This window comes from Idiotropiscis lumnitzeri, chromosome 3, assembly GCF_059441095.1.
Source record: "Idiotropiscis lumnitzeri isolate Australia: NSW breed Sydney's pygmy pipehorse chromosome 3, RoL_Ilum_1.0, whole genome shotgun sequence".
NCBI classification, from domain to species: Eukaryota; Metazoa; Chordata; class Actinopteri; order Syngnathiformes; family Syngnathidae; genus Idiotropiscis; species Idiotropiscis lumnitzeri.
Window position 1 is genome coordinate 11054369 of NC_142393.1, and position 144179 is coordinate 11198547.

The window sequence follows — 144179 nt, forward strand, 5'->3', positions numbered from 1 at the left end:
TGGTCGGAGCTTTCCCGGAAACACGCACATGGAGGTTGGATCGAGTTTTCCCAATAGCCCCCTTTTCTCCTGAGTTTGGCCTTCATGCGGCCAATAAATAAGCGCCTTCAATTCATCTAAACCTCCATGACCACAAAGAATTTGACTTTGACCTCGAGAAATGTCCTCCAGTTTGATGGTGAAGTCTTCCAGTTAATAAGTGGTACACTTCAATGTAACATTGTCACTTCTGAAGTCACAGCACCTGAATTATAAATTTATACAAGCATGAGTCTTTTTGATTTTAACATTTTTGGTGTTCTAATCCCCTATACAAAAGGTTAACATTGGAAATTAAAACACAAGTGCAACTCGCGGGACATGCTGGGCCAATCTGTTGTTAAGTCGAAACAAAGCTAGCTAACATTGTCGCCAAGGAAAGCGTTCCCTTTTGAAATATTGACCGATGAGTGATTTATTCACCAGTATTTTGTTATCAACGGACACATTTTTAAATGTTTTATAATTGGGATCCTGTGGGTAAAGCCAGACTAAAAGTTGACCCATCGTGTTAGCTTAACACATCGCATCATCATTTTAGGTGGATCCAAACCAGACGCGCGTCCATCCGCAAATTAAAGTATTAGCCAGTGATACACGCACTGTAATAAACAGCGCTGCTAGCATCAGAAAGAGCAGATATAAGCGGGCTGACTCCATCTTCACTGCTGCCATCTCGGTCAGCGCTGCTAACGCCACCGCTACCACGCCAGACCAGGACTTTAGAGCCAACCCCACCTTGTCCAAAGGCCTCGTCTCTGCTTCTTGCAGTATTCACGTACTGGTCCAATTCATGCCTATCCACCTCTGACCAGAATTCAGCAGAAGAAGATGGCCCCATATGAGCAGCTGAGTCCGAATTGGATGGGTCTGCTATATGCACAGGGGGGAGGAAGGACGAGCAGGAAGTGGGGCAAGGTTCAGGAGGGGGCGAAAGCTGGCCCAGGTGAGTCGGGGGGAAATTGGAAGCTGCGCTGCCATACATTTGGCCGTAGTAGCTGACAGGAAGAGAGCCTTGGTGGGGTTTAACCGACTCGTGGAGGCTAATTGAGGACTGGGGATAGGACACAGAGTCATGAGGAGGTGGTGGGCATTTCATGGGACTCCTCAAGGCAATATGGCGGCCTGATGTTTGCGCCGGGTTCATCCGAGAACCGCTTGAAGAAACCGGGCTCATGCTCGAAGCCATGTTTGAGTCGACCGAGGACATTCTGGGATTCCGAGCTGCACTCAGAGCGTTCACTCCTACGTTCATTCCGGGACTCAGGCTCTGTGTTGGCGCACCGTGCATGGGGTTGTGGTGATTGCCATAGTGATGGCTGTAATGCGGATTGTGGTGGTGAGGATGGTGGTAGCTGTTCCAGCCTCCCATCCCTGCATCGTCCTGTGCATGCTGAGGGAAGAAGACTGATTCACTTGCTCCGTTTTCCAGAACATCCAGAGGGGACATCTCCGGGGTGGGCAGGCCGTAGCTCTCCAGCTCCTGGTGCCCCGGTGCCTGGAGGTCCCTGAAGTGGCCTAGCGAGGGCAGCAGGTGGTGGGAGTGGTGGTGATGAGACACATGTCCGTATGGAGAGTTTCCAGGGCCACTTTCTCCACCCAGGGGGACGATTCCGGGACCAATGCCATGGCTCTGAGCCAAGCTGTGAAGTAAGAGCCCCGGTTCGACGCGCTTCAGTTTCTTCGTGGTCTTCTTGCGGCGAGGCCGGTACTTGTAGTTTGGGTGATCTTGGAGGTGCTGAAGGCGCAGACGCTCTGCTTCCTCTACAAAAGGACGCTTCTCCGTCGAATTCAGCGACTTCCATGACTGGCCTGATTGACACGGAGAGTAGAGTGTTAAAATTGATTGCATGATTGATATGCAGAATGACAAACTTTTGGTTAGCTTGAAAGACCAGAACACTAGTTAAGGTTTTGGGGAAGATGGTGGTTTGGCTTTATTTCATTGGCAAATACAAACGTGAAGCAAGGGGAAGAAAAAAAGCACAGAGGATCTCAGTAGGAAGTGTGGATTGAACTGTGATCTCCTTGGCAAAAATCAGCTGTTTTGTTGACCCACTCATCCGCTCGCTTGCCATCAAGCAATCTGTCATCCGATTTCCTTCTTGGCATGCTGACAAAAAACCTCAAGACCTGCTTCAACCCTCAACAAGTACCCACATTGCAACCACCAGTGTCATCTTGAGCGCTACATGTAGCATCAACGTCAACATAATGTCAACCTGCATCGAACTTATCACATGATGAGGAAATTAGATCATAGTAGCAAAACTCATTTAGTTGATGGTTAGCAACACTCTATGATTGTGTGACCATTTTACTGAATCACTGTAATTCTTTTCAGCTTTATATATATATATATATATACTATGAGGAAGGATATTTGAATATTAAAATTAAAACAGTAAATAAAATAAAATTCTGCACTGACATGTTTTACCATTATCTTGGACTTCTTTTAAAAGTTAGAGCTTTGTTTCTCACATGAAGACAAGTGATACACTATGTATCATTTAAAGTCCCGTATGATGTTTTCAATGAGTTCATTTAAAGCTTTGCCTCGCACATGACAAAATCTCATCAAGGTGACACCCAACAGTGCACCGTATATTATATAACGTCCCGACGCCAGAGGAGTTCCAGTTTGCAGCGGTTTTGCGGTCACTTTGGATCAAGCCCTCGACTAAACTCTGACATTTATGACATAATGAGCACATGGACGCTGCACAAAGTTAATTGATGCTCTGTTGCAACAATTTAGGATCGTTGCAAGATTGAGAACCTACACAAAATCTTTATAATGATAGCTGATTATACAGACACAAATTGTCGTGTCATTCAATCCAATTACTATTTATACTATACTGATATATATATATATATATATATATATATATAATTCCACACAGTCTGTATGTTGTTTTACATTCTTTTTCTTTTCCTTTTTTTTTAAATAAATGACACAAAAACGTGTCCAGCCCTTTGAGACCTTTCTGTGATTAAGGGCTGTATAAATAAATTAGACTGGATTTCAACATACCGAAGCAATCCGAGTCCTCCATTTGTTAAATGCGAAATCCCTTGGTACACTATTGTGCAAAATTCTACGGTGAGCCTAAGATTTGTTGATTTCGTGCAACAATGCTGTAATTACCACATATATTATTTTAATTTTTTTAATTAGAATAAAATTACAAATCACAAACTGGAATAGAATGGTTGTCGTGTTTCCAATGGAGTATTACACAAATGCAGTATCCCGTAGATACTGCATTGCATACCAATATTTCAAGAATAAAAGTGTTTATTATTATTTTACACCTCAGGTTCTGCTGGCCCGAGTCCCTTAATAATGTGCTCAGAAAGGCACTTTTCACTTCATAAAAGTAAATGGGACCAGATGGACAAAGACCAGTAAACCCCTGCCTTAAGTGTTTCTGAGAATGTACTAAAAAATTAAGTTAAAAATAATTTAAATGAGTTCTGAAACGACTGAAAGAGATGTAACGGACCCTTGTGTGATAAATTGACGTGATTAGTTAAATTCAAAAGGATTCTTTGAAACAAACTTTTCCGAGGTATAGTCGTCTTACCGAGCATCTTGCTGAGCACAGCGTTGTGCAGGTCCGGGTTCTGCAAGGCGAGCCGCTTTCTCTCATCTTTTGCCCACACCATGAAGGCGTTCATGGGCCTACGGATCCTCTGCTCACCCCCCACACCCTTCCCGTTGCCCGAGACTCCCGCCAGATCTGGACTCTGGCCCCCTCCCGTGGGAAGGCCCCTGGGCTCTGCCCTCCTGGTGCCTCCGTGGTCACTGGGAGAGCTGCAGTCTCCAGAGATGCTCTGCTCAAAACCCATTTCAAGATCAGAAGCAGGACTTGGGGTCCTTGAAGTCCAAGTTGGGCTCACAAGAGACACCTGGCCGGGATGCCGCAGAGCCCCCCGAGATAAGATGGGCTCAGTTAAATTCATTCCAGAACTGGGCTTGCTGTCTACTTTGATTTTAGTCCAAGTGGAATTCTGCAAACGTCTCTCTCAGTTTGTTGGGTTGCAAAGTTTCAGGGATAAGCACACGCGCTTTCAGATGAAGGGGAGACGGATCGGGAGAGTGTGATGGATTTGGACCACAAATCCCGAGTACAAACATGGAGATCCGAGAGGGGCGGGACAATGGGACAGAAACCAAAATATTCCTCAGATGATATTCCACCAAGTCTCTGCTTTTCCCAACTGCCTTCCTTTTGGAGTGACTGGTTTGCTGGTTCTCAGCCGTCTGACTCACTGGCTCGCGTCTGTCCTTCCCGCTAGGAAGTTTGAGAACTTGTGGCCGGAGTTCGCCGACCCACGCTGCACATATTTTTATATATATATATATATATATATATATATATATATATATATATATACACACACACACACACACACACAAATGCATGCACACGCGCGCACGCATACGCAAACACGCATGCACACACAACCAAGGCCAATGACACGCACTCAGAGATGTGAATTTAACCAATGAGATGCCAGGCAACTTTGAGGGGAGGGGCCCAGTGTGTGTATAAGTGTGTGTGCTTGTGTGAGGGATGGAGAAAAGCAAAGCGTGGGTGGCGGGGTCGGTGAAGGGGGGGGGGGCGATGCTTGGAAGAGAGAGGGTACTGGTGGTCCTAAAAACTTTGTCCCCCCCCCTTTCCTCCTCTGTGACCGCCACCGTTTCCTCACACACACACACTCAGACACACGCACGCACACACACCCTGCCAGCTGTACAGGGGAGATGTAATCAGAGAGGTTCCATTGTTTCTGCCCAACCGAGAATCGCACACACTTCAGTACACATATTCAAGACACACACATTAAGTGCACACACACTCACACAGAAACACAGACCCGCACGCACACACACACGCACTCACTGATGTGCCTGCAGTGCAATCTGTCAAATGCCTTTGAAATAATATGATTTAAAAATCAAACAACACTTTCGCCATTGAAATGAGTCCGTAAAAAGAAGAAACCATATAAAATGTATAAGCACCCCATTATATGATGACAAATAAACAAAAAAATGATGTGTGACAAGTTTCGAAATAAGAAGTCGAGAATAAGAGTTTGTTTGGCTATTGTTCAAGGTACTAAGAAGATGGGGTTGGTCATAAAAATAAAAATACTTGCAATATCTCAGAGTTGTTACACTATCCATTACGTATGACAATTTGAAATGTGGTACAGATTTTAGCAAGAACCATGGTCAAATTGACGCGCGTGAATTGCATTCGTAGGTCCAAAGAATTTATGGCTCGATCTGGCCCCCGGGCCATCGGTTTGACGCATACACGAGTGTTTTTTATTTTGGTGTGTTTTATGGATAAAACCACAGAAGGGTACAAGTGACCACAGAGACACCAAATGACACTTATTTCGGCAGTTAGGAATGTTGTGCCGTTACTTAAAATACATTATCTGTACAGATGTTTTATAATGGTGACAGTTTGATCCCAGATCATCAATATCAATTTTAGACAATCTTGTATTAATTAACTGAAAGTGATTTTGTACTTGAGTACAGAAAAAAAAGAATTGGCAAAAGTTAGTCACCTCTTTGCAAAATACTTGAGTAAAAGTAGTTGACATTTGTTGTTTTTTTTTTTGTTTTAAGTCTCTGATTCGTCTTCAGTGGTGTAAGAAACACGTTCTGGTTGATGAGTGAAGTCAGCGCACATCCGCCTGACATCATGACATCACTGGATTCATAAAAATGAGACCTCGTAGGTTAGAGGGAGTTTTTAAATCGCAATATTCCTGTCACATTAGGCAGGCCTGAGGTGCACTTAATCCTGTACGATGAACCCATTGTATGAGAAAAAAAATAAAAATATTTTCATGCAGTTTGTATACAGGCATGAATCGTCAGTGTGTGTGCGCGTCTTAACGACTGAGACGTGAGCACAACAACAACGGGCGTTATTATGGTTGCAATTTGTAGATGGCATTATCACTTCCACCTGTGTCTGTCACTGCCTCACAACCTAGCAAAACAAAATATATAAGGATGATGACAGCCTCTGCTAAAGTCAAAGTTGTTTTTAGGCACAATGTCGCTACGGCAGCGTCGCTGGCGGCGCTCCCGCAGCTTCCTCAGAAGTCGTTGGGGGGGAAAGTGCACGACAGAACAGCGGTGGAGGCCAAGAAAGGCTTCGCTACTATAAATCCACTGAGATGAAGATATCAAAGCACCTGTTCTGCAAGTGTAAACAAGTCGATCGTTTCGACGTGAGTCTTCCACAGCCGGTCAGATTAAACAAAAGCCACCCGGATACAGCTCGGCCTCACGCTGACCCGAATTGTCCGACGTGTCAAATTTTTGGACACACAGATACTGAGACGGCAGGACGTCAGCTCTAACCCGGCTCAGGACAGAGGAGAGGTGTTTATACCTTAGATATGAGAGACAGTTCAAGAACATGACTACGAATACCGCTTTGAACATTTTGGGAGATCTTTTTCAGTTTTTTTAAAAAAAAATTGTTATTTTGCCTTACAGCAGGAAATCATTTATATCACTTGTCATCCCTGACGTGCAACGGACGATGTAGATTCAGGGCGAAATTCACTCCACAGCGAAACTTTCTAAGACGGAACCCAATCCAATCCAGGATATTGATTAACCTCTGTTCATATTTCATGTGGCATTTTATAAAATTAACTTTCCACAGATTACTTAAAATCAATGAGGTGTGTCATTATTGAGCAAAAATACTTCTATGAATGGTGTGTACTCATATAGCGAGGGCTTTATCTCCACCGTATATCTGTGTTTTCTATGATTGTAGTTGTATAATATGATAAGAACTGGCGGTTCCGTGGGCCGCTAGCAACACTTTTTCTGAACTACGCACGATGATTTTGAACTCTCCATTTTATTCATGCACTCAAGCTTAAACACATGAGCAAAGTGTTCTCTGACGACACTGACACGGCTTTGCATCGCATTGCATTACTACGGACGAGACGAGATTTTATGTCTTGCAACTTGCCTGGCAAAAAACACAATGAAAGACTCAACTTGGACTGACAGACCTTCCGTCCATACTGACGGACTGCCCACCACCGCAACTATGTACTTTGTTCGCGGCCTAAAAATGCTCAGTGTAATCAAAAATCATTGTTTAGTGCTTTTTTTCCATCCCCAAAACTTTCGGTACAATGCAAAATTGTTTTAAATTAATCTTAAAAAAACAACCCAAAAAAAAAACCACGAAACCTTTTGAAAAGTTTTAAATTTCAACTCAACTTGCCTTGTTGGTGCTTGGGTAGCGGATTTGGCATGGAGCTGGTTACGTTCATGAACCACGATGTGAAGGCACTCTTTTTTTCACTTCCCTTACGATTAGACGCCAAACACGCCATTTTCGAAAGAGAGTTAAAGGGTTAAAAAGCCAGCCATATTTATGTTTATGTCGATTCAACACGCCCAGTTTAACTCCAAGCATATGGCAATTCTAAACTAATGTCCATGCTTTCAAATTCCTTTTGATGGGACAGTCTCCCATGCATTGCCTTTGATGGGAACATCGACACTGCCAACATGGCCGCCACATTGACACATGATTTAGCCTTCGCTAGTCTCCTGGGTGTCGGTTTAAGTTTAGAAGTCTGTTTATCTGTGACAAAAATCTGCGCAAACTAGAAGCATGTGACCATTGTGGCTTGTGGCACCACAGCGCCGTTTAGTGACACTTTGTTGAATTGCAATTAATTGCGGCTAATTCTGGAATTAACAAATTTGAAGAAGCGACTTTAGAAAAGGAGTTTTGAGTTGATAGGAGGCCATTGAATGCAGCATCCACGGTATACACACGCGCACATTGATGGATAAGTATTACATGACATTGAAAATGTCAAAATAGTTTTTTCAAGTCATCAGGAGTTGAACATGGCAGGATATGTTTTGTATGCCTGCCTTGGACACTCCCCCACCCTTCGCCACAATGAAATGGCAAGTACACTCGCACGCACACGCACACATGGCTCCAGGGGGTGCTGCAGTGGCGTCTCAGAGCCTCCTGCTTGACCATCAGGAAGTACCCCTCCTAACTGCCGCTGTCCTAAGTGTGTGCGTGTGCGTGTGTGTGTGTGTGTGTCAGAGTGAGGAGAGTGAATTATCGTGAAGGCCTCTTTTTGACGCATCACTGTGCTGTTAAATGCCTTTTCGCAAAGTCTCAGGATTTCACATTTAAACATGGTGATTTTTTTTTTTCTTTAAATGAAATCGGCACAGTCATCCCTAAAAACACACAATAATTTTTTGGGTTTATTTTTAAACAGAGATAGCGCACATTAATCCACATTCTTGTAAATGTGCCAGTTTTAGTGAAAACAATTTTTTTCCAACCTGTGCAAGGTGTCAAATGCGGCAGCTGATAACCAAAACTTTTTGTGGGGGAACACAAAAGCAAATCATTTGTGTCCATTTCATGTTTCTTGCAAAAAAAATCACTTTCGATAACTTTGCGATGTTGCAAGTATTGTTCCAGAACCTTTTTAATAGTCGAATCAACTACATTCAAAACTGGTTAGCCCTCAAATATGTATGTGTTATAATGATGAAGTCAGACATTTTTGCTGTTTTGGTCATAACTGCGTTCTGATGCGAGTAACCCCAAAGTTCCCCACCACAAATACGAGTTACACACCTCTGCTGTTTTACTGGGTGTCCCGGTGCAAACAAAAATCATCTCTGTGTCTTATATCAGGGCAAGACAGAATTCATAACTTCTTTTGTCGAAACGGACGTGTGTGTGTGTGTTCGCGTGAGAGATTTAACCACACCTTTGCGTCAAGGAAATTTGGCATAGACTGTAGACTTGGTGGCTAGAGCGGAGACAGAATCAAGGAGGGAGGACGAAGCAAAAAGCCTACAAATGCCGATACAACATGCACACACCCCTACCTCCCCACGCACGCACGCGCACGCACACACACGGACGTGGGGACACAATGGCATCGCCAAGCGGGCGTGTTTACTTGTGTGAGTGTGAACGTGTTTATGCGTGGGAGAGGTCATGTTCACACACACACGTCTATTTTTGAATGCACTGAGAGAGGGAAGTGTGTGTGATGATGGATGGGGACGCACACACACACACACACACGCATACACACTTCCAACACAGGTCGCCACGGGAATCCCCAACACTATCACCCACGGACACATGCACATTGTTCTCCAGTGGAACCTCCTACAATCACATGCAATTATGTATGACAAAACTAAATGAAACGGTGTAAAAAGTACCCATGTTTATAGGTACACATGATGCGTGTTCCATGTGACTCTGGAGGCACATCTGGTTTGCACCGTTTAACTGCTGGATTCTCAACATTGTTAGTTGTGCAATCAGAAAAAAAAAATGTACAAGCTTCACTTTAATGCTCTTTACAATAGCATATATTAGCACATGTAAATGAATTGTATTCGTATTTCTCGTATTGTCCAAAGAAGCTAGATATTTGCATGAGTTGCAACTTGTAACACATTTCATGTTCTGTGGTTATCATTGCTTATCTGAGCCATCATTGGTACCCTCTAAAGAAAAAGATCAAGTGAGGTCTCATGAATTTTTTTAGGGGCTTTCAGGGACTTTGCGACCAGAAAATTTGATTTCAAAATATGACGTTTGACTTTGGAGGTTATAAGCAACAGGAGTGTTCGGGGGGGAGGCGGTTATAAATGGTCAACTTTAAAGGGGCCCCATGCATGTTGGGGCCCCCTGTGAATCACGCCATCAAACAAATTTGTCATTCCTGTTAAAAATAGTAAACCATTGGGCATTTAACAAAATTACAAGAGTCCACATAATAAAATATAAAATATGCTGGATGCTCTTCTTATTACAGTCATTTATTTGTTAAGCGCGGCATCAAGTCTTTAGTTAGCACTAAACCTTACTTGTTCAGGTTAGCAAGACATTTTTTGGACGGTTTTGTGCATGTGTAACATTGTAGGAACCGCTTTGATGAAGGCTCCCCCCCCCTTTTTTTTTTATTCCAGCATAACTGTGGCTCAGTATAGCGCACAAAGCAAAGCCCATAAGGGCACACTGTCAAACCCAAGTCAGACTCTCTCTGTGACCTCAGTGAACTCCAACCTCATAAAAAAATTGGCCCTTTGTTAAACACAAAGCTATTAATGCACTGCGTGAATGTCAGCAGGTGGATACATAGGTTTGTTGTGCCTTCTGTCATTTACTATGGTGGAAATTTGTTTAATTGTTCTGCCTGTCACTTTCCATTGCTGACATAGGGAGATACAAAGATTTCAAAGGCAACGATGCTTTACTTGGAAGAATCGTTGCTTTGGACAATATTCTACTTGCATCATAAGCATTGTGGCGTACTGTTGTCACGTTGTATAAATGTCTTATCTTTGTTAAACTTCTGTTCGGAAATACGTTGTGACTCTTTTGTATTGAACACTGATGTACGTCATGAGGATCGAGTAGCTCACGTACGCATGGAAATGGCGGCGGCGGGCGTGTAAAATTTCACGTATTCGCTCTTTGTTTCTCGGATAAACTGCAAGCCTGTTTAGTCTGCACATGTCCACTTATCGTTTTATTTCACCAACTTTCTGCTCTCGACGCGACTTTCTGTAAACTCCCTATATTTCTCGCTCCTGTTTGGTTTCCGCCGCCACGCGAATATCTGTGGCCCATCGAGCGAGCGTTTCCGAACAAGAAGAGAAAAGTGGGATTGGAGTAGGGAGGAGGAGGAGGAGGTGGGAGACGCTGGATTGTTCGCTACTACGACAGCAGCAGGCTGGGAGGTGAAGTTTTGTTTAGTTTTTTTCTTTGTGGTGTGCCAGTCAAGTGTATTTTTTTTCTTTTGTGGCCTGCCTGTGGGAACTGCTGAATGAGATGGAGTGATTCCTCACGTCAATGCTATCAGGCTGCGACACACTCAAACAGTGGCGTGGGGTGCAGAGGACACAGGCGAGCGGTACGGGGCTACTTTGCGATCGGGAAGCCGCAAGGAACTTCATCTTGATAGAAACTTCAGAAGAGAGACTCAATCTGGCCTTTATTAATCTGACCCTTTACTAATTGACCATAATTTTTAGTCTTTACACGAGACCTCGTTAGGTCAAACATCATTTCAATTTCTGTGCACTGGACGATCTCAGACATTTGTATCCCATCAGAATTTTTTTGCCCCATAGGAAATAATGTAAATAGAATTAATCTTTTCCAGAAGCAAACTATTGTCATCTGCAAATGTTATTTACTTTACAGGCAGTTGTAAGCTACTTTTTGGCATTCAAATTTCATAAGAATGCAAAAACACGCATGAGTACGAGGCAGTACCTCTCCATGCCATTGGTGGCGATAATGCGTAGCCTTTAACGGTGATGTCGAATAACGGCGGTCTTTCGTGAATGAGAGCGATTACTCCGACTTCGCGCTCTTCTGTCAAGATAGCCAGTACGTCCATCGAGAAGATGTGAAAAATGAGCAAAGTTTATTTATTTCTTGAGAAATAGCTTCAATTTCCATAGCGACAACGGCTCGGGTATTTACGACGCGGCACGCTACACAAAACAGATAGCACGTACCGACTTCGCCAACAACGGATTAGTGTGTTGAGACCTTAACACATCACAGCAACTCAACACACAAATCTTTGCTGTCACATAAGAACTTGAACACACTTAAGGGCATTCTGATTCTGGTCTCCTGAACTGGTTGCCAGCCAATCGCAGGGCACACAAAGATGAACAACTCGTCAAACGGACAATCACACCGAAGGAGAATTTAGAGTGTTCAATCAACCTACCATGCATGTTTTTGGAATGTGGGAGGAAACTGCAATACCCCGAGAAAACCCACTCAGGCATGGGGAGAAAATGCAAACTCCACACAGGAAGGCCGGAGAAACTCTTCACCTCTGAACTGTGAGGCCACCGTGCTAACCAGTCGTCCACTGTTCCGGCCCCATAGAAATGTTGTAACATTTAAATAAACAATTTCAATAGAATGCTCAAATCTTGAACTAAATTCACTATAGTATTAAACATTTTAAAATGAGTACTAGCTTAGCAATGTTACATATCTAATAATACCATATATAATAGTTGTTTTTTACAATTAAGCCAATTATGTAAATCGATGAGTGTAATAATCGTGAATTTTGATTAATTTCACAGTCCTACTAATAACTAAACAAAAATTCCCTTAAAAAAATGTTTTCCTTCTTCCTACAAGGATTAGACTGATTTCTTTGTGGTCAGTAGAAATTGCTTTACTATCGTAGGGACTGAAAAAAAGAAAAAAGGGAAATTCCCTTGTGGATGACCAAAGTATCTAAATTATGTGGTTAAGTAAATGGACTTTTATAAATGTGACACTTCACCTCTAAAATAACTCCCCATTCATTGGGTTGTTGTCCAGCTAAGACCTAAATTTGAGTACCAGATGACCGAGCATGAAACGTCAAGATTTAGCGTTCAGTGGCTTTGATAGAGTCTTTCATTGGATGAAGGCGAGACGGGAAGAATGCGGGGAATCTTCCTTTAATTGTTCCGTCGTGTCGCAGCTAGCTAGGAGGTCTCACAAGATATTCCGGAGGGCGCTTTACATGCTGTGGCTAATTGGACGCAAATGAAATACATCATGACTTATGGCCCACCACTTCCCGAAGCATACACTTAGCATACACTTAACATTCACTTCCAGCCAATTGAAAACAAAAATATTTTTGACGTCTTTAGCAGTCAATGAGTTAATTTCTGTTTTCCTCCTTTAAAAGCATCTCGTGGTTACATTGACTTAGAATAATCTGTCATGTATTGGTCACACTTACAGTATAATTTATGTTAGAGCAGTAAATAATAACCCCATCTTACAAACCAGATGACGGAATCTTCATTAGAACACATGAAAGGATTGTCTCCACCCTCAAATTGCTTGTGACATTTGGACAAAAAGACAAAATGTTCCCGCTCCACAAACGCTGTCAGTAGTGTCAATGTATCGACAAGATAACCACAGCATCATGAAGACTTCCCAAAACATGAAATCAGCTAAACAAGTGAAAGTTTGGTTAGGTTTACATTCAAACAATTCACAGTGATCTCTGTTGTCTTTTCACCTTAACGTGTATACAGTACTTCTTAAAACAGTGTCATTTTCAAATGACTATGTTTGCATAAACATAAAAAAAATATATATATACACACACATGTTGGAGCTCTACATTGAATACCCTTAATAAAAATAATACACTTCAAAATTGCTCATCTTTTGGGAAAAATACACTTCTAAAGTTACTCAAAAGTTCCAACTGTTACGTATGTTTAAGATCACAAAACAAGGCCAAGGAAAACATATATATACATATACATATACATACATACATACATACATGTATATATATATATATATATATATATATATATATATATATATATATATATATATATATACACACACACACACACACACATAGATATATATACAGTGAACCCCCGCTACTTCGCGGTTCACCTTTCGCGGGTTCAGTGCTTCGCGGGTCTAAAAAATATTCGGGAGCATTGTAGTTTCGCCGAGCGGCACAAGGGGGCGCTGAAGCGGTTAGACGGCCGGCGTGCGCCGAAGAGGAGAGTGGACGAAGAAGAGAGTGGCCGAAGAAGAGCAGGTTCCCCCGGACACGATTGGTGGCGACGGACACGATCGGACACCGTGCGTGAGCTCCGAAGGAGACCGGCCGGCGTGTGTGGCTGTCAAGCCGAAGAGAAACAACTTCCGCCCGGGCACTCGCGCGGCGACATTTTGCTTCGTTCGGGACCGTGCGTGAGCTCCGAAGGAGACCGGCCGGCGTGTGTGGCTGTCAAGCCGAAGAGAAACAACTTCCGCCCGGGCACCGGCAGAGCGCGAGGCTGTCAGTTATGAATGAATAAATAAATAAATGAAGAATGCCACCTTTCATTTCACTGTCATGATCCGTGCCTGTGATGCCGCGTGTTTTTGTTTTTTCAGCTGTGTGGGCGTTCCTCCAGCGATTGTCTCGCGCCATGCCGTCAGCTGCTGCGAGACGCACTGATTACACTGACTATATTGTGATAATAAATATCTTTGTATCACCACCTTTTTTCCCGGGTCTGCGTTTGGAGAGTCCTGTTCAATTCTCCAGTTCTGCTGGAGGATCATAACATTCACAGGGCACACTGGACGGCGTACCAGCAGGTAAAAGTCGAAGTAATTAAATAAATACAAAAAGAAGTAATTGAATAAATACAAAAATAATGGCTGGGGAATAAAAAAATAATAAGTTTTAATAATAATTTGTTTTTTTGTTATAACATGAATTTCACTCTCTCTACCAGTATATATATATATATATATATATATATAGGTGCGAAGTATATATATATACACAGTGTTTTGTTTTTTTTTGAAGGTGCGACGCTACTTCGCGGATTTTCAGTTTTCGCGGGTGGTCTCGGTCCCCATTAACCGGGGGTTCACTATATATATATATATATATATATATATATATATATATATATATATATATATATATATATATATATATATATATATATATATATATATATATATATATATATATATATATATATATATATATATATATATATACATATACACATATATACACATATATACACACAAGGGGAAGAAAAATACTCAAAGCACTGACAAAGTCACAAAAAGACCATCGGAAACAAAGCACACCAGGAAGACAACCCCAAAAAATGCCAAAGCAACAACGATCCCACTAAAGACTGAAAAAATCTGAGAACTAAATACAAGGAAACTGATGAGACAACAAGGAACAAGGCATCAATAAGTCCAAAAACGGTTACAAAGCCATTCTAAATTTTTTAAGACTGCTGCAAACTATGGCGAAAGATATGATCAGAAAACAAAGAGAAAACAAACATTAGGGCTTGTCCTACGCATTACAATCACATGTGTCAAACTCAAGGCCCGGGGGCCAGATCTGGCCCGCGACCTCATTTTATGTGGTCCACAAAGGACAAATCATGTGTGTCAACTAATTCAGTTCCTTGCATCAAGATGAAGCCCACTTGGATTCTGCAACAGAACACCCATCCAAAACACACCAAGCAAGTCAACTAAAAACACACACACGCACACGCACAAACAAAAACAGGTATTGGAGTGAACTGACATGTTAAAGTATGGATTTGAATCCGATCGAAATGCTGTGTCATGACCTAAAAAATGACGGCTCATGCTCGAAAACCTTTCAGTATAACTCAGCGAAGGCAATTTTGCGAGAAAGAGTGGGACAAGCTGTCTCCACAAAGATGTAAAAGTCTCACTGCCAGGAACAAAAAACACTTGATTTGAGTTATTATTGCTGAGGGTGACCCAACCAGTTATTAGGTTTGCGGGAAGTCATTTTTCCACACTGAAGCAGGTTGCTTTCAATATTTTTCAAATAAATAAATTCACCATTTAAAAACTTAATTTATGATCTTCGTAAGATATTTACAATTGTTTGATGGCGTTTCACATAAAAATGTGGAAATAATTTTTCACAGTGATAAATGTGTGTGTGTGTGTATTGGAATCAGCTGGCAAGTAACATACTACAAGTTATCTATCGATCCATTTTCTATAGCGCTTGTTCCTCATTAGGGTTACTGGTGAGCTGAAGTCAATTCTAATTGGTAAGTGGTGGGGAACACTATGGAATAGGCGCCAGTCAGTCGCAGTTAGTCAATTCATATTAGTAGTAAATGAGAAGCAACATATCTTCCCACCAATAAAGGATGACTTTGCAATCAGCATTGAGCTTTGTTGAAAGCAGAGTTGACTGAGGACAACAAACAAGTGACAGCGAACTCAGAGGCTCCAGTTCAGTCACCACACACTTGGCACACAAGTTTTCTTGCGGTTGCTGCAACTATGCAGACAATGTCAAAAATTGTGCGTGTGTGTGTGTGTGCGTGCGCGCACATGTGTGTGTGAGGTCTACAAGGCTTGCATGCAAGCGCTCATGTATGTGACCCCACATGAAGTGTATAATGTTCATGTTGATGTTGGTGGTTTTGTATCACTCTTACCACGTGTGTAAAACATACAGAAAAAGTCTGGACGAGTTGTCACCCATTGAAGTGCGCGTAAAAACAATCATTTGCACTAAATCACATTCACACGTATGGCCAATTTAGAGCAAGGATGCGCAGCTGGTGGCGGGCGCCTACACTCTGAGTGGCTGCTTTATTAATTAAAAAAATAAATAAATATAATAAGGTTTTTTGTAGGGGTGGGGAGGGGGATTATAAAACCGTTTCCTCTACTATAGTGGACCACGCATACTGATTCGGCACATGCGGATTCACTTATTTGTAGATTTTTTTTTTCCAATATTTAAAAAAAAAATGTGGGGAAATTGGAAAATGCAGATGGGAGGTATATCAGCATTTAGTGAAATGTTTTCTGGGACGGGTAGCTAAAGAGAATATAAATTCCCACACCATTTTAATGCTATTAATTCTACACAGATTTTCACTATTTACGCGCAAGCCCGTTCACTTTGCCATATAGTTTGAAGTTGCAATATCACCATTCACCTCAAATATAACATGAGTTGGCCTAATAATTTGTTTTCGTCATATTTAGAATGGTATCCAGGATTAAAAATGTTTTATTTTCGAAAAAAAGTCATTAAATTAATGCTTGCTGTTCAACAGTTTTGTGGCATCTTAGAATGGAAACGTTTATGCAAGAAAACCATTTGCACTGGGGAGAAAAAAAAAAATCACAGCGTGTGGTATTTTTTAGGGGGGGATTGTTCAAGCAGTTTGTTGTCGGCTGGATCTTTTATACATGCATTGCGAAATGTATTGTGAAAAATTAAAACATGCTGCACTTAGATTCAATTAAAAAAAAAGACAAACGCATGTAGGTTACCCACATTTAAAACGGCATTTTTTTTCATACATCTGGTTAGGAGGTGCACCCACCCCCCATCCCCCCACCCCAGTAGCACTCATTAAAAAATTGTGTGGCCCACTCTTGCATTTAAATTGCCTGCCCCTGCTTTACAGTTTTCAATAAACCTAAAATGGATATTTTTGGAATATGAGCGTAATCCTGAGTACTTTTGCAAAGTGTTACACCCAAAACGATAGATATCTGCACAAAAATCAACGCAAAACACACGTACCCTCACTCATTGGGTAGGCCAACATTCAAGAAACAACCCCTTAAGTGTGTGTGAGTGACAGAGGGTGTGCGCAATATGGACAATCACACCCATTTTCTGCATCCCACCATTGTCCTGCCACGCTTAGTTTGCGCAGTGTAAATACACTTACAAGTCGACACATGTAAAACATGCAGCACTCGCGCTGACAGAGTTAATAAAACCTATAGAGAGTGTGTGTGTGTGTGTGTGTGGATGAAAGGCAGTTTCTGGAAGGCGGTTTCTGGGAATTGTGCTGCTGCCACAGTAAGGAGCTTCAGAGAGCAGGAGGGTGGATGGGGTGTGTGTGTGTGTGTGTGTGTGTGCCTATATTGTTTTTTTACATGGATAGAGATTATACCCGCTTTTCAACACTGCGGGTCCCAAGTACACACCCTCATTTGACCTATATGCAACTTTGCTTGCTAACACACACTCCCACACAATAATGAGGGCAGGCATGCTGAAAAGGGACAAAGCGTTTTACTTCAAGACAAAGCTGATTGAAAGTGACAAAGACTCGCCAGAGCTGCTGCATGTCTAGTGTACAGTGGAACTACCAACGTAATTTATTCTGGGATATTGGTTACCTTTTGATTTGTTCATATCTCAAAAATAATTTTCCCAGAAGAAAAAAAAATATGAATTGAAATGATCTGTTCCAATCATAAAACCTTGAGACAGTGTGCAAGAAACGTGAGTATTTTAGTTTTACGCTGACAAAAACTCAAAATAGTGACTATTTCCATTTTGAAAACATGAACCACTCTTCTTCCTCCATTTCTGTAGTATGGTGTGGACATATGAGTTGTCAACACTCTGCATGCACCCTTAAGATCAAAACTGGTCATTTGCGTTTGGGTTCTCCCAGTTGAACAACATCCTATAGCCAATTCAGGTGTTGATCTTAAGGCGACCATGTTTTGTTTCGGTCGCAGTGATTTGAGGAGAAGTCTTGCCAGCAAACTGGTCATGTGACATCCAGACTGTAATTGCTGGACTCATTTACCATCAGAGAGGAAGAATGCAGCCCACAATGGCTCGAATGGCTCCATCCATCCTCCAGAGAGGACACTTCCTGTCTGACATCATCAGCACGGCCCGTTGAATAGACTGGAGGGGCAGGCGGTGGCGGGTGGAGGACAATTCCTGGTGCCCAGGTTTTGGTCCGGCGGCGGCACATGAAGGACAGCAGACACTTCCTGCATGGGAGAGTCAATGGCAGAGACTCCATAGATCTCGTTGATGTTGAGAAGCACTTCCTGGCGTCAGAGGTGACTTTGAATGACTCCATAGATCACAGGGAAAGTCCACTTCCTGAATTGTGCCACTGATAACTGGAACAAACACTTCCTGCTCCAGGTGGGTCCAATGTGCTATCACATTGTTCTCTGGTGGTCCATTACAAATTAAGATGATGCAAGCATGTGTACTTAAAAAAAAAAAAAGAAATAAAAAGCTTGCTTATTAGCGCAGAAATGTATATAAAAAAATATGCCCCCCCCCCTTCAAAAAAATTAAAATAAATGAATAGACTTTTTCAATGGTGGGTTGGGCATGGTTGAATGGTAAGTAATGTGGCCTGCAACCAAAAGACCCAAACTAGTCAGTTCCCCTATAACAGCTCATCTTTGGGGACCTTTTTATAATTTCAAATGAATCCCCCAACACGAGGAAGGAAGTTAACAATGTATACATGCAAGCAGACAATCCACGTTATTTTTGAGTTTTTAAAAAGGGGGAAAAATGCATCTCATAAAAAAAGGGTTGAGGCTTTTTGTAGTGGTTTGTGATGTGGATGACAATAGGCTGCTTTAGTGCAAAAGCAAAACAAAAACAATATTCACTGTCTCAAAGCATGTGTCACGTATAGATCTGGTCTGGCACCGGCAGATCAACCAGTGATTGTAGAGGTGAGGATGGACTATGATGGCTATACAGAACTGCACCAATATCTTGGTTGGCAGCTTGAGTTTGCTCGACGTTCTCTGGTGGGCCTTTTTGATGAGTAAGCTGATGGTCGGGTCCCATTTGAGGAGCCCGTTGATTGTGTTTCCCAGAAAGTAGAAGGAGTCCATGATGGAGATGCAGGAGTCTGTAAGAGTAAGGGGGCACTGAGGGGCTGTCACCTTCCTGATGTCCAAAATCAATGCATTACTTTGTGGTGTTAAAATTCCAGGTTGTTGCAGTTGCACCAGGACACCAGCAGGTGTCAAGATATATTGAGCGAGAGCAAGAACGCAAACAGTTGAAAAAAGAATCAAGAGTAACAAATTGTAACGCACACACAAAAAATAAATGAATACATCAACAATACAGTAAAATTATATAGTGAAGTGAGATATGTTGAGGAAATACTGTATCAGCAATGAAAAAAAGAAGAAGGAAAAAAAAAGTTAAATCATTTCACCTTAACTAAAAAGAAACTAAAATGACCCTTTCTGCATTTTGGTTAAAAACAGAAAAGAGAAGACAAAAGAAATTCATCAACACTTTTTTTTGTAATTTCGCATTTCATTCGAAACAATCAAAATAGATGAAGAATATATATATAAAAAAGTGTTTGTTTTGTATTGCCATCGAATAAAGGCATGTAGGGTACCATACATTTGTTAAATCAACTGGACCTCAAACAACCGCCAGTTTTTCCTTATGTCGTGAAATTCATTGTAAGCAAAATTTGTGTTTTACTTCTATGTACACATTTAAAGTTTATGTTATACTGTCACGAAAGTCAATAAGTGAAACATAAGCAGAAAGCAGTTAACACTGACATCCAGCGGACATACTGAGTATGGCCACATCACAAACGCCCTCTTTGCTTCATGAATAACATCACACATAACGTAACTAGTAATGATGATAAAATTAAATAAACAACAACAACCATACGGATACCACTTGTGGTAATTATATTAATTTATCGATTTACCTTCAAACAAAGCAGGCGTCAAGAAGAAAACACCACGAGGCGCTACCGGAAACCGAAAATAAACTACAACTCCCAGCATGCACCTACCGCTTAGATGACAAGGCCGCAGCTGGGCGCGAGGGACCGGGCCAGCCAAAAGTGAAGATACCCTGTACACTTGTCTTCCTCCTCCTCAACGTCCATGAAACTTCTGGATCCGCACATTTGACATTCCACTCGACATGGCCACCAAGCAAGATGTGGCGCTTATCGGCAAAAAACTTGACAAGATGGTCCACAAGAACAACACGGTAAGTATCCAACATCTCTCGCAAATACAAGCTGTCATCGCCAAGTGCTAAGGGACGCGAAAACACTCGTCACAATGAGAACGAAATCATAGCTGTGATTGGTCAAAAACGCCCAGCCCTAATCATTTTCACCTGGAGACAATTTAAATACCCTAAAACACAAACACATTTAATTTTTTAAATTATATTAAAATATATTATGGGGGGTACCGAGAAACGTTTTTAAAAATATGTGGGAAGCATTTTAGCCTTAATTTAGGTTCTGAATATAAATGCTTTAAATCAGTTTCACAACCAGGGAGATGTAAGCACATTACAGGGATTAAACGATGATAATGTATTTCCAAGATGATAAATCATTTCGTGTGTAAGAAGTGTCTCATTAAAGCACAGTTGACCTAACTGCAAGTAAGGGTCTGAATATTAATCTTAAAGGAGGATACTGGTTCAAATTCATTTTCCATCATTCGATTAGTCAGTGTGATGCAAACATCAATGGCATCTGATTTTCTGAAAAAAGGTTTAAGCCGATTCAAGGGATCATTGAGCCGGGATGGTCCATTTTTGAATAACCAATTCAATTTATTATTATTAATATTATTTTTATCACGGAAATGGTATCAGCTTGTATTATCAAATCAAGACAAAACAAACATCAACCTCCGAAATTATCACAAAATAATTAGCTTTTCAATAGCTGACTTTAAAGAGAATGAGCATGTCTTGTCTGTTTTCTTTAATAATGCATTCAGAGAAGCTTATCATAAGGTTTGTTGTCTGTATGTCGTTACATCTTGCAATTCCAGTGTAAAAACATGTTGTTGTCTTCCAGGATGGAGCTTTGGAACTGCTGGGGGAGTTGAAGAACATGACAATGTCACTGGAAACTCTGCAGGTTGATTTTAAATTAATCTCCAATGATTTACTTGAGCTTGGCATCTCAGCCTTGACCTTTCTGTGTTGAGTTTGTGTGCACTCCCACTCAAGTGTTTACTAAAGCAGCAGGACGCACTACAACCTTACCTATGAGACACATTGAACCAATTGGTTGCACAAAGAAATCGATTCCTGGAAAAGATTTGTACTCCATGAAGACAAAAAATTATAACCATGTCGATTGCATCCATGGCACTATTATAGCGCTGTGCAATTAATCGAAATGCAATTACGATTATTACACTCAAAGATTATAAAATTGGCATAATCGTCAAAAATGATTACTATACACGGTCTTTATTGTTTTGGTAAATATTGTAATTGTCAACATTGAAAATTGAGTTTTAGAAAATCGTCACCATGAGCCTAATTCATTTGTCCAGTCCACCAGAGTTGGAATGTCGGTGAATGCTGTGAGGAAACTAAGTTCAGATCACGAAGTACAGAATCTGGCCAAAGTGCTCATCAAGTCCTGGAAGAAATTAATAGGTGTGTGTTTTTGTGTATACAGCGGAACCTCTAGAGTCATACTTGGTTGGCGGCCTTTCAATAAATGTGGACTCTTTCTCTCTCTTCTGGACTTTTTATATCCTTTAAGTGTTATACCATTAAGAATTAATCTAAAACATAAACCTTATGTAAAATGTTCTATAACACAAAGAGCTTTAATGACCAAATGTGCAATGCAAATGTGATTGACATGAGTCACAGACACTGCTAAAATGTTCCAAACATCAATTTTCTTCCACTTATCTGCGATCGGGTCATGGCGTCAGCTGCTTCAGCACGAAATCCCAGACTTCCCTATCTCCAGCTTTTCCGGGAGGATCCTGAGGTGTTCCCAGGCCAACTAGGAGATGCCCCATCTCCATCTTGTCCTGGGTCATCCCACGGGCAATTAAAAAAAATATAATTGACATTATAATATCTTACACTTTATTATTTATTCCTCAGATACATATTATTTAACCAGTGTTTACATTAAAAAAAAATCAACTGCCCCCTTTGAGCCCACCCCCAGGAAAAAAAAATATATGTAGGCCATCCCTGCTTAAGAGGCATATTCTTCCTCAACATTTTGGTGAAATTCATTCAACTTTGGAGGTTCCTCTGTATTTACGGTTTATAATTTGTACATCTTGCCATACTTACAAGATAGAAAATCATAATTTGTTGAAATGTTATTTCTGGTTGTGTCAGATGGCTCTAAGGATAAGTTGGAAAAAAAGGAGAAGAATGACGCCTCTCCCGTGCGGACAACTTCAACAACCAAGGACTCGTGCAGCAGTGAGAAAAGGTGAGTCATATAATCAGTGTCATGTCTGGTTGTCGTTATGCCTCATAATCCAATATATTCAGAAATTCATTAGCATTAGCCAAGGGTGACTGACGCTCACCGTGGGTTTTTGTGAACACCAAGGCGCTTGGGCTAGTTTTTCACTGCAGGTCCAAGTGTCGAATTCTGGTGTAAGGCCTCTATCTGTTTTTTTGTCATTTCATAAAAACAAGGTTCGTCCTTTCATGCTGCAAATATTTTGGACCAGTCAAGCCATGCAATTTGACTGCCCTTTTTATGATGTTTAATTGTTGTATATTATTATTATTTATGGATTGTGTTTTGACGTAAGTAATGTTTCTTTAACACTATTACTTATATTTAAAATATATTTCTACAGGTGTTTATGCAGATCAATGCTTGGTGTGGAATAAAAAAATTAAACTTGTTTTGTTTTTTTCGAAACAAAGCGATTTCCAGATTTAATTTTAAGGCCATCTCAACTGATTTTTTTTTTTTTTAAATTAACAATATTTGGAAGACAAGTGATTCTGATCTGAAGAACTATAATTTTTTTTTCTATTCACGCTGTACTGACAAATATCGCATTCGTGCCCACCAAAGAGCAAAAAAAATGTATTGTCACTTGAACTAAGCAGTGTAATAAAGATAAAAATAAAGATGGCCTTTATTAGAAATTTGCAATCCAGACTTAGTGACACCTGCTGAGGGCCGTTGTGGTACTGTGTGACGTTGCCTGCGAATTAGTTTTTTTGTTTATTTGTTTGCTTAATATAGTGACAGCAAGACTAGAGCAAAGTCCCCAGTTGCCCTGCCTCCTTCGGTCACATCCTTTCCAGCCATTCACCTCACCGCAGACGATGTTCGGAATAAATGCAGAGAGTTGCTGGTGGCAGCGCTGCAAACTGCTGGTGAGGGCTAATGTCATTAGAAAATAATTCACTCTTAGAATGATTGGAAATAATTTTGTTAGAGAAAATAATTATCATTTATTATTGTGTACTGTCTATAGATTAAACACTTTCATAGTCTTGGACATCATCTCACAATCATGATTTTTATTAGGTCCAAAAGGTTATGTGAATTAGCTTTGTTAGTAATGAACAAATTTCTCTCAAAAAAGGAAAATCCTTGTTTATTTTCCAGATGACTACAAGACCTTTGGAGTCGACTGCAGGCTCCTTGCGGCACAAATTGAGGAACATATCCATTCTTTGACTCGATTATATACCCACAAGCTAAACATTCAACAGTATTGGTTTGATTTAATATTTTTAGCGGTAGCGAGCAAGGTACAGTGGCATCGATGAGGTTTAACAACATCCACTGTCCCATCTGTGACTATACCTGGGACAATATAAGCTATGATCCATTCTGACTTGAGTCCTGAAATTCTGATTCGGAATTTGTTTTTAATGGTCGATTCAGTTTGAATCACCACGATTCTTGCACAGCCTGAATTATCGGACAAATCTTTTAGAGGTGGATTCCATTGATTCAAGTATCATTTCCTCTACCAACTCGAGCTCTTTTTTAGTGAAGCTACACTTTTGGAACATTTGGACATTGTGCTAATGAACTGGCAATATTAATAACAGTAAGAGATTTAATTCATATTTGGCAGAATAGTAACAAGATAAGGACATTTCAGGTACACTTATTGGCACACTATAAAGGACAAAAAGCCACATTGGGATTCTGATTGAACCCTCGGTACTTGAGAAATTTGACATCCTTGACAGCTGGTCGTTCTCACAGATCTTCGAGGATTTCAAGTCAACAGACATAAAATACAAAGCGCGTCTACGGAGCCGAATCTCCAACTTGAAGGACCAGAAGAACCCCGACTTGCGGCGGAATGTCCTGAGTGGAAACATCTCTGCTCAGCGCATCGCCTCCATGACTTCTGAGGTCTGCTTGCTAGTAACCACGGATTGGACGCACTCTAGTTTGTGAGGTCGCTGGCGTGCGTTTTTGGACACGTGTTTGTGCTCGAGCAGGAGATGGCGAGTGCCGAGCTGAAGAAGATCAGAGAGACTCTGACCAAAGAGTCCATTCGAGAGCATCAGCTGTCCAAAGTGGGCGGGAGCGAGACTGACATGTTTGTGTGCAAAAAGTGTCAGGGGAAGGACTGCACATACACACAGGTATATGCGTATACACACACACACACACATTGTAAATATTTTGTAGATTTGACTATATTGTGCTCTAATCATTGCTATGCATGTGTGTGTGCTTTTTTTTTTTTTTTTTAGGTGCAAACTCGCAGTGCTGACGAGCCAATGACCACATTTGTGGTGTGTAATAATTGCGGCAACCGATGGAAGGTAAACGCATATTATTATTTCCTCACATCATGGCTAGTGAGATTTTTACTTTGCTGTAGCGAAACCGTTGTGGATTCGACTTTACTACAACTTCAATTTGAGTAAAATTCATGATGGATAGTTGAACTTTTTTCTTGAACAAACAAGGTTACTAAATTCAAGTATGTTACAATATAGGCTGTATTATAATAACACAATATTTGTTTTTTAAGTTATTTCACTAGTACGGTGGAACCTCAATTTAAGAATCCTCCTCCCTCCCCCATTCATGAACAAAGCATTTTACGAGCAAGATTATTGTACAAATATTGCTTCGGCTCCATAATGAATTAAAATCACGAAGACTACTACAGTACGACTGAATTATAAATAGTTAAGAAAACTGATGGATGGATCATAATGACGAAATACTAGATTTCCCACCAGGTGGCAGCAGAGACCAAACTATTATTTATTTTTTTTCTCTTTTCTCAACTCTCGTCGTTGATATGCCGCCTTTATCTGCCCGAATTCCATCCATTTTCGGTACCGCTTGGCTTGGAGCCGTCTATCCCACTAAAATAGATCGGCCACTTTACTGAGATGCAACAGAGTTACATCGCCGCGCTTCAAACCCAAAACAAAAGAATCCGTACTAAGCTGATGTTGACATGGAGCAGAAAGTGGATCCAACAGTCAAAAGTCATGCCATTTGCTGCGGAAATTGAATTATCTCTATTCAACTGCGGCGTTATGAATCGTAATTTTGTTACTTTTTTTGTAATGTGTGGTTTGGTGGAAAACAAAGAATTGTGGACTTCTCCTGCCTTGCCACCCAGTGTAGAAAGGAAGCACAGTGGACCCCCGCTATTTGTGGGACATAGGGACTGGCCCGCCTGCAAATAGTAAAAATCTTCTTGTACTTAGGGGAATTTTTTTATTTTTTAAACAAAATCTTCAAATAAACACTGATAAACATTCACTGTTTTCCACAAAATATGAGTGGAAGATGGAGAAAAAAAGCCGTGGATGCCAAACCTTGAATATGCTGAGGTCAGTTAAGACGGCAAATGCCAAAAGTCCTGTTTGTAAGTCTGAGTAAGCTGCAGTCTGCTAAAAAAAAATGGGTGCAGACAATCACTCCATTGAACGATTTCGAGTCTTCATTGAGGAGCCCCATACTTCCTCACTATATCATCCATATGAAAAATAACACAATTCTAATGAAAAATTACATGTCTGTCTCTAAAATTATTGGAATTTTAATTCAATTTTTTCCCCTTGCAGTTCTTCTGAAGCGTGCTGTTTTACTGTGCCACCCTGATGTAAAAACAAGCGACTGAATTTTGGTTTGAAGGGTAGCTTTACTTTGTTTTGTAACATTTCTAAAAGAATAAAAAATATGTACAAATATGTATAATATATTTAAAAAAGTAATGATCGGATATTGGGAGGAAAAGCAAGTACAAGTTTGTATCTGTTGGTATTATTTTTTTGTAATACATATAAATGAAGTTGCATGACAATGTACATAAAATGTCCTCCCATAAAGGCTTTGTGGATTCCCAAGATGTGTTCTTGTTTTTTTGCACACGTTCACCAATGTTGTGCTCAATAAAGTTGCTCTTGAATTACTGCAAAATCTTGGTGCAGATTCAATGATCAGTACATTTAGTTTTTGTTGTTTTTAGTCGTCATCATTGATACTTTTTGTCACTCACTGGCATCATCAAAAAAAGTCAATCAAAACAAAATGTGTGTCACTTGTTCGGATAGGTGAGGGCCTCCCCTCATCCTGATGCATTCGCCTATTTTTTTTTTCTAGCATCATTTGGAGTTTAGCGTTAGCCCTGCACAAGTCAGAAAGCCAGAATGGGACACAAGTCCATGATTGGTGGATGAGACTGGGCGACACTTTTGTTTGTTGTGGAAACACGGCTGAGCTTCTTTCCATACATGAGCATGGGGAAGAGGTCCCGTGGGATGTCATCTTGGATCAAAACATTGAGGTCACATGGTTGGGAGAAATTGGGGAAAAAAACAAAAACTACATGGTAGGTCTCAGGAAAGTGGCAGTTAAATTTTGAAGTTCAGTTGTGTGTGATAAAATGAATTAAAATGAGAGAAATATTTCATGTAAATATAATTATGTACGCTCTTATTTTCCAGTTTTAGAATCGAAAACGGTGTTGTAGGAACTGAACCTGTTTTTGTGTGATTATGTGTCATACAAAAGATTAATCACAAACATATCAGTTTACGGTGGACAGTGGAAAACAAAATATAAGGCAGAACTATAAATTGACTGTTGGACTGCATGTTTAGTAAGTTAGTGTGTGAGTGTTGTGTCAACAATGAGCGTTTCCTAAAGTCATGTTGGCTTTGGACTCAAAACAACTGCAGTACGATCTTAGACTCCTTTTTCGGGAGGGGGGAGGACACAATATGTGTTTATTTGTTTGCTTCAAACCCTTTGTTGTTGGGTTAGGATAGTGGATATTTTATAGATGCATTAAAAAATATATTATCAAAATATATATATATCCATGTTGTCCATATTTGAAATTCATTATTGTCATACATCTTCGTTAGAAAGTGTGTGGTCCTATGTGCCCGCTCCCCCAGTAGAACTGATAAAAAATTGTGTCCCTCATCGTCATATCTTGTCCATCCCCGGTATAGACAGTATTTGTTTCATTAGCCATTAAAGATAAATGATCGAAAAAAAACCTGAATCTAACACCTCAAAAAAAGAAGAGCTTGTTGGATATTCAAGGCTTTCTGTTTATATATGTACAATTAAAATCACAGTTTTTCAACAAAATATAAAATAAATAACATGAATAATACCAAGATAAATGCATTTAGTGACCAGTTTCATTAAAAACAAGGCGTTTTTTTTTTTTTCATATTTGCCTCCATTGACTGACTCCAACTAAATTTCCCACAAAGCATCATGAACCAGCCACAGCGTTTTGACCAATGGCACAACATAATAAATTCCAATACAGGCGCTGTATTAAAAACCAGGTTTACCAAGATGTTAATACTCACAAAGAGCTACGTCTCAATGAGGAAACAGAAATTTTGGACGCAGCTCTCAATGGCGAAGCAGTTCTCCACTGCAAACAAAAAAATGAAAACATTCAGTTGGGAAATGAAAACCTCCATGGCAGTTTAAATGAAAAAACATTCTTATCTCTGTGAAAGCGCAACATTTGATAATACAGCTACAGCATTGGAGACCCGATTATGCAAGTGTTCATAATGCTGTGTCTGGTTTTGCACTTGGGAATATTCCTCCCGCCTCCTTCCGGAATCCACCGACCACAGTTGAGCCCAGAGGCCGACAGCAGCCAATCAGGAGCCGGCGGCAAACAGTGGTGAGGTCAAAAGTGAGAAGTCACAGAGGCAGGGGTGAGCAGCAGCAACAACCAGGTAGGCCACCCTGGTGTGTGCGTGTGTATTTGCATCACTATACTTACAAACTTAACAAAACAATTTTACCTTTGGGCTGCCGTGAAAAGTTTTAGTTATCGCGTATGACATTTTAAGACACTTCCCAACATGTTGTAACAGCATTGGTGGAGCTTTAAACACAAATGGTTACTGTGGAACCTCCAAAGTCGAACATCCCAGAGGTTGCGTAATTTCAGAATTTGGGTGAAAGCATGCTTTAAGCAGAAAAATACACCTGCTTTTATTCATCTCAAGGGGCGGCCATTTTGCCTTGTTTCATTTTCAGTCGACAACAGGTAGCAAAATGGCCGCCCCACCCCTGGGATGGATAAAAATGGTCATAAAAATAGAATAGTTGCATACAACATATTATTGCGAAGAACTTGACTTGACTTCAGCTGAAATCAACTAAATTCTACGAGCATTAAAAGATTAACTGCGTGTCTTGTTCGTTGGGCTGTACCTGGGACTCTTATTCCATAAGTAGAAGTACCCTAAGCAAGGAGTGCTAAGAGAAGAACATGAGAAGGAAAAATAAGATATTTCAAGTCGCCATTTATGCAAGTCAGACTCCACAGTCAACATATATGCAGATGGAGTCAGTTGTTTTTCCAAAGTTAAGGCAGACATGTTTTTTAGATTTTACCATTAGGATTGCAATTTGCACGTATGGTTATTATTAATCATGCATGCATCTTAAATTTATTACTCCTTTGTCATTTGTCTGTTACCATTTTTGCATTGAGTTAAAGCGGTGCCTTGAAATACGAGCTAGTCAACTTAAGTGTTTTTCTAGATACGAGCTGTCATTCGGACAATTTATTTCATATTTATTGCTTTGACGTGGCAACGCAAATTTGAGATACGAGCGCTGTTTGGTGGCAGTGAATTCACTTGCTTTACTGTCAAATTCAACTCATCTAAATCAATTTGTGTCCTGTGTATTTAAAACAACACCCGCTAGCCTAATGCTAACATACATATATAATGGAAAATGACATTGACATGCTAACTGCTAGCATCAACAGCTAGAATTGTGTAAACCTCAATTCCAAATTGGAACGTAAAACGTAACAAATACAATGATCTGCAAATCCATTTCCACCTGTACTCAATTGAATACACTACAAAGACAATATATTTACTGTTCAAACTGAAAAACAGATTAAAGCTGATTTCATTCATTTCAATGAGAAAAACAATTTGAGATGTGGGTGTTTTGAGTTACGAGCCTGGTCACGGAATGAATTAAACTCATATCCCAAGGCACCGCGATGAAAAGTGGTTAATATATTCTTACAGTTGTATGATGGTTGAGTTTGTTAAAAATGCCACATAAAACACAATCTATACAGTTAATGGAGAGTTTATGTAGGAAATTATTCTAAAAGCGGAGGTTGACCGGCATCCCAGAACAGATTGTGTTCGACCTAAGAGGTTCCAGTGTACTTATAAATAAATAAATATACTTAAGTCAATGTCCTAAACAATGGTGATATAAATACTACGCATGAGCATCTGAGTCACCAGACTTAAGATTTCTGAGCAAAAAAAAAACAATATTTTGAACATTAGCTGTTAAGACAGTTTTTAGTTGTATGAAACAAGTTTTCAGTTTCATGTTAGTCACAGAATAACATTGGACCTTCAGAAGTATGGTGATAGAAATACTGTGTGTGTGTGTGTGTGTGTGTGTGTTTGTGTGGACTCCAGTTTTTATTGCAGATTGACTGTGTTGCATCATGTGTTGGATCAGTTCAGTCCGAAAAGGAACCTCCTCTTTTTGCATTTAAAAAAACAAAACAAAGAAAAAACTCCCAGAGTGTGAAAAGTGTGAGACACCAGGAACGAAATTTAAATAGATGAACAATGGTTCAAAAGCCACCGTTGTACATTTAGGGGGAAAACAACTCGTATTTTGAGTTTGTAAATCAGTAGTCAGCATCCATCATGAGTCGAACACAGAAATTGAGAAGGAACAGTTTGGAGGAATGATCCTGTGCTTTCCAGTTGGCAAAGGGGAAGAAAGATAAATCCTGAAAGAAGGCAAACAAGGCGTGGAGGTGGGCGGAGTCAAGCTTGCCGTCCGCTCAGTGGCTCTTAAAGGTGATAGGCTGGTTAACTAGCTCAGGGATTTGAACTTCTGCAGTCTTCAGGCCGCCTAAAATATCAGGTGGCTGGAAACACAAGCGATGAGGAAGGAGTTGGACAAAGACGAGGAAATATTCCGAATGGAAAAAAAGAAACATAAATAACGATATTTCCTTAGACGTGGACAACTCGAGATATGAGTTAACGTTCACAAATTTAATGCTTCCATTCATCCATTTCCTAGAATGGGCCGCCTCCCTGTGCATAGGGCCTAATCCTCCATGGGGGATGGGGCACTTTTTTTTGTGATGCGCTACGCTACCGTGCGGCGTGTAGAGCACCAAATTAGCTCGAGGAAGGAGAGAGGCAACAATCGCTGCAATGACAGCGCTCAACATCTCTGACCAATCAGAGGAACGTGCTGGCAAGCATTTGCAGAGTGAGTTGACATGTCCCCCCCCCCCCAAAAAAAAAAAAAAAAAAAGTAGGGAGGAAATAAGAAATGGGGGAGGGTTCAGAGGGTAGACAAAATAATGTGTAGCCAATGCTTCACCTGAAGTTGAATGTTGTTAGAATAAAACTGTGTTGCACAACTCTGAAGACCACCCACCACCACTGACTATTATTTATTGAATATGGTCGCTGGAAATTTTATAATTTATTCTTTTCAGAAAGTGATCCTGTTGTACTCGCAGTAGTAGTTGTAGGCTAGTACTTGCGTAGTCTATAACAGGTGTGGGCAAACTACGGCCCGGGGGCCACATGCAGACCGTTAAACGTTTTAATCCGGCCCGCCGAACTTGAAAAAAATTAAATGAATAAACCTTGTTAATGTTTTATTTTCTAAATACTGCGTTGTGTCAAAGGCATATATTTTTTGTAATGCTTTTGTTAACTTTTATTTAAAATTAAATGTATTTTATTTCTCAGATGAGGAGAGGTTACCAAAACATTCTATTCATCTGCTCCTGGTCCGCCCCAATGTAAAATTTTAGAACCCATTGTGGTCCTCCAATCAAAAAGTTTGCCTACCCCTGGTCTATAATAACAGATTCTTGTGTAATACCAGGAGTAGTTTTTACATAGTAATTCTACATTAACTCATAACTACCAGCCGAGTAAAAAAAAAAAAATGGATCTTTGACGTCTTTCGCCGTAAATGGCAGTAAATGAGTTATGTAAATCTCTGGATTGCCCTCCGCATTGCAGTCTTTTAAAAAGTGAAGATCACGTCCGCTGATCATTTAAGCGGCGATCAGAAGCATCAATTATGACATTGGACAGCAATTGTCATGCAATGACTTCATTGATGACTTTGAATTCGGAAAATGCAGGCGTGTTTCTCTGTCAAAGGCACACATGCATGTTCGCTTTAGATGTATTTGACAGACTTTGGCCGGAGTCCATCCTGGACTGGTCGCCAGCCTATTACAGGGCATATAAAGATGAACAACCCCTTACAGTGACATTCACACCAATGAAAAATGTATCATTTTTGATGAACCTAACCTATGTTTTTGGAATGTAGGAAGAAACCGAAGTACATCCATGGCATGGCAAATATTGAAAAATGCTAATCCAAATCTACTGTAAATGTTATACTGCTATTATTATTCAGTAGTTTCTGGTGGTACTTCAATCTCCATTACTGTCCACATTGTAGGGACATTCATTTTAGTCTTGGCTAGCGAGCACTGGCTTGTAATAGAACATTATTGCTCTGGTTGGCGATAGGGAGTCAGTGCCGTGGAACGGAAGGTAAAGTTACGTGAGTTTTTACAATCAATTCAACCAAGTTAGTTTCACCCTTTTACTTTCTATGTGTCTGTATAGTTAGAGAATGAAAAAAAAAAGAGGAAGAAAAAGGGGACACGCACAAGTGGGCAGTTGGGACAAAAGTGGACTTGAGGTGTCTTGGCCACTGTCAAGCCTTGGCAGTCACGGCATAGATTTGGGGCGAGGACGGTTTCACCTGTAGGATATGAAATGGTCGGAGAGGAGGCGTGTAGACAATGCTGGACTAGGACTCGGAGGAGGTGCGTGAGTTGCCGTGAAGGAGAGCCTTGTAGATGCTGGAGGAGAGGAATCGTGGGTAGGAGTCCCTGTGCATCAGCGTGTAGATCTGCAACTGGGCGTCCTCGAAGGTGTGTGGCGTCGGGTCCTGCATCTTCCTGTTGATCACCTCCCGGACGCGAGCGTCCAGACTCACCTGCAAGGACGGCCAACAAATTGAGGAGTCAAATTGAGGGTGTTGTTTTTATCTACGGTATGTTGTATAATTATTCCACCGTGCAAAAAATAAATCATTCAAATAGATTAAATTAATATGACAATCATGGCCAAGATGTGTAATCATCAACGTAAATTACACACCAAGCTTTCAGCTTTATGCAAACGTCTCAGTCTGACATTAGTATGTATTTAATAGTGTCATTTTATCAATGAGCATCTATAATTAAAATGTCATCCATTAAAGTGCCCACCAATTTGAAAATCAAGACAGAGAAAAAAAAGAAAAGAATCCATCCATTATCCGAATCGTGCACTGCGCTTCTAAAGCACTGATCTTATTTCGAAACTTTATCGATTAAAAAAAAAAAAGCATTCTACTTAGAGATGTTAATTTGAATTTGATTATCCCTAATCACTACAACTTTTTTAACACTATAAAAAAAATGTAACATTTTATGAATTTCAAGCATGTGTGGGAACACAGTTTTAGAGTATCAGCAAATTGTTCACTTAGATCAAATTTCATTTCAAATCAACAGGTGTCATCATTCAAAATGAAGAGGGGCAGAACAGAACTAGCTCAGATACTGCTGAGGTGCACATTTTTTTTCCTCCTGTATTTCCAAAACATAACACATCTGCACAGTATCACATTTTGCCACCTTCCAATGCATGTCTAAGTGCAGTGGCAGGGCACCGATAGGGCACAGCTAGACACAATGCAACTGGTAGACAAAGAATGCTCATTCCAGAATGAGAGGAATGGGAAAAAAATGCAATATTTATTGGCGCATTACACCAGTGGTTCATCACTTTTTTTTTTAGTGTACACCCCAAATGTTTTTTGACAAACTGAGTACCTCCTCACTCGTGTTGATAATTCAACAACATGAACTCATATCTAACAAAAATAAAGATGTTACATATATAAAAATAAATTGGTAATATAATTTAAAAAAAAATCTAAATAAATAATGACAAATCTGGATTTACCCTCCTTCACCTGAACAGGACCGCTGGGAACAGACATGGCGAATAGAACCATTTCCATGCATCTTCGCTTAGACAAATCATACAATATACTATGACAAACACATGCATTTAACTCATTCACGACCAGCCTAGTAAAAAAAAAAATGGATTTTGACGTATTTATCCGTCAATGGTATTGAATGAGTTAAGTTTGATGTTGACGCTTTGCCATGAAAATCTCTCATCGCCGCATGAATGCATCCATTTACAATTCACATAGTCAGAGATACTTCCCTCTTCCACTCAGGGGTTATTTATAGAACAATCTTATGTTATGTTCCTATGTTTTCTCTTTGCTCCTATTTAGGAAGGAGATGAACACACACACTCACATGCACACGCTCACGCACAGTCAATAAACCAAGGTCAGACGTGCAGACAGAAAACCAAGCAGGCATCTACACAGTCGAGTCTGTGAATGTGTTTATAAAAAGGCTCTAATGCCAGAGGGCCATGACAGCAACTATTTACAGCTTCCTGTGCCCGCACACGCAGATGCATGTGCACACACACTCACACACAGAAAACACAGTTGAAAACAAAATTAAGAGTAAGAATTAAGTCTTTCCAGGTAAACCTAATTTGTTCTGTAAATTCTTCAACAAATATGTTCATGAAAAAAAAATACATATATATATATATATATATATATATATGTATAATTTTTTTTTTTTGTACAGGCAGATCTGCGGGCAACTGCCACCCACATCAAATGCAAATTACCACCGCTACTCTAGGCAATGAATCTCTCAGTAATGAATGACTAAATTCTAAATTCCAATGCTTGTGATATTATTTGCCTGAACATTTTCATCACCTGTTTTGAATTCACTCTACCCTAATCCCCTCTTTAAAGAAAAAAAATGCAGGTGGAGTAAAGTGAAATCAAGTGGATTTTAAGTTCTTTGTCTTCCATAAGAATGGCAATAGGCAATAAAGGCTTTGAAAGAAGAATTATACATGCCATTCCACAAGAAGCAAATCACTCATCAGCAAAACGAATCGGAAGGCCAGATTGGATTTTGCAAAGAAGTACAGAGATGAGCCACAAAAGTTTGGGCCACAAAGTTTTAGAGGCTGATGTGACCAAGATTAACTTCTATTAAAGTGATGGAAAGGCCAAAGTAGAGAGAAAGAAAGGATCTGCTTACAATCCAAAAAAAACAAAACAAAACAAAAAGCTCAACTGTGAAGCATGGTGGAGATAATGCCACACTGAAGTCTACAAAACCCTTTTGGAGTTCGTCAGGGGGGATGAAATGGAAGTTCTTAGACTGGCCAAGTCAATTGCCGGACCTTAACCCAATAGAGCATGCATTTTTTTGGAGACTGATGGGAGAAAGCCCCAGAAACAAACAATAACTGGAAGAGGCCGCAGTAAAGGCTTTGAGAAGCATTTCATATTCAAAATGCAACAGTCTGGTGAAGTTATTCAGTCGCAGGCTTGATGCAGTTATTGCAAGGAAGGAAATGTAATAATGTCTGTTCCAATACTTCTACTCACTCGAAAAGTGGGTGGCTTCAAACAAAAGGTTCTCTGTTCTGAATCGTTTATCAAATCTGGATGTAAATTGCACGAATGGAATTCAGAACTTTTTTTCCGACATTCATTGTTTCCCATCGATGGGCTTTCACCAGGTTTTGTAAAGTTCCTCAGTTGGCAACTTCTGCTGATTTTTGCATTTTCCCATTTTCCCGACTTGTATTCCTCTTTGCGTTTTCGACACAGCATGGGTTTATTCCAAAAATTGTAACATTCTAAACATGATGTCTTCATAAGCTCCGCCCCCTAACTGAACCCCGGGCCACCACCAGTAAAACTTTCTCCATTTGGGAGGAAGTTGGAGTTGTGTGGAGAACTGACACAATCACACGGAGAACATGCAAACTCAACAAAAAAACAGCTCCATGCCGAGATTGAAATTACGGTAACTATTTTGTTCAGAATATTACAAATGCTTGCCACAATCACGAGAACAATTATGTCTCGCCAACTTTCCTACCTCTTTTGGCGACAGTATGGAAATATAGTCCTCATAGATGGAGCGCACTTTCTCCTCTATGCTTTTCTTGTTCATTTCCTGTTTGAGGTCTTCACACGCCAGCCAGAATAGCATGTTCTCCTCACTGTACTCCGTGCGCAAAAACTCCCGAAAAACATTGCGTCCCGCCGGGTTCCTCATCAGCTTGTCAAAGGACTGAGACCAGAGCTGCATTTCCTCCACTGAAGGTTTAGTGCTAGTGGAAAAAAAAAAAACACTTGGTTATCTACTATTTGAATAGTTAACCATTTTTCAAGTGTGAGGGGGACTGTACATTAATAAATAAAATGACAAAGAACTTAAATATCACTGAGTGGAACGCAGACCTCCACCAAGGCCAAACTGTTTTTTTTTTTTCAGGAATAATACTCAGGTAATTTCTGCAAGTATCAAAGTCCGAATTCTGCTACCATGATAACGCTACGACGGAGGTTGACAACCCACGATTCATAACTATCTTCTAATATTTGAATCTGATTGTTGAGATCTGGAAATGTCAGTGCATGGAACTGACATCATATTAAATAACTATCACCTTTTTTTTTTTATTTTTAGACACCCACCACCATCAAGAATGACGTGTTGTGCGCACTAATGAACAAAATGACGATGACTTGACAATCACTCATTGGAACACAGACCTCTGCCAAGGCCAAACTGTTACTCGTTAACTTGTGACTTGTTTTGCCGTCTGTGTGTTTATTAGTTAGCCTGCCACTTTATGATTTGTGGAAGCTGATGAACAGGCTGACAATGCCGGTAAGGGATGCTTCCACCAAATGGTGAAATTTAATTCTTGTTATTTGCACCTATATCCAGATGTATGCAATGACTTGTTTCTTTGCCCGATTAACAAAGTTAGGGAGTTGATGTGTCACATTAGCATGTTCAGAGTGGACTCACCAAGCTTCACAGTTTGGTATTGTTTCCATCTTGTTGTCCTGTGATATCCTCTTCCTCCTACGCCTGCTCCTCTCATCTTTATTCCTGATGGTAAGACTGACATGATAAGATGCCTTTCAGACAGGAAACACACACAACACACGCACGCACACACTGATGACAGAACTTTAAACACACATAACCACACACACGGATGTTACTACACCATGCACTGACAACACCCACCACGCTTGTGTTAACAGACAGCAGGGCGTGTGAGAGAAATGTCCGCAGGAAAAAACGAATCTCCACTTTCTTGTCACTCACAATTTTGAATCCGCTATGCAAGTACATATTTTATTTTTTTATTTTATTTTAAGTGACCAACATCACAACACCGCAACACAACAGCCCTATGTGTTCATCAAAAACGAGACAGAGGTTTTATTTGTTAATAAGTATATTTAATATTATTGTAAGCCACTGTAACATAACACACAGTTTGAACATTAACATTGCTTAAGGATAGAAAAATTTGAAAAAAAAAAGAAACAACTTAAATAACACTAGTCAGTAATAAATTTTCATCAGAGATGGCGTCCTGAACGTACGCTTCATGAAGCTTCATTTTCCCATCAATACATATTATTAATAATAATTTATTTAAATTATTATTATTATTATTAAAACCTTATGGGCTACAGGAAAAAAACTAGATCAGATTCGGAATCTGTGTGAAAAATATGTCTAGAATTGTATCTCAGATTATAAAAATTTGGTAGATATTTGAAGATTGAATACAATTGTATTGAATTCAAGTTAAATACAACTAAACTTTGCGGCCCACTAGGGGGAGCCAGCATTTCCATTCGTCGAGAGTAACATTTAAACAATAGAATAAGAATGTTCATGTGTACTTTTTGTGCCCTACCATGAGCAGCTGCAACAGCAGCACCAGCAGAAGCAGCAGGCGCTCGGCCGCTGGGAATTCTGGGTCGTATTCAGTCCTTTCACCGCTGTCCCGCTCAGCGGCGAGGTTTCGCTGCGACCCACCCCCATGGCCAGCTCACCCTCTCGCTCGGCCGGGATCGGACCTGTGTACTATAGAAACAGAGAGGTTGTCATACATTTGGACTTTTTATGAACATCTGGCTTTCCCATGTTAGTGACGTAAAGTTAGGTTTCCCTTACATTACTGTTTTCAGTGAAAAGATTAACACAATTTGACAGCATCAGTGGCAACGTAAGACGGCTACCCTCTGGCTTCAACCACGAGGGGACAATTGTTAGTCAAGTCAAATATACGTCCATGAATGTGCTGCAATGTGAATCTAACTAATATTTTTTAATGCATTTGAAATTAGATGTAAAATCTGCGTTATTAAAATCTCGAGTGAGTTGATTTTTTTTTTTGCGAGAACGCGGTGCTGCACTTAATGATGGTTTTTTCGTTCAAGAGTTTTGTGCCATCCTTGAATGAAAAATTTTTTTTTTTAAGTGAGACAGCCCTTCGCACTGGAAAAAAAAGAGTTTATGGTTATTTTATTATTTACGCCAAACCTTTTTTTGTTTGGTTAGGATAGTGGATCTTTCAATGACAAAACATATGCTCAAAAATTAAATATATATATATATGTAAAGATCATGTATTTTGTACATATGCATGTATTTTGTCCATATTTAAAATAGCATTTCCGTCATGCATCTGATTAGAAAGTGCGTGGTGAATTGCCACCCCAGTATCTCTTATGAAAAATTGTGTTTAAATAACCCATCCCAGTACAAGCAAAACATTTTCAAATCGTCGCCTCGACTCCCAACGCCGTGAATAACATGATGTAGGATAAAATATAAGAAATGTTAACATAGATCGCCTGCAGAAATGATCAGGAAGAGGGAGACATGTTGTGAAGAGGAAGTGAGAGAACGACAGTGTGATGCATCATGTGATTGAGCTGTGATCACACACAAGCGAACACGCGCATACAGACACATACAAATGTTGAAGGCTTTTTTCTGCTTATGTTTGACTCTTTTGTATGTTTGTACGTGCGTTTGTGGTGTTTGCCGTTCGAAAGACAGTTTTGGGTGATAACGCAGAGAAAGCGGACTTAATAATATCCATTTCCCAAATTCAAAGTTAAATAACTCAAAATGAAACGGCTTACAGTGACGAAAGAACGGCATAGCTTTTCCAAGTCCACGAATGTGTGCGTGTAACAGGATTTGGTTGCGCAAAATAATCTGATTAACTGTGATTACATTAGTACGACTTTGTAATAACACACATTCAAGCGCAGCAAAAATTCAAAAGTCAGTTCAACTCCATTGCAGTCAAGATTGATTTTGACACATCAACAACCTGTTGTAGCCTTTTAATTTAGTTTGTGCGTGCACACGTCAGTGATAGCAGATGTGGCAAATCCGGGTCCAAAAAGTCAAAACCCTGTCACAGTTTGGCTTTAGCCACAGGTGCTTCTTCTACTCAGGAAAATACACCTCACACTATGTTCTAATCGTTGAAACTACTTTTTTATTGCATCTACATGTGATTGGAAACACAGCAAAGCATGTGTTCAGTACGCGGGTCAAAAAAACTATGAAATTGGAGTGCAACATATCGGGAACTGATTAACGCGAAGCAGTCGTGGTTCCAACCTTTTTCTATTTATGGATGATGGAGGCCACTCTTCTGAATGGGATTTTTTTTTCTTTACCCTTTGCAGATATTACCTCAGGACGATCCTGTCTGAGAGGTCTCGAGACAATTCCACTGACTTCACAATTGGGCGCACGCTCTGACCTGCAGGTCTGTCAATTAGGGGTGGGTGCCTTTTGAAATCATGTCCAATCTAATGAGGTTACAACAGGTGCTGTGCAATTAAGCAGTGTTAATTGTGAAAAAGAAAATTGCGATTATTCAGACCAATATTGCGATTACAATTCGATTTACGTTTTTTGTATTTTACGCGTTAAAACGTATGCAGCTGTTATCCGTTTCTTTTTTTTTCTTAACATGAATGCTACTGTTAGCGATCTTAGCTTAGCACGTGAATGACCGCTAGTTGTTGCATCCCCTTCATCTGTTTATTTCAAATCTGTTTGACAGGCTTCTAACTCAAATTGGTGCTGGTGTTTTAAACGCTGAAATACGTTGGTCGTGTTGCCTCTGGATCGGATGCTTTTTTTTTTTTGATGCGGTTAATTTTTGTTTAATCCGCCCGAGCATTGACAATACTGGTTGGCTAATTCATCTATCACTCAAACGCCAAAGATTGGGGGAGAGGGGAAAAAATACAAAACCTCACTGTCTTGCGATTAGATAATCGCACGACGTCAAACCTTAATGTCAATTAGATTTCGATTTATCGTGCAGCCCTAATTTGCGAGAAAAAAAACACATGACGAAATGCATTGACATTTTTTGTCAATGAATAAAAACCAGATGTAAACGAATACCAGCAATGGGAACCAATCCAACGTAACTTTCTCTTGAAGAGGCAAGAGGAATTGACATGAGAACTAATCAGAATGATATGGGAACAAAATTACAAAGCCGTTTTATGAATGAATGCAGAAACATGACCAACTTGAAGAGTCATTTCCATCCTAAAATCCATGCACAGGTGGGCATGTGAAGGAATTCAAAACGTGACTATTAATGATATCGCTTATAAATTTGCTAGTCCGGTGACTCTCTCACTATTTTGTTCCAAGCATTTTATACCAAGTGACAACAATAAAAAACCCTAATTTGAATGAATTCAATTTCCAGTATTTGCAAGAGAAAACTTAAAAGTTCAATTTGAATACATTTGAAGTGAACCAGCATCCCCGAGCAGATTGTTTTCATGTTTCAAGTCTCTGAATATTCAATGATGCATGTGCAGATGTGTTTAAAGTCAGATTTCATTCTTTGCTCGTTTGTGTTGCGATTGGCTGGCATTCAGTCCAGGCTGCACCCCGCCTCTGGGCTCAAGTCAGCTGGGATGGGCTCTAGCACACCCGCGACTCTAATGAGGATAAGGAGTAAAGAAAATCAATGGATGGATGGATACTCATTTGTGCCGTTTTGTGGTCACTGAAATTATTGTTTCCCTACTTCTCCAATTTTTTTATTTTTTCCTTACAACTTGACAGTTGGCACACATGCGCATGATCTAAAGTAATTCAGTGTTCATTTCAAATATTAATTTGAGTTATTAGTGGTGGTTAATCTTGCGCTTGTTTGCCAACAAGAGTCTGTGTGTTTCAATCTCAATGAATGGGAGGGACAGAAGTTGCCAACTTGCCACATTGCCAAATCATGGACAAAGTAGGAAGGAAACAGATTTGTGTCATATTTTGTCGTCGTGACTGTATATCCTACGTCAGTAGATATGTTATCACTTCCATCAAAATGTGAAAAAAAAACCTAATAAAACAAGAGTTTCTTACACACATCAGTTTGAAATACAGGCTGGAAGACGCACACTATAATTTTAGAAGTGTTAGTTTTAAACGCAAACCAGTTTGAGATTTTATCACCTGTAGTACTCACATTCTACAAACCGACTGAGGGACACAACTGTCCTGTTGATGTTGGAATGGGTACCTTTCACATTAAAATTTGCGCAATTCCGATTCCTGCTATCTGCAATTCATCACTGCAACTCAATGATACCAATTTTTGGTACTTTTGGGTTTTGGTGATAATAAATGTTGACATATTAAGTCATTTAAACTTTTATGTTCTATACACAAACTTTGACAAACACATTTAAAACATCCATCTATCCATTTTCAATACCGCTTCTCCTCACTAGGGTCGCGGGGGGTGCCGGAGCCTCTCCCAGCTATCTTCGGGCAGTAGGCGGGGGACACCCTGACATTTAAAACAAATAAACAAAAAAATAATTGAATACAAATAAATCAAAGTTAATTTTTTTTAAATGTTTGACCAGAAATGATAACAACGCATAAATTTTAAAAACAAGAATTAAAGACTGAGAAAATACAAAGTATAGTCATCATCTTAGTGTTTTCGTCATTTCTTGTGCAGTTGTTTTTCAAGAGTGCTAGTATGGATTGATATCGTTTACAAACAAATCCCTAAATTGACTTTACAGGGTTTTTAAATTGTAATTTAAATAATTCTTCTTTTGTCTAAAGGAATAATTATTCATAGATTGCCTGGTGCACAAAATCAGTGGTTTTTGAGGCCCGCGCTCAAACCCTCCACGGGTACCTTCCAGTGGTTCCGATCCCCAGTTTAGTTGAAAACATACCGAAACATGTTGAACACTGATTTAGAGCTTCTTTACCTTCATCTCACACACTTTTCATCTCTTTAAAAGTTTTTGTGTACAGACACACACAATTACATCCAAACTTAACTAAACAAAAACGAAACTAAAAACCACCCCACAGGTGCAGCAATAGTAGACTTACATAATCATTAAAAGTGCGCAACACCCCCAAAAAAGTGTTGTTTTTTTTTTATTCATTTATTTATTTTATTTTATTTTTTACGTACGTTTGGCATTGTTTTCAAAACGATTCTCGTTCACGCAGACATTCCGAAACAGTGAAAGCACTTATGTATGACTGGCAAGTAGTTGCTGATGTCAGCTAAACAAACACTACACAATTGCACGAAAACTGCTGAGCATAACATTTGTTTTCATCCACCGTAATGGTCTTCTTGAGACCTCTTTTCAAATGGATGTTAAAACGGTTCTTTCAATACCGCAACCCTCCACCTGCAGTATCCCTCACGCCCTTGCATGTCAAAATTATTGTAGTTTTTAAACTCACAAAATAAAGACCAAGTAAAATAAAAACAAAAATGCTTTGAACAAACACTGAAACTGCTATGTTTATAAAAATAACAAAAACTAACTTTGATTTTAGAGAAAATGTCCTTCATTTTCATCTATTTCAACATCATAAATTAGCTTTTAGGTTCATTTTAAATGCATTTTTGGGGCGATAATTCTGCACATACTTACAGCAGAAAGGTTAAACAGTCATCTGAAAAGTAGTTTCCTTTATTACACAAGACTTAATAACTTTTTTTTTTATCTGCACTCAACAAATACTCCATACATAAAAAACTCATACTAAAACTAATAAAAACGCAACTAAAACAAAGCATTTAAAAAAAATTAAGGATGACTAACAAATCTGTTCTACAACTGATTAAAACTAACCGAATTTAAAAAAGAAAAGTCAAAATGAAATAAAAACTAACTAAAGTTATAATTAAAAATCCATTATACACCTGTTGCTTACCGAGCTCACCCTCCCCCTCAAAAATCTCTATGCTTCATTTGTGCTATAATAGAAAAAAAATCATATATAACAGCGAAATGTGATTAAAGAACCTCTGGGAATTAAAGCTAATAAAGCAATGAGATCACATTGCTGCTAAAACTCACACGTTCCCTGAGTTTTACAGATGGAGGGTGAAGGAGGATCATACCTGTACGTCTTTCAATAACAAATGAGGAGACAATCTTTGCAGTGCACCTGGGTCACCAAGAGAAAGCCTTCAATCAGTGCGGGAAATTAGCTCAAGTCAATCAGAACCAAAAACCTTCCACTTATACGAATAATGAACAGGATAGCTCACCAAAGAGAAGAGGCGTTAATGTGGACCATGAAACTCAAAAACTAAGCTCTGCGTCGCAGTTGTCGACAAACTACCAAGACTTCTTACAGTCAACATGTCTTCATTGCGCGAAGGAGGAAGGGAGGTAGTGAAAAAGCGTTGAGAGTTGGCAGACAGGAAATAGAATCTGGGGGAGGGAGGTGTACAGAGGATGGCGTTGATTGTGACACTTCTTGGTTTTGCTGTGAAACTTGATGAATCAGACACGGCATCTGCACCCCGACAACTCCAGCGAATTCAAGTCTCGACTTGTTTCCCCGCTCTTTTGAAACGTCTCAAAGCTGATCAGAGACAAATTCACACTTCAGGCATCATGATGACGTTTAAAAGCGGCCCAGCCTGGTCCAGTTCTGCACAGTTTGCATAGGTGCAGCCTGTTGTGAGTTTTTTTTTTTTTTTTGCAGTAATTGCGCTAATTAGTATGAAATCATAAAATGGTGATTCATTAAAAAGCACCAATCAGCTAAACATATAAAACAGATAAAAATTCTTGCATTATTGGAGCTGATGTTTCAGGCTGGATTAAATAGCCAACCCCACTATTCGAGGGGTAAACAGACCGAGCCGTGCCGCGATACAATTCCTGAACATCCACATGGAACGGCCCATCTTTTGCCTGAAGGCGTTTTTGTTCCAGGCTGTCTAACTGTCTCTAACCACTTCCTTATCTAATTATTTCACCTCATTACAAGCGCTCATAAACTCCGCCTCCGTTGAGTCACTCTCTATAGCATCCTTGAAAACATTTCTGTGCACTGTGTATTGTCTTGTGACATAATCTGTCATACTTACGAGCCACAAATGGAGAGCATGGGAAAAGAAATCAGTTAAAGTTTGGCTTCTGCTTGGTATGTTTTTTTTAAAGCCAATGCTGTTTTAATGCTTAAGCGTTCGTGCTCATTAGAGATGCAGCGATTAAGATATCTAAGCGATTATCCAATTAGTTTAGAGTTATTTTTCGATTAATCGTCTTGATACCTTTAAATGTACAAATCCTCATAAGTTCGTCTGCACAACAGTAAATATTCTCAGATTTCAACAGTCCTCCATACAATCAGACTGATGATCTTTGTGTTGAACATTTGCTTCTATTTTGGAATATAACGATCAACATTTTGGCTATTATTTGACATGTCACGTAACACTGAATCGTAATGAATTTATGAGTGTGCATTTTCTACGCTGTCAATTTGACATTAAAATGTCTTTTAATCCAATTCATTGACTAATCGACAAAATAATCGTCATGTACAAGCTACCCTTTATTTTATAATTCCTTTCCTGCCTAGAATGATCAGGTAAATTTTACATGATTTTCATGTAAAAAAAAAAAAGAGGTATTTCAGGTTTATTTACTGTTCGACCCTGAAAAATGTTTTATTTTGAAAAGTTACATCGGACTGTGGACGCATGTAACATGATTATTGTCTTGGTCGTAATATGCAAATTTCAAACCGACAATTTTCATGTCAAGGCATGGCGATATGGTGTTGACGGGAAGGATTAGTCTTATCCACACACAACTCAGCATTAAGCTCTGTGCCCTACCAGATGGTGGTGTTTCTTCCTTTTCTCTCCCAACGTGTAAATCATATTTAATACACTGGGAAACAAATATGCAAAGACTTTACTAATAAAGCACTCTCTTTTCCACCAAATCCATCTTCCTTAAAATTAAATCTGGGTCTCTACAGTAGTAGGGTGGATAAACATAGAAAAGAGGTAAAAATATCACAAACACTGACTTGTCCAATGAGATTAGACGCTTATACAAGGGAGGGCGCTAAAAAAAAAAAATTGTGTAAATCAAACCACTTGAAAAGAAAGAAAATGTTTACCAGCATGTCCGTCATGTCGTGAGGGCGGCCGGTGGGGCTGCGTGCGAGTCGTCAGCGATGTTAGCAGGCCGGGCACATGCATGTCATCCCCCCTTTGGTCTCGAACCTCTTCTTTATAAAGTCACACCCACGCACACCACACACAAAATATAATAAGTATATTAAAGCATGGATTGGTGAGAAAGGAAATGAAAGCGTAAAATTATACAGAAAAGAAAATTACATGAACGTTAGTTGATGAACGTGGCAGCCACAAAATGTGTCAAAAAAAACACAAACAGAGAGAAAGAGCATAAGTGAGTGTGAGTAAAATTGTTCCCTCTCTACAATATGCTTCATGTTTAACATCCCTTTACAAATAAAAACAAGTTGACCACTGTTAACACTGTATTAAAACAAAAACAATCATAAAATCCAGTGGTAACCGTGACAACAAGTGACGACCTGTATTATGAAGCTTGACCCTTATAACTTCACTTCAGCTAACTTGGATATTCTTTCTTCTTCTTTAGTGAAAATTTTTCTTCTCTGCACCTTTTTGAGACTAATTCATCTCAGTCAGTTAGTTAGAACTCCAAAGTTGTGCACGACTTAAGGCTTGTTTCTCCTGAAACATTTGGTCAAATAAAATAATTTGAAAAAAAAGGTCTACGTTTTACAACCAAAGGGGTGTTAAACTTTAAAGGTTCCACGGAATATAAAAGAATTATATGCGTAATTTGAAATGACATCATGCACATAACATAGTATTAGCCACTTTAGGGACTAAATAACAGCAACGCAATAAGGTATCCACAGGGTATTCAGGATACAAAAATATAACTAATACATTACAGTATGCATACAGCAGAAAAAAAAAACACAATAAAATTCCAAGTACATTTACTAAAAATGGGGATTATTTTGTGGATACACCCACTCTCAAAACTAGTTGGCAAATAACATTTCCGGGACTTAATTAGATAAGTGGTCACAATATAGCTCAATTGACCGCTATTGCTCGGCATTGTGTCAGAATTCAACTTTTGTGTGTGCGCGTGGGGGTGCGCGCGTGTGTGTGTGGGGGTGTGTGTGAGTGTGTGTGTGTTTGAGTTTGAGATGAGGGTACTTCTTTTTTTTACCTTTAAACAAAAAATTGTTATATGAAAAGGTTTCAAAAACTATCTCATAATAACGGACAAATATACAATGAAAGAATTTTTTAAAATGTTTTTAGCATATTTTATTATTATACATTACTTTAACACAGTGGTCCTCAACCACAGGGCCACGGCCCGTTACTGGTCCGCGGGCAACGTCGGATTGGACCACACAGATAAAAGAAAAAGAAAAAAAGAATTATTTCTGGTTTATTTACTGTTTGAGCCTGAAAAATATTTTATTTTGAAAAGTCACTGGCTTCTTTCCGTTACATCGGACTGTGGACGCATGTAACAAGCTTATTGTCTTGGTCGTAATGCGAAAATTTTAAACCCACAAGCTAGCAAAATGAGTAAAAAAAAAAAACAACAACCGGGAACTATTTTGAGTCAGAGAGCTATGAATTTAAAAATACTGTCATCGTTGTGGTGGCATTTTCTACATCCTGCCAGCCGCTGTTTATTAAAGTGTGCTGACATTATTTTGCTTAATAACAGAGTCAACATATCACGAGTACAAAGCTCGTAGATGTGTTGTTCGACAGCAACTTTCCTGTGGTGATAGTGATACCATTCACTTTTCTTGGAATTTGCCCTCAAGTGATCACCTCAACTTCCTCGCCGAGAGCATGAGACCAAGATTAGCCGAATGTTTGTCACTCATCAAGAGTATTAGTTGACACAAAGAAACAATGCTACATATCTCATGTGATGAATTTCAACTAGATGTTTCTGTCCTATATCAGAGAAATGGTTGCCATGTTTGTTCAATATTTCAAAAACTTTGCCAGCTAGGAAAGAAACTACAAGTATTATAATCCGGGCCCTGTTATCGTTATTGGACTGTACATATGCATAATCTAATGAGATGCATGTGCACTGTCTACAGGTATTGTGCACTTCTTTGATTGTCACTAATTGTTTGTTGCTGCTGCTTTTGTCAATGAGCATGATTGCACAAAAACTATTTCAAAAATGGACCTCCTGGAACAGTCAGTTGGCCAACAAGTAATGACGTCAGTGCGAGCTTGTAGTGTGACGTGTTAAGACATTGTGTCATTTCTTTCAGTGCAACACTCTGTTACAGCTCAAATATTACTTCTGATGCCGGAATATTTGGGATCGACCCCTTTTCCAATTTGGCGCTATTCATACAGAAAAGAGAACAGATTGTGGAAAACCGATGAAGAAGTCATTGATCAAGATACCGGCAATCTGAACATTTATGACCCGTAACTCTGCCAGGTTGACAGGCCTGACCTGAAGTATTATTTGGAGTGGAATGGCACAAAGATACAACTCATGATGGTCACAGCGGAATGAATTATTAGGTCAATGAAACCATTTTGTTTGGCAATTTTCATAAAAATGCACCCAAACTAATCATGAGAAACTTAATCACGCAACAAGATAACGGCCTATAAATCACTGCCAACACAACAACGGAAGGAAAAGGGGAAGACTTTCTAAGTCAATCACCGGACCTAAACCCAATAGTAGTGATAAACCGATATGCTTTTTTCAGGGCCGATACCGATTATTAGTCGTCATAGAGGCCGATAACCGATATTTGAAGCCGATATTCATTTGTTAAAAAAAGGGATAAAATGGTGTCAAATTTTTGAAAAGTAAAAACTCCAAAACATAACTTTAAATACCTTTAAGCATATATTTATTAAACAGATTTAGTGATTTACAACACGTTAAAGCTTTTTTAGATCTTAGAAAATATACAACTTAGTTTTAAAAGTCGAACAAAAAGTGCATGGAGCTCTCAGGCTGAGGAGCATGTCTTGCAATTCAATGAAAACAAACATGTATTTGAAGTTTACGACGGCAAATAGTTTTCTATTACTTGTGAGTTGTAGTAGACTGACATTTATTAAAATTTCGGCAAAGTCTGTTTCCTTTCCTTCCTAAGCTCGCGGGACCTCTCCCGTCGTGCAAGTGACTACAAGGCACCAATCAGATAGTGCTCTGGGCGGGACAATCTGCTTCTGCAGACAGGGCCACCAGCACAGCAGAGAGAGAGAGAGAGAGAGAAAGAGAGAGATGTGTGCTGCAGTGAGCCAAAATAAACCAGCGTGTAAATTTGTCCTTAAAAAAAGGCCAAATATCGGCCCCGATAATCGGTCTATCACTGCCCAATAGAGCCTACATTTTACCTCCTGAAGACAAGGTTGGATGGAGAAACTAGAACTGAGAGAAGCTCCAGTAAAGACCTGGAAAAGCATTTCAAATGAAGAATGTAACAGTCTAGTGAAATCATTGGGTCGCAGGCTTGATGCTGTTATTGCAAGTCAAGCTTATGTCACCAAATATTAAATGTGATTCACTTGAAGTTAATTTAATAATGTCAATTCCAGCACTTTTGCTCACGTGAAAAGTGGGTGGCTTCAGACAAAATGTGCTCTGTCCTGTGTTGTTTAACACAGCTAGACGTAAATACCAGGAAATAAAAGCTGCATTCAAAACTTTTGCGTGGTATGCATCTTGTGATCAAAAACCCAAATGTCGTCAGTCATGTCATTTTCAACACCGCTTATCCTGTACCCTATCCAAACGGACTTCAGGTCAAAGTTAGGCAAGTATATCACTCCACCAGCAGCGACCCCCAAATGTCTTCAAAATGCAACACAAATAAAAGGAATTCTCGCTGTTCCAATACTTTTGGAGGGGACTGTATGTGGTGCGCAGGTGCGCATTCAAGTTGAGAATGTTACATTTTGCACCAGATTTGATTCTGTTTTCCCGCATTGCATACCGAGCATACTGCCGGTCAAGCAACATGCCCGCGGTCAGGCCGGCGTCCAATTGAAATGTCGAAGTCAAATCAGCCACCACAATGATTGCTTCCGAGGGCCAACTTCAAAATAAAAGCAATAAAAATTTCCTGAGCTAGATAAAGTCCTTAAAAAGTCAATCATCAAATCACTTGAACTCTAATTGATGTAAACATTCATCAGAATCTAATGTAGTTTACCATTTCAACTGTTTCTTCTTGTGACCTCATCATTTTAGTTTGAACACTTCCAAAACTTACTCCAAGTTAGCTAATTTAAACTTAAAAACGCACAGAAATGCTGCTGTTGTGCTAATATGTCGCAAGTTAAAATGCAAACTGCTCGGGTGAAGGTTGCTGAAGCCGTTTTTTTATTCAATGGGTTGTGTTGCTTCGATTTATTTATTCAACCTTTATTTAATCTGGAATATCAATCAATAGCGTCGGCCATTCAGTCAAACGTGTTTCATAAAACCGTCGCGTTAATAAAACCTGAACGTTTCTCCTCAAAATTTGCAAATTGCTCCTCAAACCAAGTCTTTGATTGGAAAATTGCTCCTCAAAGAAAAGTTATTTTGAGCTTTGCCTGATGACTGAGTGATTCTGACGAGGACACCAAAAGCACTTTATAGTGGTATTCGCCCTAGAGGTGTCATTTGTTCTGTGCCTTTCAGACGGAGCTCGCCCAAGCGGGACAATGGCTTGTCTGTACTGTCCTTTCACACAGATGTTACCGCTCCGAGCGTTCAGACAATTTGTTGCAAAATGTTGTGTGGTCACAGCTGCCTCATCCTGGTGATGTTTCCACTCTGTTATGCCTCTGATTCCATGTCCCAATAGGCAAATTTGCTGGTTCGCTTCAACACCCCCCACCACTAGCACCTCGCATCGCCAAGCAAGCTTTGACTTCACAGCCGCAAAACAAAGGAATTCTACTTTTGATGTCTCAAAGTCTACAATGACAAAGATATTTTTGTGTTGATTTTAGCGAGATGGAGAAGGACAGACACAAGGAATGCAAAAGTGAAGTGGAAAAAAAGGCAGAGACAGATGTAGCAAGTGCCGGAAGGAAGGGACGACAACAACTTGAGAAAAAGAGGAAGCAGTAAGTGACTGGCACAATGAAGAAAGATTCAGGAACAGGAAGTGTGTACCAACAGGAAGCGGGAAAACAAAATAAAACAAAAAAAAAAAACACTTGTGGATTTATGAACACAGGTCTGACTGGCGCTTACAATTTTAGTTCACAAGTCCAGATTTGTGATGACAGATCTGGATTTTCTGAGCATTTTAGTACGCTCACACGAGCAGTGCAACACGATTGAACAAATGAAAAAATCTATACTTTTGATATTCAGTCATTTGAAGTAATATGCAGTATATTATTCGCGGGAAAACAAAAGAAAGAACTTAAACAATTTTTTTACTTTTTCCTCCAGCCTTGGTAAGTACTTTACGCAATACGTAAGTGCAGCAGCGTACTGTTCAGTATATTAGTCAACTAGTAGACAATGGCAAAGCGTCTTATGAGTCATGTGTGGAGCTATTTCAGCCACACAAACAGCCGAGTTGCGCTTTGCGGCGTTTGTAAGGAGTTGTGGCAACACAACAAACCTTGTGAAAGCCTAAGTTTAGACCACAACACAGAATATGAGGCATTTATCACGAGGCGGACAGAAGAGGAGAGCACAGTGTCAGGTGCTTAAGCTAGGGCAAAAAAAAAAAAAAAAGTGGTGGAGGCAGACAGTATGCAGATACAGAAGGAGAAATTGGGATTTTTTTTTTTGTTGGAAGATGTTTAAATTAATGAAGACAGTAGGCCTTGTCACAATTAGGGTTGGGTATTGATTCAAATTTCCAAAATTGGTTCAATTCGATACACATGGGCCCGACTGGATTTTTGATTCACTTTGATTAATCAAGGATTTCACGCAGCACCAATTTTTCTTTAGTCTGGAAAGATTTCTCCAAAGAACCAATGCTGCAATTAGTACAAACTTGCTATTACTAGGTGCATTCGTAAAAACATTAATATTTACATTAAGATTTGAAGTCAATGTAATTACATTGATTGCAATTAATTACATTATTACTATTCATGATAATTACTATACACGGAAATGGACACGATAATTTTTTTCCGACTTGATAAATGGTCATTTACATGCGTGTTTATTTATGTCATCAACATCGAGTTGGGTCCCGCTTCTCTAAGTCATCTTGCTTGCCGTAGGGCGAGTGTTGGCACTCCCAAGCGCACGTACATACTAGTGGTGGATCGGCTTTTGAAACACGTTTAAATGTTTCAGTTGGACTGTTTCAGTTCCGGTTTGCATGCCTTCCGTCGCTTCCTAAGCACGCGCAAGTCCATATCCCTCCAACGCAATTAACGTACATTTTGATAAATGTCCCACATTGTAACTTTTAAGTGGATAAAAACAAGTCAGCGGTAGATATATAAATTATATACAACTTTATACAAAATGAGTCTCTAGTGTGTGTTTCATGGAATGAATGAACATCGCAAATAATTATTTAAATTTATGCTTTTACGACAAACCTTTTCATTTTTCAATTGCAAACTGGATTACAATAAAGTAATTGAAGATGTGAATTGTGAAAAGTCACTTGCAAAGGAAGAACAGCGTCACAAGGGCTATGTTGCATTCATTCTTACATGCAAAAAGAAGGCCATAATTGTGAGCTTCAGTGTCAGTTTATACATAAACATGCCATCAACCACCTGCAAGGTTACTGTAAAGTCAAACTACACTTACACGGTACGGTACCTAAAAAAAAAAAAAAAGAAAAAAAAATCTCACTTCGTTGTTGGTAGGCCACAAATCAGAGTGGTAATGACAAAAAAAAAGCATTACTATTTTACTTATGTGCTTTTTGCACCGTTCATTGTGATAGATATTTAACAGCCCATACATAGGTCGTAGTTTTGTTTTATGATATTTTTTTTTTCCTTGATAAGCAGGTTTGCTTATCATTGATTTCATTTGAGGAGCCGCTTTCGTTCATTTTGAGGGGCATTTTTTTTTTTTGCAAGTTAACCGCAGGGACCCGAAGGAGGGGTTTTAAAGAAAAATAAAAATGTGAAAATATAATAAATAATTGGTTTGCCTTTTTTTACATAACCAACCAATAACCATTAAATATTTCATGTGGGGCAATTTCAAACACAAAAATAAATGTCTGTTTAAATTTATTGGTTTAGTTGGGATGTGCATTTCTTCACCAAAGACATTTCGATACGATTCTCAACACATGGAGTACAATATCAATCAAAGATGTGAAGATTTTAACTGCGGTGACGTGACGGTCTCCACGTTTGGGTTTTCTGAACCCAATCAAGACGAACTCTACCATAGTCTGTTTAGACTTTCTGTAAAATGAAAAATATTTTGCACGCAGATGATACAATGATTATACTCTGAGACATTAATACAATACAACTTCATTTATATAGCGCATTTCAACAAGATGTATAATGTTGGTAAAGCATCATTTTCCATCAATTGAAATTATTATTAGAAAATCTCTAATCACATTTTAATATTTTTTTTTAAAAAAGCTTACAGTACACCACAGCATGTGACTGCATGTTCAGACAAGTCAATGAATTTGGGATTAAGTTGGGAGCTCTGCCAACTATTTTGCTGGCTAATGCAATGAGAGGTGTCAAGCATGCCGCTGTATTTATAGTCGGCCGCAAAGCCAAACTGATTCAACGTAATGCGACGCTCTATGACCAAGCTGGTCAGCTTTGGTTGAGATCATTCATGATTTGCCATGTTCCCTTTTCTGTCTGGAATGCTGATGTTAGGGTGGTTGGGCTATGTCACGAGGTATCGACTCAAAGCGAGGGAACCTTCCGAAATAGCGAAGGTTAATTAGTTAAGATCATATTTTTAACATAAGAAGATCTGTTGGATAAATTTAGTCAGGAATGGTGTTCAAATTAGCTTAATCAGAAATAGAATCAAATAGGCCTAGGCAGTAAACAAATCTTGAGGCTCCAAGCTAAATGTCACATTTAGTTATACAAGTCAAGAGTACAAAAATAAATTCAGGATTTTTGTACAGAAATGAGCACGTCAAAACATGAAAGTAGTTTTGTGACAGTCTCTCCAGCAGATGATAAGAAATGCAAACAAGGTAGCAAAGTTAGCAAAGCACTAACTTCAAATGCTTGGGCGACCTCACTCTTGTTACTTAACATCATTCTGTGTTGTAGTCACAGACTTAATTAAATTAGATTTGACTTTATTTTCACTACACATGATGGTAAAATGCACTGAAATCCAAATACACATTACGCAATTTTTTTCCCCAGTATCCTTGACATTTAGATAGCCGAACAGGAGTGAAATCCATTAAGTTTCCGTTGGTCCCAGACTTGGTGGCTACACAATCGTGATAGGCCGATTATCGCCCGGGCCGATATTTGGCATTTTGCCGATTATCGGCATTTGCCATTTTTTTTTTTTGAAGCCGATAAAGTAAAAGCTGGTTGATTTTGGCTCACTGCAGCACGCTTCTTTCTCCACCTGCAGAGGCAGATTGGCCCACCCACAGCACCATCTAATTGGTTCTTTGTGCAGCCAATCAGCAGTAAGATGCCTGTTTGCTTTTTACCTCGACGCACGCGCACTACGGGAGAGATTCAGCAAGTAGGAAGGTAAGGCGACAGATCAAATTTTAAAAAATGTCAGTCTACTATGATAAAGTTGTCTATTTTCCATCCATATAACAATTATCTGAACCGCCTTGCCTTACAAGGGTCGCGGAGTTGCGGGGTACAACCTGAACTGGTTGGCAGCCAATCTATTCTCTAAGATCTAAAAAAAGCTTTGACATGTTGTTCATCACTAGTAGCTTAATAGACATGTAATTAAAGTCATATAAACTAAGCCAAGTTTAGGAGTCTTTATTGTTCAAAATTTTGACACCATTTTACTCTATTTTTCTACAATCGAATATCGGCTCCAAATGTCGGTTATCAGCGTCCGTGACTACTCATAATCGGAAAAAAGCAGATAGATCTGTCACTACAACACAACATAACATTGTTCACACAAATGTCAGAGTTGTCAATCGCTTCTAAATCTAAGTATCAGAGGGTACTATTATTTCTATTGGGGCATCGCTTCTCCCGGTCCATCCCCTTGCAAACCAACGATCAACAGGTGTTTGAGTTTCTATTGTTTTCTTTTGCGACTGTTTATTTGTTTCCTTTTTCTTTTTGTCTGTCTATCCCCTTTAAAACCCCGTCCAATATTTCCTGATGCTATTGCTTTCTCGACCTCTGCTTTTGCTGTTCGTTATTGTAATTCTCGCTCTCCCTCTCAACCACATTGTGTCCCGTGACATAAATTCTAACACTACAACATGTGGAGTACGCCAGACAAGTCTGTCATACAACAAAACTGTTGTGACAATAAAACATGCGTGAGCAAGTTGCCGAACAGCCGAGGTAAAAACAACCCATTACTCAACTTAGCAAGTTTTGACACTGTTGAACTCGGGCTGTTTGTTTTGAAACTTTGGAAACTGGGTTCCAAATTGTTAATACTATGAGGAAAATGTTGTTTCTGAAGGTCTGCAGGTAACACGCTATAATTGATTTAATTGCGTTCATAGCTCTGAATGATTTTTATTTGTATCTTTTTTTTTTTTACTAGTTAGGTAGTTCAAAGCACGGCCTCACTTATGCGCGCTGAAAAAAAATAGTGATTTTAATTCCCATTAAGAAACGTCAAGTGAGAGGAATCAATTTGACATTGTTTTCGTTTTGCCAATAAAGAACCCCAGAGGAAGGCAGTCCCAGAGGGAAAAATTTGACCCGAGGTGTGTGCTTCAAAGCCACAAATATTTTTTCAAGGTCGCTTTATCTCACCTGTACATCTCTACTTGAGAAAGAAGCATGAGAGATCTGGAAGTTTTATGGGATTCATTTTAGATAAGCATGACCCAGCAAAGACATGCGGTGTGAGCTCTCATTTTATTGTGTAAAATTGTTGGACATTCCACATTTATTAAGGATCTTGTTTAAATGCGTGTTTTGACAAAGGAAACAGTTTTTCCAAGAAGCATTTGTTTAAAAAAAAAAGATTTAAAAAAAAAAGCAAAACATTTATTTTGATTATTTATGTGGAAATTAATTCTAAGGAAAAGAAAGATATTTTGAAATGTATTTGCGGTCAGGAGAAAAATAGTAAATCCATGATGTTATTATCTTTGGCTTTTTCTATGAATGAAAAGGGGGGGGCAAATCAAAATCAGAATTTGTGCTTTTGTAGTAGCTGGATATATCCTGTAAGGCGCTATATTCATAGACATCATAGCTGCTGTCTAGCGTAAAAAAGTGGCGCATCTTGATTTTCGTGCCGGTGGAGGCCTCATTTTGCATGTTCTGCAATTTGGCAGAGGGCGCAGCTGGGCCATGCTGGGCAGAACAAGGGGATTTTTTTTTTTACACACGTACCTGTAAACTGAAAGTGGACTAAACTTCATGCCTGCTGGATCCAGTGTTCTGAAATTCCTTCCTCCATTTCAATATATCAGGTTGTCGCGATAGTCACTTATACTATGGCCCACTGTACAAGTGGCATGCTGTTAATGTGGTGATAAATACAGAAAAATGCTGAATGGACATGAAATATTTGCCCAGTGACTGGTGAGCTAAACTGTCGAGCTAACTTAGCTAGCTATAGCTTCATAGAGCAATCTTAGATGTGTCAGACAGATGTTGTCTCTCTCATCTTCGAGTTCCAAATTTGCACGTTGCTTGTTGTCTTTTTCTCCGTTTTTCATCAAAATGATCATCCTTGAATCCAGATGTCTCCGCATATTTTTTTCTCTCCACAATTGACTGCTAGCAACGTACCGGTGACATCGGTGTCTCTGGTGTTTATATTTTGGTGAATAGAAGCTTCTTTCAAACTAAACGTCACGTTGCCTCATTATTAAATAGAAGGTGGGGTGGGGAGGGGAGGTATTAGTTTTAAATGATTACGCAAACGGAAACGATACAATCAAAACGAATGGTTTTGGTTTTCACAAATCAAACCACACCTAGCTTTTTTTTTTTTTTTATTGATGCCAAAGCAGTGTTTGGATTGCTAGCTAAACTGTTAAAGTCAGGTAACCTTTCTGAGGGTTTTGTAATGACGAATGAAGTCAAATGTTGTTGTTGTGTCTTCCGTGAGGTGAAAACCATGCGTTTTGCCATCCTATTTTTGTCAATGTCATGGACAATATAATTCAAATTTATGATGCTAAGAGTTGCTCCAACAGTTCCTGATTACATCACCATTTCACGCTAACAAGTGTAACAATAAGACTAAGTTTACACCACAGGTGCCAACAGCTCGTTTTCGCAAAATAAAAACATGAACAAAACGCTGGTTTGCCAGATTGGCGCGAATGAACAAAAACCTCATTTTCTTACTTAAAAAGGCAAACTGTGTTAAAAATGCAGATTTAAAACTATATATATAAAAAAAGCTGATTTGACAAGTCATATAATTCTTTTGGCAAGCAAGTTGCAAGTCCTAAAAATACCAACTCGCGTCTGACTCGATCAAGTCATATGACTCGATTTCCCCATCGCTGCAACTGAGCGCAGTTTTTGGACATTTTAGATGTATTTTACAAAGAACTCATTGTCCAGCACCTTTGCTGACGTCACACCAAGACGTGGGGTGGAGCGGGGGTGGGGTCATATCCCTATTTGAAAATAAAAAGGGGCATTTTAAGATACGTTACCTTCTAAAACAAATTGATATTATTGAAGACGGAATCTAGTTTTTTTTCTATTGTACTTAATGGTGTAAAACGTTTGAAACTACCTCAGTAGTGTATTGTTTGTACCTGTGTAGTAATGTCATTTTTTTTACATATCTGCTCGAACCAGGTGTCATAATGAACAGCAAAGACGTCACAAATTCCAAGTGAAGTTTGAGAAATCCTCCACGCTAGTTTGACTGAAATATCGGCATAAACTTGACCAAAACTGACACTTAACTCGCGTGACAACTTCAGAAGCCTTTCTCTTGATCAACATCAACATATTCAATCAATGACAATACCTGAAGAAGGACACAGAAAGTCCACAAAGGCTTGACTGGTTCGCCATTGCTCCCGCCTTCCTCGGAAGGAATCAAGGAAGCAAAAGTGGGCGAGGAATCACTTCGAAGCGACCTTTTCGTGCACGCGCCGCACGCCGCAGCATTATAATCCAAAACCACCGCGCCCCCCTCACCGGCCGGGGCCCGTTCCGGCCCCCACCGCTCGCTCCCTGGCTGCCCTCCCCACACCGCTTGCTCGTCTCTCTCTCAACCGATCACATACTTACAATCTTGGCATAAAGGAGGTCCGGAGGGCGGCATCCACGGCGCGTTCGGAGGCACATCCGCCTTTTTCTTCTTCTCTTCTTCCGCAGGGCAAGTGGACTTAAAAAAATCCTTTCCCTTTCGCTTGATATATTTCTACAAATGGCTCAGCAACCGTGTCGGATCCGGAGGAATGAGTCCTCCTTTTCCTCCTACCGGTTCTCCTCCGGCTCGGGTTTTTCCCAGCCAGAGCAAGCGAGACAGTGTATGCGTGTGTGTGACAGAGAGAGAGAGAGAGAGAGAGAGAGAGAGAGAGAGAGAGAGAGAGAGAGAGAGAGAGAGAGAGAGAGAGAGAGATAGAGAGTGAGAGAGAGATAGAGAGAGAGAGAGACCTTCAAGAAGGCTGGAGAACGAATGCGAATGAAACATGCGCATGCGCAGAATGTTCCGTCCCGTCCCTAAAACCAGAGGGGCCCCAAGTTAGCGCAACTTCATAGGCGACTGTAAAATTAACAGGTGGGCATTTGTCTGTTTTAGTCCGTCTGTGAGTTCTCGTCAGTGTTTCAGGCCCACCCAGTTGGTTTGAGTCGGGCCAAACGGCATCGACGAACGGGCTTTCCCGTAGTACGTCACGTCACACGCAGGTGCCGCACACCTGCCACGCATGCCACAGAAATGGAAAAAAAATTGTAAAGACAGTGTTGTATACCATTTAGTCCCACAGACCTCAATGACATGTATCACATATTGTTTTTATTCCACCCATCACCACACAGTGAATGTGCGCACGTGCGTGTGTGTCTGTCTGTTGTTTTTATTTGAATGTATTTTTTCTTTAAATTCTTTCTTTAAATTTTCTTTATTTGCTTTGCAGCGCCTGCTTGTAATGTGGAAATTATGTTCTTGACTCCGATTGAATATCACCAAAGAGGGATGGATTGTGCCCACTAGGGTCGACCTGAAATACTGACCCGAACTTAGTGACGGTCTGATGCCCACTTCTGACAATGATTATTTGTTTATAAGTAACTGTGCATGAATCTATTTCATCAAGCCACTAATATTTAAACAGCAATGTACGTTGTGGAATCATTTGAGAATGCACTACTACTACTACTACTACTACTACTACTACTTCTACTACTACTACTACTAATAATAATAATAATAATAATGAAAACAGCGGGAAATGACTTGGGACGTATAATATAAATAAAAGAGAAAATGCGGAGATTCCCGTGTTTCCAAGCTGTCACACCTTAACAGGAGAGAGGTGTAGAGAGAGAGCGAGAGAGAGAGAGCGAAAGAGAGCGATGAAGAGCATGGGGGGCGCCACACACCAATAGGGAAAGTGAGGATGTGTCGAAGGGTAGGATGCAACAAGAAAAGCAAAGCTCATTTCGTGTTTGTTCACATTGCATCCTCTAAACACACGTTACACTTCTCTTTCTACGTCACATCACGCTCTAGCGCCCCCTGTTGGAAAACTGCTCTCAATCAACACTCTTCCAATGTAACAGTGATTCCTCCCCCCCCCAAAAAAAAAAAAAAGAAATCTGAGATTTTCACGCCATACTTGTGAGATTCTGAGTTTGAACCTGGTCTGCTGCCTCCCTGTTAGGAAATTTCCCGTTTACTTTCTTGTTTTTTTCTCCAGGTCACTCTGGCACTGTGATGTCATTTTCAGTTGACAGCAGGTTAAGGTATTGTACAAAATGGATCAAAACGGGTCGAGTTTTTAAAGCATAATATTGAAAAGAACATTATGGACTTGACTTCCACTGGCCTCCCTCTGTCTGTTATGAGCACACACATATCACTCCTTTCCACTACCTAGAATATCTGACGCTTGAAAACTATTTAATTCTTTAATTATTCAAATATGAGCAAAACAGCCACACATTTCGCAAGGTTTGTACATCCAATCGAGCATTTTCCCTCTTTTGTGATCAAAGTCAATCATCTCTGAATGATTATCCTGTGCCGTTGAATGATTTTCTTCCCCAGTACTTGAAAAACATTGTAAATCTTATATTAGTTGAATATTTATGATTGCAACGCCTTTGTTGGGCCAATGGCCCCAACCTAAAGCTTGCACTGTTACAGGGCATAAATAAAGGAGCAACTGGCTGTGTTGGGTTGTTGTCACTGCATTAAAATTGACTGAGGACTTCATTTGCTTTTGTATTTTCCAGCTGTCTGGACTGTACGGTGGTGTGATGTCTGAGCCTCCCGTTTTCCAGGCAGGAACCTGTTGAATGAGTCATGCAATACCAACGATCACCACTCGGAGGCACAAAAGGTACGTTCGGGTCTTTAGTAATCTCTTTCTCTGTGCACTGACTTTTAAAATGTAGCATCATGTTTCGGGGAATTTTATGAGCTTTTTTAATCATCAAATTGTAGTAAAACGCCCCAGCAGACTGTTTAATACTGGTTGCTTAGCAATTAAATTTAAGTCAACATATTTATATCAATAAGCATTGGTCAAAAGAAGTTAACCACTTGAATAGAATGTTCAAGACACCAAAAACAGTCTGAATTGTTGCTCGGAATCTCAAAGGCATCACCCACACTCTTACCCCATTAATTCCAGTCTGAAACCTATAAACACGTCCCACATGTTTTGGCAATTCCAAACCATCCATCTCCACTTCTCACTTGGGTCGCGGGTGTGTTGCAGCCTTTCACAACTTCAAAACCCATTGTCAAAACCGACAAAAGTTTGAGAAAAGATTTGTCCTGTTTGTTATGCGTCCTTTCCATGTGGACAGCCGCAGCGTGTGTGAGCACATGAGGTGTTTGAAATGGCTGATCCAGAAAGGATTAACATTACAGCTGAGGAAATGAAATGACCAAAAGTCCCCAGCAGACGCAAATCCTCTCTGAATGGAGCTTATGACCAGACACCAAATGCTGCTGCGGCAGGTTAAGCCACATATTTGGCGGTCAGTAATGTGGAGGTGATGTTCTGCTGCAAGGTGATGCAAAGTGGCCTTAAAGCAAAACGGTCGGCACACACACAAACACATAGAGCAGATATCGACAGAAATCGTGTCGGACTTCTACCAAGGCTATTAATTATAGTTAAGAAAACTAATGAAATAATCCAAATAAATTTTTGTTAATGAAATGAAACATCCAAAAGTTTTTTAATTAAAAATAATTGAAACTACATTTTATGTTTATGAAACTAACTCATTATAATTGTAGTTGGCCTTACATTAGAAGGAAGGTTGAGCAGTCTTTTGGGAATTTTAGTTTACTTTACCTTATCATTTCATACTTATTGTGATTTTTTTAAATCTTGCACTCAACAAATATATATTAAATATATACAAAAACTATAACAAACAAAACTAAAAGCTATTAAAAGATTTTCACTTAACATAAAGTTTGGTGATATAAGGGCGATATAGAACCTTGGAGTGGTTCATGGCAGAAACGAACAATGACAGTAAACATTTTAGACAAAGATGGAAGGTTTTCAATAAATGTTTTCATATTTACATCGACACCCTGGACCGTGATCTTTATTGAGGTGTTTGTTTATTACAATTTGTTGTTGATGTTGCACTGACATTCTTGTGTATTTTTTTGTCTAAACGTGTTTTTGTAATGTTGATTGTTTTTTTTTTTTAAACAGTGGTTGCATTTTGGTTTATTTTTAATCATAAGGACGTTATTGTCTTGTGACTCTTGTCTATTGTTGTAATGTGTTAATGAATTTACAGTACCAGTCAAAAGTTTGGAAGCACCCTCTAATAGTTTTTTTATTATTTAAAAAAAATCCTGAATTGTAGATTATGAACATTAAGAGGAAATACTGATGGAATTATTTGCTAAACAAAAAATGGTAATGTTATGCCCGGATAACTGCCCTGCACATCTCGCTATTTTTGTTTTGGCAATATTTATGCATTATGACCTGGACTTTCAGTTCACAGCTGTGGATTATTTAATAGTCCCTGACTTGAAACTCCTGATCTCTTAATGCATTTGAGATCGTTTGAATTTGAAGGTGTTTGCTAACTTTTGACCTGCAGAGTAATTATAAAAAAAACTAAAAAAAAAACTACAGTATGTCTTTGTGTGCGGACAGAAGAAGGCCGGTCGCCACCTGTAGTGGCGGTGATGATATCATTGGACACCGCCGGGCTGAGCACATGGCCAGGAGCCATGAGGTCATGTCATCACGGCATTCATCTCGCCAATAATGGAGTCCCGTATGTCAGCGAGTGTCCTCTTGTGCTCAGCAGGCCTGTTTCTTGGTATCGCGCTCAGTGGGATGGCAAGAGCGCGACGGACTTGGCAACGTCTGTGTGAGCTCCAAATTTGGGAAAATCTTGACTTGAGAGTTGATTTAGCTCCCATATGTTGTTATCAACAGGAATGTACTGTGTATGATTTAATTAAATTAAGAATTGGAATTGGAATTAATTTGTTCCAGGATCAAACTGTCACACTACATGTTCAGCAACATTTTAATATTTTTAACTATCATACGAGGGAGTTAACCCTTTAGAGTCAAGACCAAAAAAGTCTAAACATTTTGATTAATATTACGTTTGTGGGATATGAGTTAAGATGCAAAATCCAGCGTTTTTAGCCATCAGTGGGCGGCCATTTTGTCACTTCTGTCGACTGAAAATGACATCACAGTTGCTCAGTGCTCAGGTAATGAAAACACATGTTTTCTGAAGCTGAGCCATGATTGGTCGTTTGCATTTTTTGGGGGACAGTGGTAAGAATGTTGAGGAGAAAACTTTAAACAATGATGAGAACTGTGGTACAACCACATCAAAACATGCAGCTGTTGGTCTTTGAAGGGTCATGGGAGAATCTTGAAACAGTCGATGAGCATCTTGAGAAAGAGCAAACAAGAACAGCATAAAAATGTTGTAGGTGAGTCGCTTCACAAAAAAAAATCCTGTATTCCATTCTTCTTTTAGTGAGATCAACTTAGTCCATGCTTTGCTTCAGAACATCAAATGCATATTGAAAGCTGGATTTATTATCACACATTTTGAACCTCAACTAATTTCCTTGACATTTACCCTTGGTAACATCACCTCTCAGCATTGCCTCTGGAGGAATTGATATTTGTAGTTTGAAGAAACAGCTAAACCGATTTTTTTTCTGATATGCCACAAAACTTATCTAGATTCTAGGCTGGCCCATGATGCTCACTTCTTCAAAGTTTTGCAGAAATCAGTTAAGTGGTTATTCATGGAATCATGCTGGGACACGAACAAAAACTTAGTTGTGCTGACTGTTTGCATGCTGTCATGAGGCTAAATAAGGTTACTAAAATATCAGTTTTCAGTACGATGCAGTAGAATCTTGCAACCAAATTAACAAAAGGGGTAACAAAATGGATTTGCCCAGGCAAGAATACACTTGACCCCCAAACCCTCCAACACACACACACACTTTCTACTAACTGCAGCAAAACATTCCGTTTAGACTATAAATACACATAACCTGCTCAAGTACGATGTGCTCAAACGTGGCCATTATGTCCCTCATAATCTGTTGTCCATTCCAAAAATTCAAAGCGCTGTACTGCTGCAATCTACAGGGCTCAATTCGTCAATGTAGTTGTGTACAAGCTTGGAATTCACGACACGAGAGCGACGGCACATCAGACATTCGTTTGCATGTCAAATTTCGGCTCACAGCACAAACTAAATAAAATTGACCAAGTCATGACTCGTAATTTGAAAAAAATTCCAAGTTAAGGATTTTTTTACAACACATTATGTTGTTGTTAAATTCATACAGCAAGGAGAAAGGTCACAGCAGTATAACGGTCTTGCTCAAGTCAAATCATATCAAATCATGTGTGACAAATATGCCAAATCCAACACTGTCAATCATCACTGAGAATTATTTTCTTTGTAAAGCAAGTATACTTAAATCCTTCAATCCTACAATAAAAACAGCTCTTGAATTGGATGTCATTAAGTTGTACCGAAGGAAGTGGCCTCTGTGTGTATAGCATTAAGATTTATAGATTCGCATTCCCCCTTTGCAAAGAGTGAGAAAGGGTGTCTGGCAACCTTGGTGCAAATGACCTTGCTGCAGCGTGACGCAGGCTGAATTTAAACATGGCCGTGACATTAGCCCGCCCACGCAACAACACACTTAATCACCGCGCCATAGATGTGACACCGCATCGTTCGACACACATTAGTCGGCGCTCATTGGCTTAGTCGGGTTTGGTCATTAGCACGGGTAATTCCATTCTGTTTGCATGTGCGTGCGCGTAAGCGAGGCGAAAACAGGCAGTCAGCTTTGGAGAATAATAAACAGGGCACGGTTTCATTCAGACAGAAAATGAGTAATCAGATATGTAAGAGTGTGTGGATGGAAGGGAACGATGGACAGATGGATGCAAGTGATGACTGCGGCCTGATAGATAAAGTCATGCCCGAACGGAATAAGGCCATCAAAAACCATTGGATTGAACGACAGCACAACAATGATCGGAGCAGAGCTTGCCATCCTGCTAACCAGTCAGCCGCCGAGCCGCCATTGCACAAAATTGAACAAAAAATTACTTAAAACATTGACCTGCAACCATAACAATTATTTCGGCCCAGATAACAGATAATTGTAATTGCCATTTAATACTCAGGTGAAAATTTTCCAAGGTGAAATATGTGCCTTAGCTCAATGCAGGTTGGAAAACAGTGCTGTAAAATGTATGAGTTAAGTTTGAATGGCCATCATGCCTGACTAGACTTAACTCAAGCAAGTATCAAAAGACAATTGCATGGATTTTGCTTTTTGGATGAGGTGGGGGCTTTTTTTTAATCTGCTTTGGAACGCTTTGTCAAGCATAAACGCAGGTAATATCTGAGATTTGGCAAAGATTTTGTGGTGACTGTGGGAAAAGGTGGACCCAAATGCAGTGAAGCAGGGAGGTAAGGCAGGATGGATCTAATAAATATATACATTAAAAAAAAAAAGGTAAAAACTCACAGTACTGAATAAACAAAGCCCCCAAAGTCAATTTGCAGCCCTTGTAAGAAACAAACACGTTTTAACATATCACGATTATATTACAAATACCTGAGCTGGGCTGTCCGTGGGTCGGGGTAGACAATTTTTATGAATAAGGCCAGTGGGTCGAGGCTGGAACGGTCCAGAGATCGTGGCCGGAGGGCAGGGGACTGAGGGTCAAGTGCCGAGCTCTGCAAATGAATCATTCAGCCCGAATCTGGACACCACTTCAGTGATGCACCTGGAATCATTGCGTGTTTCTGGGGCTGGACACACGCCAATTTGTCTTCTGATAGCTTTAGGTACCATGACTTTGTGGTTCTCTTATGTTTCAAGGCACTCTCTCCCTCACTAACCGCTGTGACCACCAAGGATCGAGCCGCAAATCCTCTACAACGGAGATCTCAAACTCATGGCGCAGGAGCCATTTGCCAACATGAATTCTGAAGGGACACAAAGTATTCCATGCATTTGTATTTGTTTTTATTTTTGAAAGTATACAGGGACAGTGCATATGAATCAAACAGTTTCCTGTAAATATGCCAGATTATAGCCAATGGCTAATTTGCATCCGTTGTCCCTGTAATCGGCCTGCCATGCATGTTTTTAGAATGTGGGAGGAAACCGGAGTACCCGGAGGAAACCCACGCAGGCACGGGGAGAACATGCAAACTCCACACAGGATGGCCGGAGCCGAAACTGAACCCACGCCCGATGCTGTCTCTCACTGTGAGGCCATCGTGCTAACCATTCGGCCACCGTGCACGGAAAATATATCCTGTCAGTCCCAGTCATGTCTTTTTTCAAAACCTGTCGTGAAGATAAAGGTTGGCGACGAGAACAGCTAAAATCAAGAATAACAGAAGGATTGTTACTTTTTGCTGAACACAGAGGCACCCCGACATATCTTGAATGCACTGAGAAAGCTGCGTCATTACTCAACAAATCATGCTGAGGAGTATGCAAAGTACCAGTGAGATGAGATAAAAGACTGGATCACAAATCTTTCTTAAGAACAAGCAGCACTGAATTAATGGCTTCTGCAAAGACCGGACTGCACCTGAATGTTAAAATACACGGATAACCTGCAACCAATCAACATGTCCACCATGGTTTTTTGTGTGTCTAACAGATTTGAGAATATTTTTCAGTGTGTCAGGGCATTTCTCGAATCAATACTGTTAAATTGGCTCGTGTGCTAATATGGATTCAAAGGAGACACTTGACCACACGCACGCAGTGGACTCACACGGAATTAGCAAATAACCGGCTTTTATACACAATGAACAAGCTGCGCGCATCTTAACCACCTCAACTTAAGCACAATTCTCACTCAAAGAGCAGGAGCATCATCAATGAGCGAGCATGCTCTATTACTCATCGCTACTCTGTATTTACATGTAAATTGTAAGGAAGCAGAAGAAAATAAACAGTTATTATGCAGTACATCACCATGGCGACGACCAGGCTGGATTTGGTAATTAGCCCTGAATATTCAGGAATCGAAAAAAAAAAATCGTTTTTGCACTCCCAAGCTCCTCTTATGCTGTAGCTCGAATGAAATTCGCGATCTTCTGTGTTTAATATGAGCGAAATGCAACCAAGACAATTAGCTTCGTGACCTACGACAACTACAATTTTATTTGATTTTTTTCCTTCTGCGAGGACCAGTGTCGGTACTAGATGTGATCAGCTTGCTAGATGTGTTCGGGGTCCTTTGGTGGCTGTGCACCCGTTGATGATCTCACGCTTTAATCACATATTTCTCAAATATATTTCATTGCTTCTGTGTTTTTTTTTTTCTGATTCCCAAAAGCAACAAAACATTGACGTGATGTCTTCGATAGGCATCCAGGACACCGAAGGATGATCCTCACAAAAGTAGCAGTAAATGCACTTTATTATTATTTTTTTTTATAATTATTATTTAGTAACTCAGAACATACAAATACAACAAACAGGGGTGACAAATTTGGATGCAAAGAAATATATTAGAAAGCCGGTGGCACGTTGGCCGACTGGTGAGCACGGTGGCCTCACAGTGCAGAGGTCGTGAGTTCAATTCCAGCTCCGGCCTTCCTGTGTAGAGTTTGCATGTTCTCCCCATGGCTGCTTGAGTTAACTCCCACATCCCAAAACATGGATGGCAGTTTGAGTGGACACTCTAAATTGCCCCTAGGTATAAATGTGAGCACACATGTTTGTTCGTCTACGTGAGCCCTGCGACTGGCTGGCTACCAGTTCAGGGTGTACCCCGCCTACTGCCCGAAAATAGGTGACATTGACATATTAACTTCTATCATTTTAATTCATGAAAACAATTAAGAACAACAAATACATTAATTCAGAAATTTAGGAATAACCTTAAGCATAAAGCATACTGATTCAGCAATATTTATGCAGATGCCCGTGAAAAGTAGGAAAAAGTGACCTGAACTGAATTCTTTGTGAAATTGGGCATGAAAAGGTCATGCTTCGAAAGTCCAACAATGCAAGCTGCCTTAATTCTGTCTGAAGGCTCCGCAGGGAAACCTCTGTAATTGCGTTCTTCGGCCAAGTTGGGAGCGTTCCCTGCATGTTGAATTCAGTGAGTGTGCACACCCCCGGGCTGCCTGTGTTTTGTTCTTCCTTTCACACTTGGACAAAGCTGCATTTAAGACGAAGAGATATTTCATTCTAATAGTAGACAAATTTAGGTAAATTTTTGAGCTGGAAGCTATCCCAGATGGCTTTGGGCTTCAAATGCTATTAAACGATTCCGCTCGGTGGAGCAGCAAAATGTTTGGCCAACAGGCTGACAGGCTTCTCCTCTGCGTGGGTCCGAGAACAAAAATAAGACATCATGGGTGAGAATAGTGGTTAAAATCGCGAGCTTCGGCTATTCCAACAGTCGCTCGTCTTAAAATATTCATACCAGCGGGACCACGGGAGCGAGGACAGCGGCATGAAATGAAGCTCCATGTTCTTTGCCAAAATGTTATGTCCAATAATGTGCAGACAACTGCGTGCTAACAAGAACTTCATTCATCATAGAAGTTGGAGGATACGACACGCAGCGGCTTAGTTCTAAAATTTGTCGCAATGCATCATACTGCCGTACAAAAGTGTGGAGCTATTTTAGCAAAAATGAGAAGCTGGTCCGAAAGGTTAGGGTCAAGGACTCTGTGAGGAAAAAAAACGACAATCAGACTCAACTAAACTATTTAACATTTTTTTGTGGGCAAACAAATAGATGCGCCGTTAATTTGAAAAGATCTGTTTTGTACAACTACTGTATCCTAAATGATCTGTTTAGTTGTAACTTGATTAATGTTCTGTTTCCAGTCTTGTCTTACTGTTGCATTTAATAGCATTGTATGTGGCTGGATTTGATGAGAGGGAGGACTCAAAAGCAGGGGAGAAAAAACAGGAGTGCAGTTTAGAATCATTTAATAAAAAAACAAAACAAAATGGCAAACAAGGTACCAGGATAATCAAACATACTTAAGTCCAAAACAAGAAGGATCAAAGAAACTAAAAAAACATGAGGAAAAAGAACTTGACCTGAACAACAGCAACTTGAATTGGACACAGAAACACAGAACAATGAACCAACCAGGTCTCCGTTTCACAAAGCAGGTTTAGTGAAAACTCAGTGACAGCTAACCCTCAAATGAGGGAAACTCAATTTTCTGGTTCAACAAGGGAGGTAACTCAAACCAAAGAAAGAGGGGAAACTCTAGCCGGTTTAGGAGAGAGAGGTAACTTAAAGCTCTCAGGCAGTTTACGCAGTAACAGAGTCGATGAAGCCAATCTGGTCGCACAGTTTTTGAGGTTTAGTCTCACATTAAAACAAAGAAATTGTTTTTGTAATTTTGATATTAAAAGTGGCCACTTGGGAGTCACAAGTACGTTTATTTCTCATGCCTTCCCTAAGCCTGCATAAATGGTGAGGCATACATAAATTTGAATTCCATACAGTTTCAATTGGGGCCAGGGATATTCACTGGAGTTGCAATTTGAGACTGTGAGGAGTTGCAGCAGAGAGCCCAGATAGGCATCGGATGGCATTGTGTAAGATATGGCGGTGAGAAAAAGTAATAGTGAAGGTAAAGCAGATGATCAAATGGTGGACGTTGAGAAAAGAGCATTGTTGCATTGAGCAGCTCGCAGGGCAGAAGATGAAACCGAGAAACAGGAAGTAGGCCAGATTAGATAGGATGAGGTCAGGAAAATTGAACAATCTGAAGAGTGGAAAGGCTGTTGCTTGTGATGAAATACTGTGGCGGTATGGAAGTGCCTAGAAGCGAAGTAATGGATTTTTAAAAAAATTTTTTATCAACATTGTTCAACAGGTCTCAGAGAAAGAGATGATACCCGAGAAGTGGAGAAGTGTTTGGTGCCAATTTTCAACGAATGAGTGTGATGTCCAGAGTTGAACCGAACGATAGAGAGATTAAATTGAAGCGTCTGTAGAGTAGTAGTGGCCAGGCTGAGACAAAATGTGGGGATTTTTTGATCATCCGATTAATGCTTGAGAATGATGATGGAGTACAGGGAAGGTCAGAAGGAGCTGGATTGTGTCCGTGGATTTAAAAAAAAGTTTATTTTAGGATGCGTAGAGAGGAGCTGTGGTACTGTATGAAGAACTGGATTGACAGAAATATGTTAAAATAAGTAAGACAGCGGTGAACTGTACCCACTGGAATAGCAGAAGACTTAAGGTGAAGGGTGGAATACATCAGGGATCGACCTTGAGCCCATTCTTGTTTTATATGATGACAAATTGACAGTGACGTTTAAGGGCAGGCAGGAGTCTTCTAGACTATGACATATGCAGTTGACATTGTAATCTGCAGTGAGAGTAGGGAGCAGGTGAAGAGAAGCTAGAGAGGCGTAGGTATGCATTGGATTGACAAGGAATGAAGGTTAGTTGCAACCAGACAGTACCTGTGTAAATAAAAGCGAGAGCTTTGGAGTGGTAAAGGTTAAAAGAACTCGAGGTGGGGAAGGAATTGGATTCCAACACTTGGGATCAACTGTTCAAAGCAATGTTGAATGTGGAGGAAAGGTGAAGAAGAGAGTAAAGGAAGAATTGAGGAAAGGTTAAAGGACAGCACTGAGCCAAATTTGATACTTCGGAGACGGTAGCAATGATGAGAAGACAAGAGATAGAGCTGGAAGCGGTTTAGTTTAAAACGGATTGAGATTCTCTGTGAGTGGCGAGGATGGACAGGATCTGGAATGAGAAGATTACAAGGACAGAACAGACTCAAAGATTTTGAGACTAAAACAAGCAAGCTGAACAATGATATGGAAAACGTGCATCACCTCGCAGAATTGCTTTTTTTAGCCCAACAAGGATGTTGCACCCTTGTTACTCCTACACCAGGTTTCCTTTACACTTGATCGTGTTTTTCATGTGTTTTATCATTTTTAATTATTTACTTTACATTATTGTCATTGTAGGTCCAATACATGTAAATTCAATTGTTTTTTTTCTAGAAAGAAAAAAAGTAGCAATAAGAATATTGTTAAAATAAGCGATGGATAACAGTATAATTAAGACCAGCAGTATTGTTAAAACCTTAAGGATACCTATTTCTCTCCACACGACTTGCACGGGTCTCAACAAAGATGCATAATTAGAAATTATTTGTTGTATGTTTATGTTTCGTGCTCTTACTGTGTGTGGTCTTTGGAGCGAAGGAGACTTGACCTTCTCCTTGAGTAATGTCTTCAAAAACTCAGTTTTAATTGTTTCACCTCAATGTGTCCCTCCGCAGGTGTCTAATGCAGACTCGAAGCAAGATCAGGAGGCAAAACAATGCCGTCATGGCGGCATATGATTTTAAAACCATCTTCAAAGCCAAGGGCAAGTCTGGATGGGATGCGTTGGACATGCCCCGCCCAAAATGGGGGTAGACCAACAGGTTTATCTCAGCCACACGGCGTCCCCTCAGCCAGCAGTAGTAGACACCTGAAAAGTAAAAAGTCTGTAAAGCAAAGCAAACAAAAACTATCGTTTTCAACCAATCATCCCAGCTCACTTCGGGGTATCCCTTTGACTGGTCGCAGAGCACATTTAGACAAAAAAAAAAAATCACACTCACATTCAGACCTATCGGCAACCTAACATGTATTTTTGGGAGGCTGTGGGGATGAAGCCAGAGTGCTTGAAGAAACCTCACAGAAAGCACTGTGAGAGCACGAAGCCCACACACAGCATTGCGGAAAACTGAATCTTAGAACTATGAGGCAAGACATGCTAACCCTTAGTCCGCCAAAACATTCAGTCAAGTCTGAGAGCTTCCAAATATAGTCCATACCCGAATCGTCAAGTTGAGCAGGTGTGAAGATCAGATGATGTCCAGCATCAATACGAATCCTCGGGGACGGGACTCCTGCATTCCGATCTACCCAACTCTGTGAACGATAAATGGGCTCAGATCCTTTGTCCCACGCCACTGGAATGTATGGCCGGGCCCCTGGGCAGCCGAGGGTCAGAATTTGGTTTGCTGGGTGGTTAAGGTAAGAAACCTGCATCGTCTGTGAACTGCAACACAGAGAGAGGACAAACTGCAATAGTGTGAGTGCAAATAGCTACTGTGTGTGTAAAAAAAATAAAATAAATAAATAAAATGAATTAAAAAAAAATTAATATATAAATTCTATATATATATATATGTATATCTATATATATATATATATATATATATATATATATATATATATTCATATATATATATTAATTATATTATTCATATATATATATTAATTATATATATATATATATATATATATATATACATATATATGTATACATATACATATAGCTATAATACATATATATATATATATATATATATGTGTGGATATATATATATATATATATGTATATATATATATATATATATATATATATATATATATATATATATATATATATATATATGACCCCATTAATACAAAAAGTTCAATTGAACCCTGGGATTAACCCACAATAAAAATGCTCCTCAAAATTAGAAAATGAAGTAATTGACTTGCAAAATTGTACCGCAATGGAAAAAAAAAAGAAAAAGTAAAATACATTCAATCCTTGCACCCGCCCGCTCTGTTGAATCAGGCATGCTCACCTGTTACCCACAAAAGTCATTTTATCCTGTTTGGAAGTAGGAGGCACATCACTTGGACAGGTCACATTACAGTTTCTGGCTTCCATTCTGGCTCCAGCTCTGTTTTCCTTCAGGTAGCTGAATGTCTGAGGCAACGCCCCTGAGCCGCAGGACGTCACGGTTCGGTTGAGCCGCGTGTAACGGACGTGCAGGAAACGGGAGCGGATGTAGCAGAGCCCCACTCGAACCTGCTCGCCCTGCTTGCCGCAGCGATCACACCGTGACCATGGACGGAAAGCTGTGAAAACTTGGTAGATCTCACCAGATCTTTGCCCTCTTATGTCTTTCACCGGGATGCTCTTACTTTCAGAAGTCAGCCTGGAAGCAACGAAGGAGAACTTGAATCATTGACGGTGTATCTCGCCCCACTGGGAATTTAGGTCATTTACATATCCAAATAGTTTTTGGGCTATAACATGCTTGGCAAATTCTATTTTTTTTTCAACTTTAGCTTGGTTCATTTAGTCAGGTAAAAATCCAGTCATCAAGAAAAACTCTACAACTCCAACTTTAATCCATTCCATCTGGTAAATTAAGAAATGAACAGATCTGAGCCCAGACGTCATAATTCATAATTACAAGTAAATGTAAGCAGCTGATGATAGCAGGCCTTACCTTGACATGAAGCTGAGCTCCTGCACCTCTTGGATGTCTAAATCGTACGCGTAGAAGTAGTCTCCCTCGGCCGACCCGCAGATATAGACACCTGAGTCGTCCTCAGCCGTTCGAAAGATCAGCAGGCTGAAGAGACGAATTGAGAAGCGACTCCGCAGGTCGCCGCTGTGGAGAAACTCAGTGGAATCCAACAGCTTGTTCCCATCGTAATCGGTCAGGGCTCTGGTCTCTTCTGAGTTGGACTGGTGTTTCCTGAAGAACCACACCACCGATTGGACCTGAAACAATCAATGGTCCAATTGTATGGCAGGAAAGAGCGTTAAATATCACATAAATCATTCCATGTACACTTAACAAACAGTCACAGGAACATTCATTAAACACATTTGATGAATGGTCACTGCGAATGGACTCACCGCTTCGGGTTTGCAGTGGCAGGGCAGCTCCACTGTTGCCCCCGCCTGGTAGGCGGTGTTGAAGAAGATCAGAAACGCTGGACAGGCTTTTTTTGCAAACACATCCTGCTTGTCTTTGGGAGCATCGTAGCTCCACGCCTCGGAGAAGAGGAGTAGGAGGATGAAGAGCGGAGTCATGCACAGGCCTCTCTTGGAGAGGGTCAGGATTCCTTATTAGGAACCAAGACCTTTCCGTGTGAGTGGTGTCTCAAATTTAACATCATCTAAAACAGTCAAGTCAGAAATGTCATGAGGGACTCATTCTCTGTACTATTTGTTGTTGAGAGTTGAGACTAGTTTATAAATATTTGAACATGTTTTTGTTTGAAAGAGATGCCCACTTATTTTCGTGTAACTATTTCTACATTCCATAACTAGGCTTCCCTGGAATGCGACTCAGGTACTTGACGACGGCGCTCTTATGAGAATGAAGAAATGGACCACATAACCCTAATCTTGACCTCTTGTCACTGGCTCCAAGTGCACTTTAGAGTTCGCTTTAAGATACGTCTGTTCGTCTACAAAGCTTTAAATGGCCTCGCTCCAGCGTACCTCTCTGAGCTCCTCCATCGCTACGCACCTGCCCTCTGCCTCAGGTCTGCGGACCAAATGCTGCCTGAGGTGCCGAGGACTAAGCGCAGCCTCAGGGGGAGATTGTGCCTTTCCTGTTGACCTCACATTGAATATTAGGCAAGCGTCCTCTCTGTCCACTTTTAAATCTCGTTTGAAGTCACATTTTTTTATTCTTTAGCTTTTGACTCATCATGAGACTCTCACTGATCTGCTGTTCTTCTGGTATTTATTGTTTATGTGTTTTAATTAGTGTTCTAATTTCCCGGTAATTTATATCACACCATATGAAAAGTGCTTTGTTACAGCCCCAGCTGTTGTGAAATGCGCTAAATAAAGTTCTACTGTATTGTATTTCAAGACCATAAATTGCCCAGCCGACAGCTGTTTTTATAGGTTATAGCTACAAAGTATCGCTAATTAAAACAACTTGTACTACCTCTTAAATTGGTTTGTAGATACAGTATATCAAGTTATTTGGTAACATGTAATTTAAGCGGTAGTCAGGTAAGATTAGGATTGTTGTCAAATCTTTTATAGCTACAGAATGTCAGTATCTGAATCAAATTATTGGGTAACGTAATTTAAGTAGAGTCAGGTTGGATTAGGGTTGTTGTCAGACCTGCTACTATTCACATTACCCCCAGAGAAACATAACATTTACAAGCTAGCGATCGTTTTGATCTCGTAAACTCAACGTGTCATATTTCAGATTTTACGACAGTCACGAACGCAGCATAATAACGATCCAAGCGATAGGACGCGTCGTCTACACTTGTTTTCTTGGTGCCACACTTGTTCGCCCCTCTTCTATTTCTTGGACAACACTATATAAACGTTAGACGATAGCCCTCGTCTTCTAGTTGCCTTAAAAGCATTCCCAGTAAAATAGTGGAAGATTGTAGCTTTATGTACGTGGAGGAAGTGAGGCAGCCTAAATTCTAATTTGATTGGTGTGCTGTACAGAGGAAAGAAAATTCAAAAGTAATACTTACATGGACTCGTTTTTTTCCCTGACATCGGCAGACAGTCTACACAAGACGCAGTGGTATTCTCCAAAATCTGCATCCTACTTTGTTCGAATCGTGACGTGAGTCCGCGAGTCGCCATGACGTCACGTTTTACACCAGGTACGTCACACCCCTGTCGTCAGATTATTTTTCTTCCGAGAATGATGTTATGTTATTAGGAAAATAAAAACATGAGTCATCAGTTGCTGCATAGCGTATTTTTGTTCATTTTAATTCTCCCCCCAGCTTCCAAACCAGCCTTCACATCATTCATTTCTTCTTCTGAGGCGAATTTACTTTATAAATCTTTAAATCTTTATAAATCTTTATAAATCTTTCGACTTGATTCGCAGAAAAGAAAATGGATAATTTTGTAAAAGCCGATGGTGATTTTCCTGACAGATGATGTTATTTATTTATTTGTCTTCAAATCACAGCAATTTTTGATTTGCTCACTCTCATTTGCCATTAGGGAGTCAGCAAGAAGTCGCTTGAGTTCAGATGTTAAAAAAAAAAAATCTAAAAAGTAGAAATTAATGCTCTGTTTTTCAGATTTTTTTCAGATATATTTTGTTTCTGTTTTTCTAAAAAAAAAAGAATATATATATATATATATATATATATATATATATATATATATATATATAATCTGCAATCTGCCTCATAGCACTCATTGTACTTTCATGTGTTTTCTCCAGGTACTTTGGATCCCCACTGCTTTCAAAATGCATGTTAGGTGGCTCTTTGTTGTCTGTCGCTGTGAATGCGAGTGTTAATGGTTGGTTGTCGATACTGCACGTACACGACAATTGGTTGTTAACAGTAGCCTGCAAGGTGCATTAGGGCTCTTGCCTGAAGGCCGCTGGGCTAGTGAAGATAATCGATGGAGCAGATTGATGGATGGATAATATGTCCCCTGTGTTTAATAAATAAATAAATAACATGTTTTTGTAAGCTAAGATGCAATGCAGTTCCACATTGAGTTAAATATGATCCGTGTAATTTTTATTTTTCATTTTTATACCAAGCCAGTGTCGCATAGAAGCCTCACCATCATCCCTCATTTGAATAAACAAGTGTGCTGTTGTGAACACAACCGTAACAGCCTCAGTAATAGCATCCTTGAGCATATGAGGGCAAATGTGGCCAAAGCATTTCATATAATTGCATTGTTGTTAGTCATCCCACGTGGGTATGCGGCTCTCCTCACATGTCCAGCACACAAATGGCTTCTTAATTGGGTTTGGAGGTAACTGTGGTGACCTTCAGTGGTGGCATTGATTTTAAGAAGCACAACTGCAGAGCAGAGGCACACTTTTTTTGCACTACTGTCTTTGGTCACAAAAAAGGGTTGACACATGGCAGCCCGTACGACTTGTCATATGTCTTGTCTTGGTTTTACCTTACTACATGATTTATGTGGGTTTACTCAGGGTACTCCGGTTTCATCCCACATTCCTTGGCTGCCAGGATGGCCGAGTGGTCTAAGGCGCCGCGTTCAGGACCCAGTCTCCCCAGGAGGCCTGGGTTCGATTCTCGAATTTCCCCATTGTGGGACTAATAAAGGCAATATTATTATTATGTTAGACTATTCCATAGAGAGTATGGGTGATTGAAAATTGTTAAAACTTTGATCATTTATAGTTACAGTGTATCAGGGTGGTGGAATGGTGTATGACTGGTTAGCACGATGGCCTCACAGTGCAAAGGTCATGGGTTCGATTCCTGCTCCGGCCTTCCTGTGTGGAGTTTGCATGTTCTCTCTGTGCCTGCGTGGGTTTCCTCAGGGTACTCCGGTTTCATCCCACATTCCAAAAACGTGCATGGCAGGTTGATTGGACACTTATATATTTATCTGAATTCTTGTTGTATTGCACTGGAGAGGGGAGCTCTCTAATCTCGTTGCACACTTGAGTACAATGACAATAAAGGGATTTCTGATTTCTGATTTCTATATTGCCCCTAGCTGTGAATGTGAGCGCAGGTGGTTGTTTGTCTATGTGTGCCCTGCGATTGGCTGGCAACCAGTGCTGGAGCCTATCCCAGCTGTCCTCCGGCAGTAGGAGGGGTACACCCTGAACTGATTTCCAGCCAATCGCAGGGCACACAAAGACAAACAACCACTTGTGCTCACAAACCATTTTGAGTGTCCTAATAAACTACTATGTATGTTTTGCAATGTTTGAGGAAACTGGAGTACCTGGAGAAATTTGCAAGTTTATCGGCTATTGCTTGATAAATTAAGATGATATCCTTTGTGACTCAAGATAGCCACAGTATTTTTATTGTAGTTAAAAAAACAGATAGTATTTTCTGTCCAGAAGATTCAAATCAGTCATTAATGTGCATCATTTTGTTCTGGGGAAGAAAAGGTTTGTGTTTCTGTTTTTCACTGTTGTGATTGCACATAATGGTCTCATCATAAAAAAAAAAATGTTCTCATATCCACGGTGATGCCCTTCTGTTGTTAATGGAGGTCACACAGGTTCACTGTGCAGCAGTGGAGAAATGTTGAGGGCAGAGGCGTCAATATGTTTCGAAGACCCTGTCGCTATTAGGGTTGTTGATGTCCTTCCAAAGTGGAACAACTTAATGAGAAACAGCAACAACATTCATTGCAATTTTTTTCTATTTGAATTTTTTGCATGTCAGCATCGCTTGGCTCCTCACCAACATTTGTTTTGAGCTAGAATATAACTGCACTCTATCAATAAACAATGTTGCATGAATTCAGTATGTCTCTGCAAGTGTGAATTTGTATTATTCAAAGATTTTTTAGACAGCTCTTGTTTTGGGTTGGTCCAAGGTTTCCATGGAAACAAAGACAGCGTCTCATCTCTTCCTGGGTAAATATTACGCAGCTATTTTTCTGTTCATTAGTTGCTTCCTCCTGAAAGTCATGCTTCTCATTTGAGAGAGGGACACGTTCAATATTGTGGGACAACATTTAACATTTTTGATAATTGAGATTCTAACGTTAAGTTCTTTCGACCTAAGGTGTTCAAATTGATATTTGAACTGGCTTTGAGTAATAAAAGGCTTGAATAATACCTGTGCGAAACGAGCAGAGAATGCATGACGAAAGTTTGCTCTTCCATTAAAAAGCTAATTTGTACTGGTGCATTCAAGTGAAATTTAGATTGTGGTAAATTGCACAATTTTAAAAAATTTACGACTTAACCCAGGTAAATTTGTTACAACTGTTCCTTAGTGCATTAGCATTGAACTTTTTTCCCCATCTGTTTAATTCACGTGGGAAAAGTAGCGTCATTACTTTTTCCCACATGTGGACTAAGGCCTAAACTAAGCATGTGCAGGAGGAATCAGGTGACTCCTTACTTGCATTGAGGCACACTTGACGACTGAAATTAAAAGGGAATTTGCCAAACTTTTCCCACAAACATGCAATTGTCCAATTATCCATTCACACAGTCATCAGTGCCAAAAGGTCCAAAACCCGTCTTGCTTGTTTCCTATTCCACTTTTGTTAAAATTCCATCTCGGCTTGTAATTATGCTTCTCTTTCCTGCTGACGACAGGTAATAACAGACTACCGGTTAGTATAACTGCGCGATGATTGCAATGGTGATGATGATGATAATGATGATGTGTATTTATACTGACATGGATGAATTTCTGACCCCCCCCCCCCCCAGCCCCTGTCCCTCACAATCCCCTCATTCTGACTGCCTGGAAATGACTCGAGTACAGTAATCGTATTTGTGTAATTGGTGGCGTCGACTCTGCGTTCCGCGACTATTTCTCTACTGATGACAGTCGACGTCACAAAGAAACCAATGCATTTCAGTTTCCAACTGTAATTTACATAAACAATTGAACAGACCAAGCCTCCCATTGATTTAGTGTCTAATAAGACACGAGTGGCGTATCATAAGACACACAAGTTCAACATGTCCAGTATTAAACTGAATTAAATCGTGAAGGCTTGAAAGATCACCAATCGTCAAAGGATAATATCTGCATCTATCTCTCTAACTCATCAATGATAAAATTCACTAATCATGTGAAATAAAAGCAAATATTACTTTAACGGCGCAGAACTACAATCAATTTAAACAACTGCCATGATTCCAAAACATGGATGATAAATTATTCATGTCATTAAAGTGAAAAATGATGCAAAACAAGACTGCGCGTGGAAAGTCAGAAGTGTTATGTTGCTCTGCTTTTATTATTTTTACTCCCCATTCATCAATTTTTTCTCTTGTTCTTCTGTTTTCCCAATCCAGATCGTTCGCTTGTCCACCAACATCAAACTTGTTGTCCCAGTGTCAAGTCAAGTAGTGCATCGCAACAGAGTGACCTCCAGCGTGTTTATGAGACGCCTTGATATAATGTTCAACGCAGCAACTCAGGCGGTGACCGAACTCATCCACTTCGCAACGTCAGTTGAAGACCTACAGTAAAGACATCTTTATTTCAGCGGCTACGAACACTCCTCGTGATAAATTCCATGCTTTGCGTTCTAAAAAGGTATTTAATTAGCTTCCTGTTGTAGTCGTTACAATGACATTGTGACCTCATAGAAGTCCATTGTCTTGACCTTCAGAGCTGTACGCTTTTGACATTCTCACTTTCTTTCAATACGGACACCACAAGCCCTCTTTAAAGAGGTTTATTTTTTTCTGTGTTTTATTATATTATTTATATTTGTAAAGCAAAGCCTCAAGTAATTATTCTCCACCAAATTTTTCCATTAGGTTTTAGCGTGTCAGCCCTCTCAGGCAGACTGGTGAAGAGCCTTATTAAGATTTTTTTTACAAACCAAAGTATTTTCATCCACTTGTGAAAGATTTTATTCATCATCATTCCAATTTAAAGACATTACTCGTATTAGAATTTACATTTTGGAAGGTATGACTCATTTTTGAAGGTGCTCTCGAAAGATTATCTATCTATCTATCTATCTATCTATCTATCTATCGCTAGCTACCTACCTAGCTAGGCTATTATCTGGCTAGCTAGCTAGCTAGCTATTATCTATCTATCTATCTATCCTTTATTGTCATTATAGCGGAAAGAAACACTCTCTTGTAGACTCATGTTCATCAACATCAATCTCTTTATTAATGTCATGTGCAAAATATATATATATATATATGTGTACAGTTTCAATGTAAGCTTCAGCAAAAATTCCCCATGTTTTAACGACAAGTCAGCGAGTATCGCGCGCTACCTAGCTGTTCCTGGAGTCATGTGACACATACAACTCTTGACTCATGACCACATTTGTACTACTAAGTCATTTTGTTCTTGTTTAAAATATGGTCTCACGCAGGGATAGCTTTTAAAGTCCTATGAATTGTTTTGATGTCATGACTCCAATCAGCGGAGATACAAAGATATAGCAGTGTCTTCTGCACAGCAAAAACAGAGAAGCAACACAACAATTGTATAGCAATTATCAAAGAGCAACATCAACAATATATGTTTTTCTTCTTACATTTTGGATTTTCAACAGTTATTGGCTCAACATTCATGTGGTCTGCAAAATGTAAACGGATGAGAGGAATCAGGTGCACTTAAACGTCCCTTCCTGCTCGGAGAGGCGCAGTTTTTTTTTTTTTTTTAATATCTACACACTGAGAACACTGAGAAACGAGAGATCAGAGGTAAATAATGGTCAGAGCCGTGTTAACACCTTGACACAGCTGGTACGAAATAGCTACAGGGATTTAACAGGCAGTAAATGAGCGCTCACTCCGCACCGACAAGGCAGCGTGTGCACCCTCTTGGCATCAATGCTTTTAGTTGAGTTTTTTTTTTTTTTTTTGCGCAACAACAACAACAACAATAACAAAAAGAACACCAAATGTTACGGAACATAATGACCTTTAAGGACAAAGAACACTTTCAATAAGTGCAGTGATGCCTTTGAATTGAGTTACAATGCCACACAGCTATTCTCAGATTATTTGTTTGTGTTGTGCGATCACCTTCAAGTGTATAATCGGGTGTATGGCTGTTGTTTGTTTTCATCCACTGGTAGAGAACCGCATTGTTGCCATGGTTACCTATAGTTTCATACAAAAGGATGAGTCAGCCAAACAACGGAGCAGTTTAACTCAATGATGTTCGTGTCGGTCGTTATTATTTCCCATTCTTTTTCTTTTTTCATTTTTTTTTTTTTTTTTTTTTGCTGAAAGCTAAGCAAACTATTGAGTCCACTATCTCCGGACCGTTGCCATGGAGACACCAATAGATCTTGATAATCCCTGCAGGCTCATGGGATTTCTCCATGGGCCTCTGTGTCGCAATCGGACAGACTCCTCCCACTAGTGGCCGTAAAATCAAGAAGCTCAGTGATATGAACTCATTATGCCGGAATCAAACATTAAAGTTCGACTCCAGGAAATTGTCATATAGAGTAAACCTGACATAAACTTTGTTTCTCCGCCATCCTATTGATTCTTTAGCCTACATAATAATTTAAACTAACAGTTTTAAAAGAATATGCTCAGTATTCCAATACTTAAGGCAAGTGGATGTTCCTCTCCAAAATGAATCCAAAGAAAAGAAAAAAAAAACACCAAACACCACTGGAGGAACAACTACCGACTCAATTACAGCTTAAAGGAGAAGACAACCTCCAAATAGACTTTTGCTAACTGTGCGAGTTTAAATTTAAACCATAACACATTTGAACTCCATTTTCATTCATCGATTCTTCATTTGTCTAGGTTTCAGTCGTCTGTAGATTTGGAATACAAATTGTAAAAACTATGCTAATAATAAGAAACTAACTCTGCTTCAGTTGTTAGAATGTGTCCAATTGTGTCCTAACATAAGGTTATTCAGGTGGGGACTGTCTATCTCCTGGGCTGGATTTAAACTACGAATGACACGATTTCCACTTTTTAAGAATTTTAAATATCTGCTATGTGCTAATGTGAGTGCAGTGTAGACCGACATTTCAGATCAATGAGGACATATACACAAAAGTTAACTAAACCCTATGTAACATTTGCTATTTGAATGATTATACATACAAATTCTTCATATCTATTCATTTTGTTTCCCTTTGTGTTGTAGCTCCCCAGTGTTAACACATGTGGAGTTATTTCTGTGCAATTTGGGCATCTAAGCATCTGGGTTGTTTTATGTGTTCTGAAAACGTAGACACAAACAGACTGAATATGCTTAACTTGAAACGTCCGTGCAAATATATTCGATACGTAAAAGAAATTAGACGGCATGAAATTGCAATTGGTTCATTGGACATATAGTGTGAATCCAGCCCTGGAGATGACACGTCTTGGAAAACATTTTCTTACATCAAATGTTTCAATCAATATCAAACACATGAGCCTAAAGGGTATCAGGTGGCTAAAATGAATTTCCAAGATTAAAAGAGTTGATTATACATAAATACTGAAAGTTCACGTCTCGCACAAAAGCCCTAAACAGGATACACCGTATAAAAAAAAAAAAAGGCAGAAACTAGGATTGATATAAATAAACTCAAAATGTGCAGCATCATGATGACACGTTGTGGTTTCTGTTTCAGGCTTTCTGTCAACTTTAAGACACCAAGAAGAGATTGAGAGTGAGCCCCTTTGTCCCTTGGAATGGAGTATGAGCATGGTGACCCCTTCTCCTGCATTGCTCACCAATGAGTCCCCTCAAGCCAATCCTCAAAGGTGAGCCTTGACCCGGCAAACTGCAACTAAGCACCTCCATGCAGCATTCACAAAGCACCTACGAAGATGCTGGGCTTGGATCATTCATGTCTTTTACGCCCAAAAAAGCTAGACTGCGAACAATATAAATGTTCAGTCCGAAGCCCCGTGTTTGTATGGGCTGATGTTGCATTCCAGAAAACATGGAAGAAAGATGTTGAGGTATCCGAGGATTCCAAATGCTTCATGTAAAGCAACTATAACCAAAAGACAACAACGGAAAGCACATAATTGAGCAACACAATTTTTTTTATATTTACATATTTGACCAAATGACTGCATGCAGAAAGAATATAGCAACGTATCTTAACACTAAATTCCGTGCAGCGCAGGTTTCTATTAATGACAAGTATCAAGTAGAAGCAATGAGTACAAATAAAGCGAGTTTATATAGCTTTTTACATTTTCAGTATGCATTATGACAAAGCACAGCATTTCAAGAAATTCCTCCACTTTGGTTTTCGATCAGCATTCCATTGCACTTCTCCCAGTGGAAGGTCTCAAACCTTGGAATTCCCAGTTTTCTGGAATGCAGCATAATAATTGCTTCAACTTGGTGAATTCGAAAGTGATTCTAAGCACGTTTCCAAAGTCACACTCATACGGCCCATTATGTCATATACTGAATACATACGTAGCATACGTTCACAAACAATTTTAAATCTTCATTTAAGGCTTGATCTCATGAATCAGGTGGACCCAATAGGGATCAAAGAAAGGGAGTTTATACATCCCGATGGCCTGAAAAAGGGCTTCAAAAGATACAACAAACCGTCACGTTTATCTTTCCTTTCACAAACCCACAGCGGTTATATCTGCGGTCCTTTCACCTCCACTGCCATTATACAATCTTCTTAAAAGCACCAAATTAGTGGGAAGGACGTCTTCTCCATTCAAGGTCCAGTCTTTGTCTCTATGACTAGACATGCAATCAGTGGGTCTTGTTTGCAAGGGAATTGGTTTTAAAAATAAACCCTAAAGAGGGTTTATCTCCTGACACAACTTCCTAAATTTGTGGCGCATTCCAAGAATCAGGATCTTAAATGACGCACCACCTACCCTCCAAATGGCTGCCATACTTTTGATTCTATTCTTGTTTCTATCAACATGTATTTTTTTTTCCAGTCAAACGGTCTTCCCGACTAAACTTGTTCTCAGATTCTTTTCCCTTCTGCACCATCGTCCTTATCAGACTCCCCCCCACCCCAGGCCAGTCGTATAGTTGGGGGGTGAGGGGGCTCGTGCCGCTAGAGAGCTGTAATCTGTGTCAGTTCTGTGTTGGAGTTCCCCGTCCCCGGTGTATCTCCCCTCTGTGGGGGATCGACCCCCACCAGGGGAAGCTCCACGCCTAGTCACGCGGGATTGGGAGTCCCTCCGCCGGGCCCACCGCCGTCGGCTTTGCAGCTGTAGGCCGCCGCGACCTCCCGGGCGATGCTCCTCATCCGGCCCGACTGCTGGGTGTCCAGACGGAACGGCGAAGGTTGGCAGAACTCCCGGAAGCAGCGCTTGAAGTTCTCGTCCAGGAAGGCGTAGAGAACGGGGTTGAGGCTACTGTTAACGTATCCCAGGGCAATGCAGAAGTGCATCAGGACCAAGGTGGACAGGCTGCTCAGATTGAAACCAAGTGACTGGGCCAGGACCATGATCTGGATGGGGGTCCAGCACACTACAAACACCGCCACCACCACCAGAACCATCCTGGTGATGCGCCGCAGATTGCGGTCCTTCTCCTTTGAGCCGGACAGGATGCGGACGCTGCGTAGGCGCTTGACCATCAGGCTGTAGCAGATGCTGATGATGGCCACGGGGATGAGGAAGGAGAAGAGGAAGACACAAGTGCCAAAGACGGGATCCCAGTGACTTCGTGGTTCAGGTAGGACGACGATGCACTCGACACCTAGATCCAGGGAAAAATGAGAACACACATGGGTGAATAAAACAAATCATCAATATTTATGAAAAATCATCAAGTCAACATATTTTGTAACTGTTTGTGAGTTACGTGATAGAAATGTGTATTTATCATCATGTGACCTTTGGATATCACTCCAAATCTTTTTGTCGTTTGTTCTCACAAAAACATCACACGTCACGTGTGATGTTTTTGTGTCTTATCTTGTCGATCTCAAAAATTTTGTGAGTCACATGAAAAATCAAAATCTTCTTTCAAGACTGTTCAATATTGTTGTGATTCAGAAATACTGAAGTGATACATTGACTTACAAGTGTCCACCTCTGAGTATTTCAAGTTCGTAAACTTTTTGGTTTTGTCTTGCGAATCAAAATTTGAGTCTACTTTAGCTACGTCGCGCGACAGTTGCCGATGCGCATTCAGCCATTTGTTGAAAAGTATGAATATATAAATACACACATGGCCAAACTCTGTTAATGAAAGAATAGTCCACCGTGGGCACAAAAATGACTTGAATGTGACAAAAGTACTACATGAAAAAAAATATGAAAATTAACCAAAGGAAACCAGATATTGCTTTTGAATTGTGGTTCAACAAAATAAAAAAAATAAAAAAACTGAAATTGAAACTGACTGAAACAATCCTAAGCACATGTTCAACCAAGGTGTGATCTCTAATTAGCATCACAGGTGTCTTCAAACTTGTAATCAGTCTCTTGGCCTATTTAAGTGAGTAATGACAAGTCGTCACTGTGAGGTTTAGCGAGTTGTCTCAGGCGATTGCAAAAAAAATTACAAACAAGCATGTTCAAGGTTGTAAGACCGTCTGTGAACAGCTTGATGTTTCTGTGACAAGTTTGCATATTACTCAGAAATTTAAGATCCACAAGACTGGAGACAACCTCCCTGGACATGGCCATAGGAGGAAAATCGATGATTGAAGATACGGCTAATCCAAAGGGAAACAATGGAGCTCAGAACAACCTCCGAAGGAACTCAAGGCCAACTCCAAGTTGGCGGTACATCAGTGTTAGATCGTACCATCGTTTTTTTGAGCCAAGGTGGGCTTCATGGACATGAACAAGAGGATGCCCCTATTCCAATTGTCCTATTGATAGACAAGACAAAACTGGAATATTTCTACAAGGCAGATAAGATCTATGTTCACACACGCTAAAATGAAGAATACCAAGAAAAGAACACTGTCCCTACTGCGAAGCATGGAGGAGGCTATGTTATGTTCTGCTGCTGCTTTACAGCCCCTGGCACAAGGTGTCAAGCTATTCTCAAGAGAACAGTGCTGCCCAGTGTCAGAAAGCTCGTTCACAGTCACAGGTAATGGGTCTTGCAGCAGGATAACGACCCAAAACACAGTGCTAAAACATCCAAGAATGGCTAATAGCAAAACTTGGCATATTTAGAAGAGGCCTTCCATGAATCCTTGATCTAAATCCTAGGAGCTGCAAAATTCTGCCTAGAAAAAGCATCCTCCAAACCTGAGACAACTGGAGCTGTCCTGATTTTTATATTTTTTTTAATAATTCTGTTGGAACACAAATCTGTGTGCACTGTGGATTTTTCTTTCAACGACACAATTTTGCCGACACGTACAAACAAAAGCACTTACTAGCAGCTACGAAAGGCCAAAACATCCAGACATTCTACCATCTTGACATCACTCGTTAAATCACGTCCCTTAAACGCAAACCACACCTCTGCAATTGTAACTTGGCCTGTCCCATCATTCAGTAATTCCACCTCATAAAAAACGTCCAAAATGGTCACCGAGATATCTGTGCCTTTTGAAGAATGGAGTCAGACCAGAAAACACTTTTGAGCAGGTTTATAGGAAGGGGAACATGCCACGTGTGTGCTTTGGCACAATTGATTGTGAGTTAAATATTGCCTCATAAACACAATCCAAACCTTCTTTGTAATGCCGAAAATGTGGGTGCCATTTGCATACATCAAGAGCACATGAAAAATGCAAATAACAAAAGTGATTAGGCATTGATGATAATATTAAAAGGCGGACGAAAAGAATAGGATGGGAATATATGCATGGCACTTGATGGCGGAGGGACAAAAAGATGACGCGTGCGTCGAGGGACCATGACAGAAGATGAGACGCCTGCTTTATTGCTTTTAATTAGAGGCTGCAGTCTGCGACTAATGTGTCTGAGGCTACAGACTGATAAGGGGAAATAGGAGAGTGACACCCAGACAGAACAGACCTTAACCAAGGCTTTTGTCACCTGTGAAATCAATAACAGGGTTACTAACTATCTACCATCTATGATCTCAAAAGCCAAAAGGAGGTCACCCAAATCAAAACGTCCTCCGGATCAAAGTCTAATGCAAATGTAACAATTATTTGATTGAAAAAATCATGAGGTGCCAGGCTTTAACGTCGCTTTCCAGTCCTGCATGGAAACTTCTCGCACAACAAATGAGCTGAAATGTATTCTTTGTACGTGATACTGATTTACTTATTTAACAGATCATTCAGTCTGTAAGCGTGTTTGTTTCTTGCCTCATTTTCTTTGACACCTCAGCCTTTAGCGTTGTCACATCTCCCTGGTATGATTCCCTTCTGTCTCATTTTCTTTGTTTTTCCTCACACTTTAGACATTTCGCAGATACTTTGATCTGTCATCCGGGATTTCTGCCGTAATGTCATTACTTTCGTTTTCTGACAGCTCATCGATGCAATGACTTCAATAATAACTACAAGCACATGCTCACGATGATAACGAAAAACATGTTTTTTTTCTTCTTTTTTTTTTAAATGGATTATTGCACTATGTATTTCAACGTTTGTCACCAAAATAGCAAGAATGAACAAAATGAACTCAATTTGTAGTTAATTTTTAATTATGCAATCTAAATTACAACATCATTATAATCTGCAAAATGTTTACATTGCTGGTGCTTAACTTATTTTTACACTTTTATGACAATTTCTTCAAACACTAAGTGTGCAGTTGATAAAGATTAACTCTGAAACGGATGACTTCTATTTCCTGTTGTTCTTTTACACATTTCCCTGCACTCAATGAGTAATCACAGTCCAGTTTGATTTATCTATTCAATTATTTATATTTTACTCATCAATTACGTCATCTGTGAGTCGGCTTGCAGGAAGTCCAGAGCAGGATGTTGAATACCGGCAGAAGAAAAGGTCATTCACTCGATAGCTTTTAGTGGCAATCATTCTTTGTGAACGTCTCACCTTCCCAAATGTTAATTGGCCATTTCTACTCTATCTCTTCCACCAATTGCTTTGTTACTGAGCATTGCCATTGTTGCAAAGATACATTTTTGGCCTGAAATGGCATTCATTAAATCAAGGCTCAAAGTCATTTTTTTTTTTTTTTTTTTTCCGTCGGCAAAATTTGTGATGATGCTGGACACACATACGCACACACATTTTATAGAGCAGAATAAAATGACTAAACTGATAATTTGATGATGTCAATGCCAAGTATTAAATATTATGTTTATAGTGCCTAATATGTTTGGTCAGGAATGCTACATGAATTAAAATTTCATTTTAATTCTGCTGTGAGCCAGATGAGGTGGATCGGGGGCATTCGGTTAGAATTCGGGTAAAAATTAAAGTGTTATCTCGATATTAATTTGAAAAATTCTTCACGCAATTAAATATTATAACTCAGTTTTATTTTCTTTAAAAAATGTGCAGATCTTGCAAAGCCAAATTTAAATACTGTACCATATTAGGTGTACATCTTTAGTACATCATATCAGTACAAAACAAGTTACCACTGGGCCTTGGAAACCAACACTGCTGGAGTGTGGCACTTGTGGGCAGAACTAAATTTATAAATTCCGAGAATTGTTCAGAAGGAAAATGCTTGCAAAGATGACAACAATCAGATCGTATTTAAGGACCAAAGAAAACTATTAGAACAGTCTTTGAATTAAAATACACTTAATATTTGGTGATTTTACATTAATTACAAGACATTATTCAAGTAAAAATCTGTTCCTAGCCTCACAAAAAATAGTAGTTGAAAAATCTCATTAATTAATTTTTTTGCGATTTTAAAAAAAAATTAATCACTCGGCAGCACTAGTTATATAGAATACCTCCTGGACGTCCTACTGCTCCCCCCCGGGATGACCCAGGACATGCTCTTTGGGATCCCCCTGAAATAGCTGGACGAGTGGTTGGTCAGAGAGAAGTCTGGGCTTCCCTGCTTAAGCTGCTGAACCCGCAACTTGACCCCAGATAAGTGATGTGTCGATGGATCCATAAAGGCAAACTCTTAAAACCGATTACAAAAATAATTCACGGTACTCTATATCGTGTGGATAGGTGTGCAGTGATAAAGATCCGGTTTGTGTTTGAGTATGTTTCCATCATAACTCCATTATGGAAAGGTTTCAGCCTCAGTACTTGACACTGAATGGATACTCAAAGCAAACAAGGTGATGTCACTGCCGACACATTTCTTTTTAATGGATTGGTACAAGTTTGTATTAGGGACTCCGAGGATTCTGCATCACCTCCTTCCTGCCAACATGGCTGTTCGTTCACCCCAATTACTGCGTAGTGCTTTCTGTCAAATGTCCCGATAAGGTGCCCTGGCATTTTCCCAGGAAATATTGTAACGCTATAGATTGCAGTTGTTTTTTTGTTTTTTTGTCGCAAACTGTATATTAATGTGTTGACCTTAATTTCCAATTATTTTTGTCAAATAAAAAAAAAAAAGCTTAAAATGAAATCAATATTTTTAAACAATACAAGTGAGAGAAACCAGTTGACGAAAAAAGATTGAACGCAGCAGTTTTTTTCCTTTTTAATGTGTACATTTATGGTTTTCATTTTAAAAGTCGAGCATATTGTTAAATGACAAGGGTGTAAAAAAAAGTCAAGAATAAGGGCTCTATATTTTGAGCCACATATTTGTTATCGAATGACATAGTAAGCTACATTTCTACTGGAGTACAACAAGGTCTCCGTCATGACAAGCAAGTTGCGTTTTAATGTTAGCTGAGCTGTTGTTGCCATGGTAACAGCCACTGTATGCTGAAGTAACAGTATCCCGACTGTGGTCATAACTCGGTTGACTCTCTGCATGCAAAATTTGCTTCCTGTGTTTGCAAACGAAAACAAAATACGGTTTACTGATTCTAATTTAGAAGCTACGCAAGTTTGAGTGAGCACACGTTTCACAAAACTGCATCGGTTGGCAGTATGAGGACTTGATTTGTGAGAGTGAAACCTGCCACAGAATCACTCGCTTTAATTAGGCTCGGAGCAGGGGCGGACTAAGACATTTTTCAGTGGGGTGGCCTGGGTGACACAACACCTCAGTGGATGTACTTTGTGGGGGCGCTGAGGAAGCACAGCCTGTAGAGCTGTTGAGACAGTTCTACACAGCAGTCATCGAATCAGTCTGCTCACCTTGGGCGACAGAGCCTTGAGGTGCTCTGCCCCCGTCTTTGGAGCTCACTACCACCCGACCTCTGGAACATAGACTCATTAACCCGCTTTAAACCTTGACTCAAAACACACCATTCCAGATAGCTTATTCACTTTAATGTTGCCCATATTATTTGCCCTTCTAATTGATGTTTTGTGTTTTATTGTAATGCTTCTTTTCCTTTAATTGTATTTGCACGGTAACCTTGAGTATCCTGAAAGGTGCCTATAAATAATATGAATTATTGTATTGGCAACAGCACTTTGCACAACACCACAACGGAGCTCGGACCCTGGCTCAATTAACGCATAGGTGCAAAAATTATGACAAGGCAAAGCTTCACAACACAAAGTATTTTCTAAAAAAAAAAAAAAAAAAAGTCCATTATGTGGATGAATATTAAATCATTCATTCAAAAAGACAAGATAGCTCAGCGGGTGGCGTGACCACCGGCTTACGGGTGGTCCATCATTCTGCCAGCAGGCCGGCTGGCAAAACAGGACCTCCTCTGAGGAAGCTTTTGGGCCTCATGCAGAGCAGCATAGCGCCACCAAAACACCATGTGTACACACACACACACACACATTCATGTTGAATCCACATTAGAATCCAATTTGAATGCATCACAGAGGCCGCCGTACGTGGCAATGTGGTTGGAATATGGCTTGCGGCTGTTTGACCGCAGGCTCAATTCTCAACAGGGAAAAGCACTCCGGGACTAAAATGGAAGGGCTAATCCCTGCATTGCTAATAATGAGTGTGTGTGTGTGTGTGTGCGTGCGTGCATGAGTGCATTGTGTGTGTGAGTGCTTGTGGGGGGGTGGTAACCTCCGCCTTTCCAACTGAACCTCCTGCCACCCTTTCACCACCCTAAGTAAAACAGTCTAGAGCCGCCACTGCTGATTGGGTATTAAAAATAAAATCCTGCAGTATTAAAGCCAGTTATTTTCAACCTCTGTGAGGTGACACATCAGGTGAGATGCGGGAAATTATCCAATTTATGTATTTATTTATTTTTAATTTATTACAAATCCTTGTTTATCTATCTATGCCTGTAATATGTAATAACAAGAAGAAAAATGAAATGCTTTTTCACTTGATGGTGGAAGGCACACTGAACATACTTTTAGTGACGATTTTGTGTGGTGGTGCACCATGAGACTTTTTCAATGTAAAATTTGTGCTTTGGCTCCCTAAAAGTTTTGAAACACAATAGTATTTGGAAATGATTTGCTCTGTGCGTCAATGTTTATGTTTAGGGGAGAAAAAAAATAAAAATTTAAATCCTACCACCGAATAGAAAGCGCCTCTCAATTGATGCCTCTTCTGAAATAGCACAGTAATTTAGGATGTAAAAAAAAACAAATAAATAACTTTATCATGCCATAGAAAAGTGAGAAATCTAGTCACAAGTGAGAAGAAAATCCCGGAATTGACAAATATTTGCAGAAAGCATGCACAAAGTTCACCCTGACAATCCTTGGAGAGTCTCACCGCGGTGGTGGAAGACGACCGGCAGTGACAGTAAAGTTTGACTGGAGTGGAGCGATTGTGCGTTGGGCTAATAGACATCTCATTAAACGAAATGGAGTTCACCGGAGCATCAAGGCGGGTGCCGCACTAAAACCATTGCGGCTGACATGATTGAACTGTTCAACTGCTTTTAGAGGCAATCAAAAAATAGATAAACTGACTCGAGATTAAAGTGTCATGTGTGGAAACGGAATACACGAATGTTTAAGAGGCAAAATGATGACTCATCAATGGCGCTCATCTGAGTGTTTTCATAATATTACTTGTCTATTTACAACTCAGTCTTCTAAGGCTGCATTTTCACTGCAGGTGGAGCACCTACGTTTTTTTTTTTGTGATCCATTTCCAATATTACCATGCTTACTCACTTATTCTTACTCACGTTATTATTTGGAGGACTACCTTTAAGTTTTAGTTGAGTGTGATTTTTAGGTCCATAGGTCATTACATGAGCTGCATTTAATTTAGAAATCAGAAATCAGAAATCCCTTTATTGTCATTGTACAGTGTGCAATTTAAAGCATAAATAAAGTTTGATTGATAATTTTCCAACTACTGGTGGAAGAGGCAGCACTTTTCAGGAAGGTGTGTCTATTTTCTTCTGTGACAACATGAAAACTTAAGTTCGGAACAATTTGTTCCACCGGCACTTGCCTTAGGTTAATGAGTTTAGCATAAAACACGATTGCTACTGTGAAGAAGTTACACAAATTCACTTGTGTGTGGACATAAATTCATCTTATGGCCTTCTAAGACTAGAGGACTTTCTGGTCGTTCACAATGGTCACGCTGTCAGACTACAAGAAAATATTGTTCGGTGTCTCGGACCGGTTGAGACGTCACATTAATTCTGTCACCGAACAGACCTCGCCCAATCGTCGTGTGCTTCCAACAAAATTCTGTCTATTGGCCCGTCGAGGAGGCGGGACATGCAGCTGTCAGTCATGTTGACTAAGGCAATCTGGGGATGTGCGTTTGTTCACTGCTAGGAAAAGGCAAAATTATGGTGAGAGAGCAGTGTGGACTCTTGATTCTCCAAATAAAACTTAAAGTCGCATTTTTTTTGTGACACCATATTTGCTAATCAACTACTGGATTTGCAGTTGGGAAACGTAGCATCAATTGAAATGTGCACAAATTCCTCCGCCATTTCCATTTTTCTGTACGTCCAGTCTTTCGTCATAAGTACTGTCTTCCTATTGCAATGCCAGACTTTAGTGATGGCGGTCGTGAAGCGTCCCAGATGCCAAATGCACAATCGTTGATGATGTCACACTACACGACACCGCATTTGTCTGCGTCGCAGCTGTCGGCCCAAAATTGGGCTCCATTTGTGCCGTCTGACGTCAGCATTACGACACTTTTACCCAAACATCTGTAAAAATCAAATCATCTCAACTAAACATCTTATTTCAAATTAACACCTGCTACTCAGCGCACTTCTATAAATAAATGCTATCCGAAGCACAGCGCCAGATGTTGTTTAAATACCACCGTGCAAGAATCCACAAGATCGACCATGACGAGTCACTTTGCCGGCAAATAACTTGATTGATCATAAATCCCATGTGTCGAGCCCATTAGTGAGATGCTGCGCCGTAAAAGCTGCACAAAGCGAGCGCAAGCACATTTGGAAACAAGTTCATGCGTGCCGCGGCTCCGCAGGGTCCTACTGAAAGATAGCTTGGAGCCTTTTTGTTCCCATGAACCTTCTTCCGTAACGGATAATGAAAAATAAATGCTGTGTGGCACCATTTCGCCACAGTGTATTGTTTTGCGCATCAATCCGAGATGAATATCTACCAGCTCACATGTGTAGCGCATATCGAAATTATGGGATGCATGTACTGGAAATACAAAGCGTTAGTTACTCACTATTATGCTCTTGCTCCTCCTCAACGTTACCCATCACCATGGCCGGAACTCCAAAGGCGGAGGCCAACACCCACACGCAGATATTCACCACCTGAACCAAAATGACAAGTAATTACTTTTCAAGTAGCGAGGCCGAGCGCTCAATTAGAATTGCTCGATAGGCCGATGAAAGGTTGACTGAATGCGACTGACGGTGAAAAGGAAATCAGAATGTCACACTCTGGTAATTTCAAAAAACAATATGATGCCATAAATGTATTGCGGCTATTCAGAATGTTTTCTGGTTTAATCATTGGACTGTATTATAAAAAAAAAACAATGAATATTTGAAAGGAAAGGAAACGGAACCATGTGTCAAATTTGTTATGGGACAGCGACCGTGCTGGACACCGTTTAGCTTAATATCCAGTTCCAATTTGGTGTCCATAAATGTTTTAATCATCACAGAAACATTAAATATCAATTGATTTGATTGGCTTGAAGAGAATAAATGGTTTAGAGCAGCTGTGGGTAAACTACGGCCCGGGGGCCACATGCGGCCCGTTGAACATTTTAAATCGGCCCGCCGAACTTGAAAAAAAAATGTAATGAATAAACTTTGTTATTGTTTTATTTTCTAAATGCTGTGGTTTTTCAAAGACATATTGCTGTAATGCTTTTGTTCACTTTCATTTAAAATTAAATGTATTTTTTTTCTCCGATGAGGTAAGGTTACCAAAAAACTCCATCTATCTGCTCCTGGTCCGGCCCCTCTGTCAAATTTTAGAAGCCATTGTGGCCCGCCAATCAAAAGGTTTGCCCTCGCAGTCGCATTTGCATTTTGTTTATATCCGGTTGTGTTGGTATGCGAAGCGTGCGTTTTACCTTGGCCTTGTGCGGCGTCCTCATGTCCAGAGCTTTGACGGGGTGGCAGACAGCCACATACCTGTCCATGCTCATCACTGTCAGCGTGAAGGTGCTGGTGAACATGTTGTAATAGTCGATGGACACTACCGCCTTGCACAAGGCGTTGCCAAACGGCCAGAAGCCCAGGAACACGTCAGTGCCCTGGAAATATTCCCAAATTAAAACAATGAGCATGTGGAGCTCCCATCTACACGAACGCGCTTCCATGGAGAGTTCATGATTTAGTCAAGTGGAGCGTGAAACCGCTTCACCTTTTGCTCACGCCGTTAATTGATCCTTACACAGATTAGACTTCATTTGCACATTAATTAAAAATGAAAATAATCATTTGGCCTTGATCACTTTTGAGAAAAGATAGTTTGAGGTCACTGATTGTTTGTCTTTGTCTGTGAGATTGCACACACAACTTGGTGGATGGGGGGGGAGGAGCCTAAAAATGGATTCATTATACATCAAAAAGTCCAGTCTTGAAAACAAATCAGATTACCATTGTAATATTCAAATTAAGTGTGAGAATGCTAAAAGATGTTTACTTTTCATTGTCATTGCCCAAATGGGGATGTTTTATGCAAATGGAAACTCAGTAACAAATAATATGAGAAGTTTATTCTGGCTTGATGAGCAAGTTCAAAGTTCTCCGCCTCAGCTGTGGAACCTTGAGATACGAGTTTAATTTTTTCTATTACCATGCTCTTAAAACAAAATACTTGTATCTCAAATATCATTTGTCCATTAAAATGCATAGAAATGCCATGAAAGCGTTCAAGCCAAAATCCGCTAAAAACTGCAATAATTTTAGGTACTGTGTTTTTTAATCAGAAAAATTAATACTCTATAAAATTGTACTTTCAAACACAGTAATTAGATAATGAAGTCAAATGTTAAGAAAGTATCCGTTATTGCCACATTTGTAGCTTCAACTTCACATTGTGCCACTCCTTCTGTTGGTCACGACTTGGCCACCTGGGGGCAGTATAATACAGACATCCTCAGAAGGTTCGTTCTCTGTGAGTTACAGGAATAGTAGTCGTTGCAGAGGATAAAGAATACATGTCTGTGAACATTGTTAAATCGTCTGCCTCTGTTCAAATATCCGTTGCTTAGAGTGGTAGAACGCCACAAATTACGAAATGTTTGTTGTCGCAAGTCCCTTTTCCTCTTTTCAGGTCATGTTTCTTGTCGAGCTGAGTGTTTTTTTTTTCCCCCTCGGTTTCTTTGCTACTTTAATTATTATTTTGGGACTTTGTTAAATTTATATTTGCATTTTTCTCAGCGCCTTGTTTGCCTTTTTGTTTCCGGAAATACCATTTTGTTTGAAGAGGGAAGATCCATTCTGACATACCTCCCTGCCTCTCTGCTTTTGGGTCTTCTAGTTTTTGCCGCACTCCGCAACACAATCTTTGAAATGTAGACTACGAACCAAACTACATTAGATAGATATTTCACACCATTAAATTGTTGATTTTGACAATTTAGAATTGATGAAGAGCTCACCTGGAATGGTAAAGTGGCGAGGAATAACGAGTCAGCCAGCGCCAGATTAAAGATGTAGATGTTGGTAGCTGTCTTCATTTTAGTGTATCTATGGAAACACACAAACACATGCACACGCACACACCCACAAACACTTTCAGTTAGTCTAAATGACAAATAGAAGCACAGCAGTGATGCTGTATCAAAATTCACAAAGGTGCGCTGTCTGCTGTTTGTCGTGGCGGGCGGGGCACTTTAATCAGACCTTTCAGCTTTTGGAATTCGTTTAGAGCATCACTCTAAACCAGTCGGTCCTGGTATCACTGGACTGACTTGGACCTTTTCAAGTGTTATTAACATGAGTGATGGAACAAGCTGCACACAAGGTCAGACACTAACAACTGGCGCAGCTTTGTTCAAATCCATGGCATGCACAGACTGGTCGGTGTCAGATGGCTGTTCGGAACCTCTTTCCAGGGATACATTACACATTTATCAAACATTTGCTTTTTTTTTTTTTTTTTTTTTGGCAGACAAGAGGATTCCACACCAGTGCAGACATGTAGATGTTTGGCACAATTGTAATCGTCACGAGTGTCCTAAAAATCAGACCTTTGAGGGCACAGTGGTGATCGAGCACGAGATTGGAGGTGGGCAGAAAATTAACCCAGCGATATTCAACATCATCCCACATCAGGATTTGATCTGCAACCCACAAACAAACACAAAAAAGCGAAAAACCCAACCACAAAATAGCGGTCAACAAGTACTGTTAAGTGAAGAACGTATGAGGAATATACACAGGAAGGTGTTTGTAGTGGCCAAATTTATTTCAAAGCCTTTCCTCATAAAATCCTCGACCAAGGGGGAAATTATGATTCATTAAATTGGTTATCTTGTTCTATCTGTGGTTGATTGCGTAATCATATTATTGAATGAAGCAACAAATTAGATTGTGACTCAACTCCCCATTTGCACTTGGCACAGGTTATCAGCAACGGGTCTCAACTGTTGGACTTACTTAAATAAGAACAAGAAAACACATTGCGATAAAATAGCCCCCACAAAGATAAGTGTAACACATGCTTATGTGCAGAGCTGGGCACTTGACCCTTTTTGCCCCCCCAGCCTCGACCCTGCGGCCTTATTCATAGAACTTGCTGGCCCCTGGTGACAAAGTCAAACAAGAACAATGGGGACACTGTCTTATTATCATATTTTTAGGAGTATATTATTCTCATCTCTGGCGTAATAAAGATTGAGAATCTATAGTAAAGATTGTGCTTTGAACCCATGACTCTTAAACCTTGATATCATGCCTGTGTGATTCTGGCCTTAAAAAAGATGCCTGCAGCCCAATAATTAACAACGGCCTCATAATTGTCATTTCTTCACCTTCATAAGTGAACGTAAAGCTATGGAGTACAAATATATCAAAGTTTATTTCCTTGAGTTTACTTTCTTTGCAGCTGATACCGTGCTTGTTCACTTCACTGCACCGCCCCTTGTCCAATTGTTGCAAAAACCTTCCTCAATCACAAGTTCCTTGGTTTCCAGTCGGTCTCCAAACTCCCAACTCCCGCGTTTCCTCTTCTCTCCATTAAAGTTGGAGGCAGGAACCGGGATGAAAGGAATTTGCAATCTGATGACTCTTTCATCCGGCGTGCTGTCCGCTTTCAAATATTAATCATCACTTTGAATTATTCACACTCGGAAGCCAGCGCTGGGTTGGCTCGTCACTGCATAAACGGAAAATATACTGTCAGAGGATCTATTAACTTTTGGGGGATTTTATTTTAAATACAGCACTGCATTACAATTAATTAAAGAGGATTTTTTAGTTTTCATTCACGCAACAAATTCTCCAACCTAACAAAGGCAATCTGAACTCCTTAGCTCACGCTCTTAAAATCCCAAAATACTTGGCTGACCGGAACGTTTTGTGAGGGTCTGTATGGAGTCCACTGTTCGAAGAACTTTCATTCAGTTTTCAACCAATATGACCACATATTGATGGAGGCGTTAGACGATTCGGAACTGTGACACTAAGATGGTTGGTGGCTGTCGTGGCAACAATCCCCAAATCTACAGATGGACGCCGATGGTGAGGAATGCCGTCAGGCTGAAAAAGGAATCTAATTTTTGGCCTGTTGGACTCCAGAAACGGCCGGTGGGTACCCTGATAAGCTCAGGGAGGTGCACAGAGTAGAGCTGCTGCCCGTCCTCGTCAAGAAGAGAAAGATGTGGTTGCTAGGATACCTAATGCTCGCCTTCCAGGTGGGATGATCGCTGTTTAGGGTGTTACTCCGATGACCCGACCACTGATAAGTGGAAGAGAATGGATGGAAAAACCTCTGAGGCCAAAGTTCAAATTGACTGTCTGACAGATGAGCCAAAAATCAAGTGTGGGCAAACTACGGCCCGGGAGCCACATTGCGGCCCGTTAAACATTTTAATCCGGCCCGCCCAACTTGGAAAAAAATGAAATGAATAAACCTTGTTAATGTTTTATTTTCTAAATACTGTGGTTTTTCAAAGACTTATATTTTGTTGTAATGCTTTTGTACCCTTTCATTTAAAATTAAATGTATTTTTTTTTTCTCAGATGAGGTGAGGTGACCAAAACACTCCATCCATCTGCTCCTGGTCGGACCCCTCTGTCAACTTTTAGAACCCATTGCGGCCCACCAATCAAAAAGTTTGCCCACCACCGGCCTAAATGGTTGTCACTTTTTACAAAAATGGAGTAAAATTTTGGTCAAACTTCTATCATTGCTTCCACATTAATCTCTTAGTAGTTTGTTATTGGTTACAGTTCTCCGATTGACCAATTGTCACCCACACCCCATAGCTCCTGTCCCAATCTCTTCAAAGGATGCGATCATATTGCGAACAGCTCAAATCCAATCATTTTTAAACCTGATGAATTTGTTTAATTCGAATGCATTCGCACAATGTTAGCAATCTTCATTTCCCCAAGGTAAGATTTGATGTATTAAACCCGTTAGAAATGTTGTTGCTGGGTAACCTGAGAGATTGGTTTGCGCAAGAAAAAAAACAACTAAAAGGTTATTTTTCCCCTGTGTTTCATCAACAGTGAGATAAATCAAAAAAAGATGTGATAAGGTGCAGGTGTGTTCCTCCAGTTGCCATCTCCAAAATGTCCTTGAATATGACACTGAGCCCCCAATCTCTGATGAGATGGTTGGCACCTCTCATGGCTAGTGTGAATCATTAGTGCCATGCGTAAATACACACACACGCCTGCACACACACGCACACCCACACATTGGTGAGCTTGCCATGAACAGAAAAAGCACACTTCTCACCAATTATATATATATTAGTGCTGTCTGTGTGCTAACTGATTAATCACAAAAATAGTAATTAACTGTGATTAATCACATTTTTTCCATGACTATTTTATGTGAGACTTTTTCTTGAATAATATGCTATAATTAATGTCAAATCACCAAATATGAAGTGTGTGATCCTTCAATTCTCAAAACTTGTACAGTACATTTAGTTTCCAAGTTATGCAAATTAGTGTTTGAAAAAACTATAACAGAGTTAACTGAGTTAAAATATTTAATCACATTAATTTTTTAAAAAATTAATCTTGAGTTGAGGCTCTAATTTTGACATATATATATATATATATATATATATATATATATATATATATATATATACATACATATTATTGTTATTATTTGTAATTTTTATTTTTTTAATTTTTATTTTGGGGAGATTTACGCCTCTACTACGCCGTTGACATGGTTCTCAAACTTCTAAATACTTGTTACACAGCAAATTTAACTTTAAAAAATGCAAAAAGAAAAAAAATTACCAAGCTGCAACTGTGTGAGGAACATGATCTACAAAAGTGGCCCCCAACCATTGTCCGTAACTTTTGCGGACCGCCTGCAGGGGGGGGGGGGGGGGGGGGGGTGAGAGGGAGGCTGGCTTGCTGCATATTGTGCAGAGTGGGCTTCATTCGTTAGCTGTGAGTGTGCGTAATATAACCGGGACAATTAGCATTATGAGATGCGTCAAGAAAACAATGTCATGGAGAGAAGCCGGTCACATCACTCTCACGAATAATGTCTCTCCCCTTGTCCGCAAAACTGGCTGTTCATCGGTCATTTACCAAAGATTCTCAAGCGAGTGAGAAACGTCACAGTACTGTTTCTGCGCCCAGCCAACACGCTTCTAGATGAATCATGTTCCCTCAAAAGATGAACTCCGTTTAGCAAAATATTAGTCAACAACCAATTAGGATGAATAACAAATAATTGTTTTTTTCTGTTTGATTAATGAAACTGAACAACAAATTGGAACTTAAACAAGGATGAGAGTCATATAATTAACCTACGAATATCATCTACCTCAGTCAAACTCTTCCTCCCCATACAGCAGTTGCAGCATATAAAAAATTAATGACTTGCATATAATTTCGTGTTCAGTCGACAGAGAGACTTTTTTTTTTTTTAGCAACGTTCATATCCGTATCAAATAAAAGAGCGGTGATAGTGGACTGACGACACTTTACGGCTGTCTTCGGGCTAACGTGTCTCAGATAGTGCAGTCGTAACAGATTTCGTCTCCCGGGGAGACAAGAGCTGAGACGCTTGTCACCCGCCAGCAGCCCGTGTCTTCGTTAAGTTGGCCACGAATTGGAGCAGCCTCATGGGGAGCATCCATGGGCGTGTGTGTTTTGTCGGATCATCGTGGGCGAAAGCCGCCGATGTGACGGAGCATGTGACCTTTGTGTCACAGGATAGTGGCCATTACAGCACAACATGTCACCTTACCTCTCCTCAGCCTCCGATGGTAAAATAAATGAGTTCCGCAGCTCACCTCCAACATTTTTGTTCAGCTATTCTACATTCTGCCAAGAGACACCTGACTTGAAAATCATTATAGGTCTGTGCACTTGCTTTCAAGGCCCACAACGACTATTATTATATATTGTACACTGATTTTTAGGAACCTTTGTGTGTCTGTGGACAGCCTATCGTAGAGGAAAAAGTATTTGGACAGGAAGCGTCGAGTTATTCTGACCCTTTTACAGCTCTAACAGCTTTGACATTTCTGGGAAGGTTCTCCACAATATGTTACAGGGTGACCGTGGGAATATAATATTTCCATGACTCCATCCCAAGTGTCTTAATGGGCTTGATCTACTACAACAAACTCACCCAAGCATGCCTTTATGAACTGTGCTTTATGCACTGTGGCGCAGTCAGGCTGGAAGAGAAAGTGCTTTCCTACACAATAAATTTTATCGAGTATATTTTACTCTAAAAAGACTATATTTGGGGCGGCACGGTGAACGAGGTGAGCAGGTCCGCCTCACAGTGCAGAGGTGGAGGGTTCAAATCTGGCCACGGCCTTCCTGTGTGGAGTTTGCATGTTCTCCCCGTACCTGCGTGGGTTTTCTCCGGGTACTCCGGTTTCTTCCCACATTCCAAAAACATGCATGGGAGGTCGATTGGACACTCTTAATTGCGCTTAGGTGTGTTTGTGAGCATGTGCCCTGAGATTGGCTGGCAACCAGTTCAGGGTGTACCCCGCTTGCTGCCCAAAGACAACTGCGATAATCTCCAGCACGTCCTGGTGAGGAGAAGCGGCTTAGACAATGGATGGATGCAAGAAGACTATATTTGGAAAGTAAATTATTCAGAATAAATTTTATGGTGGATTTAACGTTTTTACGCACAAATTTGACTTTGTTTACTGGGACCAAATGAAGTCTTTTTATAATAAGTGCATTCTACGAATTTTACCGTGTACAACAGTTGCCACAATTGGAAGCATACATCCATCTTTAGCGTTTGTCCTCACGAGGATAAAGCTGACTGTTGTCAAGTGTTGAGAATTGTTTAAGTTTCACTATCTTCCTCCATGTTTGTCTTTTACTTGGAACAACATTTAAAAATGAATCGACCGCACTTGATTTTGGAACTGCAGTTCAGTGGCTGGCAAGTAAAAGAACAGCACCAATGGGACCTTTCCTTCAATGAGGCAAAATAATATCGGCCTCACCTCATGCTTCTTCACTATTCATATTCGTTCAGTAAAACTAAATAATACATTCAAATGAATGCGATCAGTAAAGCTAAATACCCAAAACACCACTATTAATTACAATCAACCTGACGATGTAAAATTAGTTCATATTGTGAGTTCCTGAAAAGATACTGGAGACGTGACGGAGACATAATATAGGCGCCTGCCGGCAGCCAATTTCCATCCTTCTCCATCCATTTAGTGAGGGATTGTGTAATGTGAAGTAAATAAAACACTTTGCGTCTTGCCCGTGTATTTGTACAGGAAGAACACAAATTCAACAGTTTAGACAATGACATTCTGGAGATTATTGGATTAAAAAAACATGGAAAAAAATTACAGACCATAGAAGTAACAGTAAAAAGAAATATTTGTTCATTATAATTATTCTGTATTCTATATTTTTAACTCTTCACGAGGCTGTTGAGCCTCTGCTTCCCCCTGCTGCAAGACACTGGTCTCAAATTGCTTTCCCAACAAATCGGTGCATCGAAGGCAAGAGAGTGCCATATTTATGGCTATGCCTTTCAGGCTGACAACAGTAAAACTTGTGTAGAACATAAATCTATATTTGAAAGTACCAAACAAGAAGCGCATGTTTTAGAGATATTATTGACAATTAACAATTGGTTGCACAGTTTTCAAACTTGGCATCTGGCGAAAAGCAAATGTAAATAATTTATTTTAGAAATGTTTCAATGGAGCTTGTTGCAACCATCTTTTTATTTTTTAATCCATTCAATTGGGTGCAGGTACGTCTGTTGCACAGGACCGATACGGCAATTTGATGATGCAAAACTAAATTGAAAATAATGGTGATAAGTTATCCCTTGTTGATTCAAAGTTGAGCACTGGACTAAAACTTTAATATGAATTTTGCAATTTGTTGAAGGGAGGTTGACCCAAAGACAAGAAAAGGCAACCCCAAGCAGTGGATTTATCTGTGAAAACGATTTGAAGCTGGAGGACCGAGGACGAGTAGATAGCACACAGATAGCAAATGAGGCAAAACCAACTGACAGGAGTCGCCCTTGGCCAGCTTTGACACGAACATAAAACTTGAAGGAAGGTTACAAGGCCCAACCTGAAGGTGAATGGCAAACAAAAATGTGTCTGACAACCATGTAAAGATTTCACTTGAGCGAACATGAAGTATGACTTTTCTGAATTTTAGTACTTGGGCCACATAAAGAGGTAAACTAGCGCAATATATATATATATATATATATATATATATATATATATATATATATATATATATATATATTTATATATATATATTTATATATATATATATTTTTTTTTAAGTAAATGTCAAAAGTCCCACACAAACAAAAGCAACACATGATGCCTCTTTCTACATTCTTGCATTATTTCAATTAGGTAAAAAACAAATATTGTTGAAAAATATTCTGATTGATTCTGAATTGACTAGCAACCTGCCTTGAGTGAACCCAGCCTCTCGCCCAGGTGTTGGGCAAACTAAGGCCCGCGGGCCACATGTGGCCCATTAAAGGCTTTAATCCGGCCCGCCGAATTTGAAAAAAAAAAAAATTAAATGAATAGACCTTGTTAATGTTTTATTTTCTAAATACTGTGGTTTTTCAAAGACGTATATATTGTTTTAATGCTGTTGTTCACTTTCATTTAAAATGTATTTATTTATTTATTTTTTTTCTTTAATGAGGTGAGGTTACCAAAACACTCCATCCATCTACTCCTGGTTCGGCCCCTCTGTCAAATTTTAGAACTCATTGTGGCCCGCCAAGTAAAAAGTTTGCCCACCCCTTCTCTAGCCCAAAGTCAGCTGGTAAAAACATCAGACCCGATTTCAGAAAATTAAATGCTTTTACGTGTGCCTTATAGTCGGAACAACACGGAAAAATATACTCTACAAAATTTACTGTCGCTATCCATTTTTCGTAGTACTAATCCCCTTTTGGCTCAAGGGTGAACTTTTGTGCACGAGTTGGGGTACACCCAAGACTCGTCGCCAGCCGATCACAGTGATGCCTTATTACAGTATTGAAGCAAAATAAAAACAGAGTTGAATGGAACGAGTCTAGCTGCGCCAAAGTGACATTGATACAGGCTCTTTCATCAAAGTTTTTTGTTACATTGTGCTCCTGTCTGTCTATTCACATACACAAATAATGTAAACATCTGCCCGAGATAGAACAATACTAAGGAGGAAAAAAAGGCTTTCATGCCTCACTGATAAAGGCCACCATTTCAGTGCAGCAAGAACCAATTGACAGGAGAATTTGTCGCACCTTGTTTTCAGACGCAGGCTTTTTTTCATGATCATTATGAAGCATGCAAATGAGCCGCACATGGCTGATAAGTTTACTAATGCAACTGAACGCTGCTTTGTGCGGCGCGTCTACAGTGATCATTAGCCGACACTCACGGCTACCAGAAGATGAGGGCGGCCTCAAGGATGAAAGAGTAAAATCAGATAATAAGGGACGGAAGAAAAACAAGAAGAAAGGCTTGTCTGCACCATTCAAGTTACGTTTTCTTTTCTCTTAGGGCATCAGGGACCGCCTGAAAACCGAATGCAACAAGTACAACAGATACAATTAAATTCAAATGTAATTTCTGATATTGCAATAAAACTTTGATGACTCCATCTGATCAAGCAATGAGCAACCAGGAATGGCACACTGCGAAACCCAGCGACTCAAGTACTAGAAATCGAACTTTGTAGTACTTACACAGTGATATGACCTAAATTGTGAGTGCAGATATAACAAGCCGAGCAGCTATTGAGCAATGCAAGAGGGGCACGGGTGGTGCATCATGGACAACTTAAAATCTCAACAAAACTCAAATCATCTTTCTTTATCCAGCAACAATTAACTTTCTGTCGCACTTACCCTCATTTGGGGTCAATGGGTGACTTGGAGTCTATTCCAGGTAAGGCAAAGAAGGGCAGCTTTTTATATAGCGCGTTGCATACGCTATATAAATTAACAATATTTAAAATAATTAATAAATAAAAGAGTTACAGATGTTTATAAATGCCCAAAATTACTTCAGAGGTCTATATATATATTAATTAAAAAAAAAAAACATACATATATATATATATATATATATATATATATATATATTTACTTACTTACTTAAATACGGTAAAAATTACGGTAAAGATTACGGTAAATATGGGTCTGATGTGAGTTCATATGAGCTGGCCCGTTAAAGTTTAAGGAGTGGTAATGAGCCAAACTGCCAGGAAGGTCGATGCGCCATTTTAGATTGAAAATCACAATTGTTCCCTAACTGCGAAGCAAAGGTGTGCGCATCAGTAAATTTTGCTGGTCCGACACACATCATTCACCAGCGGACGGCCACCTGCTTATTTAAAGCTGAACCAAAACGTTAATAGTCAATCCATCATCATTATTTTAACTGCGCTTCCATCAAACTAAATTATAGTTTGGCACCACTATTTTGGGGCTATCAGTAAAAAAAAGGAAAAAAAATGTTCATGAAAAAGTTTGGACACCCCTTGCAGTATGTTCACCGTAATCTCTCAAAATATCATCTGTACAAGTTTATGTTTTTAATCTGTTTTTTTTTAGTTTGGAGAGAACCGTAAAAGTGATGCTGAGGTCTGATAAAAGTCCTAACATGTATCTTGTGGATACTCTATGCGTGGGTTGTTATGGAAACAGGCAGGAGTCCTTGAAGGCTGCTCACAGTGAGGCTTCAGCTTGAGCTTCGGCCTTAGGCCAGCTCACTGCTCACTTCACTCTGATTATGTTCCTCTCTGAGGCACAACTTCTTTTGTGAAGGATGCAACAGACAGCAGATGCTTGTAGGGGTGCCTTCTTGTCGCCCTTATTGATGTTGTTGTGCGCTTCAAACATGAGAGTTCAAAGTGTCCCCCCACCACCTACAAGCTGAGAGAAAACTGGTCATAAAAAATAGGCACCGTAACGTCAACATGGGTTGCTTTTATTCAGTTTTATCTTGAGTAATTGCACCAAATTTCTGATTTGGACTGAAAGCAGGAACGCAGTTACTTTATTTTACTGCCCGACAGATAAATTGGCAAAAAAAAAAAAAACAATTTGTAAAGGTTATAAACTTCATCACCATCCGTTTCTGGACGCTGTTCATCTGCTCAATTACTGATTCGTTCCAAAATATTTATTCCAATTGGACATAATATATCGTGAGAATATTATATAACAAAAGGGAAACAATCCGCTATAGGGTCAAACTGGCATATGGATAAAACCTTTGTTCACTTTAACTACAAAATACCGTAAGTTTCCCACTGTCTCAGGGCTCAGGTAACGACCAAACTCATTTTCAGGGTTTGATCATGTGACATTGGCATTTTCAGCCGACAGCAAGTGCGTGAAATGACCGGCCCCGGAAACGGATCAAAACGTGTTGAGCACAATAGTAATCAGAATACAGTAATTAGACAAGTGGGGGCACATAGAACATATAGTTGTAAAAAAAATGTTTGACTTGACCTCCACTTTAACTGTCATACAAATAAAACAAAATATTCTCTTTGACTTAATGTCTCTTTGTACTATACATCATTCCTATGTTGTGATTACATTTCACTTCCATTTACTGTTCTAGGGTTACCATCACACGTTTCTTTTTCAGTTTCACTTCTATGGGGCGAGTTCGGTTTCACTTTGATCCAAGACGTAGCGGTGCCATAAAATTAATGATAAGAACATCTGATCAATCTAATTGTGATTGACAAAAGTCATGGATTTATATCATACCTGATTGATTGGATGTTGTAATGCATGAAACTACTCACTATGGCAACAAAATAGCAATGATGGATATAAGTTAAGACTTGGGAGGACAAGGAAGGATGAAACAAGAAACAAAAGCACCTTTGTTGTAATTTCTCATGATGGTGCGTGATTGCTTCCCATACAAAATACGTACTTGTCGGATTCATCAAGACATTACATCATCTGTGTTGGCATTCCAACCCCTTCTCTGGGTCCTTCTCTGAAAGTGAATCATCCTTTCACTTTGTCCTGCCTCCCACAGTTGCCGCCTCCCCCTCTATCACAGCCGAGTCATCGTGACACGCCTCCGAGTGTCTTTGGTCGACATCTCCTACATCTCACGCTGCTAAAACTAGACACATTCAAGGGTCATGCGTAAGAGAGTCCCCAAAAAAAGAAGTTTGAGATCATATTTGGCCTCTTTGACACCCCACGTCTGCCTTTGAACATCTCTTTAGACCTGCGCTCTAATTAGAACGACGGAAAGGAGAACGAAGAAGGGCGGCTTCAACAGTAGACGGATCGCACTTCAAAATAAAAAACTGTCAATTTAAAAGTGCTATTTTTAAACATATCGCCAGACAGATTCCTCTGTCAGTGTTGTCATGACAACACCTTATTTTGGGCTTGATTTACTACGATAACAAATAGCAGACTCGGAATTGGATGTTTGCTTAGTTTACTGGAGGCCCCCCAAAAAAAATAAAAGAAGGAAGATTGCGATTGCTTTGAGGCATAAAAGTCCTAATTTGTTTGATTCAACTAATCGCAAGCCCCAATCCTGCGTAATTTTAAAACTTGGGTGAGCAAACCCGCAAAACTGCGCGTTGTGAAGAGTAAGTGAAGTGTAATTTAAGAGTGAAAATGCGTTTCTGCTCGCTTTTCTCTTCAGACAGTAGCATGCTTGAAAACAACTCACTGCTCACCTCATTGCAACGCCCAAGCTCCACCTTTGTTCATCATCGAGCACCAAAAAATTAATTTCATGTCGAGTGTTAGAAAAGCATGGGGAAGTGTGCTGTAATTCCAGATACTTTGTGTACTTTGTCACCCCCAAAATGTCAGTGACCTCTTACGACTCCTAAGAATTTTTTAAATTGTGCAAATGTGTGTATCTTATTTATTTTGTTACTGTCGTGCAAGTGCAAAAATAAAGTAAGTTAACAATTGTAAAAATTGAATTGAAATAAAAAATACTGTGCAGGTGATTAATATCACGGGTGTGCGTCATACATTTTTTTTTTCCCAAACATCCTTGTTTCTCATTAATTATTTATTTTTTTTAAATGTGACTACAAGATGTTAAAAAATAAATAAAATAAAAAGAAGATCCTAACCTGAAAAATAAAAAAATCTAAAATAAAAGCATACATCACCAATTTGTGACTTCTGAACGATTTGAAATGAGAGCACCCAGCTGTAGCATATCTGCGGCAATAATTGTAATCAAATATAGATAAGTTTGGGTTTGATCAAATTGTTTTAAACACGCCGCCCACCACTCTCCATCGATATAGCAACAGTGATCTCACCATTTCGGAATATGTTTAATTTATACCGTCACTGCACACCAGATGTTTCTCGCAACTTTGGACACTGGGAACATTCTGTTCGCCAACGAATTCTTCTTACCTTATAATGACGTACATGACCAGGAAGTTCCCCACCAGGCCGATGACGCAAACAATCATGTAGACCACCACGATGGTGACCCTCACTCCGGTCGGCAGCAGGGCGTCGGTTTCGTTGTAGGCGCCGCTGAAATTGTTCTGGAAGAGCGAGTCGTTGTAGAGCTGCAGGTGACTCAGCTCGGCCAGCAGGAGCTCGTCGGGGAAGTCCATGTCTGGGCGAGGTCGCGGGGCGAGGGGATGCCTGCTAATTAAGCAATCTGACCTGAGAAGGACACAAAGAACACTTTGAGTCTCTCTGGGCTGGTCCAAACAAAACATATTGCCCCATCCTATGAAAACAATTTAATTTGTTTTTCATTTACGTTAAAACGGTCAGACAATGAGTCCGTTGAGTGAAAATGGGCCATTTTGAAAGAACCTTGAATGCATCATGCTATTTGTGCAGCAAGCCTGTGTCGTGAACGGGATTTTGCTCTCCCTGAGCATGCTTTAAAGCAGGAGTGGCCAAACTTTTTGATTGGCGGGTTCTAAAATTTTACAGAGGACGAGCAGATGGATGGAGTGTTTTGGTAACCTCACCTCATCGGAGAAAAAAACATCTATTTAATTTTAAATGAAAGTGAACAAAAGCATTACACCAAAATATATGACTTTGACACGCCACAGTATTTAGAAAATAAAACATTAACAAGGTTTATTCATTTAATTTTTTTCAAGTTCGGCGGGCCGGATTAAAACATTTAAGGGCTGTGTGTGGCCCGCGGGCCGTAGTTTGCCCACACCCTTTAAGGGAATCATTAAGCCATGATCGTCCATTTTTCAATATCAAGCTCAATTTGTGTATTCCTTTTTTCAAGAAAATTATATTATCTTGCATTTTCTATTTTATCGCTTTGTCTTTTTTTTTTTGGGGGGGGGGGAACATTCCAAAACGTATAGACATTGTATACTTAAATAAAAAATATGCTTCATTTTAAAATTAAAGCCCAGTACGAACGTGGAAGTTATTGTATAAGGCCATTGACATGCTAATTGAAAATTAGCATCGACTTCCAGAAGGGATATTCCATCAAATAACAAAGATTCCCACAAAAACTGTGTCGAAACACAAAAGCCATTTCTCAGTTGGCATTCTTGTCCGTTCTTATGTCCTTGTGATCTTGTGAAAAGTCATCAGTTGCGGCCTGAGTCCTGTTCCAATTGAAAACGCATGAAATACCCCGCTGTTTTTTTTCATCTGCTAGCTTAAACCGAGGATGCATCCGTTGGCGACTTATGAAGACTTGCTACAATTCATTTTATGCTGCTACCAAAATGGCTGAGTTGAGGTCTCACGTTTGTAAGTATTTTTTTCCATATAATATTTATGCCGTCGTTTTGTACTTGGCGAAAAGAATAGAGTGTTCAATGTAAAGGGATGCATAGGCATGAGGGTATAATGGAAGTTTTGAGTAGTTGAGTTTTGGAAGTTGAAGAAATGCTAAGTTTTTAAATCAATGACATCATTTTTATTCATCATGATATCAATATAAAACATAATAATAAAATTGCCCATACCTATCTCCAAGAGATTTCTATGAACTGGGTTAGCGGAAATCTACATTATTTTTTTCAATATCATGCAGCCCTACTTTCAAATTATTAGACTAATAATGTGTGGAATCTTTGAGTATCATTTCAGCATTTCGAGGACAGGCTGTTTCGGAAACCAACAACGGTCACCGTCAATTAGCGAGCTTCGGTTATAATCTTGCTAAGATGAAGGACTAAGATTCAAAAATAGTTCCAAACTCGATGCTACACCTCATTGAATATTAACGGGTTATTTTGACTCATTCCGATGTGAAGAAACATTGACAGTGCCTGGTTATACAGTGCTTGCTTCCCTACTCCAGCTGCTGCAACAACACCTCGAACTGTCGCCACGGAACCGACTCCTGCACTCTGCCTCTCTTCAGTCATGAATATTCATCGGAACAGTAACTCTGCGGCTGCAGCATCCCCGCAGTTACCGCCAGCCTCAATACATGTGGGCTCTATATGCGTTAGGTCCCCCCCCCACCCCATCCTCCACCCTTTTTCACCGCATCGCCGCCATACCGATATGCAATCCACATCCACATCACTGCAAGGCGGAAAAACAGGGTGCAATCGTGCAATGCAATGAGTTTATTTTATGATGGCAGGTGCTCATTACAGTTCTTGCGTAAGCGAAGGTGTCACATTTTAAACTCAGACATGCACGCTTTGGTGTGATAGTAAGCATGCGAGAAGCGTTTGCCTGACGAACATACTGTGTTTTCGTGTTTTGTTTCAAAATTATTATTTTAATGTTGCTTTGGGCTCCTGCTCAGACTTCCATTTCAACTCTTCGGCAGACTAGAAAGAGGGTAAACTTCGGCACTCTCGCTTTCTGTGTGATTTGTTTTCTTTTTAATTCCTCCAGAGTCACCAGTGAATAAAAGCATACTCTGGATGACTAATTGACGACTTACTGTTTAGCCGATTGTGTGGAATTGAACGTTGATTGATGTTTCTACATCCAGTAGACTAAGCTCTTAATTGGTTGTCACGGTAACTTTGTTTTGCTCACAGCAATACTGACATAGAAACAGGAGTTCAGAACATTCAGAGACGTATTCTCTCATCATATTACAAGCATCAACTACTACACAGATGACAAACTCAAGGCCCGGGGGCAAGATACGGTCAGCCACATCATATTATGTGGCCCGCGAAAGCAAATCACGAGTCAACTTCAATGACCCTTAAAAAAATATATATATACATATAGCCACATTTTAAATAGTCATGTTAGAATATTGGTGGGCGACTGGTTAGCAAGATGGCCTCACAGTTCAGGGGTGCAGTGGTCGATTCCGGCTCCAGCCTTCCTGTGTGGAGTTTGCCTGTGTGGGTTTTCTCCGGGTACTCCGGTTTCCTCCCACATTCTAAAATCATGCATGTTAGGTTGATTGGACACCCGAGGTGTGTTTGTGAGCACGGATGGATATTTGTCTTTGTGTGCCCTGCGATGGGCTACAACCCGAAGACAGTTGGCATAGGCTCCAGCACACCCGCGACCCTTGTGAGGAGAAGCGGCTCAGAAAAAGGATGGATGGACGTGTAATAAATAATAACATTGAGATTCGACAGGAATATTTTGTTACACTTTTTACACTAACTTACCAAAAAAAAACTAATTATTGTCCTTGACTTTTAATTTGTTGTGTATTCTGTTGTAATATGATACGACGCTAAACTATTTATTTGGGTTCACCGTCATAAAAGCCCTGTAAGGGAAGCCGTAACTATACTCTTCTAAAACTAACGAGTCACATAACTCATGGGAAGAGAACATTGCTAATTGGGCCCAATTTGGACATTTTGACTCGGGTGTGCACGGTTGCGAGTAGTTTCGGTATTAATTGCTGTGTGTTGAGCCAAAAAATGTAGTTATACAAGCCATGCACTGACTACTTCACCTTGTAGCAAAGTGTCACTCAAACCTGGAAAAAAACTGGACACACGGCTGTAAAATTGTTTCAAAATGTGAGCTACTCTATGTGGCCTACAATTAGCTGTTGGCCAGTCAAGGTTGTACCGGCCTTTCGCCCAGCTCATCAAACCTAATAAGGACAAGTGCGACAGAAAATGTCTACCTGTGCATTTAAATTATAGTCGGTGACACGAGACTTTAAGTGCGCTAATCAGATGAGGGAATCAAGAAGCTTCTAACCTCCCGTTAGCTCAAACCAAAGTTCTTGTTTGGAAATGTTTCACCACTCTGCGGGCATTGCAGGACTTCCTTTTCGTCAGAATGCCGCCTCCTTGGCAAGGACGATGTAAACAAAATTGTGTAGCAGCACGGAAGCATTTTAAGGAGCCACGATCATGTTCCAACTCCTCGCAGTGTTTCCGTTGCTGTGGCCGCCACACAGCAACGGCAGCCTGAGTGCTCCGGTTGTCTTTGTCATGTTTACGCTTCTTTTATACCGCGTTGTCACAAAATCAAACAGTCAAGTGTTTTTACAATTTGGAATCCAACCAAAGGCGAGGGTTAGCACATCTGCCTCTTAGTTGAGAGAGTCCAGATTCCGATCTTGGCGCTGGAGCTCTCGAGCGCAGTTTGCAATTTCTCAAGTTTCCGAGTTCATCTGAAAAACTTTTGTGAGTTGTCCCAAAGTGTAAATGCGAGTCTGGATTGTCGTTCGTCTGCTGTACGTGATTGATTGGCGAGATCCGGGGTGTTGACCGCCTCCTGTCCAAATTCGTCATTTAAGTCACATAAAACATTTGCAACAACAAATTGAGCAAATCAACGGAAATACAAGATCTTAATTCTGTGATCATCGAAGGAAAATCATTCTTTGTGTTTTTTTTCATGTTTCCCTTGTTGTGTTTTTTTTTGTAACATTTTAAACTTGGTGGTTGTTCTCACAACGCCATATAAAGGAGCGTCTCAACTGCCTTAAACTCACCTCGAGGTGTGAGGATTTAGCATTGAGGAGCTTCCACTGGCTTCTTAAATCGAAGGACATCTAACGTAAGCGGAAGTTTTGTAGCTCCTCAATGGTGACGTATGAAATTGGGCGTATACCGGCTGGAACATTCCACCAAAACATTTCTACCTTTTCCCATCTTTGCACCTTTGTCAGTCTCCGCCCTTCTCAATGGAATTTATAGTGTGAAGTGTTATCATGTAAACAGAGAGCGAGGGCCTGGAAAGCTGCAATTCGACAAATGAGATGAGCCCCAAATGACGCCCTGCACCCCAACACCGACCACACCAATGACAAACAAATTGCCATGGACTTGACATTTTCTTTGAAATATTGAATTAGAAACAAATATGAATTAATTCTGGACTTTGTGTCCAAGCAGGACTGGTTATGGATTAAATTATTAAAATACATGATTCTGAAACATTTTTAACCTGAGAGATTTTCAACAATTTCAAGACGGAACTCTCTCGCCCGCTAGAATTTCTTACATTCGTGTGGCATTGATGAGTCACTCAAGGAAAGAACAGAATTTTCACTTCAGATTAGCTTCAGGTTCCGGCAAGCTCCTTTTGAGTTTGCCACACACCAACGGGGGCTTCACTAAACATAACACTAACATAATTTGGTGGACAATGAAAAGACAAAAAATGAGTAGCATACACGTACCACCGAGTACTAATCCACTCGTGGAAACAAACAACAGGTAACATTAACAATGAAACCTAGTTAGACTCTCCTATTAAGAAAATGCTTTTGGTGTTTTTTTTTGTACTGTGAGTGAAGTTATTGTATTCCCTTTGGTGAGTGAACGAGAACCACACAATCAAGACCACCCAGTTTGTTTTCACTGCATGTCACGGGTGTCGAGGCAGTTGTTTCAACGGTGCTGATGCAGTAGAATCAAGTCAATATGAAGAACCATTGAAAAGAATTGTCTCTGATTGGTCATATTCACTCTGTAACACGTCATTATTGAAAATCGGGTTGCTATGCAACGCCATGTTTTTCTTCACATTTCATGTAGCTATCCATACATACTTTTCTGCACCAAATCCCATTCTCACTTTTTTTTTTTTTTTAAATCACACACAATTTCAAAGTGTAGAATTTTCTGCCAGCAGGCTAAAAAAAAAAAAAAAAAAAATGTCGTCAAAGCAGTTGACCTTCCCTAAATGAACGCGCGCCCATGAAGGACTGGCTGCATCTGTCTGATAAATACAGCACATGCTCAGTACGTCAATAAATCTGTCTGAGTGTGTTTTGTTTTCCTGGTTCAATCTCTGCGTGTGTGTGTGTGCGCGTGTGTGTGTGTGTCGGCGCTTTGATGAATATGCATTCAACTCACAGTCCAAAGAGTGTGTCCATGTAAGGCTGCCTTCTCTTCCACAACTAATAGGAAAACAAAGCCAATTTCTTGGTCACAATCAGGTGCGTTTGTTGCATTATTAACAGTACAAAGACCCAATCCAGTCTCATAACAAATGCAAAGTACATTTCTTATTGTTTAAAAGTACGCTTGTGTGAAAAAGTGCAAACAGGTCACACCAACAGAAACATACCTCAGTGAAAACGGAAGACGTAGAGTTGTTTAGTCTTCACGCCTCGTCCAAATAGTTTTGGTTACATAAGTCATTACTACCCGGGTGCGATGACACCGATGATGAAGAACACGCACGAACAAGCACACACAAATGTGCCCACTCGCAGCTTCTGTTTCCATTGCTACCTCCGAGTAGCTTGCTGTAGCTCACATGAAACCGTTACTAGTGCTAGCTGAGAAAAAAGAGTGATGAGGGAACACAAGATGAGATGCCAAATCCACATTTGGTGTCAATATCGGGTGAGGCATTGCGACAGTTTAGTGTTTACATTAAATTTGCAGTGCATGTGTGGAATGTTTCTTTACAAAATGGCACCACCATCTACTGGCCTAGCATGTATAACACAATTTGTTTGGGTTGAGTGACTGTTTTTTAAATGCAGAAAAAAAGCAGGTAATGTCAATGGGTTGGACGTATTAGCAGTGAAGACAACAAAAGGGAAATGCAAATAAAATAAAGGTACCGTGGTCCACTGTTGGTTTACTACTCATGTAGGCCAGCACACTAAACTTAACATTCACAAACCCGGTTGAACTCAGGTGCTGTTTAATGAGTCGATTGAATGCAACGGGTCACACTAAATACTTTCGGCCTATATAACCGTTTGATGTTGTTGATCATTAACACATCATTAAAGCAACAAGTTTAAAGGTAGAAGAAACCATTCAAATAAAATAAATAAATGAATAAAAAGCAACGGACCATATTTAGCTTAATGTTGTTATACCAACGTCATGCTTGACCTCATCACAACACAAACATAACCACACTTTGCCATTAAACCAAATTAAAAGCCTGTCCGTGTTTTTCTCCACATTTTCCATCAATTTATTTTGTGTCCAAGTGAGCCTATCATCCCAGAAACATCTTTGGTCCCGTTGCCATGCAGATGAAGCGCAAACTATGTCAGCATCAAAACTCCAGTCAATAAATCACAGCAAAAGACCCACAATGCATCACGCACGCGAGGAGAACAAGTCACCTCAGCCAGACAGACAGGTGTTTACAAGTACGTCTACAAATGGAAGGAAACATGTTGCAGCCCCCCCCCCCCCAGTCGCGAGCAACCTGTCACTTAAACGCACCGCGGCTACAAACTGCAGCCGCATTTTTGCACACTGAACGCATCATCTGCACGGCGCGTGTTTGCCACGACCGACTGCAGATGTCTTGAAAACCTCCCCGCAATGTTCTGCCCATCCTCACATTCGCCTGCAGTGAGCTAGGTTTGGATCTGGGTCCCGTTCTTGGTCCTGGTCTTACCTTTTCTTTGCGGTCCGCGTAGCAACGCCGCAAGTTGTCGCCTGACTGCAGCGTCCTGCTGCCTTGCCTTCCTCTTGCTCCCTTTTCACTCTGCAGCCTCCTGCACCGGGGAAAAGAAGAAGCTGAAGAAGAAGAAGTGGAAGGACTAGTTAGTCCAAAAGCGGTCGGTCCGGTGCGGATGAAGAAAGGGGAGGTGGGAGGAGGAGGGACGAACGGCTTTACCTCTCCGCGCGGAGCATTCCGCATCGGCCGGGTGGCAAACGGGCTGAGGGAGTCGGGTGGGGGGCTGGGGAGAGGTGGGTTGGTGGAGGGTGGTATGGGTGGGAGGTGGATCGAGGGAGGAGGGGTGAGATGCTTCCTCCTCCCCCCACCACTGACAAATCAATGGATGCTCAACATCTTCATCTCCGCTGCTCGCAATTATGCTTGTTTTAAAAATTGTATTCTTATATTTTCTATGTCTGTTAAAAAATAAATTGTATTTTTTAATACATTTTGCTAAATGAATTAGTTTGGATGAAATGATCCAATAAATAAGGCGACAGGCGGTTGTTTCTTTCATTCTTTCTTGTTCCGCTATCATTTTCCTCTCCTTACTTTCTTTCGTCCCCTTTGTCATGCTGTCTTGCCTTTTATTTAATTTCTTCCTCATTTCTTCCTTTCGCGCATCTCACGCCGTAATTCAAACCTAGAGGCCAGAACTGTGATCCAGAGGTACTCGCCTCTGTTGTATTCTCTGCGGTCCATCGTTAAATTTTAATTGCCCTTTTCCTTAATTCAATTTACCTTACATTTTTGTCATTTTAATTCCTTTGATCATCATTTATTTTTCTTTCCTTGCTTCTTTTTATTCTTCTCTATATTTCCATCCAAAATTCTTGACCAGTCTGTAAAGTTGTTAGTTGTCCACCCTACTAGTTACTACTCATATTACTTAACACCCCAATTCCTATTAATTTGGACTTTGTGTAAAACCTAAAAAGTTTCAAATGATTATTCAGTAGGTTAAATTCAACACCTATTCCACTGAATACTCAACAAAATCAATATATTTAATGTTTGCATCTTCACATTCATTAAGAATTTGGGAAATGAGGATGCCAATTGTTGAATATTTGTAGCTGGATTTTTTTCCCCCCATTCTTGCCTGATGAACAACTTGAGTTGTTTAACAGTCCAGGGTTTTTGTTGTCGTATTTTGGACTGTATAATACATAATACTTTTTTTAATGCGAGGCAGGTCTGGACTGCTGGCAGGCCACTCTAGTAGTCTTTTAATATGAAGCTCTGCTGTTGGATTACATGCCAAAGGTGGCCTGGAATTGTCAGCAGGAGTGTCCAAGAAAAAGACATTGCTTGGATCGTAGCATATGTTTCTTCAAAATCTTTCAACATTAATGGTGCATTCACAGATGTGCAAGTTAACCATGGCGTGGTCATTAACACACTCACATACCATCACAGATGCTGATAACAGTTGCGGAGGTCCTTTTCCTCTTTGGCACACGATACATAACTTGCATAATTTCCAAAAACAATTGATGAACAAAACCCTGTTCTAGATTTTTTTTAATGTGTTGCAGCCATCAAATTTAAAATGAGTCAATATTTTGAAAAAAATAATAAATAATAATAATAAATAATAAATATATATAAAAGAAAGTCATGTCATCATCCACCCATCGCGGGAGGGTGCTGGAGCCTATGCCAGCTGTCTATGGGCGAAAGGAGTAACACACCTTAAACCGATCGCCAGCCAGTCGCAGGACAGACGGAGACACCGTCACCGAGTGGGAACAAAATCCACGCTGCCTGCACTCAAGTCAGGCGGATGTACCCCTGCACCATTGGGGACTCATAAAATAAAGTTTCAATTTCAATTTGAATATTTAATATTTTGTCTTAGCAGTTGGAGACTGTGCTGACTAATAAATAATAATAATGATAATAATAATAATTATAATATTTCAGCTGGGGTGGGCTGATAACTTGTCGAGGATAGCAGGGTAGAAAAGCGATGGGTCTATATTTGAATTTTCAATTTCAATATAAGACTAACACACGATTGAGTGCCACATAGTGACTGCCACAACCAGGAAGAGAGTCAGTAGTCACTAAATAGATACAATACACTGTAATTTTGTCATTCTGTTTAATTTGACCGTCGTTTCACGACAGACAAAGCAACATTGGTCGTTTTGCTGGACACAGTTTGTATCAGTAAAATGCGACGTTTTCCAAAAGAACATAAAAACTATTTTCCATAAAAAAATATAAATAAATGTTTAAAAAGCTGTATATCGCAGAAAAGCTCACAGCCATCTTGCATAAGGTACACCGTGAAAAAAAGAACGTTGCATTTATTATCAAGCACTCTCGAGGATGAAGAAAATAAGAAACAGTATTAACACTTTGAGGTTTGTCTTCGGCACTCATCAACCTGCAAGTCCATCACCATAGTAACACAGAAGCAGGTTGGAAGCTTGGCATAAAGCAAGCTCGAAAGGAAGGTCAGTATTTTTACAGTCCGACATAACACATTTCATATTTTCTTTCCTTTATTAGAATGCAAATTAATTTAAAAGATTCAAACATTTCAGTTCCCTTGATAACAATTCTGAAATCACTCTTCCATGCAAACGTTGCATCACAAATGTGATTTACTCAGTAAAAGACGACTGAAACGACATAACGCAAATACACATGAAGGCATGTGAATGAATATGTGAAGAATAAATACCATATGTCATCCGCAACACCGCTGAAGAAGCCTGATAAGTATCCTGCTCTTTTCAATCAGGTGTGTTGCAGCGCTCCAGGACCGGAGTTTGACACCTGTGCTGTACAGTGTCACATGGGGTGCTGGAGCCTATCTCAGCTGACTTCGGGCGAAAGAAATAAGATGAAAAATAAAATGCCCGTGTAAACAACAGCCGTCGATATGATAGGTAGATGCTCAGCACTCACGAGCCTCATGGCTACAGCAACGCTAAGCTAATGTCTGTGATTTCTATTGATTGGAATGTTGCCCCTGCCAACATGGCCACCACATAGGCTAGTCTGTCAGCCTTTGTTTTTCTCGTGTATTGTATAACTGTGACAACAGCGGCACGCTCAGAAATATGTGTTCCAGTCTCTGGCTGTTGATTGTTCCAGGAAAGAACAGCGGACAATTCTGGAATTAAGAGATTTTCACAACTATCTTATGGATGAGGGCTTTGCATGAATTATTAGTGAGTCAAATAGAAAAGCGAATTGGTCGTTAAAAATAAGCGCAGAATCGGAATTTTTGCATTAGCGTCAGAATGGGTCACGCCAAAACAATAACGCTAAGCGATGTATAAATTGTTTGCTTCAGTATATATGTGAGGAGTGTGTCATGTGTGAAAGTGCGCTGGTTTCAACTGGTAAGCTGTCAGTGGATCAACATCTTTGTTTTCTCGTTGCTGGTCTCTCACTCTGTCCTAGCAAAGGAGAGGAAATACGAAAATACCCAAGTTATCTTAGAGCTAATTAGCAGCTGCTCGATGTCAAAGCGGTAAAAGAATAGCAAACACGAACTTTTGGTTCCATGTCTAGTATGTCGAAAAGGCCGTTTTGAGTCGATTGGACACTATTTTCTGTTTGTTAGATCCGAAATCCTTTTAATGGGAGTCCATTAAATCAAGATCCACTGTGTGTTTTTCACCAGAATTTTAAACCAAAGGTCAAATCTTCCCTTTTCTGACAAATGCTGATGTATAGTCAGACCCCATGATTGCATGGAAGGCTGGTTGTGTAGCACAAAGGTCAGGTCCCAGTTCAGCACAAAAACAAGTCAAATTGATGTTCTTCGAAGCTCTTACGATGCCCATCCCAAAAATTTCCGGAAATCTACTGCAATGTCTGATGCAATCTTTTCATTCTCAAACAATGCAAGTATCTTGGTGTCCTCCTCGCCAGTTTGTCAACCATCTCTCTGTGAATGATATCATCTTTCCCTTGGAAGTGATAACATTCCTCTGGTGCACCAACAAACAAACCACAAGCCTCAATCTTATCAGCGTACAAGAGGTCCTGCCATTCATTTGCAAGAAACTGCAGTAGTTGCTTCTTAAAGGACCTTGACGTGAGAACATCAATAAATCACTTGGAACTCATCTCTGCTTTGGTCCAGCGATGACAAAGGTCCTGCGTGTCCCTTTCTGCGTCTTTAATCGAAGGTCGTGAATAATGGTCAAACGTGTACTCTTTCAGTTGTTGAAATTCAGGTTTGGTTGAGAACATTTCTGGCTAAGGTTCCATATGTACAGGTGGCAAATTCGTTAGCAAGCTCTGTAGCAGAAAATTGGCCATCGATGATGAAAGGACTAATATTCTCTGGCTTCTCATTCATTTTGTTCTTTCTTCACCAGAATGTCAAGGAGAGTACTCTTATCAGTCCTTGCCATTATCTCTTCCGTCGTGGCCACGGACTGAGGAGCGGCAACCAATGGGAACGGAAGTACGTACTCCAAGTCAAGACTCTCCTGTGTTCTCCGCACAAGAAGTCTAGCAGACACTTTCAGTCTTTGACCGGACGTTAGTTTGCGCATCCATCTTGAAGTGTTTTCAGCTTTTGTGGGTCATTCTGTGTACTATACTTTGAATTTAAATTTGTTGATTACAGCGCCCTCTCCAAGTTGTTTGAAAAAATGTTTTACACCAAGTTTCGCAGATGATTGTGAGTTTCAGAAAGAATTACTTCACGGAGGAATAACGAATATTTCTGAAAAGTTTCAATGGTGTACTCAAAGCATGATATAAAGCGCCACATTTAGGACCTTCATGAAATCATCTATTGTCTGTCTCTCTCTCTCTCCCTCTCGCCATCTACAGTATCCAAACATGAAACCTTGAAGGACACCTTCAACCTAGAATTGATTCTGAAAGCCAAAGTCCAACAGAACAAGGAAAATGAATGACTGAAAGCTCTTGTAAAACCAATGAAGTATTTTAAATCTTTTGCGATGCTCAAAACCAGGTTTTCTATCGGTATCCTCAAAAGCAGTGCTGAAAACTTCAGCTGAACGATCAACGAGTGAGACTTATACATCATGTAACTTGTTATGATCACATAGTTTTAATCAGATTGTGAAAACTCAGTTTTCTCCCATAGCGGCCAAAACACTCAAAGAAGTTCACTAACTAGAAATCTAGCGAACGCAGTAGCATGACTGAAGTCTTTATATTTGACACTCCACTTAAGGGTATGTGAAATGTGAAGTGATGCCCTCGGTTGGGAGGAAAGGCACAAGTGACACCAAAGAATATTAAAGTGTCCAGTGCTCCTTTAATGTGAATAATGTGTGGCTTGTACAGTATCTGCTGCTATGTTGGCTAATACTCAGTCAGTAAGTGTCTTGTACTAAAATGCTAACAGGACAATAGCATGAAGGTGGACACAAACCCCATCTGGTTATATTTCGGAAATTTAGCTTCGCTAAAGTCATGTAAACTCTCAAGCGGGCATGGATCTTTATATCGCCCTTCCCTCCCTGGCTAACAGTAGGATAATAGCACGGCTAAAAACAACAATTAGCTTCCGGCCGTTTAAACAAAAGGCGTTAGCACAGCAACATTAGCACCTTAGGATTCAGCTTGCCTCTTCATGTCGCGTGCACACTTGAGTACAATGACAATAAAGGGATTTCTGATTCTGATTCTGATTCTGATGGAGTCTATGGCTAGGCTGTCTTCAGCGTTCACCACCCACGTATGGATTTGTCATTCTAAATATTGAACAAATTTAGTGTTCACCATTGTCAGATACAACCACTACCCGTGCAAATCATAGCGAAAAAAAAGTTTTAACTAACCTCGTTGACTTTGATCAGAAGGGGGGCATCATTGGGACATGTAAATGTGTTGCTGGCTTTAAGTGCTATTCACCTTACCGGTACAACAACAACAAAAAAAAAACTAACATGTGTTTCTGTAAACATCGCAAACAATTTGGTAACACGCTTGAAGTCAATTAGGAGCTCTGCTTTCACTAAGGAGAAGTCACATTTTGGAAAAGAAAATGGGTGATCCTGTTCTACTGTAGCTTTACAAGCAGCCTCCTCAGTTGAGCTCTTCAGAATTCAGAATCCAGCTGCATCCTTGGTTTCGCCGCAGATTTCTTTTTTTTTTGTCACTGATTGAAGCTGAGCGTCGCAATCAGACTGCTATTTGCCCGCCTCAGCAGGCACCAGCTTTAGGCTGGTTCAATTTGGTGGCCATGCTCATGTGTTAGAGCCACATTTGACCCTCTCCATTTTTTCCCCCAATTTTTGAGCTTATTCAAAATCGCAACGGACTAAAGATGAGGTGTATTGCAATAAATGTGATATCGTCTACTTTTATCGCATGTGAAACACACTGTGATATAAGAAGTCCAAATAGTGTGGAAGAGACATTCATGTTCTAGCACCTCTGTGAGTCTGACGTATTTTCGGCTGGCAGAATATGCATTGCGAGTAGAGGTTTAATAATGTCTTGTGTCTCAATGGACACATTCTTGACAGTGTTTTTCACGGGAAAAAGGTTAATGCGTGTCTGCCTCAATGATGTCATCCCGATTCAGTAATTTGGTCCCATCCATCCATTTTCTTTACCAATTATCTTGTTCACACTTACTTGGAGCTGGAGCTTCTTCCAGCTGACTTTGTGCAAAAAGAGGCATACACACTGGATTGGTTGCCAATCAATCCCAGGGCACATACAAAGACAGAACAAACCCACGCTGCATGTTTTAAAGCAGGCGTGGGCAAACTACGGCACGGGGGCCACATGTGGCCCGTTAAACGTATTAGTCCGGCCGCAGAACTTTAAAAAAATTAAATGAATAATCTTTGTTCATGTTTTATTTTCCAAAAACGGTGGTGTGCCATAGACAGATATTTTGTTGTAATCCCTTTGTTCATTTTCATTTCAAATGTATTTTTTCCTCCGATGAGGTGAGGTTACCAAAACAATCCATCCATCTGCTCCTGGTCCGGCCCCTCTGTCAAATTTTAGACCGCATTGTGGCCCGCCGATCAAAAAGTTAGCCCACCCCAGTTCTAAAGTCAAACGAGTCAGTGATCCCACCCCACTGTTTTTTATTCAGCGTGTCGTCAACATCGTTGCGGTCATGTTTGACCTCGAGCCAATAGCTGGGTACATGACGTCAAAAAAAAAAAAAAAAAATTCACGCTGACATCCACAGCAATGGGCAATAGAGAGCCTTTGCTTAAATCTAATGTGGGCCGGACTACCTAGAGAAAACACAGCAAGCACTTAACAATATGTGTAAATCCCAGTGAGAAGGAATCAAGGGCAGCCGTGCCAGCCATTATAGCACCGTGTTGTAAAGAAATTCTCATCCAATCCAGGACAATGTTGATTTCACAGAATAAATATTAAAGCATTCCTGATGAATGTAAACCATCGATTCCAAGCTGCTCCAAATTGTGTTGGCTTGAATTGTTCTGCTCCCAGCTCATCGGGTTAATGGAGGACCACCTTGTTAGCAGGGAAAGCTTTTAATTGGACCTCCGCCGCTGCCAGAAGCCTCCACAGGCTCAATGGCCGAGTCAAGGCAGCGCACTGCAGTGACTTATGTTGGCTTGTGCGTATGAATTATTCATGAGAGAGAAATATGCACCATAAAGCTGAGCCAAAGAGACACACTGTAGTCGATTGTCTGTTTAGCTCAACTCCATTGACCCAAAACAAGAAACATACATGTCTTTGTGGGCAGCAGAGCGCTTGTTTTACTCACTACCGTATGTACCAATGTATTGTATCGCCGCATCAGTGTATTAATAATTGACAGAAATTTTAGTCACCGACCTCAAATTTAATCATACTTTCAACGCCAAATTCATCCGGGTATTAAACAGAGTGGGAGTGACAACAGATCCCTGAGGGACCCCTAGTTTGACTGTTACATGTCAGAGACGCTATTAGCGATGACATCACCGGCTGACCCGCTCTGCAGGTCGACTATGAATTCCATTATCGTTTGTATGATCCATGAATTTTAGGCACATTAGAATGATGCATTTTACGGCAAAATTGTATCTCCCTGATCAATCCTATTAGGTGCCACTCTACACGTTTTAATGCCTTATTTTTGTCCATTTATATTAAATCATCAATGTACGACATTTTTTTCCATATAAAAAATGAGCCAATGTTAATTGAAATGGATTGATGGAATAAAAAAAAGTCAAACTTGACAACAAAAGAGTTCAGTTTCCAGTCTTGGATCGTCTCCAGCGAGCAGTAAACAATATCTTTGTTATCCCATCTGTTTGTTGCATATCAGTTCTGATGAGGACAGAATTAAGTTGGACCGGCTCCGTTATTAGCAACACCCTTGCGACACATACTAAATGAGCATGAGGCCTCCAAAGTGAGACACCACCAACTGTTTGCCTGCCACAGTCAGAGGCGGTGTTGTAGTGTGAAGTGACAAAGTGCTTTTTCAGTCATCGTAATCACTCAAAATTACACATATTTATAAAATGAATTGTCGTTTCACTGTATTTTCAACACAAAGATGCAAATGAGTGTGAAGAGCTCATTTTTGAGGCTCTTTCTTCCAAACAATGAATTCAATCGCTGCTTGACTTCATACTCACACATTTCTGCTTGTCAATTAAGTCTCCAAACTGTGACAATCTCGGTGTACATTTCAAAGTGAACTAACTGTTTGTTTTTTTTTCCCCGAACCATTCTTATTGCATTTTATTTGCGGTTGTTTCGTCGTGCTTGTTTTGAGCAAGCCGTGCTTCCTGGTTGCGTTGATGCGCAGCCAATCAACTCACGGAATATATCCACTCGTTCTTTCATTGGTCCATCTCTGCCTTCCAGAGTGGGTGGGCAAACTTTTTGATTTGGCGGGCCACAATGGGTTCTAAAATTTGACAGAGGGGCCGGACCAGAAGCAGACGGATGGAGTGTTTTGGTAACCTCACCTCATCGGAGAAAAAAAAAAAAACATTTAATTTTAAATGAAAGTGAACAAAAGCATTTCAACAATATATATGTTATTGAAAAAAACACCATGTATTTAGAAAATAAAACATTAACAAGGTTTATTCATTTCATTTTTTTCAAGTTCGGCGGACCGGATTAAAACGTTTAGGCCGCATGTGACCCCCGGGCCTTAGTTTGCCCACACCTGCCGTAGATCTTTTATCCCTCTGATGCAAAATGGGAGTGGTTTCTCCATCTTGGTTTCGCCAAAGATTGTACAGCAATATTTAAAATACTTACCCCACTCAAACACGTTTATTTGAAGAAGTAGAATTGAAAAACAAAAACAAAATGGGCCGTTAAAAATCAAAATTATTATTTTTTTTTTGTTTAATGCGATGGTCCACTTTAGTTGCTATCAGCCACCTTGCTGGGTGTGTGGCGGGACTAATTCAGGGCTTGTGCAATATTCGAGGTGGGGTTCTCCTAGGTGTCCATCAGGATGCATGTCGATCAAGTAGCCGTTGAGTGGGCGCTACTTCATTAATTGAATAACCCATTTTAATCTTCGGCTAAGTGCCCTCGAGTAGCAGCGCATCCCTTAGAAAGATATTGCAATAATCCATCAAGTACACCTGAGTGACTTCAGCTTGGTTCTCATATACCATTTGATTTCTTTTATTTTTTTGTAGGGTTGATTTGGTCAATGCTTGGCCCATTTCCCCAACACAACATCTTGAGGAGTTTTACATCCATGATCCTGTCGTGCCCAACCAATGGGCTCTCTTCATTAAGCAACTAGTGATGGCGTAGTCGGACTCGCTCTGAAAGTTAGTCGAAAGCAACTTTTTTAATGATCTCTTTCAAGTAGGCGTTACTCCTTCAAATAAAGACCCGGTCTCAGAGTAAAAGGCTTTGGCTGAGCGTCATATATTTCAATGTTTGAGGGGACTGCAGACGGGTAATTACTGAGAAAGGCACTCATTGATTTAGCAAGACGACTCCATCTTGTGTCCACTTTACCTCATTTGTCCTCCACCGCTGAGGGGTCTCAATTCAGCCTGAGGTAGCCTGCGGTTTGGGTTTCCTAAGCCCTCAGCTCTTTTACACTAGAGTAGATGAGACGGACATTGTACGATTACACCAGGGGGTGTCGTCAATCTTTGTGGGCCTGAGATGCCCTTTGAGATGCTTTTGTGATTGAGGGATTTCTGTATTTTTAGTTTTTTCTTGAACAAGGGTCTACAAAGAGGAGCATACGTATTTTTGTCACTCAATCAATCAATCAATTAATACAAATAAACTTGACTCGACAATAGTCTTTTGCCATATAATCTCAATCTGGTATCATTATTGACGCTGCTCGACATCTAAGCAAGTGCAGTCCTGTACGTATCTAGGTCTCGATGTAGCCCACCCACCGTGCCGAAGTTGTGAAAGACGGCAGCCTTTTCACAGACGCGTGATACGTTTACAATGGAGGCTGTCTGGAAGTCATTGAACATGAGAATTATGGATCCTGAAAATTATGCATGACATTCAAATCCGTGAAAATTATTTAAAAAAAAAAACAATCTACATTTGTAAAAGGCTTCATACTTTGAAAAGGAGCATGTGATTTTATTCCAGATGAAATAAATGTAATTAAATGAATTCTATCAGGACTCTGTGCTTATGACTGAATAACTGTTAGGGGGCTCATTAATAAAAATAGGTGTGTGCACTGTCCTCTATTGGTTATTGAAATCAATGAGCTTCACTTGCCAAAAATTCACATGATCCCACACGTGCACACGCACACGAACCACTTCCGCGGTGAAGCGCGAAAGAATAGATGTCGCCCAACAGTGCCTCAGCATAATTTAACTACACAAATTGAAGAATTGGTCGCCCCCGCTCTCTTCATTGGATGTGATTGGTGAGGTACGGAAATAGATCCAGATGAAGGGAAGTAAGTATGGGGACTATCGATTTTCACATTGGAGGAGAAAATGTATAGCAACATTCATTAAAAAATAAATAAATAAATATGTCATTTTTTTAGCTTAGATTTTCATTTTAAACAGTGGCAGCATAAATAAATATATTTTTTGGAGGTTCTTTTTTTTTAAGACTTACATTATTCATCTTCAAATCTATTCTCTTCTCTTACATTTGATAATTTCTCTTACAAAAAGCAAAAGAAAGAGTAAAAAAGAGTCCTTTACAGTGAGATAGAGTCATCCAATCTGCTTGTGTCTAATGATAGTACATTGAAAAAAATTTTTTCCAAGAGCTGCTTTCCATTTTTGTAAATTGCACAACTTTGAATTTTGACGGACAATAAACCTTGGATGCCATTGAGGCTGTCAAACCTTCCAGATTCTACGATCACCATGACACTGCCCCCATGTTGGGAATTCAACCACAACAATTAGCATCTTTTCTCAGGGGCTTTATGGCTGCTTTTCCGATGTCAAAACTCACAGGAAGATATAGACAGGGGACACTGTGACCAGATAGGTTTGTTGTTGTTGAGCTCATAACTTCCAGGGGTATCGGCATGACTCCCTAGTGGCAAAACGCTCGGGAAAGAAGTCTGCAATTACAGTAAATACATGCAGACGGCCAATTGGGCTTGGAAACACACACGCACACACACCCCAACACACACCCCTACACACATCATTTGCACAAACACAATCACATAAGTGCACTCAGCCCCTTGAAGAGGAAATACACAAAACCAATCCACACATGCCTACATGTTGGAGTCTTAGCCAAAAGGTCAATCTAGCTTTAGTTTTTCATAGAGAAGGTTTAGAGAGGCAAAATGAAAGCTAAAGGGGGTGGAGGATAAATGAGAGGAGAGATCAAGAAAGTGCGAAAAGTAAAAATGCAAGAGAGATTTTCTAAGACAAGGGTGCACAAAAAAATGAATTAGTGACCACTGGAGGAAGGTGAGGAGATTATAATACCGTTTAGTGCCAAGGAACAATGACAAAATTGGAAGACACAGGTGGTAGAAGGTTCTGTCACTGTATCACCCAGAAGAGATGTTAAGATGCTCTTCACATGGGCAAACGCTGTGATAATGTGGCCAATTATGTTTGATGGAGTGGAAGAGCACTTGCCGTCAAGAGGGTTCAAAACTCATCTTGTGCTTTTCTGTCATTGTCTTTCTCCTATAGTCCAAAAAAAAACAAAAAAAACAAGAATGAACCAAGAATGTTTGGCTCATTAAAGGCTGTAGGCCAATTGTTATTAATCTTTACAGTGTATGCTAGGTGAGTGTTTTTAAAAGGGAAGTCAACCCCCCAAAATATTTTTTACAAGAATTTGTTCTCTGCAGAGCCACTCGTCAAAAAAACATTTTTTTTTTTAATTAATATTGTGTTTGAGGATTATGAGTTATGCAGCAAAATTCACCAATTTTTAGCCATCTCAGGGGGCGGCCATTTTGTCTTAAAATGACATCTGAGATGCTCAGGGCTCAGATAACGACCAATCACGGCTCAGCTTCAATGATTATGATGTGATGACATGAATATTGAATATACCGTGTCAGTGCCATGTTCCTTCAAATATATTTTTAACGTATGACCGAGTGAGACCAACATTTGAGCAAATGTATGGCCAGCACCTGGAGTTTTCTTTGGCAATCAATGGAGGACAAGCTACTTCTGTGTGGTAACGGTAATAAATAGAGCTCAAAAGAACGCTCAACTTCCAGGAAACAGGGCTCTTGAATTCCCCAGGATGGTGTTGTTCTTTTGAGTTCTTTCCGCCGTCGGTGCTGATTAGCTGTGTGAGGAGACGCAAGCTAATGTAACAGATCACATCTTAGATTCTTCAGATACAGATGTACTTCCCAAGTGAACTCGTCCAAGAAGCAAAAAGGCAGTGGGTGTAGTGGATACAAAAAAAAAGACTAAAAGATAAATCAATGATGAAAAAAAGCCTCTTTTTTTCTCTTAAATTTCAAGGTTCTTGACTACCAAACTGTCCAGACTTCCAAGGGACTAAATAAAAGGAGCACAATTTCGTTTTATTGAAAACTTTTTACAAATTAAACCTTTAGCCTTCATCAACCGATCTAATAATGGAATCCCCGTGGAGGCTGACATTATGTGTTTGCTCTTCCCACTACTGTGATGGGTCAAATTTTGTGGACATGATAAAAACGATTCTTGTTCTTACTTTTTTGCGACTCATGTTGCCCACCTTTAGAGATTAGCCATTGTCAACCACATCAGTCTGATTTATTTTGACCTTTATACGCTATCCATTATTCTAAAATCTGGTCACAATGTACCTTAAATTCAAACTCACCACATTAAATTTACTGGGACAATAAATTTTTAGAGTAGTGTCAACACAACAAGCATTTTATGAGCATCATGTACCAATGTGATGTTGTTCTCATTTTCTTATGTAAATATTACAAGTCACAACTTTTCTTTTTTTTTTTTTTTTTTTTTACACTGGATACGCATTGGGTGAATTGACTTCAATAAACTAATCAACAGTGGTTGTTTTTGCTCATCTGAATCAAAATCTACAATGAGCTTTAAAAACAATGGTTTACAGTTACCAATGCTCTCCCACAAAATTCTAATAAAGAATATGAACAACTCCCAAGTTCAAAATTGTCAGCTCCAATGCAGGCAAATGCATTCTGGACTTGCTTCTGCGTGATGCAAGTCACGTTCTGCCCAATGGACTGAAAATGACAGGACAGCGACCAATGAGCCAAAGAAAACTACACGTAGCCTATGCATTACACAAATTCATTACAAATATACGGTTTAACTATAACAAAGTGCTTATTTACTGTTTATATATTCAGCTCAGTTACTATCCCTCTGCCTATAATCTTATTTAACTGTTTTCCATTTGTATTTAGTCAAGTGACTGAGGAGTGGCTCATCATGCAGAGCTGATAGTATCATCCGCAGATGTGTTTCCATGGTGAGCCAAGTCTCTGATGTCACATTTTTGCTCCACGGAGATGGGCAATGAAGAAACAGGATTCCGTTGCTTCATCGCTGGGCGCTCTTGTGCTTCCTAGCCAACTGAACAGCCCTCGTTGCCAGTTAACAACCACGAGCTAGCGCTTTTTCACAGAGAGATGTCTTATCAAAGGGGAAGCTCAAGGAGTCGAACAACCTTTAAGTGAACTTAAGTGAAAATTTCCAGAGAATCAAGAATTAGACACACATTTTTACAGCGTACATAGTTCTTACCGTGGTGGAAGTGGCTTGTTGTAGGTGTGGATGCACTGAGCTAGCGCTCAACCTGCTCCACATACTGCTGGCTAATGACAAGCAATTTAATAACAGTTATTAGCCATCTCCGCTTCCACCTTAAGTGTTAGCAATGGCCAATCGCTGTCTTCTCCTTGAGGAAGCGGAGTTCATTATGTGGAAAAGAAAGTAAAAACATTTTGACTCACAACAGTTCCATATGGACGCAAATGTGACGCATAGCCACTGGCTAATTTAAGTCCATGTATTCATTTTTAAAAATTGTTTCGTGTCTGCACTCACTATTTTTTTCTTTCCATAGCCGAGTATGAAGAGCTTTGGTAAAAAAAAAAAAAAAAAGCAAAAAGCTATAATTTAACTGATGGCCAAAAGTTTGCTTATTTTTGCCATGTTGGTATATCAAAACACTTCTAGTTGCCATGACTTTGGAACTTTATTTACTGCCAACATGCACCTTCAAGAAACTGAAATGGTGAAATCAGCACTGACCACCGAGATGCAATTAGGTCTTGACAGGAGGTGCTAATCGTCAAATCATGCAAATTCCGACATTGCTGCTTGTCGAAATGTGATCAGGTTTCTACTCCTGAGAAAATCAAGTTGCAAACCTTCTTCACGTATCATTTGTTTTTGTGCTTAAAAACCTCAAATCTTAACATTCGACCATTTTTCAGTGAGTTATTGGAAAAGTATGGATCCAGAGGTTTGATTCTACATCATCCTGTGGATTTGTGGCAACAAAATCTAATAAAGTTGCATTCACTGTCAGAGTCCTCGTCTGCTTCTGCACTGGATGCTTTTCTTTTTTTTTTTTGCAGTCTAATATGATGACCGCAAGACACACTGCCTCAGAATTGGTGGGGCGTCTTGACCAAACCACTCCAACAATATTTTGGAGGCTTTAAACAAAACACCATTGCAACGTCAGTGAGTGTCCACCTCAGGTTGTTGTCATGGCAACTAAGATGAAAATGTTGCTTTCAACTTTCATCTTTGTTCCACTCTCACTCAGAATCAGATGGCAGATCACCTTTTTTAATTTTTTATTTTTAGCTACAATGGCTGATTTATTTCCCAAAATTGCACAGCAAAGAAGGGGGCACAGTTTCAGGGCACATATAGAATAAAAATCATTGACACTCACATTATGTGCAATTTGAGTTTGGAAAACAAACCCAAAATGCAATAGATATAGATAGATTTATAATATGTGAATTTCTGCAGCTCATCCAGATTTACCTCGGGCCTCTCGGCTGCTTCTGAGTGCTCTCCTCGCTCGCTCGCTCGCTCTGTCAGTTTCCGTAGACAGTCATGCCTTGGTAGGTTTGCAGCTGTGTCATACTTTTCCCATTTTTGGATGATGGATTGAAAGGTGCTCCTTGAGCTGTTCAAAGGATATTGTTTTTTTTTTTTTTTCCAGTGGTATGGCCACAGGTGGACTCTATTTACGAATTAGGTGACTTCTGAGGGCAATTGGTTGCACAGTTCTGGATTGTATTTAAGGGAATCAGAGTACAGGTGGCGGAATGCAAATGCAGGGCACACTTTGAAGATTTATATTTGCTTACAATTTTGAAAATTATAAAAATTTGATATAATAATAATTTAATTTAATTATATAATATAATATTATAATTATATAATATAATTTTCATTCCATCTCACAAAATTTCAATGGACAAAATTACTTTTTTAAGGCATATTAGCTATTACCAAACATAATTTTCGTGTCCTTTAAATGGAGCCATAAGTAGTTTAAACGTCACTCAACCTGAGAGGAAATTATGGTGAATGGGTTCAGGTGGGGGCTTATATAACCGAAAGTGGGGAAAAAAACTGTGCTTTGGACACATATGGGCATCTTTGAGCCTGAAAATGCAGATTTTTGAAAATGCGTATTGCGCTTCTTTACATGATGACGTCGCCACATACTGGCCTGGCATGTATTTGACGTCATTTTCAGTAGTTTTTTTTTGCAACAATTACTCTTGTCTATTGATTTGTTGAATTTGCCTGAATGTTTTTGTGGCTCCATTGGTCAGTGGCTTCAGTTATTGATCATGATATGGATCCATATATTTTTTGTAATCAAGGCTAAAACTTGACTTTTGATTTAAAAGACAATCAATGTGTTTTAAATGAAGCTGGTAGGAAATGCTTTTTTGCATCTGTACTGTGGCACGGTGGAGGTATGCACTTCAATGACTACCCCCTTCTGGTTCTGTCTTTAATTAATTCCTGATAAAGACTTAAAAAGAAGGAATCTCTTTACTACTTTTTGCCATTTACTATAATTGGGCCAATGAGTGTGGTTTGCGCTCGCGACTTCCACGCGGGAGCCTTAAAAGAAACAAACAAAAACATAGCGTCAATCAGGCATAGTAGCTTCATAATGATAGCTTGGGGGGTGCTTGGATTTTAGGAATATGTTTCGATATTTGAGGTAATGTGGCCTACATTCTAGTCGGCCTCATTAACGAGGACAGCAGGGAACGTAAGCATGGGATGCGTTTTGATGTGAGAATATTTTATGAACAGTTTGAGATGCCACTTTAGTGTTCTCCGTGAAGGCTTTTGTGACACCAAAACACAAACTGAGACACATAAATGCAAGCTCACGCAGGGGGTAATAAATTAGCTCCCACGTCAGACATCCCATAAAGGTGCAGTGATTTCCCGCTCACCTCATGTTGGCTCATGCACACGCACACAAACACACACGCAGTTGTGATGTCAGCCGACACCCACTGATTACACACAAATGTCCATCGACTCCCTGCTGTAAGTGTCGGGGGAACAATTATCAGTTCAATGAGGCTATGCAAATGATAATTACGGACCACATTATTATTATTATTATTATTATTATTACAATCATTGATTATTTTACATTTACTTTGCAACAAATAGCGGTGGCTAAAGTTCTCCATGGATTATGTGACATGCACAGCAACACTTTTGCAAACAATATCAGTCAGTTTCGTCCTACAAGAACTTGTCAAAGAAATCATCTGTGTCAGGTGAGTTACAAAAAAATAAATAAATAAAATGGTACCGCTGAAGCGCTTGGTGTGTGTGTGTGAGTGTGTGCGTTGTCAATTTACTGCTAACTGCCATTGTCTAGCGGGGGTATTATGTTGCCGTGGCAACAACCAGAGACAATCAGAGTTAGTGAGATAGTAGCTAAATCCGGGTTAGAGCACTTTGTCTCATTTGGCTTTGACTCGTTGGAAAATGTTAAAAAAAAATTATAATAATAATACTACCATAATGAAAACTGAACTTTAGGAAAATTTGTAAGAATGTATTGACGGCTGCCTCAGCTTGTGAGTCAATACAATTTTTCAAATTCTAATCATGCCCACGATTGACTAAACCTTTGGCAGAGTGGCCAGGGGTGTGTATTTACTCAACTGCAGGTAAAAACAGGGGTCTATTACGGGTTAGGTAGTTGTCAACTTTTTGTAATACTAATATTGAATAACGCTGAGTTTGTGGAAGTGGCCGGTTACTCCCTAGACCAGGGGTGGGCACACTTTTTGATTGGTGGGCCACAATGGGTTATAAAATTTGACAGAGAGGCCGGACCAGGAGTAGATGGATGGAGTGTTTTGGTAACCTCACCTCATCTGAGAAAATAAATACATTTAATTTTAAATGATAATGAACTAAAGCATTGCTACAAAGTATCTATGTTTGACACACCAGAGTATTTAGAAAATAAAACATTAACCATTTTGATATATTACATTTTATTTAAGTCTGGCGGGCCGGATAAAATCTTAATGGGCGCAGTTATGATAGGCATTATGATGACTGACTGACCCTGATTTTCAATTTGCTATTGGGAAAAATAGGCTCGGAATCTCAATGAATAGAAGTCAACCTTGGAGCTTACAATGTAGCAGTGATTAAGTATAATGGGGGTCGATGCAGGGAAATCAATTGGGTGGATTCTATTGGGTGGATTTTTTTTTTTTTCTGGATGAGAAAGAGCGGGGCAGTTTGTTTCGTTGTCAGGTGCAAATATGACAGAAACTGAATCTTGACTGGAACACATTCTTTAAAAAAAAAATAAAATAAAATAAGTATTGTCTTTCTTTGTCTGTCCCAGGGCACGGTGGACGACTGGTTCGCACGATGGCCTCACAGTGCAGAGGTCGTGGGTTCGATTCCGGCACCGGCCTTCCAGTGTGGAGTTTGCATGTTCTCCCCGTGCCTGAGTGGATTTTCTCCGGGTACTCCGGTTTCCTCCCATATTCCAAAAACTCGCATGGCAGGTTGATTGAACACTCTAAAATTGCCCCTAGGTCTGAGTGTGAGCGCGGATGGTTGTTCGTCTTTGTGTGCCCTTCGATTGGCTGGCAACCAGTCTGCCCAAAGACAGCTGAGATGGGCTCCAGCACCCACGGCGACCCGAGTGAGGAGAAGCGGTACAGACAATGGATGGATGGATGGATGTCTATCCCATTCGACACATCTCGTGAGTGTTGGGAAGTCGAGAGGAGATTAAGTTTAGAAAGATAGATGACAAGACTGGGAGGTGGCAGTTTTCTATGGACACTGAGACAACTGGAGGAGGGTTGGGCATCTGTCGACTTTTTTCTTGTAATGGTTCCCAAAGACTGATTGGTCAACTTCCAAGAACATCTTCTTCTTAAGAACATTGAATCAAAAAATACCAAATCAATAAAGTCCAAAAGCAATATTCAACGTTGCAAACAAAAACTGCAAGTGACAACAAACACAAGCAATGAACCAACAAGGGTTGAAAGAAACCAGCAAACTTGAATATAAGCAACTGACGAGGCAACGAGAAACACCTGGGCAAGACAGGTGTTAACGATCACAGGTGTACACGATAATGTAACAAAACGGACCTGGGCAAAAGGGACACTAGCAAAACCTCGCACAATTCAAATTGAATTAAAACCGAATTAATAAAAACGCAGATCACGACAGTATATTGATTCTCTAAATGTTGCTGCCCTTGGCCAAAATGTTCGATGTCTGTTGTTCAGTACACCAGTCGTTTCTTTATTTTTCATGACATTCCAAAATATTGAATAATGATAATTATTAATAAATAATAAGAATAAATTATATGGTGTAATGTTTTTTTTTTAGGTTTTCTTAGTCTAAGAAAAATGAAATGACGAGATAAATTGTGACTCGCACGTTTGACGTTAAATATAATGGCGATGGGCATAATGGAACGTCTGAAGTGTCTGTCCCTTTTTTAAACATTTTCTATCAGCTCCTCGCTAGATGCATTTGTTAACCAAACCATCTGGTGTGTCATTCATTGTAAGAGATGACGAATGACTTCAGCACTTAGTGCACTTTTTTGACATTTTCTTTTGTTGTGTTGTTTGCGTCAGTGTAAATTTGCACGTCATCAAGGATAAAAGCAAGGGACAAATTTAGTGACTCATGAGACAGCGCATCATTCTGTTGTTGTAACTGTTTGCATGTGTGAGACATTTGAGCCAGTTCCATCACTGCACTAACGAGTGTCATCATCCACTGGCATCAGGCATCCAATAAATTTCATTTAAAAATGAATGGACCCCAAATCACAGAGCATTACAAAAAAAAAAAAAAAAGAAGAATGAATGGGTAATGTTAAAGGATAAACCCAATTTGGGTTCGCGACCAGCGGCCTGAGAGCTTGAAGATTCTCAGCAGGATATTCGCTCTTCCTTCGGAACGGAGATGTTAGGAGTTGTTCCTGGTCGCCATCCTCGCAACTGGGAGGTAATTGCCCCTAGAGCCCACCTTCCACATTTTGTCTAGTTCTTCCTTCGGCTCTTAGTATTCTTCCAGCTTTTTGTGTTCCTTTTTCACGCTGTTGGTATCATTATCTCGACTGCTGTGCGTATATATGTATATATACATATATATATATATATATATATATATATATAATTTATTTATTTTATTTTATTTTTTTCCATTTCATGCACCATGGCCATCATCGCACTTTTCTTTTAGCACTTTTCAACATGATTAGCATTTTAAGGGTGTATAAATCACATATAAATAGGTTATTAACGAAGCAGTCACCTCTATGAAACAGTAGAGATCCCTCATAAATAACAGTTCTCAACAATAGGTGTGGGATCACAGTTTAGCTTGTTGATGCTGTTGCTGCTACATCGCTTATCATGAACGATTAATGAGCTGATTTGAATGGACAAGGAATCAACCAGTAAGTCATTTTCATTGTTCGTATCTGCTGCAGCAGCTTAACAAATTTTAATCAAGTTTTGACATCATTATTAATATTCAGTTCATAAATCCTTCATAAGGGTAGCCTTATACTAACTTGATACTTTAAACATTTACGGGATTGAGCAAAATCCAGTGCAAGTAATTATTACTTAAATAATTAAAGTGGACTCAATCAAGGGAGCAGCGCTGTTTGTCTAAATCATTGTGGGCCGAGATTTTTTTTAATGAAGTGTTAAGTGTTGCACTCCGACTCTTAATTAAGGCATCCGTAAAAAACCTAATTTGGAGATAAAGCAAAATAATATAAATAGTGATTATGCAGCACAGCAGACTCAAACTTAACTAAATTATGTGTTATCATTGACTTTTCATGGACGAGTGTTATTGTCCCTGTTTATTATCATCAATTCAAAATATGAGTCAGTTTTGGATTTTATTAAAAAAGTGCCTCCGTTCCAATTTGAAATTAAATCTCGCTTTGTCTTATGAATGCAGCATTTGTTCCTCAAAATAAAGAGTACATCCCAGAATCCCTCCAACATCTTCAATTATAGTGATGGAGAAAAGCAATTCAATTGTGGTTCTCAAGCAGCTAGACGCAACCAATCATATAAGAAGAAGAAAAAAAAAGTCCTAGACCAAAAGAACCTTTTATTAAAATGTATATTTATTTATTTATTTATTTTTTACGACATTTTTTTTTACACTTTGAGCACGTCAACAACCACACTTCTCATACATGAAAGAAAACCAACCATGAAAAGCATTTAGCAATGGGGAAATAAATGAAGCGACAGAGCGTAGATCGAGTGAGATAACAGGACAAACGTGTCGAGCAACCGGAGAAGCGCGGGAGAACAATCGTCACAATCTCAGCCCCATCATCTACAGTTGCGGTTCTATGACGACAGCAACAACGATGATACCGGTCCACTCCTCGCAACGCCGTCCCCAGCCTCACCACTGCCGATAACAAGAAGATGAATGTCAGCGTGCTCGTCCAGAAGCGGTGAGCGCCAGCCACAGGGGAGAGAGATAAAGACAAAGAAAGAGGTTAGAAACATCTTTCATGGATGATGATTTGACAAAAGCGCGGCTCACTGTAGTAGCAGTAACGTTATTAGAAACAAGTTGAGATAAAGTGGCGAGAAGGAGAAAGACAAAAGAAGCGGAAAGGAGTCTGAATGCATCAAGGGAGATCACCCATCGAAGCCGATGGCAAGCATACCTGAGGGATGAGCCACTATAAACTCGAGTCATAAAGGATTGGATTAACTTGAGCCTTGGAGAGAAAGAAGGTCCCAAAAGAGAGACAGAAGCCTGATATCTAAAGGCTCTACCTCCCATTATAATATTAAAAATGTTTTTGAAGTAGAAGGAAATGTAAGCCTTGGGAGGGAAGCTTTCTACTCAGTTGCCAAGGCACCACGAGCTCTTTTATGGTACAATGGGGTCTGACCGCTGCTTTGTATCTGAGGTGGAGGATTTCAAATTTTATTCTGCAATTCATGGGAAGCCAGTGCAGGGGAATATGATAAGAAATAAGAAATATGTTCTCTTCTCTTTGTTCTGGTGAGGACTCTCTGGCAGCAGACCTGTCGCAGGGTATTTACAGACTTGCTCAGGCAATCTGAGGGCCAGGAGCTCCAATAATCTAACATTGAGGTCACAAAGATATGAACTAGTTTTTCTGCATTATCAAGAGGTGGGAAACTATGTATTTTTTTGTTTAAAAAAAAAAAAAAAAAACAAGATGCTTTGCTGCTGGGGTTTACTGCAAAGAATAAAAAATATCAAAAGTACCAAATAACACGGCGCAACAAAACACAAGGAACAAACTAAGCGAGACAGACAGGAGAACAACTGACATGGACAATGACATCAACAATGAACCGACAAGAAGCAAAAGCAGACAGAGAACTCAATACAAATTAACGAGACAACGAGGAACACCTGGACAAGACACAAAAGTTTGAAGGGAGCTGATTGGTGAACAGATTTTTAAATAAACAATAGATACCAACAGGGTTTCACATTAGCACCCGCCGAATTTAATGCCCAAATTATTTGTTTCCTTCATATCGATTCGTGCCTCTCCATTGGAGTGGAATCTGTAGATCATTTTCAATATGATTACCCACTGGAATTTAATTGCGGTGCCAAATGACAAGATTGGCTGCATAAAAATGTACAATGTCCTCATTAAGCGTAGAAAACGTGTTCAGATTTCACATCACATGCGAGCTAAAAATTCCTAGAAAGATTTGTCAAGCGTTGGTGCTGGAGCTGGAGCAATATTGGTTGTGTAGTATGGAAAGCCCCCCCACTTTTCCATTTACGGATGTGTATCCAGGATGTGCATTTTCATTGTAGAATTAGGCTGGATTGTAGAATGTAGCAGGGTGAGTACAAAAACAAGAGCATTCTCTCAAGACGTTTGAATTTGTAATAAGTGCTGTTTCACAAAATGTGCCTTGGTACATTTAACCTTCGCAATCAGTCAAGTTTCGCTGTCATTTTAAACATCACCTATTTTGTTATTATTTCTTTGTCATAACTTGATGCGTTTGCTGAAAGAGAAAAATCAAGAGAAGATTGCGGTCCACTCCAAGTTCCGGCCTGCGAATATTACTCCAATAATCAAGGAGAAGGACCTCGCCCACGGCGGAAGGAAATGAAGGCTCGGGCTGTCTTCCAGCACATCAGTAAAGGTCACGGAAGATTGTGAATGTGTGTGCTTTGTCTTTCCGGTCAGACAAAGAACCAGAATGTTGAGGAAGGAAACGAACGGGAGAAATTTACCACCTCATCAATACACCAACAGTCTGTTACAGAAAAAGACTGGGCCTTTTTTAGTTTTTATGGGACACGGTCAAGATCCCCCCAAACAACCGGAACCTTTTTGCATTACGGCACATATCAGTACTTTTTTTGTCGTATATTTGATTAAAACATCCATCCATCAATTTTCAATACACCGCTCTTTGGTCATTTTTAATAAAATAAAGATGAAATAATCCAGCTGAGCTGCTGATCCTCATGAGGGTCACGAGCATGCTGGAACTTGTATCAACGATAATGAAATATTGGAACAAAAATATTTCAAAAATATGCTTTTGTTTTTTTTTAAATGACAAGTATAAATATACGGTTGATGATGAGTATATTTGATTTGTTTATTTTATAATCTTAAATTAAAATATACTTCATATTTGGTGTTTTTACAAATAATTCCAGGATAACGTAAATATGGGTTAAAAGCTTCACAAAGTTGTAGTTGGAAAATGTGATTCATCATGGAATTCTTTTGTGATTAATTAAATTAATCTGTTAAAAAAATTATATATTATATATATATATATATATATATGTTTATGTATATATATATTTTTTTTATTTTTTATTTTTTTTATTTTATTTTTTTTAAGATTTATATTCCCCACCGTCACAGCAGATTAATTTCAGCATTTGTTGTTTGTATTTAGGGTATAAGTGGCTGTTGTGCTCCAATGGAAAAATGTTATCACCTTCCCCAACTTCTCCAGCATTTGTTTATTTGCATTTGATTTATTTAGACTCCACTCTTGGCCGAAATATTAACCGTATGTGCAAATTATATAATTTATGGGTCGTTGCATTGACTGCATTTACGATGTTTCTTGCATTTTGTAATAACACGGACTGTGCTGCTGCGCCTCGGCAGCCTCCACACTGTCACTGTTTCTTTTTGTGCTTGAGATGATTGCTTATTTGGATCTGATGAAAGGGGTGGGTCTACACAACTGTCTGCATCTCCCATTCTGAAATAATCTTTTGGAAAATAACAGTCAAGGAACTTTGAGTAGCATGGAGGTGGTCCATACATTACTTGTAAGTGAAACAAAGGCTATGTCATAGAACTCCCTTACAAGTTCTCGTCCAGCCCCGTCATAAAGTGCAGAAATTACCCTGTTACTGAAACGTTCACGAGAGGGATTTTATGCCACGGCTTGAGTGCTTTAATCATCGAAAGAAATCTCGCATCCACCACCACGGCATAAGGCTGGAAGGCTGAAATACCCCAATGCTTTAGTTATGCATTTTGCTCCGTCAGACTCGTCATTTTAAGTCTGATTGAAAGCTGCAGGAGTGAAAGTTGACTCTCTCTCCGTCTCTTGCTTGCACTAGCAATGGCATCAGGATGATGAGCTGACATATTGGTTGTGCTGCTTTTAGCTTATATTCTATGTGTGGCACAATATTTGCTCACTTTTATCTGAGACTTTCTTTCCGCCGGCATCATAGGTCACCCCAAATGCAAAACGGTCCCTCACGGCAGGGCTGTTTAATGATGCTGCTTCCCTTTCTCCTTTTTTACAATTGCGTTTCCTCACTTACATCATTAGTTGATTACAATATTCAGGTCGACATACTGCACAAAAAAAAACAGCAAGACGTCTCAGCACAATTTACCGCATAAATCATCACATAACCATTCACCTCTTACTGAAATTAGCAATAAAATTCAAAGGCTGCATGCACACACATTGTTGCATCCTAAACGAGTTCCATGAGGGTGCCGGTACTTTTAATTTAATTTAATTTAATTTAATTTAATTTAATTTAATTTAATTTAATTTAATTTAATTTAATTTAATTTAATTTAATTTAATTTTATTTTATTTTATTTTATTTTATTTTATTTTATTTTATTTTATTTTATTTTATTTTATTTAATTTTATTTAATTTTATTTAATTTTATTTTATTTAATTTTATTTAATTTTATTTAATTTTATTTTATTGTTAATTCTTTTTTAACAAACTGTCCTATTTGTCTGCTAGGCCACATAGTGTGGCGTAACAGCATAACAGCAGTAGAAGACAACATTAACAACTCTGTATAAGCGTTGGATTGTGTCAGTATGCGGATTTGGAGCACCTTGAGTGAAAAGGATGGGGCAGGTACAAAATAGGATTGAAACAGGACAGGCGCAGTAAGCCAGCCAAAGCTATCCGTGCATGGTATGCGACGCCAATCACCTCTGTAAAGAATGCGCGCAATTGAGAGCTCACTCTGGGAAGATAAAGGGATCACGAGGGCTGTATATGGCAATTAGAGACTGCTCCAGCACCAAGCCAATAAATCCCACGGGCGTATTTCGAAGGAGTCGTGCCTGTGATCAACATCAATACTAATGATTGTGTACGTTATCAGAGGTGTCCAAAGTTGCTGTGGAGACACGATGTGGACCCAGGATCTGGCTCTTACACCCGTGCACGGACGGGCCAAGTTATCCAGAGGACGCCACCCATGCCCAATAAGTCCATGTGATCTTCAAATCCCACCAAAGAGCCCAGATGGGACCCCAGGTTGATTACACAATGAAATGAATTCTGATTTTATTCAGTGATAGTGAAATGATGAAGGTCTGGGATTTATGATAAGTGCTCCAAAATCCGATGTTTTGATCAGATATAATAGAGTTCATCTGCATAGACTCTTATAAATTGGATTGTTAAATTTCATTAATCATTTATGCTTCAGAAAAAAATAAACTCTGCATGGACGCAGTGTCTGAGACTTTTTACAAAGCAAAAGGTGACTCACACTTGTGTTTATCATTTGATTTAGTGAAATTAAAATGGTGGTCAAACTTGGATATTTTGGATTGTCTCAATGTTGATATTTGCAATTTGTTCTGAAGAGTCCATGTGACTATAATTGCTTTTGATAAGTATCCCATTGATTGTCAAGCAGCTTGCTGTTAAAGCGGACATTATGAGAAAGCACAGGAGGGAAGTATACTGTAAGTCATTTATTATATGACCAGTTTCTCCAGTGCAGTTACGATCATAGATATGAAGGTTATTAATCCACAAGAGTAACACTTGTGCGTATAATGTTCCTCTTTTCCTCCGAGATAAAGCTGTGGAATGAATGTCATCAACTGATAAGATCCCGTTTCTCCACCCTATGTGTTTGTGTATCTAAAAAGCCTCATCACACCTCCACTCGACTCCATGCTGCTCCTGCTCCAGAGGATGACCCAATTAGCAAATGCCAGCATGCAAATTCATATTTGTTTTCTAAACACGACCCACGGAGACAAAGGTAAAAATATTCAGCGAGACTAATTGAGCGCGACATGAGAGGTGAGCGTTTAGGTTTTGCGAAGCGCAACCGACTGTTGTGATGTTAAACAAGCCTGTGCTGAACAACACGTGAAGATCATGTGACCATCTACAAAGAATCAAAAGGAACTTTGTGAGGCAACATGAGACTGTCACTGTTCTGCTATTCTTCTGGTATCTATTGTAAATGTTTTCATTTGTGTGCTAATTGATATATATATATATATATATATATATATATATATATATATATATATATATATATATATATATATAATTATTTATTATTATTTTTATTTATTTTATTGTTTTAATTTATTTATATTATTTTGGGAAAACTTGAAAATGAACAAAACCTCTTTAGTGTCCCTGCATCATACCAGCAAAAGCTTTAATTGTTTTTAATGTTATAATAGCATTTTCTGTCATGTTCGTAAATATCAATGGACATTGTGAAGAAAATCGAAAATTAAATGGAAATCGCAATATCCGTCAGAAAAACCACAAAGAATGTTATTCCTGAAATCGTTCAGCCCACCTTGAAATATTCAATCTTCATAAAATCTCTTACATTATGCTCTTCAATGTGCATGAAAATATACACAATATGTACCCAGCTTTGTTGAAGATGAAATTGTCATTGTTCATGAAAACACCGTGATTGACAAGTGACCAGTCACCCATCCCGCCTTCCACCCAAAGTCTGCTGGAATAGGCTCCACCCCTCTGACCTTGAGCAGGATAAAGTGCTATTGAATATGGATATATGCATCATAAGACCTACGGCTTTGACACTTGACTGTCTTGTCTACATTCTCACAAATGAAAACACACAGCCAGTGTGTCAAATCAATGGACAGGAAGTGGAGAGTGAACGTTTCCCAGTGAGTGGTTGACACTCACGTAGATCTGTCAATTAACAGAGCACATCGGCGGGCACCGGTCACCTGACCGCTCATCCTTGTCAAAACATTCAGCTTGGAGGGCATGAGCACGCAAGCTTCATCTCGGCGAAAAATCGGACAGCCGAGCATGTGCGTGTCACTTCTTGTCTCCTAAGTGGTGAAAGGAAGGAAGGCCTGCCAACATATGGTGGGTCCTCTCACATCTAAAATCTGTATCCTTTTACAGCGATTCAAACTATTATATTTCTTTTTAACATGTTGCCACATGTTTTTACGAGGTGCCCCTGAACACATCAGCAGTCTGCCTGGCCGGCAGACGATGATTCAGATGACAGCAGATGACACAGACAGATGAAAAAATGTTGCATAGCCTGCACAGGCTAAAAAATATTATTTTTCCCAAACAAGCAATGCAATGAAAGTTAAATACAGGACTTGCTGCCAAGGACATATAATGTTGACGCAGTGGGAGAGAAGCTAACGACAGAGGTTTGACTATTCATAAATAAGGATTATTTAAAGATCTTTCGCTGGCTAATTTCCTATTCACATCCATTTACCGTAATTTCCAGACTACGAGACACACCTGATTAAAAGCCACAATTGCTAAATTCAGCCATAAAACGGATTTGTACATACGTTAGCCACTAAGGACGACGGGCCGCGGGTCTCAACGTTATTAAATGGGATATTATTTATATCGTAAACACTGGGAGATGCTTTTTGGCCCCCAAATGACACCAAACGCAGCTGTCGTTACAGAACATGCCGGAACCGTTCTCAGACTCTTATTGTCACACGATGCAAATTCACAGATGAGCTCGGAATAGAGTCGCACTTGTTCTTCATCCTTTTGCTCAAATTAAACTCAATTTAAGACGCTTATTTTGGTTCTCAATTGCTTCCTCACACAGCCACGCGCAAGGCTTCTGCATTTTTGCACCCTCCTGTCTGCTCTCTCTCTCTCTCTCTCTCTCTCTCTCTTACTCACTCGCTCTCTAACTCACTCGCAATAGAATTTCAATATTTCATTCTCCTCCGAGTGCACACAATTTAATTTTATACACACTTGTTCCGGTTAAGGACAATTCCAGGGACCGATGAAAATAATACAATACAACTTAATTTACAGAGCGCATGCGTAACGTATTGCAAAATGAAGATGGTCATGGGCTCATAAAAGTTGGATCCCTACTCAACAATGGCCCTTCCCGATCACTACGCCCCAGCACGCCCACTAGCACTGATCACGTTGTCTCGACAGTCTCTTGCAGAAAGGTCAAACCAATTTGTGCATGTGAATATATTCTGAAATCCTTCCGTAATTGTTTTAAAGGAACTATTCCATCTCATCGGCTGGATCGTGTTTTCTCACCTCGGTGGTGCTAATGTGTGAAACAGGAACAGGTTGACGTTTTGTGTCAGTAATTTGCTTCACAATGTGACAGAAAGCACAAATGATTGTTTCTCTCTGCATATAACAGTTTGGGGTTTTTTTTTGCACATGCTGGCATTTTTCTTTGGGTCTGTGTGGTAACCCGTACGAGGTGGGAATCAAGGATCATATTCTTGATGGTCAAAACACTTGTTTTATTATATAGCGACAAACTTCCGTATTTTCTATCCGACAATCCTATGCTTTAGATTTCTGTTCATCTATTATCAATGCTT

At 39.8% G+C, this 144179-nt stretch overlaps 5 protein-coding genes and 1 long non-coding RNA gene across 9 annotated transcripts in view; 2 read left to right on the forward strand and 4 right to left on the reverse strand.

Annotated features, from left to right (window-relative positions):
* Positions 1 to 4363, reverse strand: part of sox18 (SRY-box transcription factor 18) — a 6481-nt gene extending 2118 nt beyond the window's left edge. Inside the window, exons 1-2 of the mRNA XM_088289491.1 lie at positions 3633 to 4363; positions 1 to 1851 (exon numbers count right to left, since the gene is read on the reverse strand). The exon at positions 1 to 1851 is cut by the window's left edge and continues 2118 nt beyond it. Of these exons, the coding sequence (XP_088145617.1) occupies positions 623 to 1851; positions 3633 to 4011 (1608 nt within the window). The 5' untranslated portion in view covers positions 4012 to 4363 and the 3' untranslated portion in view covers positions 1 to 622. The remainder of the gene's footprint in view (positions 1852 to 3632) is intronic.
* A 15922-nt stretch (positions 4364 to 20285) lies between these two features.
* On the forward strand, positions 20286 to 26610 carry tcea2 (transcription elongation factor A (SII), 2). Its single transcript, XM_088289493.1, has 10 exons — positions 20286 to 20499; positions 21332 to 21394; positions 21819 to 21924; positions 22636 to 22732; positions 23510 to 23643; positions 23879 to 23933; positions 24487 to 24643; positions 24733 to 24879; positions 24991 to 25062; positions 26329 to 26610. The coding sequence occupies exons 1-10, from the start codon at positions 20431 to 20433 to the stop codon at positions 26335 to 26337; spliced, it is 909 nt and encodes a 302-aa protein (XP_088145619.1). The 5' UTR covers positions 20286 to 20430; the 3' UTR covers positions 26338 to 26610.
* LOC148339903 (regulator of G protein signaling 17-like) lies at positions 24325 to 57806 on the reverse strand. 3 transcript variants are annotated; one of them, XM_088289495.1, is made up of 7 exons: positions 43393 to 43503; positions 43243 to 43309; positions 37711 to 37880; positions 36801 to 36896; positions 35859 to 36093; positions 32564 to 32800; positions 24325 to 28163 (listed from the first exon to the last, which is right to left on the reverse strand). In XM_088289495.1, the coding sequence occupies exons 1-6, from the start codon at positions 43419 to 43421 to the stop codon at positions 32612 to 32614; spliced, it is 786 nt and encodes a 261-aa protein (XP_088145621.1). In that variant the 5' UTR covers positions 43422 to 43503; the 3' UTR covers positions 24325 to 28163; positions 32564 to 32611. The 3 variants fall into 3 exon arrangements, with proteins under 3 accessions (XP_088145621.1, XP_088145620.1, XP_088145622.1); XM_088289494.1 differs by having other exon boundaries at positions 24325 to 30677; XM_088289496.1 differs by lacking the exons at positions 43243 to 43309; positions 43393 to 43503 and adding exons at positions 45270 to 45380; positions 57556 to 57806 and having other exon boundaries at positions 24325 to 32800.
* On the forward strand, positions 57526 to 71085 carry LOC148339904 (uncharacterized). The gene is made up of 4 exons (XR_015842447.1): positions 57526 to 57643; positions 59190 to 59235; positions 59728 to 59834; positions 70306 to 71085. It is a non-coding gene; the product is annotated as an uncharacterized LOC148339904 (long non-coding RNA).
* On the reverse strand, positions 70236 to 72929 carry fam187a (family with sequence similarity 187 member A). The gene is made up of 5 exons (XM_088289497.1): positions 72726 to 72929; positions 72310 to 72587; positions 71656 to 72012; positions 70849 to 71075; positions 70236 to 70499 (listed from the first exon to the last, which is right to left on the reverse strand). The coding sequence occupies exons 1-5, from the start codon at positions 72900 to 72902 to the stop codon at positions 70282 to 70284; spliced, it is 1257 nt and encodes a 418-aa protein (XP_088145623.1). The 5' UTR covers positions 72903 to 72929; the 3' UTR covers positions 70236 to 70281.
* Positions 72930 to 80778: 7849 nt separating this feature from the next.
* On the reverse strand, positions 80779 to 115313 carry LOC148339906 (delta-type opioid receptor-like). 2 transcript variants are annotated; one of them, XM_088291097.1, is made up of 7 exons: positions 115266 to 115313; positions 115044 to 115165; positions 107676 to 107936; positions 95215 to 95302; positions 93679 to 93861; positions 92815 to 92905; positions 80779 to 83941 (listed from the first exon to the last, which is right to left on the reverse strand). In XM_088291097.1, the coding sequence occupies exons 1-7, from the start codon at positions 115287 to 115289 to the stop codon at positions 83397 to 83399; spliced, it is 1314 nt and encodes a 437-aa protein (XP_088147223.1). In that variant the 5' UTR covers positions 115290 to 115313; the 3' UTR covers positions 80779 to 83396. The 2 variants fall into 2 exon arrangements, with proteins under 2 accessions (XP_088147223.1, XP_088147224.1); XM_088291098.1 differs by having other exon boundaries at positions 115044 to 115143; positions 115266 to 115300.
* Between the last annotated feature and the right edge of the window lie 28866 nt (positions 115314 to 144179).

Coding starts and splice junctions, on each gene's coding strand:
- LOC148339903 (XM_088289495.1), bottom strand. CDS start 43,421: ATGGTCCACATTAACGCCTCTTCTCTTTG. Junction 37,881..43,242: donor TGTTATTGAAAGACGTACAG/GTATGATCCTCC, acceptor CTGTTTCTATAG/TACACAGGTCCGATCCCGGC. Junction 36,094..36,800: donor ATACCAAACTGTGAAGCTTG/GTGAGTCCACTC, acceptor TTTTTCCACTAG/CACTAAACCTTCAGTGGAGG.
- tcea2 (XM_088289493.1), top strand. CDS start 20,431: ATGGCCACCAAGCAAGATGTGGCGCTTATCGGCAAAAAACTTGACAAG. Junction 20,500..21,331: donor TGGTCCACAAGAACAACACG/GTAAGTATCCAA, acceptor GTTGTCTTCCAG/GATGGAGCTTTGGAACTGCT. Junction 21,925..22,635: donor GTCCTGGAAGAAATTAATAG/GTGTGTGTTTTT, acceptor TGGTTGTGTCAG/ATGGCTCTAAGGATAAGTTG.
- LOC148339906 (XM_088291097.1), bottom strand. CDS start 115,289: ATGCGGAATGCTCCGCGCGGAGAG. Junction 107,937..115,043: donor ACGCGGACCGCAAAGAAAAG/GTAAGACCAGGA, acceptor TGTCCTTCTCAG/GTCAGATTGCTTAATTAGCA. Junction 92,906..93,678: donor GGACGCCGCACAAGGCCAAG/GTAAAACGCACG, acceptor ATTTTGGTTCAG/GTGGTGAATATCTGCGTGTG.
- fam187a (XM_088289497.1), bottom strand. CDS start 72,902: ATGACTCCGCTCTTCATCCTCCTACTCCTCTTCTCCGAGGCGTGGAGC. Junction 71,076..71,655: donor ATGACTTTTGTGGGTAACAG/GTGAGCATGCCT, acceptor TCTGTGTTGCAG/TTCACAGACGATGCAGGTTT. Junction 70,500..70,848: donor TGCTCAACTTGACGATTCGG/GTATGGACTATA, acceptor TTTACTTTTCAG/GTGTCTACTACTGCTGGCTG.